The 139,217-nt window shown below is 49.8% G+C and overlaps 8 protein-coding genes and 1 pseudogene across 13 annotated transcripts; 5 read left to right on the top strand and 4 right to left on the bottom strand.

The window, feature by feature from the left end:
• Positions 1-6,717: 6,717 nt before the first annotated feature.
• On the bottom strand, positions 6,718-9,069 carry SPAAR (small regulatory polypeptide of amino acid response). Its single transcript, XM_037036002.1, has 2 exons — positions 8,741-9,069; positions 6,718-8,183 (listed from the first exon to the last, which is right to left on the bottom strand). The coding sequence occupies exon 2, from the start codon at positions 7,918-7,920 to the stop codon at positions 7,693-7,695; it is 228 nt and encodes a 75-aa protein (XP_036891897.1). The 5' UTR covers positions 7,921-8,183; positions 8,741-9,069; the 3' UTR covers positions 6,718-7,692.
• Positions 9,070-12,420: 3,351 nt separating this feature from the next.
• On the bottom strand, positions 12,421-13,647 carry HRCT1 (histidine rich carboxyl terminus 1). The gene has a single exon (XM_037035999.1). The coding sequence runs from the start codon at positions 13,231-13,233 to the stop codon at positions 12,919-12,921; it is 315 nt and encodes a 104-aa protein (XP_036891894.1). The 5' UTR covers positions 13,234-13,647; the 3' UTR covers positions 12,421-12,918.
• Positions 13,648-33,472: 19,825 nt separating this feature from the next.
• Positions 33,473-34,874, top strand: LOC118979739 (olfactory receptor 13J1-like). Its single transcript, XM_037035953.1, has 2 exons — positions 33,473-33,507; positions 33,552-34,874. The coding sequence occupies exons 1-2, from the start codon at positions 33,473-33,475 to the stop codon at positions 34,525-34,527; spliced, it is 1,011 nt and encodes a 336-aa protein (XP_036891848.1). The 3' UTR covers positions 34,528-34,874.
• A 7,648-nt stretch (positions 34,875-42,522) lies between these two features.
• Positions 42,523-43,508, top strand: LOC118979846 (olfactory receptor 13C7-like; annotated as a pseudogene).
• A 6,838-nt stretch (positions 43,509-50,346) lies between these two features.
• On the bottom strand, positions 50,347-74,666 carry TMEM8B (transmembrane protein 8B). Of its 3 annotated transcripts, XM_037036022.1 has the most exons (13): positions 73,874-74,666; positions 69,318-69,507; positions 68,744-68,951; positions 62,090-62,223; positions 61,479-61,747; positions 60,547-60,872; positions 56,992-57,085; positions 56,669-56,792; positions 56,450-56,592; positions 56,062-56,240; positions 52,923-53,069; positions 52,674-52,790; positions 50,347-52,425 (listed from the first exon to the last, which is right to left on the bottom strand). In XM_037036022.1, exons 1-13 carry the CDS (start codon positions 74,661-74,663, stop codon positions 52,090-52,092), a joined length of 3,057 nt encoding a protein of 1,018 aa, XP_036891917.1. In that variant the 5' UTR covers positions 74,664-74,666; the 3' UTR covers positions 50,347-52,089. The 3 variants fall into 3 exon arrangements, with proteins under 3 accessions (XP_036891917.1, XP_036891915.1, XP_036891916.1); XM_037036020.1 differs by lacking the exons at positions 68,744-68,951; positions 69,318-69,507; positions 73,874-74,666 and having other exon boundaries at positions 61,479-61,644; positions 62,090-62,172; XM_037036021.1 differs by lacking the exons at positions 68,744-68,951; positions 69,318-69,507; positions 73,874-74,666 and having other exon boundaries at positions 52,254-52,421; positions 61,479-61,644; positions 62,090-62,172.
• Positions 68,184-84,256, top strand: FAM221B (family with sequence similarity 221 member B). 2 transcript variants are annotated; one of them, XM_037036018.1, is made up of 8 exons: positions 68,184-68,802; positions 74,951-75,365; positions 76,940-77,780; positions 77,927-78,070; positions 82,535-82,645; positions 82,829-83,026; positions 83,219-83,338; positions 83,512-84,256. In XM_037036018.1, exons 3-8 carry the CDS (start codon positions 76,940-76,942, stop codon positions 83,691-83,693), a joined length of 1,596 nt encoding a protein of 531 aa, XP_036891913.1. In that variant the 5' UTR covers positions 68,184-68,802; positions 74,951-75,365; the 3' UTR covers positions 83,694-84,256. The 2 variants fall into 2 exon arrangements, with proteins under 2 accessions (XP_036891913.1, XP_036891914.1); XM_037036019.1 differs by lacking the exon at positions 68,184-68,802 and adding an exon at positions 70,417-70,508.
• Positions 84,257-88,945: 4,689 nt separating this feature from the next.
• Positions 88,946-91,056, top strand: HINT2 (histidine triad nucleotide binding protein 2). Its single transcript, XM_037036026.1, has 5 exons — positions 88,946-89,062; positions 90,243-90,383; positions 90,475-90,579; positions 90,685-90,757; positions 90,872-91,056. Exons 1-5 carry the CDS (start codon positions 88,982-88,984, stop codon positions 90,961-90,963), a joined length of 492 nt encoding a protein of 163 aa, XP_036891921.1. The 5' UTR covers positions 88,946-88,981; the 3' UTR covers positions 90,964-91,056.
• A 96-nt stretch (positions 91,057-91,152) lies between these two features.
• SPAG8 (sperm associated antigen 8) lies at positions 91,153-94,082 on the top strand. Of its 2 annotated transcripts, XM_037036024.1 has the most exons (7): positions 91,153-91,907; positions 92,007-92,739; positions 92,865-93,039; positions 93,242-93,287; positions 93,364-93,478; positions 93,605-93,667; positions 93,769-94,082. In XM_037036024.1, the coding sequence occupies exons 1-7, from the start codon at positions 91,870-91,872 to the stop codon at positions 93,955-93,957; spliced, it is 1,359 nt and encodes a 452-aa protein (XP_036891919.1). In that variant the 5' UTR covers positions 91,153-91,869; the 3' UTR covers positions 93,958-94,082. The 2 variants fall into 2 exon arrangements, with proteins under 2 accessions (XP_036891919.1, XP_036891920.1); XM_037036025.1 differs by lacking the exon at positions 92,865-93,039 and having other exon boundaries at positions 93,242-93,478.
• Positions 94,083-94,172: 90 nt separating this feature from the next.
• On the bottom strand, positions 94,173-111,994 carry NPR2 (natriuretic peptide receptor 2). 2 transcript variants are annotated; one of them, XM_037036016.1, is made up of 22 exons: positions 110,525-111,994; positions 109,481-109,686; positions 103,396-103,509; positions 102,957-103,092; positions 102,620-102,714; positions 102,260-102,392; positions 101,949-102,033; positions 101,338-101,458; positions 101,101-101,175; positions 100,815-100,892; positions 100,489-100,593; positions 100,298-100,369; positions 98,384-98,543; positions 98,043-98,198; positions 97,798-97,966; positions 97,481-97,627; positions 96,912-97,035; positions 96,451-96,519; positions 95,156-95,330; positions 94,986-95,084; positions 94,633-94,724; positions 94,173-94,498 (listed from the first exon to the last, which is right to left on the bottom strand). In XM_037036016.1, exons 1-22 carry the CDS (start codon positions 111,201-111,203, stop codon positions 94,433-94,435), a joined length of 3,156 nt encoding a protein of 1,051 aa, XP_036891911.1. In that variant the 5' UTR covers positions 111,204-111,994; the 3' UTR covers positions 94,173-94,432. The 2 variants fall into 2 exon arrangements, with proteins under 2 accessions (XP_036891911.1, XP_036891912.1); XM_037036017.1 differs by lacking the exon at positions 101,949-102,033 and having other exon boundaries at positions 94,184-94,498; positions 102,256-102,392.
• Positions 111,995-139,217: the final 27,223 nt, after the last annotated feature.

The raw sequence follows: 139,217 nt of genomic DNA, 5'->3' as shown, positions 1-139,217 counted from the left end.
CCCTAACTCCCATGCTGAGCGCACATAGAAAAGGCATCCATCTGTCCACCTGTGGTCCAGAGTGGTCTCGCTGCGTGGAGTTCTGCTGTGGCTCAGCCCAGGGGGCATTGGCAAATAAAGTAAAGTTTGCTTTTCTTAACCCTTGTGCTATCTTTTAAAAAAATATCACATGTCATAAAAACCAATAACACATGCTTGTTGAAATAAATTCAAGTACCGAAGTATGCAAAGTAAGCTTCCTCCTCCCTCCAAACTGGTCCCCAGCGGTAATCATATCCTCCCAGACTTTCCTCAACATTTAGACAAAAACATGTACATGTGTAACGTAGGAGTGTTCCTTTTTTTGTTTTTTAGGGAAAAGGGCTATTTCTTTATTTGCTCTTTCTTTCTTTTTCTTTTTATGATACCATTCTGTAACTGGCTGTTTTTATTTCTCTATTTATAATGGGCAGTTCCCAAGTCACTTCATTTTCTGTAATGGCTATTAATTCATTTTTTAAATGTACTGTGATTTGTTTATTTCCCTATGGGTGGATACTTGAATCTTTATGTTTTGCTAGTAAGAATAATACTGCAAGAACACGCTTGGACATGTATGTTCCCACACTTGTGTGGGTGTTTCCCTGCAGTCAGGCTGGGGTCACCAGAGACACACCCCACACAACGCCCAGCACAGGGCCCCACAGTCTCCACACGGTGACTCTGCCCTCCCCGCGCCAGCGTCCGGGAAGTGCAATGTCTGTCACCCCACCTTCATCTGTAAGGTAGGCCAGCCCCCCATCCCTGCGCTCAGCAGTTCTGATGCCTGCCAGCCCTCATATGCCCCCAAGCGTGGGATTAACAAGCAGAGCAGATTCAAGCCTACACCCTGGTGAACCCTTAAGGCCTAGTNTGTGTGGGTGTTTCCCTGCGGTCAGGCTGGGGTCACCAGAGACACACCCCACACAACGCCCAGCACAGGGCCCCACAGTCTCCACATGTGACTCTGCCCTCCCCGCGCCAGCGTCCGGGAAGTGCAATGTCTGTCACCCCACCTTCATCTGTAAGGTAGGCCAGCCCCCCATCCCTGCGCTCAGCAGTTCTGATGCCTGCCAGCCCTCATATGCCCCCAAGCGTGGGATTAACAAGCAGAGCAGATTCAAGCCTACACCCTGGTGAACCCTTAAGGCCTAGTCGAAGATACTTTGTTGTGTTACAGATTACCACACACTTAGAGATCTGAAACAACACACGTATTCTAACACGTTTGTTAGGTTGGGAAATGTATTCTCTTACAGTTCTGGAAGTCAGAGTCCAAGATGGGACTCCATGGGCTTGAGTCAAGGCATCTGCCGGGCTGGGCTCCGTCTGGGGCCCTGGGGCAGAGTCTGTTTCCTTGCTTTTCCCTTCGCAGCTTCTGCACACGGTCTAGAGATGGCGCCTTCTGTCTCCGAGTCCTTCTCACATCGCACCCCTCTCACCTGACTCTCGGCCTCCCCCTCCCACATTTAAGGGCCCTTTTGATTCCATTGGGCCCACCTGGATTGTCCAGGCTAATCCTCTTTTTAGATCAGCTGGTTAGCGGCGGTAGTTCCCCTTCACCATATGATATGTCGCAGGTTCTGGGGATCAGGGTGCAGACACCTTTGGGAGACCATTATTATGCCAGTCACAGACACCAAGTCTGAAGGGGGAACAGAGCCCACACAGGAGCCTTCTGGGGAGTTTAGATCTGTCTGAGGAAGATCTCTCTGAGAGCCAGGGGGCAGTGGTGAGGTAAGGCCAGGGAGACCAGTTTCAAAATATTGCAATGGTGAGGTCTGTGCAGGGACCATGGGGGTGTGGCGAGGGCACAGGGAGGGTCAGGCTGAGGGGCAGCCACTGAGCCTGCATCTCAGAAGTTCCTGAGGACGAGGACAGAGGGCCTCTCTGTATGGTGCACCACAGCCCTGGCTTCCCAAGTGGGGTTCGTGAGAAGGCCGGGAAGGCCTTGGTCTAGAAGTCTTAAGTGGTGGCAAGGAAGCCCCTTCCAGCCCCTTCCAGCCCCTTCCAGCCCCTTCCCGCTGTGGGCCCTGCTGTCTGCTCTACAGCTGAGGGAGGCGGGTAGTTGACTTGGCAGGTTCTGCAGCCTGGCCCGATCTCTAGACCTGGGAGCAGGATCCACGTGCTGCCTCAGGAAGTCCTGAGTGACTGTGGTACAGCTGGGCCGGCCCCAGGTCCCAGGGCACCCCTCTACTCTGCCCACCCAGCCAAACACATCACTCAGGCCGGGCAGTCGCCCCCACTCCTGGATGCCAGCATTTTCTGGAGACCTAGCAGCCATCGCCCCATTCCGCAGCCCGCCCCAACGTGGACAATGAGGCAGAAGAGGGCGTGTGCACACACATGTGTCTGTCCCTGTCCGGCTCCCCTGTCCCGAGAGTTTATCTGTCACTATTTCCAGGTCTGTGCTTGACCGCGTTTTTGGATTTCTATCACAGACTGGAGTTGGTTTATTTTATAATTTAAAAAAATGATTTTGTTTCATTTTCTTTGTTAGTTTCTTGCTTTTTTTAAATTCAAAAGCAAACCATTCATTACAGAAAACACAGATAAACGAAAAGGGAAAACATTGGAAACACACACCCAGAGACAATTGCTGGTTAAGACCCGGACAAGCAGCTTTCTTCTGTGCATCTAAGTGTATTTTAACAAAAACGCAATTTTACTACATGGCATTCATAGTTCTCTACTTCACTCCACTTTTACTTACTGATGTATGCTGAATGCCTTTTCGTGTTAATGAGTTTAAATTTGCCTCGTTGTTTTAAGGCCGTGTTCGATGTCGTGGCTGTGTGAGGATTTGCTGGACCAGCCCTTCTTGACTGGTATTTCGGCTGCTTCTGAACCTTCACTATTACAAAGGCACTGGATGAAATGCTTGTGTGTGTGTGTGTGTGTGTGTGTGTGTGTGTGTGTAGCTGTACCTGTCCTTTCAAGTGTCATTTCCTGAGGGGAGTGGGGACCTGGCAAGACACAATGACCCTTTTCTACACTTGGAAAAAGTGGTTTCCTTTAAAGAAGGTATTTTTCCAGAAAACATGTTATTTCGGGGCCTCCTGACTCCAGAATCCCGGCCTGTCTCAGAGAGAAACGCCACCTTAATTACAGGCAGGAGTGGAGAGAAGGAGCAGGGTGGGGTTGAGCCCCCCCTGACAGCTGGGTTTTGGGGATCTTCCCCCTCTCAGACATCCTGTAGGTAAGGCAGGACAGGATTCTCACCCGCTCAGTTCATCCAGGAAAACTGAGGTGGAGGGTCGGGGTTGAGTTAGTGGGGGGCGGGGCTAGGACTGGGCTGGGCGGGGCAGAGCAGGGGTGGGGCTGGGAGGGAAGCCCCAAGAGGCTGAGGGGGAAGCAAGCCTGGGTGTGGGACCCTCTGCAGTAGAAGCCTTGGGAGGCCTTGCGGGCTGGCTCAGGGCTGAGGTCTGTTCAGTGGGAAGACCAGCCCTCAGCAGATGTTACCAGGGGCGAGGCTTGTGTATGGTGGAGACTGCCTTCCGCCTCAAAGTCAGAGATCCGGGTGGGGACAGGTGTGAGCAAGGTTTTGGGCTGGGAACCCAGAGCGAGTCAAATCCCCAGTGTTCTGGCCTTCCCTTCATCCTGAAGATATAAAATGTGCCCGCTGAGGGTTTGCTGGAGGCAGACCCCTCACGGAGGAAAAGGAGTGTAGCTTTGCTCCCTGAGGTCCTTGGGGCAGCAGCACCGGGCTGCCTTGGCCCGCAGTACCTCACAGAGGGCGGCTGCGGGGTGATGGGCTGCTGTGAGCACCTGCGAGGGGAGACACGGGGCCTGGCACACAGTAGGAGGCCAAGAAACAGGAACTAGTAAGAGGAGAAGAGTGAACAGAGAGAAGGCAGGATTTGGGAACTGGGAGGCCTGGGCCACTGTGGCTCCGCCCCCGGATTTCCAGGGTGACCTGGAGCAACTCCTTTCCTTGCTGCCACCAGATAAACACCCTGGGCTTTGCTGGCATTCTGCTGCCGACCTAAGCCTGTGTCCCTGCACAGCCACCTTCCTCTCCTGGGGATAAGGAGCTCTGTGGGGGACTCTTCTGGAGCCCCTCCCCCGTTACACCACGGGCTGCACTGGGCAGAATGTCAGAAGCACTTTGGGCCGACACACACACACCACACATGCGCATGCCACATACGTGTGCACACAGTACACTCACCCACTCATGTACACACAGCCGCACACATGCACCTAACACCACACGCACACCCTACACATCACACACATACTCCACACTCATACCCCACCCCCCACACACAGCCTCGCAACCACACACTCCACACACCCGAGAAAAGCTGGACTATCGGAGCTGCTCGCCCCCCTCTGGGCTGTCATGGTTAACCCGGCCTCCCCTTAACCCCTGTTCCCCCCTTACCCACCTCAGAGCAGATGTTCCTGCTTTGCGGAGGAAACAGGCCATCTGGCATGATATACTCACCCCCTGTCCCTTGGACACGCACACATGCGGCACCTACCTGTAACCCCCAACACCCCTCCCGGCAGCATCGTCCTACCCCCACCGCCCAGGCTGGGCCCCTCTGACCATTCCCATGGCTCCCAGGCCACCCCAGGGACATCTCCCATGGTCTCTCCCCTGCTGGTGTACACAGTGTGTCTCTCTCCAGTGCTCCTCTGGCCTTACATGGGCTCAACTTCCCTCCCTTATTAAAAATAATAACAAACTCTCCCTCTGTGCCACGCCTCTCTGGCCACAGTACGTCACTCTCCTTGCCTTCAAATTACTATCAACTACCATCTTCCTTTCTTTTTTTTATTGTTGTTCTACAGTCGTCCCAATCTCCCCCCCCCATTGCTCTCCTCTGCCCCACCCACCCCCACACCAGCTCCCACAGTCAGTCCCCACCCTGCTGTCATGTCCATGGGTCACTCATACATGTTCCTTGACTAGTTCCTTCCCCTTCTGTCCCCCGTTATCCCCCTCCCCTTCCCCTCTGGTCGCTGTCAGTCTGTTCCTTATTTCCACATCTCTGGTTCTATCTTGCTCATTTGTTTGTTTTGTTCATTAGGTTCCCAACTGTGATCTTTCCTTCCTCAGCTCCCACTGCCCTTGCACACACAGACACCCACACACACGCACGCACGCACCCTATACACCAGCACACCACTGTAGCATTGCTCCTTTACTCCACTCAAACTGTTCTCACCAAGCTCACGGTCAACTGTCATGTTGCAATACCCAAGTTCTCTCCTCTGCACTTTGCTGGCCCCATTGATGCTTTGACCCACCTTTCTGAGAACTACTCTCTCCTTTGCGGGCTTGCCAGGTGAAATATAGGACACCCAGTTAAACTAGAATCTCAGGTAGACAACAAATGTTTTAGTGTAAGTGTGCCCCAAATATTGCATGGGACATATTTATACTGAAAATTATCTGCTGCCCATCTGAGATCAACATTGACTGGATGTCCTATATTTTTATTTGCTAGATCTGGTAACCCTAGTCCCTGCTTCTCTGCCCCACCAGCTCCCCGCCTTCCTCTCCCTTCTCCAATTGCTCCTCTTTTTGTCAGCCTGCTTCAGGGTGCTGGCCTTGACCTCCTTCCCTTCTCCAACTCCCTGCTCTCCTGGGACAGGGCTGGACAGACTGCCTGTCACCCCCAGAGTGAGGCTGGGCCCCTTCCAGCCAATGTTTTGTTTTCAGAGTGGCACGTGTGGTTCCAGCCTGCAGCTGTGACCACGCAGTACAGGGGCAGAGCCCTGGACCTGGGGTCCCAGCGTTGGGCCTCTCCAGTGTGCCTGTCCTGGAGCAGAGCTGACTCTGTTAAAGGGCAGAGAGCACCCAAGGCCCACTCTTTTCATCCCTCCCAGATCTTGCACACCTTTCTCTGCCCACCTGCAGCTCTCATTCCCATGTATTTCTCTGTGCCTGGACACGTTCACCCTCCTCTGACCAGTCAAAGTGCCTCCGGGAAGAAGGTCCCACTGAGTTCCCATGGAGATGCACCACCCACAGCCCCTGCAAGGAAGGGCCTCAGGGCCCACCTCAGCCCAGAGCTACTTTGCCTGTGGGCAAACTCAGGGGGGTGGGAAGTGGGGAAGTACTCAGAGACCAGCAAAGGTCGGTGTATATGAAGAGTCTGCATCACAATTTGAATTCTACCCAGTCCTGCTCCTTTCCCTCACAGGCATCGATCCCTATAAACATCTTGCACCCAAAACTTTGTCTCAGTGTTTGCTTTCAGAGAACACAACCTGCAACAGTTCCCTTTACTCGGTCCCCAGGTCCTCCCTGCAGCCAGCTCCCTTCCACGTGCATGGGTCCCACGTGATCAAGGCATGGTCCCTAGGAGCCCAGGCTGTGCCGCTCCCCTTCCCATGCTCACCCACTTTGTTGCTCTCCATCAACCTGACTCTGTCTCTGACCCCTTACCCCTCTCCCTTCTACAGCCCCAAGTCATTCTCTCTCTCTCTCTCTCTCTCTCTCTCTCCTCTCTCTCTCTCCTCTCTCTCTCTCTCTCTCTCTCTCTCTGTCTCTCCCCCCAAGAGATCTTCCAGGGGCAACCACATGGCTAAGGTGGCCTGCCTGGGCACACTCAGGGGCCAGAGCCCCCCTCAGGGTCAGTCCTGCCCTCCTCAACAGGCAGGTCCTGGGAGAGCTATTTGTTCAGGGCTGAACAGACACCCTAGCCAGGAGACTCAAAACGTTGTACCCTTCAAACTATACTCTTAAATATGGCACAACATTTATTTCGTGGGTACAGAGAAAACAGATCTTCTATGAAAAAAATCTGAGACTTTTTTATCTGTGACGGAAACGACAGCGCCATTGCACGCTCTCACTGCAACGTGACATTTGGACGCACTTGGAATTGTCTTTGAGTTCCTGATTTTCCGTCAGTCCTGAGTGACTCAAGTCACTACCATTCTCTGAGGATAAAAGTGACCAAAAAGAATAGAGTGATAAAGTCTCCTTCTTTCTGGCTTTTCTGGTAATAAAATAGCCCATACTTTCTGTGACTCTGATTTTCTCTTCTGTTTCCTTTGGTGGCTTTCCAACCCTGCCTCTTGGGAGACCCATAAAAGGATATACATTTTCAATTATAAAATAAACCGTTTGTTCCCAGGAAGTGGCCCTTTGGTTTCGGAGTTTCAGGGCTGATTTCGGGCAGCTGGCAGGGGCAGGCCTCACGGTCGGGCTCTGTGGCATGTGCACATTCAAAGAGCAAAAAGACTCAGTCAGGGGGGCAGATGAGAGGTGGTTTGTAAAAGTGTCTGCTGGAGAGCGCTGCTTCCTCTGGTAGCCATAGAGCCAGCTCCGTGGGCATCCTGGGGTTCACCTGAGTTAACCAAACCCTGTTTACTGTAAGTCCCACTTCCCCTGTAGATCAGAAGAGTTCGCCCGCTGTGCAATCCAACACTGTACGGTCACTCACTCCTCAGACCTTTCCTAAGCCCCATCCTGTGGGCGGGTCCAGCTGAGCTCTCAGGCGCCAGAGATGACTCCCACCTGGTCCCACCACCATGGATGTCCCAGGTGGGAGGGCACAGCAATTCAGGACGAAATGCAACAGGGAATTGGCTGGATACAGGCAAGGAAGAGCAGCAATGGCAGACTTGGAAGAGGGGCACATCAGGGCAGGCTTGCTGGGGGCTGGGTGAGTCCGACCCAGCAGCAGAGCAAACCCTGGGGGCTGTGGGGCCTCACATGAAGGTCCAGAAGTCCCGGGCCCCCGCCACTGGCTGCGCGTGGCGACCCGGCCCCGTGAAGAGAGAAGCCTCCTGGTGAAACGTGGCCACTGTGAAGCTGTGGCCAGGGCCCCCGTGAGGATCCTGGGCTCTCGAGTCACAGCTGAAGCAGCAGAGGACGCAGGTGATGGCCACAGTGACCACAAACAGCACCGCCACCATACCAAGCACTGCTGTTTCCATGGCCCCGCGTGGCCGCTGATGCGCTGGGCAACCTGGGTGCTTCTCGGAGCCTTAGGTCCCCGTCTGAAACGGGGCTCTGGGTGGTGGTAGCTACTCGGCTCTCCCAGCCACTCACCCTGCTGTCTTCTAAGATACTGATTTGAGGTCCTGGGTGGCGCCCCCTCCAGGCTGTTAGTTGCCCCACATGACACTACTGCGACCTCTGTCACGGTTTCCTAAGTCTGGCCAGACTTCCAGGAGCTGTGGTCAATCCCACTGGCAGCCTGTGGGAGAAGCGCTGTCCTGAAAGATGTGCGCGCAAGACTCCCGGGACTCGGGGGAGCTGGAAGGAGGGGGCAGAAGACTTCGCTCACAGGGAGCCTTGCCAACCCAGCCCACTGGTGACGCCTACATTTCAGGAGAGCTTGTACACTCAGACAAAAGATAAAACACGCGCCCTCCTGCGGATCTAGGATGACCTTGAACTCTTCCCCTGGAAGACCTTAAGCCAGTCCTTGAATCGGTCTCTCTGTTGCCTCCTGAGACCCTGGGTCCGTGCTGGGGGCAGGGACAGGTGGGAAGGGAGACCATGCCAGCCCTGGGTAAGGCCAGGGGGCCCTTGGGGCCTTCCTTCGGCAGCGGCTGTGGGGGAGGGCCTGTCTCATCTGGCCTCCTTTTCTGCCTGGGGTGGGGAGTGTACTGTTTAGATAAGGCCAGGACATCCAAGTCCCTTTGTGCTACAGTGCTTCCCGAGAAGCCCTCTTCTGTGCTGGCCTTGCCCTGGCCCTCCGTGCTGCCTGCTCATGTCCACTGTTCCCCCTCAGATGCTGAGGACACTTACCCTGGGCTCTCCTGGAACAACTGCTCCGACTGTATCGGGTCCCAGGGCCTCCTGACCTGGCGGCCACCCCAGAAGCCAGGCCGCGGCATGCCCAACCCTGGGTGCTGCGGCCTGGGTCCCGCCTGGGACGAGGCTCCAAGACGTCTGAGTGGCTGGAAGCACTTCCTGAATTCCTTCCTCCTATTGTGAGGGCGCAGGACCTTCCCAGCTGCCTGTCACCCTTGATGACTGCGCTTATCCCACCCCACAACAAGCACACCCAGGCCGTCCCTGCCCTGCCCCCCGCCCCCAGGTTCTCCACTGGACTTGGGGAGGTACAGGGTGAGCCTGGCCCAGGGTACTCTGCCGGCTCCTCCAGAGACCACCACCACTTCTAAAACAGGGGCTGGTTTATCGGCCCACTTCAGCCGGACTCTGAGGGGTGGAGTAGTGAGGAACAGCAATTCCGGGGATAGAATGCAGCCAGGCATTACCTCGGATAATCAATCCAGCAGCTCAGCAAAGTGACATTGCCTCCATTTTACAGATTCAGATGCTGGTAATCTGAGGTTACAGGGCCCATTGCTGATCTGCAGTGATAACAAGAGCTTCCTGGCCTTCCTGGCCTTCCCTCCCATGCTCAGAGAGGGCAAAGGGCTACCCCGAAGTCACACAGCCTGGGTCCTTTTTACTTTCTCCAAGGCCCCGGTGAACTTTCTTTAGTACCAGCGTTAGGAAACTGCCTGTGCCCGGAATGGGAGAGTGACTGTTGGGAGTATGATGCCCCATCAAATCCTCGCTCTTCCCTTTTCTAAGAGAACTGAACAGACCTGGGCAAGGGGCTCCTCTCCTCCGAGAGGGCCGAGGAGGACCATGAGCAAGCTGGGGCCATGGCAGGAAGCTGGGCACCCAGAGTTATTTGTGTTAACTGGGACAGCCAGAAGCAGAGAAAAGGAAATGTGAGGAGCCAATCTGTGGTTTCAGATCCAAGTACCAGTTGAACTAGTCAGGAGACAGAGGGTAGCAGGCGGACCTGGTTTCAAGCTCCTGGATTATTTGCTCCTTTGCTGTCTCATAGGCCCTGCAATTGTGAGTGGGTGGAGTTGGGGGCCAGCTGTGGCAGGCATGTGTTGTTCGACATTTTTATTTTATTTATTTATTTTTTAAAGATTTTATTTATTTATCTTTAGAGGGAAAGGGAAGGAGAGAAGGAGAGAAGGAGAGAAATATCGATGTATGGTTGCCTCTCATGAGTTCCCTGCTGGGAACTGGCCTGCAACCCAGGCATGTGCCCTGACTGGGAATCGAACTGCGATTGTGTGTTTTGCAGGCCTGCGCTCAATCCACTGAGCTACACCAGCCAGGGCTCGACATTTTTAAGCAGAATGAAGGACAAGGGTTCAGCCCCCTTACCTCCTGCTTTGTATTGGTTTCTTTCTGTTTCTGAGATCTGAGGACTGTGCTTTGATTCACCTGTAAAATAGGCCTTCGGGTCTATCTTCATAGTGGGCACTCAGCATTTGAGCAGGGCCGTGCGGCAGGGGGGCGGAGTGAGAGGGGCCTGGGTTATAACAGAGGACCCAGGTACAGTCTGCTTTGAAGTCTCTTACAGGTCTTCACGGACCTCACGAGCAGTCTACAATGCGGGGTGCCCGCGGTGGCATCTCGAGCCCAGGGGCAAAAAATAAATAAAATAAAATAAAATAAAATAAAATAAAATAAAATAAAATAAAATAAAATAAAATAACCACAGACAAAGGTGGGCAAAGGTCAGATACCTCCCACAGGTCTCAGAGCTTAGTCTGCCCTGGAGATGGGCTGGAGTGAGGTAGAGCCCTGGGGGCCAGCCTGGGAGGCCTCCCCCTCCCCCCAGCTCTGTACCCTCACCCCAAACCATCCTCAACAGTCTCTTTCCATTTATCCGCATTATCAGGAGAGTTGAGAAGATCCAGACAACCTTGGCCCACAATCCAGAGGGCTACGGCCTCTGCCTGTTAAATGTCTCCTGCTTTTCAGACCTCCCCTGAATCCCCAGCACTGGGGAGGTGGAGTGCAGGCTCCCTCAGAGGCCCCGGGAGCCCCAAGACCTAATCCCACAGGGCCCTCTGCTCTCCCTAGAGTCCTCAGGCCCCAAACTTCTAGCAGCGGTTCTTCCAATCATATTTACTTCGCCAGAGAGTGTAGGTCTCGGAGATCCCTTCCTGAGGACCTGTGGTGTGGGCTGGTTCTGTGCTCAGGGCAGGGGGACTTCCGAGAGTTCTCAGCTCTGTGCGGACAGGGCCTGAGAGCCCTGCCATAGATCTCTGGGGAAAGAGATGAAGTGCAGTCAGGGTTCCAAAGGAGACAACAACAATACGTTGGAAACCCATGGGAGGGTTTCTTCTTGGACTAAGGCACAGAGAGGGTAAGGTGTGGCTGTTTTCTGGGTCAGCGGAAATGGAGCACAGAGCAGGAGGTAGGCCAGAACCAGGCCAGGGGCCTTAAATGGCCACCCAAGAGGCAGAGACTTTATCCCAAGGGCAGCGAGGTGTTTGCACGGATCCCTCGGGCTGCAGCAGGAAGGCACGTCACAAAGGGGCAGGGCTGGAGCCAGGCAGACTCAGTAGGGGCTGTGCCGGGGTTCCAGGCTCAGGGAGGAGCTTAGGGTGGACAGCAGGGTGGGGGAGGGGAGGCGGATTTGAAGGTCGCTCAGAGATAAAATCAACAACAAGAGGCAACTCTTGGTCCGCTTTCCCAATGCAGAAATCGAGTGTGGCTGTCCGTGGGCATCTGCCTCTCTCTCCCCCTCACCCCCCAACCCAAGCACTCACAGAGAATCCATCAGGAAGCAGAAAAGAAACAGGACATTCTGTTCCAGTGAGTCAGCAGGCCCTTGACTTTCTGGCTGTTTCTCAGGCCCCTCCCCACCACCTCACCAGGGCCCCTAGCCTCTCCTCCCTCCACTTCCCACCCAGCTCGCAGGCACAGGCTGCCGGCCTCAGAACAAGAGTTCCTTCCTCCCTGCGGAGTTCCCCCAACGATTCCTGGGGTGTTTGGGAATATGCCTCTAGCTTTGGCAAAGTAGGAGTCTCTGTTACCTGTTCCATTTCAGGGAAGAGGAAACTGAGACCCTGAGGAGGCAAGCGCTTTCCAAGGCCACCCAGCACCATGTTCCCCAGTTTAAAGAACCACCCTTCCCTCCCAACCCCACTGCCACACACAGGCACCAGGAGGGCAGGCTGGGTGGGGACTCAGGTTTGGATAAGAACCCCTGACCCAGTTACCAAAGAAACATTGCATTCAACACAGCCTGCTCCCTGGAGTGGGGCTTCTGCAGGTCCCAGAGCTCAGCCTGCCCTGAAGATGGGCTGAAAAGAGAGGGGAGGGAGAGACCTGGGGACCAGGGTGGGTGACCTCACCCCTCCTCTCTCTGAGCACTGGGCTATTCCACAGAGTTCCACTGGTACACAGAGAGTCCCGTCTGCACAGGGCTGCATGCAGGCCCTCAGAACTCAGGCCCTGCGACCCCCTCACCTGCTCTCCACAGGGCACTGTGGAGCCCACCCAGTCCCCCCCCCCGCTCTGCACAACCGGCCTGCAGCCCCAGGTGGAAGCCACTCCAGGCACTCACTTCGCATCCAAGAAGGAGGTCCCAGGCGATGCAGACAGGAGCCTGGCCACTCCCACCCTCCCACCTGAGGCGCAATCAAGAGCCTCTTCCCAAAGCTTCTTGGTGGTTTTTATTTTATTTTTATGTTTTTGGTATTAAGGCACCAGTGAATTAACTGCGCAGCCTCCTACTGCCTTCTCCACACAAAAGGGCATTGCCAGGGCCCGCCCCCCCAACCAGCCCCCCATCCCAAGCCCAAGGATGTCAGAGGAGGAGCCCTTCGGAGGGAGCAAGGTGCGTCTTTCATGCATCAGAGCTCAGCAGTGCACTTTGGATGCCTGCTGGGAGTACAGTCACAAGGTGATGTCCTTCCCAAAAGATCACCCCTGCCCTCACCCTCCTCACCCTGCAGCGTGCACAGGGCCACTTCAGGTGTTCCTCTGTCCTCTGCCTCTGTGGTTTATTGCGGCACCATATGCAAATGAAGCCCAAGCAAGACTCAGGTGCAGTCCCCTGGGTTCACCACAGAGAGGTGCCTTTCTGCACGGGAACACGGGGGTCTGCTCATCCTGGAGATGGTAGGGCAGGCAGTGGCTGCCATCCACAGACATCAGCGGTGGCCTCGGTGGGCGTGGAAGTGGGCCTTATGGAGGTGGTGGTGATGGGGGCCTGCGTGGTGCACGTGAGGCCCGCGACCAAGATGATGGTGATGGTGAAAGCGTCCCAGATGGCCCTGGCCCGGGAAGAACCAAGGCCGGGCCCGCCGAACTCGGTTTCTCCTTACAGCTGGACGGTTCCCCTCCACATCAGAGTCCTGCTGCCCGCCATGCAGGCAGGTGGCCAGCAGCAGCAGCAGCAGCAGCACGGCCACAGCGGCACCTGCGATCAAGCCCACGAGAGTCGTGCTCTCCAGGAGACCTAGCATCTGAGAGCCGGATGGGCCCCTCTGCTCCTCGGCTCCTGCTGCTTCCTCCCCTTGGGCAGCCTCTGCTCAGCCCTCACAGTAACTGCACTTTGTTGTCTCAGCTCCCACAGGCTGGAAAGCCGCCAGGAAATGTGGACTCAGCCTTTCTGGGCTGGAGCTGCAAGCCAAGGGTGAGGCCAGGCGACTGTTAACTCTAGGGAGGCCCCGGGAGGCTGAGTGGGGACGGAAGACTGTCAGGCAGAGAGCTGTGGAGGGAACAGCCCTGAGGCTGGAGACGAGAGGCCCATGCTCCCATGCCTGCCATACCTACCACGGGTCAAGTGATCGGGCAGCCCCTCCCACTCCCTGGGCCTCAGCTCCCCCTCTTTTAGGGACAGTAAAACACAGTGACTAAGAACGTGGGTACTGACCCAGGCTGGTGTGGCTCAGTGGCTTGAGCACTGGCCTGCAAACCAAAGGGTTGCCAGTAATTCCCAGTCAGGGCATATGCCTGACCCCAGCAAGCCAAGACCCCAGTAGGGGGCATGTGAGAGGCAACCACACAGTGATGTTTCTCTCCCTCTCTTTCTCCCTCCCTTTCCCCTCTCTAAAAATAAATAAAATCTTTAAAGAGAAATAAAAGAACATGGGTTCTGAAACCACATGACTCATAAGCTCTGTGACTGTGCATAAGGTCACCTAACCTCTCTGTGCCTGTTTCCTCATCTGTAAAATAGCCAGTGAGAGCACCTTCCCTCACAGGGTTGTCTGAGGATTCAAGGAATTAAGGTTTAGAAAGCAAGGAAACCAGTTCCGGACACGTGTTTTCCATCAATATCATTGCAGCGGAGTTTGAACTAGGTGCCTCGGGAGAACTTTCATCTGAGAGTCTGTGGCTCCCTGTCCTGGAGGCCACAGAGTGCTTGGGACTGAGGCAGGGGTCGAGAGTTCCCAATACAGGCTTTCCTACAAGCCAGCCTTTGGTCCCCGCTCCAATCGTCCGACCGGGGCCTTAAGAACCAAAGGCGCTGAGCCACCTGTACAACCACCAATCCCACAGGTGACACCAGCACTGAGAAATAACAGGGGGCCCACACAGGCGACCATGCCATTCATCTGGACTTAATTCATGCAGGGCCACTCAGCTTTCCTAATGCAGATTTAACCCAAATCTCTCCCAATCTGATGACAATACCAATCACTCAGACACAATCAGTGATGACACCACATGAGAGTTGGGGGACAATGAACCCGAGTCCCAGAGTCCCAGAGTCCCAGACTGCGGGTCCAGGAGACAGCACGGTGGGCAGGCAAGGGGGCTATCAGCATCTTGCAAGGGAGAACCTCCAGAGCCGGGTGGGCGCAGGGCAGGAGAAGCAGAGCAGGGCCTCCGGTGGCCGATGCCGAGGGAGGTCGGCGTGGCGTGGAGCCGCACTCTGGTGAGTGGAGCTCGGCTGTCTCAGCAGTGGTCTGGAGCGGCCTCACTTTTACCTTGAGAGGGCAGCACTCCACCCCATGGGTCTTTTGGCAAGCGTCTAGGCACCCCTGAAGGCAAGCAGGGAGTTTCCCCAGGAGCCTATCTGTGGGTGGTCCCTCTCTGCTGACGCGGCTGCTCTGGTGACGTGCACAGACATCTTAGGTGTGTCTCCTTGCCAGCTGTGGCCAGCAGGACATAAGCAGCTTCCCTCTTGAACCAAAGTGTCATGGCTGACTGGCAGCCATCTTGGTTGACATGAGTGGCTCCACTTTGTTTTATGCATTTTATCCTGTCTTGACCAGACCAGTGCCACTCCGTTGGCCCTGCTCGCTGCATTGAGTCACGTCAAACAAACTGTCCCACACTCAGGAGCTCTGTAAGGTACCACGGGCAGATTATCCTCATTCAAGGAAGCTGAACAACTGTCTCTAGGTCCTTGGTGCTGCTGGGCCTGGGAACCAAGAGGATCATTAGCTCACAACTGCAGGAGGCAGGAAAGAGGCTGCTGAGCCCAGAGAGGCCAGGCCCCAGTCCTGGCCTCCTGGATTCCACTTCCACAATCTCAACTTGCCGTAAATGGCAGGCTCCTTGTTTGCCCTTTCACCCTCCCTGCCCAGAAGCCTGGACATGCTATTCCTGCTGGCGGAGAATTTACAGAGCAGACAGCACCTGAGCCATTGCAGGCTCCTCTCCCCCCACTAGTCCCAACTCCCCTCTGTTCATTCACTGGACTCACACGCTTCAGGGTGGGCACCCTCTGTCTCCCCGGGCAGTCCTTCTTGTGATGGCCTTGCCGGGCTGTTCTCAAAGCTCCTCCTCACACAGGGCCTCGCACAACTGCCCTCCTGTGCCTGCATCCCTGAGACCACTGGTCCCCAGCAGCCCTCCCTGCTGAGTCCCCCACCCTTTTCTCTTTTCTCCTTCCTGTGTGCTCACTTCCCTGCCACCTGGAAGAATGTTCCAGCATCTGGCAAGGCTAGTTCCATGCGGCGTTGGGCAAGCCCCTTCCCTCACCCAGCCTGCTTCCTCCGCTGGAAAAGTGTCAAAGCAAAAGGTGACCTCCAGGGACCTTTCCTCTCTGACCTCCATGGGAGATGAGTTCTCACAAGGAGGCCTCAAACTCTTAGTGAAAACTTTCTCTGGATGAAAATGCCACACATTCCCCCAACCAAATTAGGCCCAGGGGACTGCAGGTCTAATGAACCCTGGGACTTTCAGCTCCCCAGGGGAAGCCACTTGAACTTTTAATGATACTGGAGTGAAAACTTCCTCCTGCCCCTCTTGGGGCCCTGGGGGCCCAACTGCCTTCCCTAGGGGCCTGTTAAGGAGGGAAGCCTGCTAGAAGGAGGGAGAGGAAGTTTCTTCTTATGAGTTTCTCCAAGACAGGGCCCACACCCCCCCTTGAAGGACTTCAGTGAGCACAAAGGGCCTCACAGAACCACCCAGACCCAGCCCTCACTGACAGTTGGGAAAACTGAGGCCAGAGACAGGAAGGGACTTTTCTAAGACGCCCAGCTTTGTGGGCCACACTATCCAGGAGGCAGTCAGGACAGCACTCTTCCTGGAGGGAGAGGGTATCAGGAGCGAGAGTCTGAGATCATCAGCAGGGGACCTTCCACAGAGGCAAGAGCAGGGGACGTGTGGAGGTGGACGACTCTGGGGAGCAGGGATTGGGGGGAGCCCCCACAGCTCACACACACACAAGAAATCTCTTTTCTTAGGTGCAGGGTCACTGCCCACCTGGATGGAAGATAGGATCCCAAGGTGAACGTTTTATTAGATGCTTTGAGCACTCTGGAAGGGTGACTTTAGAAGTGACTGAGACCTGCTTGGAGGCCTGACTAGATGCAGGGCTTAGGACTGACGGCTTTAGAGGAACTCATGGCCGTGTCCAGGAATCCCCTTCCTCAGAAAAGCTGCCCAGGGTGCTGTTGTTGTTTCTCCCATTGGATGGGGTCTAATGCACACTCTGCAAGCAACCTTTCTAGCTGTAAGGGCCAGAGTTCCAGACCACGTGGCCAGTGGATCAGCCTTTTGGAGTTTACATTATGTAGCTCCACACCCTACTTTTCAGGGGGCACAGACTTGTACATATTCTTACATGTGTGCACACACTTGTAAACCAACATTGCTCTATGGGCAAACTCACACACCATGAAATATGTGCACACACGCTCATGCACATATCACAAGTGCACACAAGCTTCATACAATCTCACAAACTTGTACTGGCTGCAAACCATTCTGGGTTGTCCAGTGTTAAGAACCATTGTTTTTACTAATTGGTGGCACCACCTAGTGGTCACACTGTGAATAAATCAGTTTTATAGTCTGACCTGTCAAATGATACAGTAGCCTGATTTATGTTTATAGATCATAATTTGAACCCACACAGTTAACTCCTCTCTGTCCCAAATTCTGACCAATATCTTAAGGAATTTATACAAGATCTAGTTCAGGTGAAACCAGATTGATGGATGTATAGCTCTTCCTTCCTGACACGTGGCCGACTGGATCTCCCAGTCTGGAACACTAAACCATTAACAATGGGGCTGGGGCTTCCTCTTTTTCCATTGCCTGGTGCCAACCTGCCAGAGAATTACCTGCATAATCTTTTATAGATCCATGTCAAATTCCAAGCCCAAACAAACATAACTCTAGGTACCTCTGTAAAGTAAGCAAATAGAGAACATTTTCTAGACATATGAAAGAGATATGATATTATACCCTTATTACCAGGATTACTAGCATCTAAAAACCTAGTAAATCCCCAATTTTATATTCTAAAGATTAAAAAGTAAGTCAGGAAAGACTGCTTTGAGAATCCGCCCTACAACTCTGAAAAAAAATAATAAAAGGATTGAGAAAGAGAAAGGAAATACCTAGGAAAACAAATGTAGGTGTATAATAGGCATTCCAGAAGTAGAGAACAGAGCCCACGGGGAAACAACCATCCAAGAAATACAGAAAACTTCCTGACCTGAAGAATTAAGTCCTTAGTGTACTGAGTAGTAGGCAAACTATTTGAAGAGACCACACCAGACCCTGCAGGTATATCAAGGTGAAATTTTAACACTAAAAATGTTGGATAAAAAATATAAAGATAAGTGTTGTCCTTTATACATTTTAATTCATAGTTGCCAAAACTTGGAAGCAGACTACATTTCCTTTGGTAGCTGAATAAATAAACTAAAACATAAGGTACATTCAGACACTGGGATATTATTCAGCACTGAAAAGAAATGACCTACCAGGCCACAAAAAGACACAGAAGAACCTTAACTTCATATCACTAAGTGAAAGAAGCCAATCTGAATCTGAAACTGCTCTAAAAATAGTCTATTGAGAAAGAGAAAAAAAGATAAAGGAAATAACCTGACTAATAACAGGAGCTATTTAAACTGTTTCGGAGAATAGAGAAACCTTTATTTGAAAATGTACACAATGTACTTTTTAAAACTAGCAAAACCTTGATACCAAACCTGACAGCCACAGCACAAAAATACTGGGTAACAAAACTAAGATTTCTAGAAATAAATTTAACAAGATTCCTAATAGAAAAAAAAAGACAGCGTTTCACCGGAGGCCACGAAGGAAGGCCTGAATAATGGCAATGGGGTATGGTGCCTGCGTGAGAGGGGCCTGGATGACAAGTCCGCACAAGGCCTCAGTGAATGTGGACTATGTGAGCACCTTTCCAGGCCCCTGTTGAAAGAGTTGGTTACAGGTGATAGGGGTAGTATTTTTAAAATATTAATGTGCTTCTTTATTTTGCCTTTCCAAATACATGAGCTTCTTCCTAGCTGGTCCAGGGCATCATCACCAGAAGAAAAATTAGAATATCACAGAAAAAACACAAAGAGCAAAAGTTAATATGCAAGCTTTGACATTCAAAATACACTTTTGCTTCCAAGTCAAGCCATTTTTCTGAGGAGGTTATCTAAATTTTTAAGAGTTGATTTTAGACAGAGGGAGAAAAACATTGATTTATTGTTCCACTTACTTATGCATTCATTGGTTGATGCTGGTTCTGTGCCCTGACCAAAGGTCGAACCGGCATTGGGACAATGCTCTAACCAACTGAGCTACTCTGCCAGGGCTTCTCCCACTTTCAACAGACTAAATCAAGAACCGAGCTGAGGACACACCCATGGTGTTCTGCCGCAATGCGGAAAGCTCCTCATGTGAGTGCCAGGCAGCAGAGGTTTGAAGCTCTAAGGCTGACGGAGGTCATGCTACCTGGGGCCAGGGGACGCGGAAGGGATGATGGAAAGGAGAAAAAAGAAGGAAGTGTGAAGCATGCGCAGCAGCCCCTGGGGACTCCAAAACTAAACAGAGAGGCTGACAGAGGATGGCAGCGGAGACCAGTAAACTGAGACACCGGCCTTATTTGGATGCGGAGTAAGGTCTCCAAACTCTGGGTATCCGTGAACACGTGACCTTGTCCGTGCACACAGGGTGGTTAGTGCAGGGAACGTTTGCGTTCGGCTGTGAGTTTACGCACAGACGGAAGTCTGGAGAGCTACACCATATAATAATGTTAACTGTGCTTCTCTGAGGGGTCGTAGGTGACCGGGTTTTATTTTGACAATTCATATTTTTTAAAATTTCATGTTACTTGTACAACAATAATGCAAGCAAGAAACAGAAGTTATAGCAGCTTTAAAAGAATATTCAGAAGTCATTTCCGTCCAGACAGAATAGTCGGAATCCTGGCCACACACTCCACCTCATCCATCAAGGATGAGAGCAGCCAGACTCCAGAACTGGAAACTCGACTGGTGTCACCTTAAAGAGGCCAGGAAGTGGCAGAAGGGTACCGGGTTGGCTGTCCTCAGGGATGTGTGGGGGCCGATTAACCCCGGGGGAATGCTTTTCCACACCTCCTCCAGAGGGCGTGTCCATGGGCTCTTGGACATGCACATGCAGGTAGCATAGTAAACTTTCCTGAGCCTCAGTTTCCCCTTGTGCACAACGAGGGAAATACTGAAGAAAGGTGGAAACTGTGCCGACTAAAGTTCTTTCGCCTCGGACTTTCCGAGTCACTGTAACTTTCTGGAACCACCATCTAAGGATACTTGTGACAATTAGGATTATACTCATTTATGTAACTAACACCTATTTAACCAGGCCCTGTGTTTAGTGCTGAAGCTGGAGGGGAAAGACACAGTCCTTGCCCTCTGGGGACTTTTTACCTAGAACAAGAGCCAGAAATATGAATGGTTATAATGTATCAGGTAAATTAAGGACCTGTGTACACAAGGCCCCAGGGAATTGCAAAGGAAGGGGTTGTTCATAAGCAATAACTTCTTTCCCTTTCTTCCCCTACCTACTCTTTTAGTGCTTGCTACAGTACACTGCACAAACTTACCTCACTCAGACCTCACACCAACTCCATTCTATGCATCACATACGAAGCCTAGACAGTTGAAGTCCTTGCTGCAGTCACAGAGGCAGGAAGTGGCGGAGCCAGAACCAATCCCAGGCTGCCTGACCCCCAATGCCTAACTGAATGCACGGTGACGCTGTACATTGGACTGAAACAGGCCTCGCACCTCCCATGGAAAGTGGGGGAGAGAATCCGCACTTGCGGAAAGGAGGATGTGAGAGGATAATAGAGAAACACAGGAAGAATCTTTCAAGGACATTTGCCCTAAAAATTTGAAAGCCTCCTGATTAGGCTATTTTTTGTAGAACAACATTCAAAGAAATAATAGTTTCCTAAGTGGCTTTCCAAACTACCCTCTATCAAAAAAAAAAAAAGTCTTCTTAAAAGTAGGCAATAATAATTTTGTGGTAAGAAAAGTCAGCATATTTATGGTTTGGGCAATAATAATTTTTTAAAAGATGGTTGCATAGATAAATTGATATATGATAATGCAAATCTTTAACAATTTAACAATCGTAGAAACTAAGTTATACAGATATGGTTATTCATGCTACAATTTTTTTCGATTTTTCTATGTGTTTGAAAATTTTCAGCCCTGGCTGGTGTAGCTCAGTGGATTGAGTGCTTGTCTGCAGATCTGTGGGTTGCTGGTTCATTTCCCAGTCAGGGCACAGACCTGGGTTGTGGGCCAGGTCCCCAGAAGGGGGCGCTGAAGAGGCAACCACACATTGATGTTTCTCTCCCTCTCTTTCTCCTTCCTTTCTTCACTAAAAATAAATAAATAAAATATTAAAAATAAAATAAAAGGAAAAATTTCACACACAGACAAAAATGTTGGGGGTGGAAAGTAGGCAGTAGTTGGTGGGGGCCGCAGGAGAACAGAGTACTTAAGTGCTGTCCCCGGGGCAGCCACTAGCCAAGTGGCTGCTGAGCACAAGGAGAGTGGCTAGTGTGAGTGGAGAGGTTCTGCATGTGTGATAGAGACTCCAGATTTCAAAACCTCAGTACACAAAAGAATGTAAAGTGCCTCATCAACAAGTTTTATCTTATTCATGTTAAAATGATAATTTTTGCTATATTTGGTTAAATAAAATATATTGTTGAGATTAATTTCACAAGCTTCTTTTTAACTTTTTCAATGTGGCCACCATTACATTCTTGACATGGTGTTTCTACTGGATAGCGCCCTCTAGAGCATCTAGCCACCACTGGTCTTGTTCAGAGAACTGAAGGTCAAGGTCCTGTGGACAAGCCAATACAGAGCTAAAAAGACTAGGTGATTTCAGCATCTTAGGAATCTCAGTGACTTTCTTGCTGTGAGTGCCCGCTTGGTGCCTTTGCATTAGACTTTAGATTAGACCTTCCTAGGGAACATCTGAAAATATGTGGGGGTATCTGAGGTTGTCAGGATGAGTGGTGAGGTGGGGCCAGCGTTGCGCATGCAGAAACCAGGCATGACAAACTTCCCACAATGTGCAGGACAATCCCGCATGAAGAAACACGTCCAAAGCACCAGAAGTATATATGCGGAGAAACCCGGAGGTAGAAGAAGGATGACACACCTGTCCCTCCCTGTGGACAAGGATGCTAAGGCTTGCTCTCCAACCCACACAGGGGCTTCACTATACGTTTCCGGGGGCAAAAATGAGGAGCTTCCCAGGGTACTGAGTCACATAATCCAATTCTGTATCTCCATAAGGGCGAGGAAAACACCTTGGGACATTAGGGAACACCCAAGGGCTTGGCTCGCAGGAGGAAACCTGCCTGATCACGTGTGAAGACTGCCAGTGGCAGTGTCCAATGAGCCCAGCCTAATTAGCCTCCTGGGAGCCTGTCTCTAGAGCTCAAGGTGCCAGCCTTCAGCATTAGGCCCTAAGATGCCACCGGAACAGAACTCTGCGGGGCGTGCCCAGTAAAGATGAGTCATCCCTCTGGTCTGACCTCAGGGGAGGGAGCTACGGGTGATGGGGAGTGAGGATGGGTGTCCCACATAACTCTGGACAAAGGGCTGGAGGTCCCAGCACTTTGCAGATCCCAGAAGGCCTTGGCTAAGGAACAGGGAAAGGTGTGAAGATCCAGAGGGAAGCAAAGGACTTGAGTAAACATTTCTACAAAATGCCAATAAGCACATGAAAATATGCCCAATATCACTAGTCACTAGGGAAATGCAAATCAAAACTACAATGGGATGCCATTTCAAACCCATTAGGATGACCGCCATAAAAACAAAAATAGCCCAGAAAATAACATGTTACCAAGAATTTAGAGAAACTGCCCTGGCCGGTGTGGCTCAGTGGACTGAGTGCCAGCCTGTGAACCAAAGGGTCACCAGTTCAATTCCCAGTCAGGGCACATGCCTGGGTTGTGGGCCAGGTCCCCAGTTGGGGGCATGCGAGAGGCAACCACACATTAATGTTTCTCTCCCTCTCTTTCTCCCTCCTTATTTATTTATTTTTAGAGAGAGGAAAAGGGAGGAGGAAAGAGAGGGAAAGAAACACTGATGGGTTGCCTCGCCCATGTGCTCTTGACCAGCAACTGAACCCACAATTCAGGCACACCCTTGACCGAGAACCAAAGCGGCAACCTTTTGCTTTGTAGGACGACACCCAACCAATTGAGCCACACAGGTCAGGGCTTTTTCCACATCCTTACTTCCTTGTAGTGCCACTGGAAGTACTCCTTAACTGTCCCTCGGGCCTGATCATCTGCTCTTCAAATGTGTCCATTTGTACTCAGCTAATCCAAGGAGGCATTTGTGGATTTTGTTTGTTTTTATTTCAACAATCAACAGAATCTCTAACTGGTTTTTATTTTCACATTCGTTTGATTTTTTCCCCATGAATGAAAAACCTACTCTTGTCCCTCTGATGGTACTAAATATCACACTTTTCTCGTAGTCTTCTGCTTACATTACTGCTTCCTGCGATGTTACCCTCTTTGTTGGGTTTCGTTTCTCTCTTCTCTGGTGTTGCCTGTCCTGACAGGTAGGTACCTCTTCTGCTTTCAGATTCCCTATGGCCTGTCTGTGGATTCAGCTTCCATTTCCCAGCTCTGGGAACTATAACAGAGGGACTAGGGGTGTTGCTGGGATGGTATCGTTTGGGCGTGGCAGCTCGCTCCCCATTCCTCCAGGTGCGTCTCTGAGTCTCTGGTTCAAGCATTGACCATGACTGACTCAGTGTGAGGGCAAATATCTCTGATGCTCACTCCCGGAACCTGCCCACTTGCTGCAAATTAGAGCTCCCTACCCAGTCGTCTGATGGTTGCCTTCCTACCCGCCCTCACGGTCCTCATAACCGTTGCCTCTGAACTGAGGACACCCCCAAACCATTCCCATTGTTGCAGTAATTCCTTTTACTTGGTTTGGTCGTGATTTCCTCCAACAGCCCAATCTCATTTGCTTCACTATTTTTCAGGAATACCTCTTTCAGGGTATCAATTTCTCTGGTTTTCAGTGCTGTTAAGAATGTATTTTCCTTTAAACTTATATAGGTTCTATCTTCTACAACTTCTCAGGAAGATGTCCAAAATACTGTTGATCCCCCAAACTGGGCTGGCACCAAGGACTCCAGACCTTATTTTCTGGACCAAAGTGGTGACATAGTTTTCTGATTTTAAGTTTATTTACATGGAAATCCATCCCCATTCATTAAAGGGAAAGTATATTTGAGGGCTTCCCCTCACTGAGAATGACATAAAGATAATTATAAAGCTTAGAGAAAAGAACATACCACTGAATAGACTGATAGATTCTGAGAGAATAGGATTCCTTTAACACAGATGTGGTCTCTTTTTCTCAAAGTCCCCAGCACTGAGAAACTAGTAGGGTCCAAGGTGGCAGGACCGACAGCCACATGACTGGGGCACACAAATTTGTGTCTACCACATTCTCAGATTGACACCCTGCTGCCATGGTGATCTGTCTGGGCCTGAGCCCCTGGAATTCAGGGCTTCACATCTGCTCCAACCCTGCCCCCTCCCCCTTCCCCACACCCGAAAGAATGGCAGGATGCCCACCAGGTGGAGCCCAGGAGCTGAAGCCCATCAGCTCACCCCCAAATCAATCCGGCACATTATGATAAGAATAGAAGATAATGAGGAAGACTTGTTTATCCCAAAAATGCGAGGAAAGTTCAACATTAGGAAAGAGTATATATTGATGAAAATCACTTCATTAACATACTAGAAAGGAAAGAGCTATGTGATCAGGATAGAGTAAAAGACTTGGGTTAATGGAGAGACAAATAATGTTTCTGGATGAGAAAATTTGATTTTATAAAGAGGTTAGTTATGCCCCCAAACTTGTCAATAAATTAAAGGCAAAATTCCAGAAGAATTTTTAAAATATTTTATTTATTCCTTTTTAGAGAGGGGAAAAGAGAAGGAGAGAGAGGGAAGAGAAGGAGAAAGAAGGAGAGAAATATCAATGTGTGGTTGTCTCTCATGCGTCCCCTGCTGAGAACTGGCCTACAACCCAGGCATGTGCCCTGACTGGGAACCGAACTGCAGTTGTTTGGTTTGCAGGACTGCGCTCAATCCACTGAGTTACACCAGCCAGGGCTTTTTAAAATATATTTTATTTATTTATTTTTAGAGAGAGGAGAGGGGAAGGAGAAAGAGAGGGAGAGAAACATCAATGGTTGTACTCCATTCTGGGGACCTGGCCAGCATCCCAGGCATGTGCCCTGACTGGGAATCAAACCAGCAATGCTTTGGTTCGCAGGCCTGTGCTCAATCCACTGAGCTACACCAGCCAGGGCTCCAGAAGAATTTTTATGAAATTTGACAAGTTGATTGCAAAATTTATTCAGAAAAGAAAATGTACAAGGATAGCCAAAAAGTTGTTGGAAATCCTAGTGAGAGAGAATTTGCCCTAGCAAATACCAAAGCATTATAAATCTATAGTAATTAAAGAAGTAGAGTATACAGACAGTAGGAGATAATAAAATTTCTTTAGAACATAACAGTGGGTCTAGAAAGAGACCATAAATATATGAGAAATTAGTATATGATAAAGATAGCATTTTCAAATTAGTGAGAAAAGAATTTCTTTACAATAAATTCTGCTGGGGGAAGTAAATAAGCTTACCCTACCTCAATCACTCATTCAATAGATAGATAGATTCAAATAAAATGAGTAAAATTCTCAAACAAAACTCAAAGTATTAGAAGAAAATATAGAAATGAAAATGTATTTAAATCTTGGAAATGAAAGAAAGAAAAAATGAAAGGGAAGAGAGAACTAAGAAATTCGACTGTTCAAAATAATCAAACTTCTATGTAACAAAAGACATCATAAACAAACAAAAAAGTGATAAAATGTTTGCCTCTACATAATGTGTGCACACTATACAATAGACAGTATATACAAAACTCTAAGAAATCAATATTTTTCAAAAGTAGAAAAATGGGCACAAAACATGGATAGACAATTTTTAAAGAAAATTGCAAATAGCAAAAATTGGCATGTGAAATTTTGCTTAGCACTTCTAGTCATCAGAGAAATGCAAAATAAAACAAGATGGTCCTTTTAAAAAATCAATTATAACATGAAATTTAAAAGGCTGATAACATCCAGCAATAGTTAGGGTATGGAAAAATGGGTATTGTCCTGTATTTGGTGCAGATTTTAATTAAAATAGCTTTCTGTGGGGGTAATTTAGTTGCATTTTAAAAATGTAAATAATCATACTTTTCATCTAATCATTCCCTATCAAGATATATATCCTAGAGAAATATCTGTGTGTGTGCCCAAGAGTGGTACAAAATGATATTCTTTGTAGCATTGTTTGCATGGCAAAGAAAAACACTGGCTATAACCTAATGTCTAACAGCAAGAAATGGTTAAATAATTTATAGTACATTCATATAATAGAACATTATGTGCCATATTAAGGTGGAACCAAAGTAGATTTACAGTTGTTTATCTGGAAAATAATACAAAAATTAATAAACAACAAATAATTATATGGAAATGCCTATAAGCAAAATGTCTATATGTTAAAAGCAAAACTCACATAGTAGGGAAGGACAATGATAAGGGGGACTTCTGGCCAAGATGGAGGAATAGGTAGATATACTTTGCCTCTTCACACAACCAAAAGAAGGACAACAATGAATTTAAAAACAAAAAAACAACCAGAACTGCCAGAAAATTGAACTGTATGGGAGTCTAACAACCAAGGAGTTAAAGAAGAAACATTCGTCCAAACCAGTAGGAGGGGCGGAGATGGGTAGCTGGGCAGAGAGGGCTTGAGGCAAGGCGGCAGCTGGTGGAGCAGGCAGTTTCACATTTGCATGCAGATAAACCAGGAGGAAAAACTGAGGAGCCAGACGGACCATGCAACCCAGGGCTCCAGCATGGAGAAATAAAGCCTCAAAACCTCTAACTGAAAAATCCTGTGGGGGTTGAGGCAGCAGGAGAAACTCCTAGCCTCACAGGAGAGTTTGTTGGAGAGACTCACAGGATCCTAGAACATACACAAACCTACCCACCTGGGAATCAGCACCAGAAGGGCCCAATTTGCTTGTGGGGAGTGGAGGAAGTGATTGAAAGAGAGCTGAGAAAGCAGCACGGTTCCCTCTCAGACCCTTCCCCCACATACAGCACCACAAAGTAATGACGTGTGGCCACACCCTAGCAAATACCTAAAGTTCTGGCCCTTACTACATAACACATGCACCTGGAGAAAAAATATGGCCCAAACGAAACAACAGATCAAAGTTCCAGAAAAAATACAACTAAACGATGAAAAGATAGCCCACCTATCAGATGCAGAGTTCAAAACACTGGCAATCAGGATGCTCACAGAAATGGTTGAGTATGGTCACAAAATAGAGGAAAAATTGAAGGCTATGAAAAGTAAAATAAAGGGAAATGTACAGAGAACCAACAGCGAAGGGAAGAAAACCTGGACTCAAATAAATGGTTTGGACCAGAAGGAAAAAATAAACATTCAACCAAAACAGAATGAAGAAAGAATTTTTAAAAAATGAGAAGAGACTTAGGAACCTCCAGGACAACTTTAAACATTAAAACATCTGAATCATAGGGGTGCCAGAAGGAGAAGAGGAAGAGCAAGAAATTGAAAACTTATTTGAAAAAATGATGTAGGAGAACATCCGCAATGCAAAGGAAATAGACTTCCATGAAGTCCAGGAAACTCAGAGAATCCCAAAAATTTGGACCCAAAGAAGCACACACCAAGGTGCATCATAATTACATTACCCAAGACTGAAGATAAGGAGAGAATCTTAAAAGCAGCAAGAGAAAAAAAGACAGTTACCTACAAAGGAGTTCCCATAAGGCTATCAGCTGATTTCTCAAAAGAGACCTTACAGGCAAGAAGGGACTGGAAAGAAGTATTCAAAGTCATGAAAGGCAAGGACCTACATTCAAAATTGGTCTACCCAGCAAAGCTATCATTTAGAATAGAAGGGCAGATAAAGTGCTTCCCAGATAAGGTCAAGTTAAAGGAGCTCATTATCACCAAGCCCTTATTATATGAAACGCTTAGGGGCTTTTTCTTAGGGGCTTACCTAAGAAAAAGAAGATCAAAAATATGAACAGTAAAATGACAACAAACTGACAACTATCAACAACTGAACCTAAAAACAAAAACAAAAACGAAGTAAGCAAACAACTAGAACAGGAACAGAATCACAAAAATAGAGATCACATGGAGGGTTATCAGTGGGAGGAGGGAGAATGGGGAAAAAGATACAGGGAACAAGAAGCATAAATGGTAGGTACAAAATAGACAGGGGGAGGATAAGAATATTACGGGAAATAGAGAAACCAAAGAACTTATAAGTACAACTCATGGACATGAACTAAGGTGGAGGAATGCTGGTGGGGGTGTGCAGGGCAGAGGTGAATAAAGGGGGGAAATGGGACAACTGTAATAGCATAATCAATTAAATATATTTTAAAAAATAAAATAGTTGACTATTTGAAGCAGAAGTACTCATGTATTACAGATATACAGGGTGAGGCCAAAGTAGGTTTACAGTTTTTTATATGAAAAATAATGCAATAATTAATAAATAACAATATTTTACAAGAATAAACTCTGTTTTGCATATTCACAACTCCTTTGGCCCCACCCTGTGTGACGTATGTGAAATGAAAATGCATGACAATAGTTACAAGCCCAGGAGAAGGGAAATGGTGCTGCGCTGTTACCAGGTTTATACACTGTAGGCAACCTGGTATAATATTAGTTAAAGGCAAAATAAGTTATAGTTAAAGCAACCACTAAAAATAAAAGGTAACTAGTGTGTCAGTAAAGAAGATAAAATAAAATCATGAAAAGTATTCAATTAATCCAAAAATATATAGAACAAATTTTAAAAGGATAAAAAAAAACAAATAAGACAGAAGTTTTAAGCCCAACCATACCATAATCATTTTAAATGTAAGTGATCTAAATATCCCAATTAAAAGGCAGAGATTGTCAGATTTCATTTTAAAGACCTAACTCTCTATTAACAGCATATGAAATAGATGTTAGCAAAATGTAGATAGGTTTAAAGAGGGTCATTCAAAAATGACAAAAGCATCAATTTGTCCAGAGAACTTAACAATCCCCAAAGCTTACACATCTAATAACAAAACATCAAAAACACTTGAAGCAAAAACTGACAGACCAGCAAGGAGAAATGCACAAATCTATCGTTGTAACCGAACATTTCATCACCCCTCCCTAATAACTGAAAAACACGCAGACAGAAAGTGAGTAAGCATACAGAAGCTTTGTACTATACTCCCAACCAACTTGACACAACTGACATTTATAGAACAATCCACTCAATAATAGCAGGATACAGAATTTTTCTCAAATGCACAGAGAACGTTAATCACGCAGCAAGGAAGCCCACTAGTACGTCTCATCCCCTCCAGCTCTGAGCTGCCGAGGCTACACGTGTGGTCAGTGCAGCTGGGAGATCGGGGGCCCCCTTCGTCCTTCCAGTCCCCTCTCCTAGGGTGGAGGGTCTACCCCGGGTATAGCAGCCAGAGGATGCTTGGGCCCCAATGTCACTCACCCTGCTTTGAGGCATGGGGAGAGGCAAGTTGAATAAATAGTTAAACAAAAATCCAACAACAGTAACAAAACCCGAATGACCCTCTTTGATTAAAAGGCCCTTAAGCCTGTAGCCACATGAACTCTGAGAACCAGAAGGAACCTCAGGAGGAACCGTATAGATGAGTGTTTTGAGAGCAGCAAGGAGGAACCATCTGGGGGTGGGAGGCACCTAGTCATCAGCTGACCTGAGCACTGACAGAGGGATGTATGAGTCAAGAGTGGACAAGTCTGTGTCCCAGAGTGAACCCAGGGCCATGCTCTGCCTCACTGAGGGATGCTGAGCCAGCTCCCTCACCTCTCGAGGGCAGTTTTCCTGCCGGCACAAGGAGGGCTGATCACGATGGTCTGCAGGACTTTCTAACCTGTTGTCTCCTTCCAGTTCACTCCTCTATCACACCTACTCTGGATTTTTCATTTTCTGAAGATCCTATGACATTTAAACCAAGACCTCTAACTCCTGGAAAGCAACTCTGCCTATCATGTGTTCACTCACTCATTTATTTTTAAATTCATTCACTGAGAATGGCTCATGCATTCACTAATTGTTCACCTAGCCATTCACTTATTCATTCGTAAACATTCCGGGCCAGCACTGTCTGGGGACTGGCCTGTGAGGGTGGATCCCTGGCCCAGAGCCACTTCTTCCAACTTCTTCACATCAATTAAGATTTCTAAGTAGACTCTGTGTAATTGGGTCTTTGGGACATGATCCCTGAAGCACCCCAAAGTTTCTAAGTTGGGCACACTTCCCCTCTTCCTCTGAGCCGCTGTGGGGCTTGAGCAGTCCCTAGGCATACAAGAAGCTTTGAAAGGTGCCTCAGTCACTTTGCCTGCCCCTGGGAGGCTCTCGTCCGACATGGAGCTGGGAGCTGCCCAGGCTGGGGAGTCCCTGGCTACCCACAGTAAACTATCGGGGGCCCCATTCAGCTTCCAGCCCAGCAGAATTTCCTGATTCTGCCAAACCTGACACACGTCAGAGAACCCCACTGAAGTCTAAGCACTTTGTCTAATCCCACCAAAGTCTGAAAGTTCCACTAAATTCTATCAAGTTGCAAACTCTTCACTGGATTCTACGAAAGTCCAGGCGTGTTTTCTCCGTCTGGAGAGCTGGGTCAGCATGAAACTCCACGTCCTCTCTCTAGGGTTTGGGCCTGCTTTTGACCTGTGTTCCCCCAGCTCCAGCCACAGAAGCTCCCTGGTCTCACACCCTTTGAAACATCTCTCGGGGAGCCAGGGATATGCATCTAGAAGGACCTGAAGGTAAGTGAAAAAGTGGGGACTTGGGGGAAGGGGAAGGGGCCTAGGCAGGGAGTCGGGGGTTCAGGGAATTACTGGAGCCTTGGCATCCCCCCTAACTCGCTGTGTCGTGCTGGGCAAGCCCCCTCCCCTCTCTGGGCCTCTGTTTCCTGAATAACAAGGGGGTGGCCTTGCTGATCTGTAAGACCCCTCCCAGCTCTGTGGTGACATCTAAACTAGGAACAGCTCATATTTGGCAGCCTGCTGACTTTCAATTTGTCTTAGCTCCAGGAAGTCACAACAAGACAGGAAGAAGTGGCCAAGCCAGGAGCTTTAACTTGGCCTTCAGAACCTGGGGGAGGAGAAGAGGGTGGTGGCATCGCAGTGGCCTGACGGGGATGGGCAACAGGCAGGGAGTAAGGGGGGAGGGTGAGCACAATGCTAGATGTGCAAACACAGGCCTGTGGGGCTTGAAGGAGAGAGTGATCACCGTGGCCCGGGAGGTGGCCGGGGAAATTGCCCAGGAAGTGGCCCAGGAGAGGATAAAGACAGGCTGGGGGGGTGGTGGCACTTGAACTGGTTTTTCTGTGGCCAGGAGAGGAATAAAGGCAAAACGGATACTGTGGACACTGAGGATGAATCCCTCTGCCATGCTTTGGAACCCAGAGCTCTGTGGCCACATCCTTTCCGCTCCCCTTTTCCTGCAGGCCCCACTCCCCAGCTGAAGGAGGGAAGGTAGAGCAGGGTGTTCAGGTCCTCCGCGCTCACACTGGGAAGCAGACCAGACTTTCAGCTGGTTTGGTGACCTGGTCCCTGTTCTGCAGCTCTTTTGTCCTATGTCCTCATGGTTCATCCCAAGCAGAGTTTGCTCCCCACACTCAGGGCTGCTCTAGTGACACTTCCATGGTCCCTGCCTGGTCTCCATGAACCTCTTCCCAGGCAGAAGTAGTCCTGCCAGTCCTCTGACACCTTGGCCACAAGTCCAAGGTTCTGCTCGACTGGTTTGGGAGCATGTGTGCCTGTGTGTGTGTGTGTGTGTGTGTGTGTGTGTGCATGTGAGGTACACTTAAGAGTGAGCAAGAATGAGCGTGCCTGCTACGTATGCACATATACTCCTGTGAATAACTGTTCATGTACACACATGAGCATATGTGTGCAAAACACGTGTTTGCATAGATGCTTGTAGGTGGGTGCGTATGTGATGACCCTGTGTGAGTATATGTGTTTTCCAACAGACGGCCAATGGCTACAGATGATTGCCAGTAACTTTAGGGAGTAAATTATAGCTTGTGGAACCATATAAAGAGGAGGTTGTGGCCTGACCTAGTCACAGGCCTGCAGGACAGTGGAGCACCACCTCTGTACCTCCCCTCAAGCCTGCCACAGTGTCTGCTGCTGTTGACACTGCTAAATGGGGGATGCCTCCCCAGGAACACTCAGCGTTTCCTGGGTGAGTCCTGGAGGGAGCTCAAAACCCCTACTCCCCTGATGCTACAATGTCTCTATGCACGATGAAGCTGAGGCAAGACCCTCTATCTGAAGTCCCAGAGCTAAGTCAGAACTCCTTACTGCAGAAGCAGCTCTTTACCCCAAAGCAGGGCCCAGAGCTCTGGACCCTGTGTAAAAGCATGTCAATGGGAGTGATGGGCTTCCTGTCACTAGGGGCATGCAAACAGAGGCAGGACAGGGCAAGGCAAGGAAATTGGAGAGGGTTTCTATCTGGGAATGTTTTATATTCAGCCACGTCTGGCACGTGGTAGAAACTCAGATGCAATCACTTCTTGATTATAGTAAGAATCAACACGGGAGGACTAAAAGAAATAAATTGTCTCAGGCAAAGGAAACATTGGCAGGAATTGGTGCTCAACCCAGACCCAGGCTCGTCCCATGGGTTTATTGACACCATGCCAAGTACCTGAAACACTAAGGAAAGATTGAATCATACTCCTTAGCTGGTGACAGGATCCTAGGGAGGGTCTCAGAGAAAGACATCCATCTAGTGCAGTAAGGGAACCACCTGCATTTGGGGCTTGACAGAAGCAAACATGTGTCCTGTGCGTGGAGTAGGTGGCACAGCGTTGGGAGAGCCAGATGCTACGTTCACTCTTCCAGGGACCCACTTTGTGACCGGTTTCCCCCTGCACGACAGGAGATCCAACGAGTTGACCACTCAGGGTGCCTTTCATGCCGATGCCCTAGGAATTTATGAGGTCAAAGCAGCTCAGGGTCAGACCCGGAGAAAATAGGTTTGGGGCTGGGTTAAGAGGTCCATCCATCAAATTTTAGCTCAAAAAGTCATGATGAAGGTCAATTCCCGCACAGTAGCTGATGGGGCCAGCCCTGTGGGGGACAGGTGGACAAGCCCACTGACAGGCGTAGGGGCCAGCAGCCCCTCCACTGTAATGCACGAGGTATGCTGGATGCATGGAGACCAGAGCTAAGCTGAAGGGATGAGTCAGATTTCTGCAGGCTGAGGGATAAAGGCAAGGGGCATTCCCGTAGTGGGGACAGTGCAAAGCAATGGCCAAGAGGCTTCCTTAAATCAGGAGGACCCTCAGAGAACAGCCAGCCCACTGGTTCTCAAAGTGTGACACCTTGTCCAGCTGCAGCAGCACCACCCACACCTACTAAGTCAGAAACTCTGGGGAAAGAGCACGGCAAAATGCGTTTTAACAAACTTTCCAGGTCATTCTGGTGCACGTGAGGATCTCTGGTCCACCCCACCGGATATTTATCTGACGTAGGTTAGTGGGTGCTCTGCAAAAGGAAGATCCAGGGTCAAATAAGTTTGGGGATTGCACGTCCTCCACTGCTTTGGGAAAGTCACAGATCACACCGGCATGCTGAAGGCTCTGAGAAGGCCTGCAGCAAAGCACTTTGTTTGCTTTTGATGAATCCAGTGCTGCCTCAGTTTGATTTATCAGTTTGCTTACTAACCTTTCCATTAACACTCTCTTACGGAAATGCCGATTTAGATCACCTCTCACATTGATAAACTGCAGCCTAGAGGTCCAAGCATTGCCCAAAGTCACAGGGAGACAGTGTGTCTGGGCTGGGAAAGACCCCAGCAGCATGCCTCCTCCCAAAAGAGGCTCTGTGGGCTCCTCATCGTCCACACCCTCTTCCTCCCCCCGCCCCCCGCCGCCCCCACCCCATCCCAGCCGCGTGTCTCTCCAGAACCCCGCAGTATGGAGCTGGTCAATAGGACAGAGGCCTCCGAGTTCTTTCTGAAAGGATTTTCTGGCTACCCAGCCATAGAGCACCTGCTCTTCCCTCTGTGTTTGGCCATGTACCTGGTGACTCTGCTGGGCAACATGGCCATCGTAGCAGTGAGCGTGCTGGACGTGCGCCTACACACACCGATGTACTTCTTCTTGGGCAACCTCTCAATCCTGGACATTTGCTACACGTCCACCTTTGTGCCCCTGATGCTGGTCCACCTCCTGTCGGCCTGGAAAACCATCTCCTTCATTGGCTGTGCCATCCAGATGTGTCTGAGCCTGGCCACAGGCTCCACAGAGTGTCTGCTGCTCGCCATCATGGCCTACGACCGCTACCTGGCCATTTGCCAGCCACTCAGATACCCGGTGCTCATGAGCCGCCAGCTCTGCTTGTTGCTGGCCGGAGCTGCCTGGGCCCTCTGTCTCTTCAAGTCAGTGTCTGAGACAGTCATCGCCATGAGGCTGCCCTTCTGTGGCCAGCACGTGGTCAGTCACTTCACCTGTGAGATCCTGGCAGTGTTGAAGCTGGCATGCGGTGACACATCCATCAGTGAGGACTTCCTGCTGGTGGGCGCCATTCTGCTGCTGCCTGTACCCCTGACATTCATCTGCCTGTCTTACACGCTTATCCTGGCCACCATCCTGAGGGTGCCCTCAGCTGCCGGGCGCCGCAAGGCCTTCTCCACCTGCTCGGCACACCTGGCCGTAGTGCTGCTTTTCTACGGCACTGTCATCTTCATGTACATGAAACCCAAGAGCAAGGAGGCCCACATCTCTGATGAGGTCTTCACGGTCCTCTACGCCGTGGTCACACCCATGCTGAACCCTGTCATCTACAGCCTGAGGAACAAGGAGGTGAAGGAGGCCGCCAGGAAGGTGTGGGGCAGGAGAAGGACCTCCAAGTGAGGGAGGGCTCTGCAGGTGGCATGCTGGGGGGAGCACTGCTCTTCGGGAAGAACCAAGAAGAGCACAGAATCTCAGAGCCTCTCCACTCCCTGTGCCCCTGGGGCCTCAGTGACACCATCTGGATGATGGGAGAGCTAGTCTTGGCCTCCATGCAGGGAGGCGCAGCCTTCGCTTGAGTCCTCAGTTCCCCTCCGTCCCTCTTCCTGCTTCGGGGAAGAAGCACGGGGAAGAGAAGCACCCCGCAGCCCGCACTCAACCCTCTCCACCGAGCCAGAGTGAAGACTGCCAGCCAAGACGTTCCGCTGGGCCTTTGGTGCCACCACAGGGGTCTGGACTCATCCTGTGGGGGGTTGAATCACATTTACTATCAGAAAAGCCACTGACTGCATGCCATTCTTTAGCCATAAAATGGGCAAATAATTTTTTAAATGTCTATTGTTAACGATGATGCTTTGAAGTGGGTAATGCCATATACTTTCTGCTGGTGGGAATAGGAATAAATTAATATGAACTTCCTGCAAAGTGAGTTCGAATATGAACCAAGCGACTTAAAAACTTCCAGAACCTTTGACCCATCATCACCTTTACTTCTAGGAATAAGTCTAAGAAGATCATTAGAGGCACAAAGATTTATGTGCAAGGATATTAACCGTGGCATTATTTATAGCAACAAAATTGTAAGAATCTCAATGTCCAACCTCAGAAGAATGTTTAAATAAAACCTGGTGGAGTCCAATGATAGACTATAATGAAGCCTTATTAAAATCTTATTTTTTGAAGGATATTTGATGATATGAAATGTTCACAATGTTAATGGCAAGAGGGAGTTATTCTATGAGCAGTTTGTAAATATGTGGGCACGTGGTATTTGTCTTTCTCTGACTGGCTTATTTCAATTAGCATGATACTCTCCAGATCCATCCATGCTTTCGCACAAGGTAAGCTTTTCATTTTTTATAGCTGAGGAGTATTCCCTGGTGTAAATGTACCACAGCTTTTTACCCACTCTGCTACTGATGGGCACTTAGGTTATTTCCAAACCCTGGCTATGGTAAATAATGCAGCTATAAATATAGTGATGCATATATTCTTCTGAATTAGTGTTTCAGGTTTTTTGGATATGTTCCCACAGGTGGAATCACCAAGTCATAAGGCAGTTCCATTTTCAATTTTTTTAGGAAACTCCATACCGTTTTTCCACAGTGGCCGCACCAGTCTTCATTCCCACCAACAGTGTGGAATCTAATAAACACAGTAAACAAACAAAATAGAAACACACTCGTAGATACAGAAAACAGACTGACAGCTGTCAGAGGGGGAGGGTTTGTCAGGCCTGGTGAAAAAGGTGAAGGGATGAAGCAAAAACAACAACAACAAAAACCCCTCGTAGACACAGGCAACAGTACGGCGATTCCCAGAGGGACAGTGGGAGGGGGAGGTAGAAGAGGGTAAATGGGGGGTAAGTGGTGATGGAAGAGACCTGACTTTGGGTGGTGAACACACAGTACAATATAGAGATGATATATTATAGAATCGTACACCTGAAACCTATATGATTTTTATTAACCAATGTCACCCCAATAACGCCAATCAAATTTTTAAAAATTAATTTGAAAATGAAAGAAAGTAAAAAGGGTGGACACAGTCTTGACTTCTGCTTTTGATAAAAATTCCAAAAGCCAAATTATAGTACAATGAGAAATTTGGCAGCCGCTGCAGCTTTACTTGTTTTTTCATCCCTAAACTGTGTCGAGTTACTTTTTTACTGTGGGAAGGAAGTAGGACAGGAAGGAGAAGGGACAGGGAGAAGAAACCTGTAGAAGCTCACGCGTCTCACTAAATTCCAGGCTTCACGGCCCCACACAAGTGCTTGGGGCCTCATACCCTTTACAGCAATTTGCTTTTCTTAAACGTCTGTGATTCCAGGTCTTTACAACAACCCTGGAAGGACACAGCCCATTTCACAGACCCACACCCCCAGATCTGGGGAAGGATTGCAGACCCAAGACCCAAGCCTCAGATCCAAGGGACAGGATTGCAGTGAGACCCAGGTTCTCTGTCCAGTGTCTCCTTTGTGCCTGCCCTGCCCCAGCCAGGCCCTCTTGGGACAGCACAAGGAACCCGGGGTCCCTGAAGCCCCATAGCTCCCAAACCTACAAACTTGTGTCACTGCAGAGTCTAAACTTTAAATTGGGCGGGGACTGAGAAGTCCCTGAAGGCAGGAGCAGGCGAGTTGTCTATGTAGCAGGGCACCAGGAGGCTGGTCCTCCTGGGCACAGCCCTGGCCCATCCCAGCACAGTGTGTCTGCTGGTAATAAACTCAGCTCTTCCCAGCTCTGCTCTCGGGTCAGCTCACCTCACAGCCCTCGCCAGCAGCCTGTATGTGCTAACGTCACTGGGCCACCAGGTAGGAGGGAAGGAGAACCCATAGCATGTTGACTATTCTCCTTAAATCTTTTTAAACATATAGAAACCAGAATCTGCTTGGGGAAGAGGACATCATACTAATAATATCAGCTACCATTTACTGATTCCTTACCATGGGCCAGGCTCTCTGCTAAGAGTTTTGCATGCCTCATCTCACTGGATCCTCAAAATAACTTCACAAGGAAATACTATTCTTATCTCCACAGCACAGGTGAGAAAGGCTGAGGGAACTGTTAGTGAACCACAGGTCTGGAACGTGGGCCCTGGTCAGTCTGATGGCAATGCCCACCTTACCTGCTCTGCTAGGCAACGGAGGGAGTGAAGCAGGAGCCCCACCTTGGCATGCCAGGGAAATTGGAACGGATGCTTTCATCTCGTTGGGTCACTGACCTTTCTTTTAAAATAATCTGTGAAGCCTAGAATAAATATTAAATGATTCATAGTAGATTAATCAGCCATTGAAATTGATATGATGGGTACCTTGAAAAGTAATCCTGCATCTATTAGATTTCAGGGTTGGAAGTTGCTAGAAGGATGGGAGAAAAATGTCTGGGAGGTTATAGAGTAGCAGAGACCACCAAACTGAATGGTTCCATTTCACGAAGGGAGGAATGAGGCCAAGGTCACACAGCAGAATCAGAAGAAAGGCAAGCACCAAACTCAGTTCCCTGACTCCCAGTCCCAGTCCATGGCACCACCCCGCCCCTCAGAAGGTGTAAAACTGGGGAGTGGAATTAGACCATTCTTCTCAGAGACACTCCTGTCTCTCTCGGGGAACCTCATTTTCCAGGACACGACAGAATGTGAGACATGGACAGACCGATGCCGTGGTTTTCTGGGTGTAATGTGAAAGCCGTCCCATCCACACACTCGGCAACATTTCCAGTTCTCCTCCTTCTGGGAATGTGGCAGGATCCACAGGTAGGGCTGTGCGGGCAGGGTTGTGTGTGGCCCGGGTCACTTCTGGCTCAGAGCATGTAACTGTTATAGAACAGACTGGGGTGGGGTGCAATCATTGGCCCACTCAGGGATGCCAAAAAGGGTTACAGAGCACACCTACACATACACAGGGCCAAGGTGGGTCATGATATACTATGACTGAAAGGACCCCCTACCAGGTCCGTTATATCCACCCCCAGATAGGAAAGACGTCTCTCAATGCCAGAGATTTGTGAAAAGGAAAGGAAATATTTATTTAATGCTATACAGGCATAAAGTAGTGACCTAATATCTTCATTAAAATATCAAAGTCCTTTTGGATACCCACAAACGCCCACAGTGCTTCCTTCTCCCCCTGCACTAATTCAGGGTACCATAACTCAGGAAAAGAAGCGCGCGTCGTGTTTCAGGCTCCTGACACCATCAGCTGTGTCGCCGTCCAGGCAGGATCCCTAATTAATCCAAAGACATGTGGCACCTTCTCATGGCCTACTGGCAAGAGTTCTTTCACCCTTCTTTCAGGCAAAGTCTCTCCTGCTTCTCAGGTCACGTGGCCAAAGGGAGTACCCCAAAACCACGTGGTCCTCTTCTATCAAAGCTGCAGGGGTCCCCGCTCTGGCCAAAACCACATGGTTCTTCTCTCTACCAGACTTGCGGGGATCTGCATTCTGGCCAAACTGTGTGGTTCCCTCTTCACCTAAGTTGCAGGAAGGGAGTCCCCACTCTGGCCAAAAGCACGTGGGTCTCTACTCAATGGCGGACGAGTTTGGGTTAAAATCCCCACGCCAATCTTCCTCTGTACCCCCATTTCTGACTCCTCCTACAAGCAGTTACACCTGCCGGCATTCCTGTATTATTCCAAGTTTACTGGGCTACCACAGTGAGTCTGGGCAGGTGTGGCCCCATGTCATGGAGCCAATCTTCTCCAAGCTCTTACGCAGGCGCCATAACCTGGGGGACCTGCCCCCAGTTACATCTTGGAAGGAAGTCCCTTCCCTCCCCCTGGTTCAGAGCATGGTCACAGCTATTTAACATATCTATGCCACCAGTTAGAGGTTGTAGATATGTGAAATAACTATGCCATGGGTTAGCTGCAAAGCTGTGGCTGTACAAAACAGCTCTGCCTGCTCCTGCTCCATGCGTCCCTTCCCCCAACTCACACCTGAGAGGGAAGGGGTGAGGACATCTTATATGTCTTTCTAATATTTCCTAGACACACTGAGTTCTGGACCCCATTCCAAACCTCTGTTTGGGGCCCCCATCTTGGCTGCACACATTTCATAATTGCTGGTCTGAGGTGCTCTAGTGTGTACTCCCCAAGCCGTAACAACTGGTGATGTCCCAGATGGTGGAGCCAGGGTCTCTGAGGAGGACCACATGGAACAGAGCCCCCCCAAAACCTACAATGGAGATGTAGCATGAGAAAGAAAGAAACCTCTGCCAGGGCAAGCCACTAATTAGGAGGTTGTGTGTTACGGCAGAAAAACCCAGCTCATCTTAACTGAATCGCAAAGGAAATGGCAGCTGCATCCCAATGTCTCATTCAGAGTCAAAGCTGTCGGGAACCTGGCAGCGTGCTATTTTCTGGACACAGACTTATTTCTTTGGAACCATTAGCCTGTGGCCTCATGGGCTAGTTCTAATTTCCACGAATGGGTTACAACCAGACAAATTGTGAGGAAACCCCCTGTTCTCCTGATTTTACTCTTCAGAAACAGCAGCCATGACCACAGGTAGGAGACTGGCACCCCCAAAGTCCTCCTGCCAGCAGTCACAAAGGCTCACCATTCTGTCGGTGAGTATGGATTTGGAGGGGGGAGGTGGTCTCAGGGTAAGACATCTGGGATCGGGATTATTGGCAGAATAGCAGATATAGAAAGGCAATAGCCAACACCTCCTGAGTCGCAGTGATGAGTCCCTGTGTTCGTGGCATCTTTTGTAGACATCATATTGCTGAGATGGTAAATTCTATGGAGGCATCTGAGAAGGCTGCATGGAGGAGGTGTGAGCTGAGCCTTGAAGGATAAGTGGAAGAGGAGGGCCACTCCAGGTCGAAGAGTATAAGAAGAAGGATGAGACAGGATTGTGCGGGGTTTGTCCAAAAATGAGGGTGTCTCCCGAGGCTGGAGCAGGTATTGCAAGAAGGGACAGAGGAGAGGGAGGGGAGGCGGGAGGGTGGGTTGGAGCCTGAACACAAAAGCTCTCGAAGGCCTCTGACGCTCCTCCTTGGTCTTTCTGTTAGAGACAAAGGTGAGGAAGAGAGACGCAGGGTCACATTTCACCTGCTGGGAAACATCCCCTCCTCTGTGTTCACTGTCCTAATTCCAGGTTAACATAAGCCTTTTTGTAGCAACACACCCAACAAAAACCAAGTCCTTACTTTGAATCTGAAATACTACAGGTACAATCCAGACACATGAAATCATAACCTAGGGGAAAAAAAGATGCTTTCTTTGAATTTCTTTCCAGATTTCAAGTATTAGTTTGTCTTTATATCCCGGACTCAAAAAGAACCTCAGAGATTTCTAAAGCCAGAGAGAAGAAGGGATGTGCCCAAGGTCACCAAGAGAGAGAATGAGTGTGAGCTCTGTCAGTGCAGGAGTCTGACATCCCTCTGTTCCCAGCACCTCGCACGGGGCCTGGCACATAGCAGCTGCTCAGCAACTATCCGTTGAATGAGTGAACAGATGAGCCACCACACTCGGGCTATTCTCTATCCTTTCACCAAATCTTAGCAAAAGCAACCCTACCTTGAAATGTTTACGTGAATAAGTTCCAGAAACCTCCTCTACAATCACCCTGATTCAGGCTGGAGGAGGGGAAACCGACACGGGCTCTGTGGAGACAGAGGGTCACGACCCCCTGGAGCTCTCCGGTCCCAGAGGTGTCAAGCCCAGCCCAGCGGAGTTGAGACAAAGTCTTTGATCTGGAGCCTCAGTAATAATGTGTTATTTAGTGCGGGCAGCACACCGGCACCTCCACACATATGTGTCGTCTGAGCTGCACAGCAGCCCCATTTTTCAAAAGGAAATTGAGTCTCAGAGAGGTTGAGTGACTTGGTCAATATCACACAGCTCGTTAGTGCTGAAGCTGGATGCGAAGCGAGGTGCTTTGAATCGTCTATTGATTGTCTGTGGGAGGTTCTGAGAGGAAGGAGACAGAGCCCTGCTCTCAAGTGTAGCAGAGGAGACGGGTATGGAGCACACCAAACGGGAGGACAGAGGGAAGGCCAAGGCTAAGGAAACCTCAGGAGGGAGCAGGTAACTGCAGGGGGCGGGAGGGAGAAGAAAGTAGCAACTAGGCTGGGCTCTGAGGAATGAGCAGGGAATGTCCCTCCCCGACCCAGGGAAGACGGAAGGAGGGACATGCCTACAAGATGAGGTTTATTCAGGAGCAGGTGAGCCCTTCCATCCCTATAAATGGTAGATGCAGTTTAGGAAGATTGAGGGGAAAACCCATCCCTGTAGCACAGACAGGGCTCCAATGCTGTGTCACAGGGCATTGCCCTTCCAGGCAACCCCAGAGTTAAGGGTTTGCGGCAGGAGAAATTCTAACTTCCGAACGATAAGAATCACTCTCAGCTCCTATTCCTCCTTTAGACCAGAGGTCGCCTGGGCCGTAAGACAGCTTTCCTGTCTAACAAGATGACTGCGAATACCTGACACGGGCATTTCCCGAGGAGGCAGTGAGAGCACCTCCAAACAGCAGTGAAAGCCCCCCCACCCAGGAGAAAACTGCAGGCTCTTCCCACCCTCCCTGTATACAGCTAGTTGATGACTGACCGGCGGCATGCCTCTCCCAGGTTACAGGCTGGTCTTCTCTACTTGTGTGACATCAGTACCAATATCATTTACTCTAAAAATCAATGTGGACATTGAGAAGGAGTCACTTGACTTTCACAACTAGGATTAAATCCTGTAACCAGTGGCTCTACTGGGATATGCATGCTCTTTTAAAACTCAACAGATGGTCTATGATCCCATAAGGATGGCGCCTGGAAGTCAGCCTTGCACATCCTGTGGAGTGGAAATGTTCGATTTTCATGGCCCGAAGGAACACTAGGTAAGCACCATTGTCACCCACCTGCCTTCCGGAGCTCAGCTCACCTAATTCAGGAAAGAGGAGAAGCCTTTGTGATAGGCATGGCACCTTTCTGTCCACTTAGTTGTCTTACTGCTGTAGCCCCAGCATCTAAACAATACTTAGCACAGAATAGACATTCAAAAATCATGCAGCAATGAAGGACTCTGATATGGACATAATGCAGCCATTGGAGTCATAACCTAGAAAAGTTGCTTCCTTTCAACAACCAAACCTCTAAATTCCAAAGGAGTGTGTCAACCACGAATCCTACTTTATTGTCTCCTGGGCACCCCCCGGAGGAAACAGCAAAGAACATAAAGAACTAGAATAGTCTCATCCACCCTAAGTTATGTCAGAACTGCAGAGCAGGGAGGGCCAGTTTACAGACCTTAAGTCTCAGTCTCTCATTACACAGAGGGTGAAAGTAAATTCCAGAGGTGGGGCTGACCTGCCCCAGGGCACACATTCCGGTCACCTGGCTCCCGGGCTCGCCAGAACTTTTCCCAAAATCCTGTACAGTCCAGAGGCACACAGAGGGAGCATGAGATGGGTCAGGCCAACCAGACATTTGTGACAGAATATGTCCTGCTGGGACTACGCGGCCACTAGAACCTAGAGATGGCCCTGTTTGTGTTTTGCCTGGGCATCTACTCTATGAATATGCTGGGCAACAGCCTCCTCACAGGGCTGAATGTGCTGGACCCCCACCTGCACAGCCCCATGTACTTCTTTCTCGGCAACCTCTCTCTCGTGGACATCTGTGGCACATCCTCCTTCGTGCCTTTCATGCTGGTCAACTTCCTGAAAGCCAAAAGGATCATCTCCTTCCCTGGCTGTGCTCTGCAGATGTACCTGACCACGGCGCTAGGCTCCACCGAGTGCCTGCTCTTGGTGGTGATGGCGTATGACCGTTACATGGCTATCTGCCATCCGCTTAGGTACACAGAGCTCATGAGTGGGCAGACGTGTATGCTGATGGCAGTGCTGAGCTGGGGGATAGGCTTTGCCAACTCACTGCTGCACTCCATCGTCGCCTGGAGACTCCCCTTCTGTGGCCACAATGTCATTAACCACTTCTGTGAGATCTTGGCAGTGCTGCAACTGGCGTGTGGGGACATCTCTTTCAACGCGCTGCTTTTCATGGTGGCCATACTCGTGGTGTCAGTGGCCCGGTTCCTGCTCATCTGTCTGTCCTGCATCTTTATCCTGGCCACCATCCTCTCAGGGTGCCCTCCGCTGCAGGCCGGCGCAAGGCCTTCTCCACCTGCTCTGCCCACCTCACAGTCGTGGTGGTTTTCTATGGGACCATCTCCTTCATGTACTTCAAGCCCAAGGCCAAGGACCCTGACTTGGATAAGATTATCGCGTTGCTCTATGGGGTTGTGACCCCCTCACTCAACCCCATCATCTACAGCCTGAGAAACGCAGAAGTAAAAGCTGCCACCATGGCTCTGTTCGGGGGAGACCTGCTCTCCAGGAAGATGTCCTGCTTTTCCTGTTGCTCTACAACTGCATCCGGCAGGATAGTCTAGGTTACACTGTGGTAATAACTCCGAATTTTCAGTGGCTTAGAAACTCAAGGGGCTCTGGCTGGCCAGGCTCAGTGGTTGAGTGCTGACCTGCAAATCAAGGGGTCACCGGTTCAATATCCAGTCTGGGACCCAGGCCTGGATTGTGTGCCAGGTCCCCAGTTACGGGGGCAGCGGGGTGTGAGAAGCAACCACCATTGATGTTTCTCTCCCTTTCTCTCCCTCTCCCTTCCTCTCTCTAAAATATAAATAAATAAAACCTTTATTTAAAAAAACCACAAAGGTTTACTTCTCACTCCTGTTATAGGTCCGTTAGAGACTGGCCAGGAGCTCTGATCCCTTCTGGGACTCGGGACAGTTAGAGCAGCTGCTGGAGCAGATGTCCAGGAGGCTGCTGGTCACAGTGACAGAAGAAGAGAAATGACAAGGCCGGCCCTGACTCTCCACGCTTCCACTCAGGGGTGGCACGTTACTTCCACTTCTGTTTTATTGCCCCATTCAAGAATATGGCCAGGTGTGGGGGGAGCCCACCTACCTGGTGTCTGGAAGGAGAGGGAGGGTTGCGAATATAACCTAATGATTGTCACACCATCCTACAGAGAGTGGCCTTCCTTTCCTCTGACCATCCACCCTTCACTGGCTGATGCCAGGTCAGTTGTCCCAGGAAAGCTCTCATTAGCTCACTTGTGATGGCTTTGCCTTGGGTCACACTTAGGTGGAACTGTGCCTTTCAGAAAGTCCTTCCCTACATGGCTCTGGGTTAGAATGGGCTGCAAGAGAAATTTGCATGAGATTTGGAAGGCAAAACGGAAGCAGCAGCAGACACTGCAGGAGCACTGGCTCACGCGTTGTCACTCCCCAGGGCTCAACTCATTGTTAGTGCAGCCCCTCCACCCAATCACCTCCTTCAACTGTTCTGAGTCTTGTCCCAAGGGCAGCCCCGTAGGAAAGAGTGCCAACTTCTCTGGCAGGTCACCAGTGTCACTGAGATCGAGGGCAGTAAGAGCCAGACACAGGTTCCAGTTTGTCCTCCTGGGTGCTGGTATGTCCCTACCCCCAGTTCATCCCCGCCAGCCCGGGTGCCCACAGGGACTCCAGGTCCAACACTAATGCAGAGGTAGCAGCTTTGCATAAACTTCCGCAGCTGCCCCCACAATTGCATAAGTTCCTTTGATGGGGGACTCAGATGTCGGAAAAATTTTAGTTTAAGTAATAGCTAGTAAGCTTAGTCATCAATGAATGTCAAAAGCTGTTGTTCCAGGAACTGAAGGTATGACCCACCCTGACTCCAGGAGACGGGAAGCAGTTCCACCTTCCGGCCCCAGGAGGACGGCCAGCAATCAGGATGGTCTCTGAGCCATTGTGCTCCAGGGGGAGACACCCACCACTCAGGGCACAGATGAAGACCACCTCCCAGGGCACAGATAAAAGAATGCTGTAGGTTTTATATGATTAACTTTTTCCTTGAATTCCAAACCCCTTACCTACACTTTTCTTCTTATAAAAAGGGTTGGTTTAAAATGGAATTTAAGACGGTCTGTGAGGGTACAAACCCGCTGTCTTCTCAGATTGCTGGCCATTTGAATAAAGCACCCATAAAGATTCAGTCTGTGCTTATTGGGTCTGGCAGGTGACGAGCAGCATGAATGGGCTTTTTCCAGTTTCACCCTCTCCACAACAAATCCCTGCATCACTCAGAGTGGTCTGCTACTTAGGTCACCCTGACTCATCATTCTCCTCATCAAGAACCTCTGATGGCTCCCCATTACCACGGCAGTGAGTCCAAATCCTCCAGCTGCGTCCTCCAGCCCTCCAGAATCCAGACACCCCCCTCCCACCACCACCACACCTTCAGCCTGATGTTCTAGCCCCTTCACACGGCTACCCCTCACGACATTACCTGCACCACCTGCACCGCCAGTCCCCATCAATGCTGTTCTCTGGTGAGAACAGGACTGTCTCATTATGCACGCTCCCCTGACGCAGTTTAAAAGTGTTCTCTTTCCTTCTCACCCTACAGCACTTTGTTGCAAACTTCGCTCAGTATCTGTCCTATTCTGCTTTGTATTCGTGATGTTTCACCACACCATGAGCTCTCTGAGGGCAGGAGTCAGCCAGGTCTGGCTCATCTCTGCAGTTCCCACAGGGCTTTCCCTATAGAGGGTTTACTGAACTGAACTGTCACTCAGAAGCCCTCCCAATGTCTCTATCTGGGGGTCGAGCTCTGTGCTGCTGAGCATTGTGCAGACAGACACAAGGGAAGAGACACAGTGTCTCTGGCCAGAGCCCTGAATTCCCAGAAGGCTGGGGTTGTTGGCATCTTGGGCTCCCCACCCACTCAAACAAGTCAAGAGACAACCCAAAACTGCATTTGGGGGCCAGGAGACCAGGCTCCAGACCTGGTGCAGCCGCTCTGCCCGGCACGCTGGCCCTTTGCCCAGAGGAACCACACACACGCCTCAAACTCGAACTATGAAAAACTGAATTAATCATTCTGCACCACAAAGTTATGCCCCCAGCTCAAGGAATGGCACCATCCCCCCCAAGCCACCCCACCAGAAACACACAGTCACAGACTTTCTCTCATCCTTCACCCCTCCACATATCCAATCAGCCACGAAGTCCTAGAGAATCCACCTCATAGCAGCTCTTAAATCAGTCCACCCCTTTCCACGGTTACGGCCTTAAGGCTTCCCCATCCATCTCTCAAATATTGCAACGCTGGTGTCACTGCACATACTAAATCTATAATTTATAGATTATAATCTATAATTCTAAATCCCAATCTCTAGAGCACCCTCGGCGGTCCTGGGATTTGTCTTCTACTTCAACAGGGTTTGAACAGAACACACCTGAGGACAGCCCTTCTTGCCAGCTACCCTCCATCTTCTTTGCTAGTCACCACCTTCTAAACCACCTCAGCCTTCCTAGGCCTCCAAGACCAGCCAGCACTGTTCTTTGGACCTTAATTCTTCATTGCCGAACAACCATGGGCTCCCAAATTCATCAGAATTATTCCACCGAGGTGGAGGCTGCGGTCAACCGCCTGGCCAACCTGCATCTGCGGGCCTCCTACACCCACCTCTCTCTGGGCTTCTATTTCGACCAGGACAACGCGGCTCTGCAGGGTGCGGGCCACTTCTGAGAGTTGGCCAAAGAGAAGTGTGAAGGCTCTGAGCGTCTGTCGGTTTTTTAAAAAATATATTTTATTGATTACACCATTACAGTTGTCCCATTTCCTCCTTCATTCCCCACCACTCTGCACACCCCCTCCCACCCACATTCCCCCCCTTTAGTTCATGTCCATATGTCATAAGTTCTTTAGCTTCTACATTTCCCATACTATTCTTGCCATCCCCCTGTCTATTTTCTACCTACCATCTATGCTACTTATTCTTTGTACCTTTTCCCCCTCTCCTATTGCTAACTCTCCATGTGATCTCCTTTTCTGTGGTTCTGTTCTTGTTCTAGTTGTTTGCTTAGTTTGCTTTTGTTTTAGGCGTGGTTGTTAATAACTCTGAGTTTGCTGTCCTTTCACTGTTCATATGTTTTGTCTTCCTTTTCTTAGATAAGTCTCTTTAACATTTCATAAAATAAAGGCTTAGGGATGATGAACTCCTTCAACTTGACCTTATCTGAGAAGCACTTTATCTGCCCTTCCATTCTAAATGAAAGCTTTGCTGCATAGAGCAATCTTGGATGTAGGTCTTGCCTTTCATGACTTGGAATACTTCTTTCCAGCCCCTTCTTGCCTGTAAGGTCTCTTGAGAAATCAGCTGACAGTCTGATGGGAACTCCTTTGTAGGTGACTGTCCCCTTATCTCTTGCTTCTTCTAGGATTCTCTCCTTCATTTTAATCTTGGCTAATGTAATTATCCAAGATAATTATCCAAGATAATCACACCATTATCTTGGTGTGATCCTCTTTGGGTCCACCTTCTTTGGGACTCTCTGAGCTTCCTGGATTTCCTGGAAGTCTATTTCCTTTGCCAGACTGGGGAAGTTCTCCTTTATTATTTGTTCAAATAACTTTTCCACTTGTCGCTCTTCCTCTTCCCCTTCTGGTACCCCTATAATTCAGATGTTGGAATGTTTAAAGATGTCCTGGAAGTTCCCCAAGCCTCTCCTCATTTTTTTGAATTCCCGTTTCTTCATTCTGTTCTGTTCAGTTGTTTCTTTCTTCCTTCTGGTCCATTCCATTGATTTGAGTCCCAGTTTTCTTTCCATCACTATTGGTTCCCCGTGCATTTCCCTTCACTTCTCTTAGCATAGCCTTCATTTTTTCATCTAATTTGCAACCAAAATCAACCAATTTTGTGAGCATCCTGATCACCAGTGCTTTGAACTGTGCATCCAATAGGTTAGCTATCTCTTGGTCACTTAGAAGTATTGGCTCCGGGACTTTGAGCTGTTCTTCCGCTCGAGCCATAATATTTTGGTCTGTTCACACCTATTATGTATGAGGGGGTAAAAGCTTAGGTGTTCACCGGGGCAGGTCAGCCCAATCACTGGGTTGTGACTGGGGGCGGGGTCAGAGAGGGGCAATGGCACTTGCTCTGTTCTCTCCCGAATTTTGGTCCCCTATGCTGCTTCCCACAAGCAAATTGAGCCCTTCTGGTGCTGGTTCTCGGGTGTGCGGGCTTGTGTATGTTTTAGGACCCTGTGGGTCTCCCCAACAAACTCTCCTGTGGGGCTAGGAGCCTCTCCTGGCACCTCACCCCCCACAGGTGTTTTCAATCAGTGCTTTTAGGCTTTATTTCCTGGCACTGGGGCCCTGTGTTGCTCGGTCTGTCTCACTGTTCATTTTTTCACCTGGTTTATCTGTGCGTGAATGTGTGACCATGGTCAGCCAGCTGCCTTGCGCCCTCACTGGATCCGCCCGTTGCCACCCCATGCCTGGGATCTGCCAACCGCTGCCCGCATGCCTTGATCAGTCCAGCCCCTTTTTCCTGCTGAGACCCCTCTCGGCTGACCACCAACACTGCTCTTCTTACCAGTCTGGATGAATGGTTCATTGTTGTTGGACTTCAGTACAGTTCAGTTTTCTGTCTGTTTGGTTGTGTTTTTGTTCCTAAATCTTTGTTGTCCTTAAACTTGGTTGTGTGAGGAGGCACAGTATTTCCACCCACGCCTCCATCTTGGCCAGAAGTCTTGAACGTCTGTCTCTTAAAGCTGCAAAACCAGCACAATGGCCACGTTTCTCCAGGATGTGGAGAAGCCTTCCCAAGACAAGTGGGGTAAAACTCAGGGCACCATGGAAGCAGCCTTGGCCTTGGAGAAGAAGCTGAACCAGGCCCTTTTGGATCTGCAGGCCCTGGCTTCTACCCACACAGACCCTCGTCTCTGTGACTTCCTGGAGAACCATATCCTGGACGAGGAGGTGAAACTCAAGAGGATGGGCGACCACCTGACTAAAGCTCCCCAGGCTGGGATGGGTATCTCTTTGAAAGGCTTACCCTCAAGCATGACTAGGAAGCCTTTGGATCCCACAGGCCTTGGAGGGGCCCCTCTACACTTTCCTGGTATCTGGCTTTTGCCTGAGCCTCTCCCTGAAACCCCATCCTGGAACCCTCTCCCATGCATTGGACCAAATGGAAACAATAAAGCTTTCTGCAGCAAAACAAAACAAAATGAAACAACCCAATCTATGAAGACAGAACACCAATCTGTTCATGCTACTCTCCAGCTTAAACTTCTCCAGTGGCTCATTTCCCACAGGGCAAAAACCAGCCCCCACCTATCCATCCAACTTCATTACTGGCTGCTTGGCCCCACCCCTGCTCCACCCACACACTCTCTGCCAGCCCAGGGCCACTGAATTATTCCCAGTTCCCCAATAACTATCAGTCTTTCCTACCTCTCTGTCTCCCCCTTGCAGTTCCCTCTCATGCCCAAATGCTTTTTTTTAAAAAGAGAGAATAAAGATTTTACTCACTCTCCAAGAAAGGAAAGGGGCTCAGTGTGGAGGGACACGCCAGCATTGAGGGGTGGGGGCTTTGAGCTTTTATTGGATGATAATTGGATTAAGAAAGGGTGGGGGGTTGCTGTCCCATGGCCTGTGGACTGCTGGGACTGTGACAGGAGGCTGCTGTCTTCTGCCTATGGCTGCAGGGAGCTGTTCTGTTCTTGCTTTCTAGAAATTTCTAGTCAAGTTGTCCTAGGGAAAAAAGCAAGTTTTCTTCTATCAATAGCTGGCTGTGAAGGTGGGTGAGGAGGAGGCTCTCCTCAGAGTCTAGAAAGATGGAGAAGGATTAGAATTCTCTCTCTGAACCCCACAGAGACAGGGTTAGGAGGTTAGCCTGGGTCGAGCTTCCACTGACCCCTGCTTCCCTAGTCACAGTCTCAGGAGGCCAGAGGAAAGGGAGAAGTAGAGAAGGTCCCCATACGGGCCACCAACATGTTAGGGTGATTGGTGACACAGGCTGTGGAAGAATTCACAAGGAGAAGAAAGTATAGAGAGTAAAGTTTTTATTCACTCTCCAAGAGAGGAGAGGGGCATGGTGTGGAGAGACAACCAGCCCCAAACACTGCTTGACCTCTAACTAACATACTGGACACATCATGTACCAGGCTGGGCGCTGTACTGTGTCCTAGTGCTTTCCTGACTGGGGACCAGGTAGAATGATGGAAATCTCAGGGGAAGGATACAATATAGACAGACACCAAGGAACACTCTCCCAACACCTTGGCATATGAAAACTCATTTAATCCTCATCCACACATTCCCCTTCCAGAAAGCCCCTGCTGACCCCTCCTAGCTGGGGGAGGGGCATCTCTGTCCCAGCTCTGTCTTCCTCTTCAGTGCCATTTGTCTTCTGTTGACTCTGTCCTGAATCCCAGCTATTTGGGTTCATGGGGCCTGGTGACCTGACTCTATACATCTGAATGTGATAGAGCAACATTCCTGATACAGGAACAGATACTTAGCTCACACCTCTCACTCCTTCCCACCATTCAGTTGGCCACATCCCTCTCTGCTCTGTGCCCCAAGGAGGAGCTGTGATGGCAGAAACCACAGGACAAAGGGATGTTGTTTTCTTGGCTTTTGACCTTCAAAAGCCTAGGCCTGAAAGGGAACATTAAGGCATAGACAAAAGATTTGGGAGGAAACTTAAGTAAAAGTAAGGCTTCCCCACCTCTAGATTAACAAAATATTCTCTAAACTAGGGAGTGGGGAAAAAAACGGGGAGGGGGCATGGTAAGAGCACTGGCACAGAGGGGTCCAAAATGAGAGGGGCCCTGAGCCCCACTCCCTCAGCCAAGCCCCTGAGCAGGTTTGCAGGATCTCAAAGTGGCAGCAACTCATGCGTTGTCGGTCCAATAAAATCCAGAACAGGACCCCAGAGCAGAAATGGCTCCAAGGTATATCTGGGTAGCCAAGGTGTCACGGGTCCTTGCACATGGCACAAAAATGGTAGAGAGCCCTGGACTCAAAGGGGTTATGCAGCGGGGACCAAGAAGGCGCTCTGGCGTGGTCTGCCTGCACCACCGACCGAGGGCCAGGTGGAAGGTCGGAAGTCTTAGGAGGTGGGGGCTGCATGGACCACAGTGACCAGGAAGAACACTCTCCCAACATCTTTGCGTTATTTAAGATGCAAAGGAACTTAGCTGTGACTAGTGTGGAAAGGGAAGAAATTCCAAATTAACAAAGGATTATATTTTTGGCAGTCAGGCAAAAGGGAGCTGAAAATAGAAGTTACTTTCTCGTGATATTTCTTGTGCATCTGAGATCTGTACCTGGTGGTCCAATTTCCTGGGGCCTCAGCTTCCTTCCCTGTTGGGTGTGGGTACCGTAAGGGAGCTCTGTCTCGCTGATTTAAATGATCTCAGCACATCTCTCTTTCTCTCTCACACTTGCTCTCTCAGCTCCCTAGTCCCAGCTGATATAGCCTGACACCAGGGGACCACAGCTGCAGACAGTAGCTCCAGCAGCTCCTTCCTGCTGGGCTCCCCTCACCCCTGCTGATCTCCTCAAGGTCCCTCTCTCCCTCCCCTCCCCCACACCCTTGGCAGCAGAAAAAAAAGGCAGCATGGAACCAGCAAAAACCTCACTGGAAACACACCAGACTCCACCTGCGTCTACTCAAGATTCCAGCCTCAATGTTCTGTAACTCCCCTCCCAGCCCAGCCCAGCCCAGCCCAGACACTGCCTCTGGGAAGGAGGCATGAGGCCAGAGTTGCTGAGATGCTGGGAAGATCTGGAAACTCAAATCTTCCCAGATGGACTCCACTTGCTCAGGAATGACACCATGTCCTGGGAGGGCTCTGTCCCCCCAGGAAGGAATCTGTGTCCTCAGGAGGGCTCCATGTCCCAGAGAGGGACTGCCTGGTGCCGAGGGGGCTCTGCGGCCCTGCACAGGCTGCAGTACGGAAGGAACCCATGGGTGCAGGGTGACTCCAGGCCGTCAGGAAGGATGCCAGGTCCCTGGAAGAGTTCCATGCCAAGAAAGACTCCAAGTCCTCAAGAAATACAACTTGTCTCTCATCCCTGGGAAGGCTCCACACTGCCTGGGAAAACCCCAGGAAGGGCTCTCTGCCCCTAGGACGGGTTCACATTCCCCAAGGGCCCGGCCCCAAGCCGCTCTCAGCTGGTGCAGATACTGCTGACAGGCGTCCCTCCTGGGCCCACAAGGCCCAGCTCCTCCTGCTCGTTGATGCACAGCTGGTAACCGCAGCCCCGGGCCCGGGCTCCGGAGGGGACCCGGTGGTCAGTCTTGGCACGAGGCGGCAGCAGGAACCCCACACTGCCAGCGATGAGCATGTGCCAAATGCTGTGAATGTAGAAGTAGTTGTCCCGGGTCTCCACAAAAGCATACAGTAGGATGGCGCTGCCTGCAATTAGGCTGCCCGGGCACAGATAGAAGAGCCAGCGGCGCCACGTGGGTGGGTAGCAGTGCCGGCGGCGGACGCTGCGTACTGTCTGGGGGAGGCAGAGAAGCGGGGCTCAGGAATGCGAGGCCCTGGAACCCACACCAGAGCCCGTCATTCTCAGGCTCCCCTGAGCTGTGGCCGTGACCTGAAGGAACCTGCTAAGACTAGAATGGGCACCATGAGCAGAACCGTAATGATGACTGGGTCTGGGCCTGCCTTAAAGCAGGGACCAGATACCCAGGGCCCTGCACCCAAGTCCCTCTGAGACACCACACCCACAGTTTTCCCTACCCTTACCCAGGCTGTGGCCAAGATTCCCAGGGCGAAGAGACTGGGTCCGAGCAGGTTCCAGAGTCCATGCCGGTCAAGCTGCAGAGCCATGGACAGCAGCATAGCCCCCAGCAAATACAGCACCTGGGGAAAAAGGACTCCAGGGGCCAGGCCAGGATGGAGGGGGCCCTTGGTGAGGCCCTCAGGGCATGGTTGGGAATGGATTTCAGGCAGACTTTGGCTATAGTTGTCCCCCAGGGCCCATTCTGCACTGACCTGCTTGACTACAGGCTGTAAACGAGCCATGGCAATGACAGTGACCCACACAGACATTAACGAGCCCAGGAAGTCACAAAACTGTAGCACATCGTAGTCCATGATGCAGAAAACCACAATGCCTGGCTGGTCACAGGCGTGATAGAACTGGAGAAAGAAAGGACAGGCATTGAGAGAACTGGGGGCAGAGGCGCAGGTCTATGCAACTGAAGAAAGAGGCCACGGGGCGGGGGTGCTGCTGCCAGAGAAGCAGGAGTCAGAGGTCGGAGGCGGCACAGATTTGGGAAATACCCCACACCCAACTCCTGGGAAAAACACAGCACGGAGGTCTGGTCTGCCTCATCTGCTGTACAGGGATATATCTGCGGCCCCGACCCTCATCCTCACCTTCCTAACGTTCTGCTTCTGAACGGTGCTGCAGAGAACACCAGGCCAGGGAGGTCCAGTCTCACCAGTGAGGCCAGTCCTTCCTCACCCCCTCATGCTTGCTGCAGGTCCCATCCATAATCCTCATCTTTGACCCAGGCTCTGTGCCTGAATGCTAGCCTCTTGGCCAACCCAGACCACAAGCCTCCCCAGCCTATCCCAGTCTCTGCTGTTAGCTCAGACTCTGAGTTGGGCTCCACCTTCAGGTCCTTCACTAACTGGACCTCTCCATCACTGCCCACCCAATGTAGACACAGTAAGAAAACAGACACTCCCTCTGGCCATGGAGAAGAGCGTGGCCCCTCACGCTGTGGGAAAATGCGAGGATGAGGCAGTGCCCACCTCTCCTACACTGAGGGGAACACAGGAAAGAGCAGGGTGTTGAAGAGAGTCAAAGAGGGGTGCAGGGCACACAAATGGAATTGTATCAAGGTATTCTGGCATCTCAGTTAGAGAAATGAGGTCCACAGTCAGGACCCCCTTGGTCTGTGGTCCCAGTCCCTGCGCCTCTCCAGACAGCGCACGGCCTCTGACGCGTGGCCTCTGACGTCCTCCGTTCCCTCATTTGTGAGAAGGTTGCCCAGGAGTTACCGGAGTTCTCTCTGCCTCAGGACACCTGCTGCCACTTTTCTCTGAAGTTCTTGTAGAATTCATATGATTTGAGTATTTTTGATGCCAAACACTAAGAACATGTATGGCTGTTAAGAATATCTTTGGTGCAAAGACGAACACACAGCTCTCTGTGGACTTATGTCTTTTGCCTTATGAGTCCTCCCAAAGCAAACACGCTGGACAGACCTCTGAGGAAAAGCAAACACCACAGCGGCCACACTCACTCCTCCCATCTCCTGACATCTCCTATCATTTAGGCTGGGGTGTCACGGTTTGCAATATGAGTTTGAGGTATAACACTTTCCCCATTGAATTCTTCTTCCTGACCTCATCTTTTCCCCTAATCTTTTGTTTATCATCTTACTTAAGAAAGTAGAAGCTCTGTGTGGGGTGCCAGGCTCTATAGGCTCCCCCAGTGTTCCCACTGGGTGGCAGGTGTTTTATTTTCAGGTTGATCTGCCATTGTGTCCAGAAAATGAGGAGCCATCCAGGACTGAACACTCTGGAGCCAATGCCCGGGATGCTTGTGTGGAGTGAAGAACAGATACACTCTCCCCAGTGGCCCAGGTAGGTACTCTTACTAATTAGGAATCACATCAGATCTGCATGCAGCCAAGAGCCAGCTGGAGGATGGCTGCATGCAGGAATGGCTGTTGCTAGAGGCTTTGGTCAGCAACAGTACAAGGACATCTGTCAATAAAGGGGAAAAATGGTGTCTAATACAAAAATAGGATGAGCACCGTCAGAGTGGGTCTCAAAAGGGGGCCAGTAAAGCAAACCTGGAATGTGCTCCTCTCATCCAGCTTAAGGGGCCAAGGTCTGTCTACACGGCAAGGAGACAGACAGGGCTGCTCCTCCTCCTCTGTGGATGGACGTCCAGGAGGAACCGACGTATGACACGACCCTCAGTTTGGGGACATCTGCCCCCACCTTTCTCCTAAGTGATAAGTAGGATTTTGCAATTTGGACATATATCTGATCTATTAATGCTTAACAAGTGGGGCTGTATTGGTTTTCCGTGACACCTCTGTTGCTAAGACATGAGGAAAGTCTGAATGCATCTAAGATTTTGGCAGTGCTCACAGGCAGGCACTGTATGTCACAAGCCGCCAAGAGCCCAGAGCTGAGATAAAAAGATCCCTAGATGCAGAATCCTGGGGTGGGGGTCGAGGGGGCCGTCTACATGGAGGCTAAGTCACGTCAGCAGGCTCACTCCTCTACCTTTCCTTAGAATATCTGTGATACATGTGTAATATGAATTTTTATGATTATAGAAGGGTGGGAAGACACAGATTGTGGACATTCTGTAATGGAAGGGAAGGGGTTCAAAACTGTATTAATCTTCATCAAAATATCCTCCTCTGGACTGGGATTTTATATCACATTGCCACTTCCCATGATGCTGCAGAACACACTTGAATCTGTAAAGTTTCTTGGGATTTTAAGAGACAGACTGTTCTATAAATTACCCAGTTATAGAGATCTCCTCTGCCTTCCGAAAGTCCCCATGGTAATTCGAGGAGGCCATGGCTACTAAATGGGGAGACACCTTTTTATGTCGTAAGAAGGAACATGCTCACATCGGAGAAATCCCCAGTGCGATGGAGAACATGAGCACAGCACAGCCGGCCCTCACATCATGGAAGAATGCCATGAAACTGACAACTGTCCATGTGGCCACATAGGTGACAGCACACACCTCCTGCCCTGTGCAGATCTCTGGTGGTGAAGGCACAATCCCACACGGTAGAACAGAGTTACCCACCCAGCGAGTTGAGGTAACGGTCCCCTCCGCCCTCAGGGTGGATGGGCAGGGTGTGAGACAACTAGGGACCCCACACTGTCTGCAGTGGCTGCGACTGTTTTTTAAGTTACGAAGAGACGAGTTCATCGACCCCAGTGTGCCTTACAAAACTGACCACATGGCATGCGTGCCTTCACATGAAAGGTAGGGACACACCGCCACGGCAGACTGAACTGGAGGCATCCTCTTGTTGTGAAGAAACGGACACCCCCAAGCCGGTGGAGAACACGGGGAAATGTATAGCCTCACCCACCACATGGATAAGGACCCCGAGAAGACCCTGACGCCACCACATACCGTGGAAAAGAACATGGTGAATGTGTAGACAGCAGCTTCCAGGACGTATCGGCTCCGAATGGCCAGGACCACGGGCGGCAAAAACATGAGGTTGCTCAGGCAGAGCAGCAGAGTGGACAGCAGCTGGAATCCGTAGGTGAGCGCATCTGCACTGTCCGTGCAGCCCCAGCCCCGCCACCCTGCGGGTGGGGAAGGCACAGGGTGGAAGGGTACAGAAGGCAGCCAGGGGGTTCCACAGCCGCTTCTTCCAGAAGCCTCCGGGGGCCTCCAGCTAAGCCAGCGCCACTGCCAGGGGAGGCTGGTCTCACCCTAGTTCCGCCCTCCCATGCTCTCCTTGCCTCCCCTCCCCACAGCCCCAGGAGCTCCCTTGCCTCCCCAGAGTGCTCACCAGCCTTGCACTCGCAGGCCGCGTACAGGTAGTTGTGCGTGCGCAGCAGCTTGCACTGGCCGTAGGGCCCGCAGTCGTCCACACACGGGGACAGGAAGGTGCGCAGCCGCACCTCTGCAGTGGCGTTCCGGCACCGCACAAACCTGTGCACACACGGGCAGGCGGTCACCTGGGCTGGGCCGCCCCCTCCCGCCCGTCACACAGCAGCAAGCCACTCACCGAGGCCCCGCCCCGCACAGGGAGCGGAGGGTCAGGAACCAGGTCCCGGTCTGTGGGAACGGGATTCGAAGCCGAGCCACCCTGGAGGTGGCACTGACTGAGAGGAGGAAGCCAGCCAGGGACTCTGAGGGGATAAAGGAGGGGTCAGTGAAAGGAAGGAAAGGTCAGCATGGGACCAGGACCTAAAGAACCCTCACCCATCTGTCCCCAGTCCCCCACCCCCACCCCACCCCTAGCCCATCCTCTGTCCATAACATTTCCCACCCATCCCCGCACCTTCTCGGACTAGCAACCATCTGTCCTCCCCCATTCCTCATCCTCACCTTTGGAGCAGGTCACTGCGGCATCCCCCAGACTCAAGGGCACCTCGTGAGTAAGGCATCCAAACACGGTCACATTTTCCTGGTGCAGGGAGCTCTGGGGTGGGGGAAGCAGGTATGAAGATGAAGCTGTCCCACCCTGGAGGTCCTACCACCCCCACCCCACCTCCAGACTCCTACGCCTGTTAACCCCTCCCCATAAACTCCTCTTCTGCCCTCACTGGACTTCACATTCCTGCAGGTGCTCTCAACACCCCTCTCCTCCGTTTTCAGAACACAGAATCTCCGAACTCAGAACACGTGTCAGAGAGCTGGTGAAGTCTGACAAAAAGGCAAGGCCCGATCCCGAATCCTTCCTTTGGGCAGAGCATTTGAACTGCTCAGGCTAAAGGGAACACCCTCTTTTTCAATCCCAGCTTGTTGAGGGGGAGGGAAGGGTGCTGTTGCTGGATGCAGAAAGCAGTTGTGAAGGAAGGTGACTGTGAGGTTTTCAGTCACTGTCACCTCTTCACCTGAGTCTGAAGGCAGGAGGCATGCAAAGAAACGGGCTCCTCCTCAGGTAAAGTGATGAGGTACTGAAGGGTGGTGATGGAGTGCCCGAGGGATTAAATGTAGCAACCTGGCTGGGGCAAAGAGAAACCGGGTATCTACAGGAGCAAATGCACAGGCTCAGCTACAGGAATAAAGGTAACAGGTTGCCATAAGCTCACCTCATTCAAGAAGGATTTGAGGCAGCTTATTAAATGCAAATCACAGGATAAAATAAATGTAAGAGGGAAATTGAAAAATTGGGATAAGAAAAATAAAGATTTCCCCTAAATGTGGGCTGTATATTTGATGCTGACTTCCAAGCAACCAAAGCAGAGAAGGGAACATGATGAGTGACTGATTTGTGAGCCCGTAAGATAAAGGTTACTCAGAGTCACAGAAGTACAGCATCCGAAGGTGTGGTTCTCAGCTAAGTCCTCGTCAAAGCAGCACTGTGTGCTGCTGTGCATCTCGTCCTCAATGACAGGAGTGGATGTCATACAACTTGCTCATAACTTTCCTCAATGCAGGCCCAGGGCAATATGCCAAAGGATTACTCAGTGAAAGTCATTCTGGGGAGAGCCAAAGATAAAAAATGTTCCCTAGGTATTGCAGTTCTCTGATTCAGATGACCAATTCTTTTTTTTAATGCTTTTTTTAAAGAATTATTTATTTATTTATCTTTAGAGAGGAAGGGAAGGAGAGAAGGAGAGAAGTATCAATGTATGGTTGCCTCTCATGAGTCCCCTCCTGGGAACTGGCCTACAACCCATGCATGTGCCCTGACTGGGAATCGAACCGCGATCGTATAGTTCACAGGCCCACACTCAATCCACTGAGCTACACCAGCCAGGGCTCAAATGACCAATTCTTGATCCAAGGGAAAAACATCGAAATACTTGGAAAGATGGTAGATGTGCTGCCCTGGCCAGTGTGGCTCAGTTGGTTGGAGCATCATCTCATAAACCAGAAAATTGCAGGTTTGATTCCTGGTCAGGGCACATGCCTGGGTTGCAGGTTTGGTCTAGTCAGGGCGCCTGTAAGAGGAATCTGATCTGTTTCTCTCTCACATCGATGCTTTTTCTCTCTTACATCGATGTTTCTCTCCATTTCTCCTTCTCTTCCCCTCTAAAACCAATAAGCACATTCCTGTGTGAGGATAAAGAGAGTAAATGTGCCAATATACCTTTCAGAATAAATGTAACAACTGTCTGAGGTGGATAGCAATGGTCATCGCATGAAGATGGGGGGAATGTAAACAGGTACCCGTGAGTGTGCGGACAAGAATGCAGAGAGGAATAGGGTGAGGAGCTGCGGAGGGCTGGGCCTCTGCTCTCAGGATGCTGAGGAAGAACAAGTATGTGCAGCTGGTCTCTGACATGGGCTCTAAGGTTTCAAGGTCAAATCAAGACTTCATTGTTACTGCCCAGAGGCATAACAATAAGCAAACACAAAATACATACAGCATTAGAACAGAGTCAGACAGAATTGAGTATGAAAATAAGGAACATCTTCAGGCTGAAGACTCAGCTTTCTCCTGACCAGCAGGACCACTTGAAGTTCTCAGCCACATCCCATAAAAGACCACATCGAGCCACAGACCAGGTCACAGGCTGATTCATAGGAAATGATTCCTGCCTCCAGAGCTGGGGAACAGGAAACTTAAAAGGGCCCATGGCTGGGGGATCCTCATTGGATCAATGCCAACCTAAGACAGTCACTAGTGGCCCGACACAGGGCTCTGTCCTTAGCCCTCTTACTCAAAGCTGGAAACAATGACTAAGAGGCACAGAGGGCTGGCTCTTCAAGCGTGTGACTACACAAAGTGGAGAAAGCCCAAGACCCAAACCAGTGTCATCAGGCCATGCCTCAAAGATGAACATGAATTCTTCCATTTGGGTTAGAAAGTTCACTGCAAAAATACGAGATGGGAACTGGCAGCAGGGCACGTGAACCAGGCTCGGTTTGGTTACAATCAGATACACGTAACAGTGAAGGTGGGAGAGGACCAGGAAGATGCGCACCCAAAGGCTAAGCGGTTGTGTTATGAATCTTCTCTTTTCTAAAGCCTTTACACGTGATTCTATTATTCTTATAATTAAAAACTAAGTGAATACAATTGTTTTGAAGAAAATAAAAAGGAAGGAAAGGAAAGAGACTCAGAGATCTTAAATCACCCCAAGCTCCAGGTGGTCAGTGCGGGGCAGCAGCGGAAAGAGGAAGGCTAATCTCAGGCTGCGTGCGGGCAGCTGAGCCCCGTCAGACCACCTCCAGATCGCTCATCCAGAGACCTGAAGACCACAAGTCTGACCTGGGAGGTAGCGGAGGATGGGGAGAGGTCTAAGACGCTGACAGTGAGCAGCTTTGAGAAGGCTGAGGGGCGTCTGACGGGCTGCAATACAGGACAGGATGTAACAGATGCGCCACAGTAAGACAGGATGTGAAGAACAGGGGAAACTGTGCAGGGAAAGAGGGGGCCTATGGAAACTCGCTGTTCTTTCCACCAGATTTTTCTGTAAGCCTCAAACTGCTCTGATGGATTGAGTCTATTAACTTTTTTTTTGAAGGACTAGGACAGATTTAGCAAAATGTAGTTTCTGTGGCAAAACAAAGATCAGTGAGTGGGTAAAAATCCACGGAGACAGGTTTTCATGGAATGTCAGGCCTGCCTTTAGTAATTGGAGCTGTCTAAATATGGACTGCATGGCCTCAGGCTGTGAACTCCCCACCACAGATGTGTGCGTGAGAAGCAAACACCCACTACAGAGAGTGGCCCTTAGTGACGGGCACTTAGGCTACAACACTGGGGAACTCCAGACCGCTGTGAATTGCCCTGGCTGAGCCAGCCTACCTGTAGTGCAGTCAATACTCAGGGAACGTTTGTGACCAGAATTGGGCTGAGACATGGTCTCTGATCATAAAGCTGGGCGAAAGCAACCTGCATAGGCTTCCAGGAGGAGGTAATGACCCCTGGCACCTTCTTTTTCCAGTTCCCCCACAGGGGTAACCCCCCTGCTCTCCACAAAGTACCGCATTGAGGTGAAGCTCCAGGCTAAGGACGCCTCCACTGTCCAGCACTGGCAACAGCCTCAGGCCAAACACAGCGGGGCGCTCGGGAGGGAGGGCCACGCTGGGGCCGAAGAAGATGTAGAAGTGGACGGAGAAGGTGTCCAGCTCGTTGCGCAGAGTGGGGCGCACTGGCCAGCAGTGCTCAGGCGGAGATGGGGCCCCGGGCGCCTCCACCGGGGCCCCGAGTGATGGTGGCTCTAGGGGCAGTGGTTGGTTGCCCAGTGATTGCGGCATGTTCATGGCAGCTCCAGGGACCAGGGCACGGGACAGGCTGGGCTTCGGACACTCTGGGAGGCAAAGGAAGCCAGAGCTGAGGCCTGCCGCCTTCACAGCCCCGGAGCCCCACCACAAACCGGATCTAAGGCAGACAGGATTTAGCAAAGGGTGGGGAGGGCTGAGAATGAGAACCGAATGTCCCTGGGAGTATGGGGCATCCAGGGTCACAGGACAGGGCCCAGGGGTTTCCTAGTGGTCACAGCTAACAGATTATCATGTTGAAGGGAAACAAAGTCAAGGTCATCTCTCTTTCCCCACCCAAGGATACTGTTGAAACAGATGACTGACCCTCTCACTGACTTGCAGGGGCTCTCACAAGGCCAGTGTCCCAGAGGTCCTAGCTGTCCCTGCTTACCCCAGGAAACTGAAAGAGACTAAGTTAAGGAGAGTGATAGGGTCCCTCAGTGAGCCCCAAATGGTGGAAAATGACCCGAAGGCCTTCCAGTGACTTGAAGGCCCAAGTGGGAGGGCTTCAGGGAGTATGGAGGAGCCTGGATGGGGTCAGGGAGATTGTGGGACATGGCACAGGGGCACTGGACACAGCCACCATGCCTGCCTCTTCCCAGTCACGGATGTCAACACAGGCTGGGTGACTGGGCAGATGTGGGGCTTCTGACCTTGCAACCGCACACACAGCTGGAAGCGGATGGTCCTTCCAGAGCCCCGGGATGGCATCTCCACGCGCACGTAGACCCAGCGCCCCCAAGGGGGCAGCGCTAGCTCCAACTGGCATACAGAGGCACCTCCACAGGCCACAGAGCTTGAGTTGTGCAGGGGTGGGGCCTTGGGACGTAGGCGCAGTGTAAGGGGGCAGGCGGATGCCCCGCGACCCCCCACACACACCAGCTGTGCTGAAACCCTGTAAGTGAAGCTGGGCACAAAGACCCTGGGCAGAGGGGAGGTTGGGGGTAAGAAAACACAGGGTATGGAAAGGTGAGAGGGATACAAGAATCAGGGACATGCTAGGAAGAAGAGGGTGGGGAGGAGTAAGGGATGCAGCAGAGCAGGAGGCCTTTTCAAGTCCTCCCCTCTGTGCTGGGAGAGAGGGAGGCAGGGGTGCATCCCACCCTGGGGCTCTGGGTGGCCCAGCTGTCCAGCTTGGCCAGAGGGAAGGCAGGAACAGGCAAGTAGGGGCCAAGAGAGGCCAAGAGAACCCTGTTCCCTGTTTGAGGCCAGGGAAAGAAGAGGGAAAGGGCCAGGTTTGGGGTTGGGAACGGGTTTGACTTACTTGTACAGGGCCGAGCGATTGTGAGGGGACAGGGTTTGCTCTGAGGGACGGCCGGGCACCAGCACAGCAACGTCCAGCAAACGCCGGACGATCAGCTGCGGCTGAAGGAGGTACTGACACTCATCCTGGAGACCCTGAGGGAAAGTAGGCATGGTGGGGGGCAGAGACCACATGAGTGCTACTGACGCTGGGGGCACAGAACCAGCGGGTGGGGCAGGGGCCACCCTCCTCGGGTCTCCTGCTCCCAGGGCAGGGGCTGAGGTCTCCGTAAGTTCTGGGTCCTTCCTGCCTGCNACGCCGGACGATCAGCTGCGGCTGAAGGAGGTACTGACACTCATCCTGGAGACCCTGAGGGAAAGTAGGCATGGTGGGGGGCAGAGACCACATGGGTGCTACTGACGCTGGGGGCACAGAACCAGCGGGTGGGGCAGGGGCCACCCTCCTCGGGTCTCCTGCTCCCAGGGCAGGGGCTGAGGTCTCCGTAAGTTCTGGGTCCTTCCTGCCTGCTTACCTCTGCCCTTCCTAGTTCTGCAGGATCTGCTGTGACCCTCAGCCCTGGCTGAGGTCCGGGATTCAAACCCAGGCCCTTCTGACAATCAGGCCTTGTCCGCCCCTCCTCCAACCTAACCCCCTCCTGAGCATTCCTAACAGTCCCCTCCAGGTAATTTTTGAACCACCCTGCCCCCAACCCAGCCCACAGGAACTTAAACCCTGGCTCTCTTTGGGTGCTGGAAAGTTCCACGAAGGCCTCCATCCAAACCGCCTCCCTCTCCCACAATGTGAACCTTTGACTTCCTTTGTTCCCCACCCACCCACCCTGAATGCTTGTCCAGCTTCTGCTTTAACACCCCCAGGGAAGGGCCATTTTTTACCTCCAGACTGTAACCAACTTGAGAACAGGAACCTGGTCTTAATTCACTTTTGTTTCCCCAGACTCAGAGCCTAGTGTAAAGTGTACACCTCACAAATGAGTTTGCTGAATCAACAAATGAAGAAACGAATGGCCCTGACTGGTGTGGCTGAGTGGGCTAGGCATCATGCTGCAAACTGAAAGGTCGCCAGTTTGATTCCTGGTCAGGGCACACGCCTGGGTTGCAGGCCAGGTCCCCACGAGGGGGCTTACAAGAGGCATCTGATCAATGCTTCTCTCCCTCTCTTTCTGCATCCTTTTCTCTCTCTAAAAATAAATAAATAAAATCTAAAAAAGAAAAAAAAGAAAACAAATCAACCCAGCTGGGGGAAGCTCTTATCTTTATGAAGCCAAAGCCTGTCTTCTGTCTCCTCTCCCACTGCTCTGTCTCAAAGGACCCACAGATACATCTGTTCCTTCTGACAAGAGAACAGGCTGGAGAGCAGCCACATCCCCCTAAGCGGCCTTCTGGATCAGATCATGCACCCTCCTCAGCTGACAGCACCCTTGGCCCGCACGGCCTCAACACTCTTCAGTGGGTACAGCCTCACTCACTCCGGTTCCACTTCTGCAGTGCCTGCAGCTATCTGAGCCCCGTGGCTGTGGCAGTTCAGGGCAGAGAGGCCTCCTGATTAGGTTTTCCTGTCTTCTGGACAAATGACCTTGTGCCGGCCCAATAAACTAGAGGCCACTTTTCACTTAAGTGTTTATTCTGACTGAGACATGTCTCTAAACCTTGTCCTGGGCTCTGACACCCCACTGAGCTCCATACTGTGGAACAAGCCGGCCACAGCACAGACTTCCAGCAGAGCTCCCCGAAGCTCATAGGAGGCCTCAGTGCATGCCAGGGCAGAAAATCCCATTTCCCTCTGCCTGGAATTTTTCTGTGATTTTTTGCATCACTGCACCTCTAATGCCTAGCATACCATCTGGCAAACACTAGGGGCTAAAAAATATCCGTTAAGTTAAATAGTGGATATCAAAAAGAGTGTGCCTTCGGAGAGCTACTGACCCCACCTCCCAGCTCAGAGACCTCAATCTCTGATATTCAAAGCAGATGTCCCTCATCTTTGGTGTCAAACTCTAAGGACCAGAACTCCTATCACAAGTCATTTCACCAACCTCACTTGCTTCCACAGGGATTGCCTACAGTAATCTTGTGGTGAATGAACCCCCAGGGCTGGGGCCCATGCTCAGGAGGTGGCCCATTTCCTTGTTGGACAGTCTGGGGGCAGAAAAACTTTGCTCCACACTTTGCTTGCTACTGGCTTAACTGAAGGATCCGTGGACATCACCTCAGAGGTTAAGATGTGCTCCTTCCTTAAACCATAGAAGATGCCCATCTAATACCCCTCCCTTACTGTAGAGGGGAGGGTTCCTTCAGTCAGTGGAGACTGGGGAAGGTGCAGAGATGCAGCAGCCTTCGCCCAGTGGTGGGGCTAGAAAGAGGACACCAGAACTCAGGACCTCCAGAGCTGCTGAGACAGAAGCCAAGTGAGAGTGCAACAAGTCAACATCAGCCGTCATGGGAGGAACAAGGTCAAAGCCAGGAAACTTGAGAAACCACAAGAGTCCAAAGTGAGAAGTGGGTGTAAAACAAAACAGTCTCCAAGAAGCTGGAGCAGAAGGCCTGAGTCCTAGACTGGTCTCATAGGGGTGGCCTAAGTTTCTTTAGAAAGAAACCCTCTGCCTGAGCAGAGTAGCCAGTTCCAGGCTCAGGATAGGACTTGCAGACTGAAGATGCCCCAAAACACTTGGCCTTCTCCATCGTACCATCCCTATACCCAGCACAGCCCCTGACCCACCATCAACCAGAGGCAGTCAACATGGAAGTAAATGAATGCTGGACAGACAACAGGGGGCCAAGTGTGGAAGCAGGGAGACCACCTGAAAGGTTGCTGTGATGGCCCAGTAGAAAGATGAGGGAGGTGTGCTAAGAGTGGAAACAGGGAGAAGGCAATGAGTTCGGGGCCCACGTTAGAAGTAGAGTCAACGAGACTTTTCTCCATGAATTGGTGGTAGAGAAATAAGGCGGGAAGCAGAATCAGGTACGACACCTACACTTGGAGCTGGAGCAGCTGGTGAATGGCAGTGCCCCTCGCTGAGAAAAAGACTAGAGGAAGGAAAGACTCGGAACTGGAAGAAGCGAAATGGAAATTGAAGACATCTTTACTTTTAGCTCTGTTTTGATATATACATGCCAAGTTTGAGACGTTTCTGAGACATCTAATTGGTGGTGTCAAGTAAGTAGTTGATCATAAAGTCTGAGATTCAAAGAAATTAGAACTCACTGAACACACCTGGAAGGCATTCACTTGTAGGTGGTACTTAAAACCACTATGCTGGAGACCCCTGGCAGGAGAATGAACAAAGAAGGAAGGAGTTGTCCCCAGACCAAGCACTGGGGCCCCCACAACATGTCTGACCAAGCAAAGGAGCCGCCAGGAAAGGAGGCAGAGGAGGGGTGGGCAGTGGGCAGGAGGGAAACCAGGACGGTTCTGTAAGGTCACAAAGGCCAAGAGGAGAGTCTTTCGAGAAGAGAAGAGTAATATAAGGAATTTATCAACAGCTAGTTACTAGTTAACTCTGGAGAGGGGAAGGACTGGGAGGAGACGAAGGGAAGATGAAAACTTACTTTTCACTGCCTTTTGTACCTTTCGAATGTTGTACCAGATGCATGTATGACCTAATCAAAACACAAATGAAATAATTTAGGAGGAGGAGGAAGAGCAGACCGAGCACTGTTAGCAGATTTTAACCTTTCAATTGACGTACTGAGCCACACCTCATCCTAGTTGGTGGATTCGGCCAAATCCTTTCTTCTATACAATATGCTCCTTCAGTTTCCTTATGGTTGTTGTCATTATTTTACCTGCTTTCATTTACTTTCAGAACTTGGACCAGAGAAAGGAGGCATTCAAGGAGAACTATGCCCCAGACATTCGCAGGACTGTCCCCTGGTGAGCCATGTGGGTGCCAGGCGTTACCCACAGCCCTCAGGCCTGCCCCTCAGAGCAGACTGGCAACTGGGCACCACGGGATGAGCACATGTTCGAAGACAGGAAAAGCAAGGAGACGGAGGGCATGGGTCACGATGGAAGAGGTTGATAGGAAGAGGGGAAAGGAAAGGAGGAGAAGTGAGATCTGTCTTGACAGTATGAGTTTGAGAAGACAGCAGAGGAGCAATGCAAACTTGCCTGGCCCCACTGTGTGCCAGCCTCTGCCCTGGGTACTGAAACACATGAGCGAATACCACAGACACGGGGGCCGGCAGCAGTGTGGGACCAAGCTCAGGACAGTGGCCTGGACCAGACAAGTCTCTTCCCTTCTGTCACTGTCAGGATGAAGTTCAAACTTCCAGGCCCTTTGTGGTCTGGCCTCTTCTCACCCCTCCACCTCCCTTACCCATCCCAGCAACTGCTCTGCTCTAAACCACCCCAGCTCTCAGGCTTTAGCCCATGTTACCCCACCACCCAGAATGCCTTTCCCCGCCTTGCCCACTTCAGGCCTCACTTTCTAACAGTGACCCGAGACCACTCCCACCACACTACCAAGCTGAATTAGCCACCTCTCGTTTGTCCTCTTAAAACATCTCCTAACATACATCTTATGTATCTCTGTCCGAAACACCCAACCCATGGCCTGGGACAAAGCAGGTGCTCGAGGACTAAGGTCTAAAGGGAAGTCTGCGCTTACCCCTGAAGCTAAGGAGAGCCCTAGAAACAGCACTGCCATCTTGTTGATGGGACTCTTCAGTCCCCACCCAAGGATATCCTTGAATGCACATGACTTCCTGTATTGGCCAAGCTGGATAGGAAGTCAAGACCTGGAATAAGGAGGAAGCAACTCAAGAAGATGAAGCCCTGGAGGAACGTTCTAGACAATTACCCACAGGCTTGCATCTAAGCAATTAACCAGACAACTTAAGAATCCTTAGAGGCCCATTTAAGATTCCAAAAGGTAATCAAACTCTCAGAGGGACCACCAGGGTGATCTTTCCTTCCCTACGCCCACCTCACCCCATTCCCACCCTCTGAGCCTCTGGAACAGGCCTGACTGAAAAGCTGCACCTCTCACGGTGTCCAGGTCGCTGCCATTCATGGGCCAGGTGGAACTGTGCCCTATTCTCTCAAATCTTGCCACACTCAAGGGAGCTCTGCTGACTAGGGCTCCAGCTTGCGGTACCAAGTCCCCCAGGCCCCACTTGCTACATCGAGTTGCGAATGGATATGTCAGCTAAACCTGGTTCTGACCTCTCCTAACCAGGCTCCAGTCACCATAATACCAGCCAGGTCTAGGCGCCCCCCGGCGCCTCCTGATCACTCAGAAAGGTTTTGGGGTCATTACAGCAGGGCTTCAGAAGGATCTTCCCTGACAGTCCTCACAAAGAGAACCCGGGATCAGAGTTAGGATTAGGAACAGGCTCTTTGGAATTTGGCCAAAGACATAAGACATTCCTCCAAACAGAAAAATCCTAAATCAGTTCCGATGGGAATCAAGACCTACCTAGACCTCAGAGCCATTTGCAGGGGAGCTCCCAACACACTCTCACCCAGAGGGCTCCCAGACCTTGACAGGAAGTTCTCTTACACATCGCTCTCAGGAAAAGCAGGCCTGTGGCTGAGGTCTCCAGACACCACTTCAGCCCTAGTCCCCATTCTGAAAGCAGCATTGCCAGCACACTGGGCCCTGTGCGATTCTCAACTCACTCTGGCACAGTAGGAGGAAGAGAGGTGAGTCTAATGCAGTCGCAGAGCCCCTGCCCTCAAGGAACTCAGCCCAGGGCACTGTCAATGACTCGAACCTTCATCTGATTGGGAGTCTCTGTCCCTCTCAATTCTCAGCTGCCAAGCCCTGATGGCTTTCATGTTCTGCAGTATCCTGTTCTTTAAATCCTCGCTCTGCTTACTCTCGGTCCTTACCATTGGCCCGCACACACTTGGCCCTCTCACTCTTGACAAGGACCAGCTTATCACACCCTCTCTTCCCACCGACAGGAGTAAGAAAACTACAGTTCCTCTCACTACAAGTAAGAAGTCTGCCCAACACCCAGGAGTGGCAGCAGAACTCTGTGGCATTTCCTCCCCCTCCCGACCAGAACAAAAAAGCACTCTGACCTTTGAACGGACATCAGATTCTAACCACCTCTGCTCTGTGAAACCAGTGCAGATATTTGGAGGAAAGGGGGGCAACAGTCAGGATGGACACCAGTTCCCCAAAGCCTCCCCTTAACAGGAAAGGGCTACCCTACCCCAGAGTGCTCCCACACGGCCTTCCAGGGGGTGCAGGGAGCTGAAACTATGACGGAGGAGGAACGCACTCTCCTGGATGGCCTAGCAACTGGGCTGTAGCCCACAAGCCTGCAGGGCTAGCCTGGGTTTGTGCAGCAGCATTTGACTTGTCCCTAGCTGACTTCTGGTCACCTCAGTGAACTCCTGCACTTTCCCACAGGGAGGGACACTACTCAGCAATGCCAGGGCCTCTGGCTGACTGCAGACTCTGGACTCTCCCTTCAGCTTACGCAGGCCCACCATGTCCTCCCAAGGCTGCCAAACTGCCTGGTACAGATCTCAGGTTCTGGCCCACCAAGGGACCTGCTGGCCTCTAGCTAGTCTCTACCCCGACCACCATGATGCTGTTGCCCATCCTGGTACAAGCTGGTGCTCCAGGTAACCCATGGGGGGAGTTCAGCAGAGATGGAGAAGCAGCTCTGGCCCCTCGTGCCCTGGACAGTATCAACCCACCTTGACAGAGATGTGGCCGTGGGCCTGGGGAAGGTGGGCCGCCAAGAACCAGTCCCCAGGTAAAGGGCTGCTGACGTTAAAGATGCCTGAGGTGCGGTTGGGCAGGGTCCAGCTGAGGGTCAGTGAGAACACCCCAGGCACAGCCGTGTCCCCTGGGAAGTGTGTGTGCAGGGGATTGATGACAGGGGGTGCCCCAGACCGGAAATACCTGGGGACCAGAATGAGGAGAGAAGGAAAGCAGGCAATGAGGTGGGGGATGGGAAATGGGGAAAAGGGAGGAGAACTGTCATTGTCACTAGCAAACAAGTAGACCCCCTACACTGACACACGCAACAAGGCGGTGCCAGGTCCGGGTCGGCACAGACAGGGTAAAAGGTCCTCTCAGGAGCTCACACGAACAGCACTAACGAAGTCATCAGGCATCAGAGGGCTTGGCCCCCAGTCATACTTCAATCTCAACTAGGGTCAGAGGTCAGGGTTAGGAGGTCAGTTTAGATACTTATAAAGTCACACTTTAGCTGGGACAGTGGTCCAGGGTGAGAAGCGAGGCCCGGAGGTGAACTCGTACACTCACACAGTCACACTCTGGTCTGGACAGTGGTCCCCAAAGGACCCCCCCTGCTCTTTGAAGATGATGAGGTTCCAAACAGCCAGGAATGTGTCCTCAGGAACGTGGAAGTGGAAGAGTTCGGTGCTGGCAAAGGAGCGGAAAGGACTCAGCTTGCGGGGTGAGCAGGTGGAGTAATCGGTCAGGAAGAGGCCTCCTGGGAGCAGGTGAGAAAGAAAGGGGCAGGAAGGACACAGGGCATGTCCGTTAAGCGGCAGGTACACCAGTCTCAGCAACAGCACCAACTCAACAAATGCTCTTCTCTGGTTGCTCTTGCCATGGTCAGCTTTAGTCTTTACAATGACCTTGAAAAATGACCTGTTTTTATAGATAAGGAAACTGAGGCTTAAACCTGGATCTGCCTAAATCCAAGACCAGGCCCCTTTACATGACTGCACAGCTACCCCGCACTTAGGAGTCATTGTTCTCCTCTCACCAAGCCTAACAAAACAGAGGTGTGGACTGGGAGCATGCTCGCGTGTGTTGGCATGAGCTCTTAGGCCTCTGAGCAGGCTGGAACTCCACCTGTGGGGCTGGGGAGTCAGCGTGAAACTGTGTAACTTCCTTGTTTATTTTCTTCCCCTTTCTATTCCCCTGTGGTCAGGAGAAGGAAAAAAACTCAGAAGCTTCACAAAAGTTGTCTGTATACTGGCTCAGGGCAGGAGGGGGAGGGGAGAGTGTGGTGAGTCTGCAAGGGGCCTTCTTGGGTGGCAGAGGCAAGGACAGGAGCTGGCAGGCCACCACAAATGCCCCTGGGAGAGGAGAAGAGGCACCAGGCCCTCTGGGATTCAGAATGAGTAGTCTGAGGGCGCTTCCCGGAGGGAGGCCCAGGGAGGCAGTCAGCTGGGGACTTGGTGGAATCTCAAACCACTTGGGAATACTCATATTCAGAGCAGGGGGAGGGGGCTCATCTCTAAGTGAAATGCCAAGATACCCGAGCATGGCTGTTGGGAGCAGAGCCAAAGTGAACAGGAAAGTCTGGTGTCAGCAGCTAGCCAGGCAAACCCAAGGGGCTAGCACTGCTGTTAAAGCAAAAACAACCCAGTAGCTCAGCTGGATAGAAGAGAGTCCCAAGTGGCAGGCAAAGTTCTGGGGAATCTGACTGCTCTGAAGACTTAAGAGCAGCCCCAGAGAACCCAGAAGATGACCTCAGGACAGGTGAGGAGGTTAGGAAATCAGCAGCTTTTTTTGGGGGGTGGGGGGAGCGGGTAGGGGAGACTCTGAAGCAGAGTTTTCAGCCAAGTAGGAAATACCTGCGGGGCCTAACTAGTCTTACGATCCCCCTCTCTGGAAATGGGAGACACGACTCCAAAAATGAGGTATTTGAAATAACAGAGAACAAGGTATCGGAAGAGGAAGGCTGCTGAGGGAGGCAACTCAGGGTGAGGTCAGCCCCACTGGATTGCAGCCTCAAGAGTCACTCTGCAGAGAGGTGAGGGCCACTGGCCCTAGTCTGGCCTGAGTTTATCTTCAAAGGCCACACTTACACCCAAGGGCTAGTCTGTCCAGTGCAGACCACATGGTCAGTCTCACCTGTCAGCAAGGAGACCTGCCACCTTGCAGGCTGAGCACTACCCAGGAACCAGCAGCTCACAGGGCAGCCTGCAGAGAGCCGTGGCAGTGTCTCTGAGAGGAAAGAAGGGAAATGAACCAATGGATGGAGGGGACGGGTTTCCTCGGAGCTCTGGCTATGACAACTGGCAGGCAGAGAGCCAAGAGCTGAATAGCCTGGATACCACTGTCACAAGAAAGCAGAGCTCCGGAGCATGCTCAGCTGGGCTTGGGGTGCGGGAGCTTCTCCTCCCCAAAGCCAGTACCAGGATGGGTCACAGAATAAGCCATCGCTACTGTGAGGAAGAAATCTTCACTAGGCCTCCCGTGCAGACCCTCAGAGATCTGTTCCTGAAAAGCAGCTAAAAATCTTTGGGAAGCAATAGACAGACAAGCACACAGTGCTCTGTGACTCAAAGCTGTAATATGGCACGGCCTGGATACCGGGAAACTAGTTCAGCCATTACTGGGAAACTCCAGAAGGGGCCAGGGACTGTAGAGGTCTCAGGAGAGGCTGGTAGGAAAAGGGAGTGAGCAGCACGCATTCCCTTTCAGCACCAGCAGAACTGGTGATGGGGGGAACCTAGAAGTTCTAAGGGCATGTTCCAGACGGAAGGTTCCAGAAGGCATCCACAGCCCATTCACACCAAGCTTTGGTCTGGGGTTTCACCAGGGCCAATGAAGCTGTGTCCCAGAGGAAGCACGAGTAAGGCCCTAGGCAAGCTCAGATGAACCTGTCCTGGATGCCCTGGTACTTCCTTCCAGGGGAAGCTCGAGGGATTCTCTACCACCACCCGAAACACACACGCATACACATACACGGAGGCTAAGGCTGACCCTGCTGATGACAGCAGTAGATAGAACAAAAGGTCATTTCTGGAATGGCAAGGCATGCCCAGGTTGTGAAAATGCAGTCAGCTGAGCCCCGGGAAAAGACCCAAGGATTGAGGTAGGACCAGGAGACCCAGGAGATACCTTCCATTCCTGAAATAAGACTGAAGCCAACAATAAGCATTTATTGAGATCAACGGTACTGTGGTCCTCCCCTAAGTCAACAATCTCTCACCGCCCCACCCCCCAACCCCAGGTCACAGAGCACTCCTGCAGGCCAGGCCACAGCTTCCAAGGCAGTGACTCTTAGCAGCGCTCCGTTTGCCCTGCCTGCAGAGGGCCTATTCAGCACTCTCTTCTGGCCTCATTACAATTCTCCCCAAACCACCTAAACCTGCTTCTGGATAGCTATATTTTAATCCACATCTTTCAGCTGTCTACGGCTCTGTGGCTGCCAGCACCCTCCTCCCCCAGCCAGCTCCTGCTTGCTCAGTGGGCTTGTGAACAAAGAAGCCATGAACTGGGCCCAACGGTAGGCATTCCCCTCACACCACTGAAAACCTGACATGCCACCACATCTGCTAATTGCCCCATTTCCCAGAAGCAGGGACCAGCGCTGAGTCCTTCTATGGCTCCTTCCTTGAAGGAGTCAGGCTGGGGGGCAAATGGATTACTTGTATCTGTTGTGAGAGGCATCCAATGCTGCCTCCAGACACGGAGCTATGTGCTGGGAAGGTAACGCTCAGGTGATCTGTCTACAAGGGCAGGAAGAGCTGAAGGGAACATGTGTGGGCCACAACATGTACAATAATATGGGGTGCTTGGAGGACACATAGGCTCACATGCACCCCATACAACATGCATGTGCCTACACTCACTAACACACAAGCATGTACACACAGTACATACGCCCAGCATTCCCACAGATCCCTCAGGTATACACTCAGGCACCTAAGCATCCAGGTACCAGTGAACGTGGACATCTCTGCAGGAGGGGTGACCTTTGACATGCATTGATCTCCCCAAGCTTGTGCACTGAACCAAGACACCAGAGCTCACTGAAACCCAGCCCCCACCCCCAGCTACTCTGCTGTTATTGCCAAAGACTCCTTCAGGCACATGTCCACCCTGTTTAGAGTGCCACCCACCAGGGGTGGCTGAGAGCCAGCGCCAGGCAGACCACAATCATCTCCTTAGGATGCGGCCATCTTTATGGTCCATTTCCTATGGCAAGGACCACCCCTCCAACATTCCACCCATTAAGAAGTTGGACCTCTCCCTCTCCTAACCAAATCACTACCTTGCTGGACAGTGGCCCAAGGCTGACAACTGGCAAATGAGGACCAGTTTGTGGATGAAGCCCCTCCTTGCAGGCAGACAGAGGAGAGGGCAGGTTGTGCTTTGAGTCTTTGCCCACTTGGGTTTGTTTCCCTCTTTATTAAGCACGTGTTGCGGTGGGGAAAAAACACTAGTGTAGGGTAGAAATTAGGAACTCTCTCTAGCTCCAGTACTTCCATTTACAAGCTGTATGACCTTGAGCAAATTGCTCCCCTGCTGAGCCTCAGTTTCCCTGTCTGTAAAACAGCCTCTGAGTTTCAAGCCTGCTCTGAAAGTGTCAGGAGTTGTTCCTAGCCAAATCAAGCTTATTTGGAACAAAACTCATTACAGGAAGAAAATGCGTTATAATGGTGACTAACCCATATCCATCTGTTTGCTACATGTTATTTTCAAAACTGCTTTCATAAACCTATTTTAAGGCATGTCCAATATCTCAAAAGTATAGGCTAGCTCTTCCCACACTGGACTAGAGGCTGTCTGGTGTGGGGCCATGTCCTCCTACCAAACTTTATGAGCAGGAACAAGGCCTCCTTGCAAAAAAAGCAAGAGTCAAAGTGGCGTCAGATGTACACCAGGAAAGAAAACCTTGGAGTCTCTGCCCTCGGTGCTATTAAGCCACCTGTTACCTCTCTTCTGACTCTACCACTTCCTCTCAGATGTATAAGAACCCTCTCCTCCCTGTTTCTCCCCACTTCTTCCCCAGTGATTTGGTTATCAAGGTCCCACCTCCCCCAGTCGCTCCAGTCCACCCCTCCCTGCCAGAACCCCATCCCTGCCTCAGCCTTTGCTGCTTCTGCACTCACCAGCCCCTGGGCCAAGGACAGAAAACAGCAACAGCAGCAACAGGGCTGGCGGCAGCCTGAGCCCAGACCTGAGTCGAGGCTGGGAGAGGGGTAGGGTGTGAGAGAGAGGGGTGGGTAGCGGGAGAGACTTGGGTAAACACAGAGATGAGGGCAAAGGCTGAGATAATGGGTCGGGCTGAGCTGGGTACTGGGGCTTCAACAAGGACAGGGAATGGGATGCAAGGAGAGACTGTGATGGGGACTGGAGCAAGGGCAGGGTGTGGGCCCTGGGTTTAAGCAAACACTGGGGTTGGGATTGGGACAGGAGATGGCCTGGGATTTGTGTCAAGGGGTGTAACCAGGGCAGAGGCGGGGGTGGAGGCCAGGCCAGGGTCTGGGACTGGGACTGGGACTGGACGGGGGGCCTGGGTTGGGACCTGGACCTGGGCATTCGCTGGTGCTCTGGTCGGGACTGGGACCGCTTTGAGAGGCAGGGCGAGGGAGGGGCCGGAGGCCAAGGCCCGGATAGGTATAATAGGACTTGGGGCCGGGACAAGGGCTGGGCCATGGCCCGGGGCGGGGGCGGGGCCGGACAGGCCAGCGCGGGGCGCTCGCAGAGCTGACCCGCGGCTCCGCTCCCCACCCCTGGGGGGTGGCCTCCGGTATGCTCGCGGGCCTGGGGCCGGGGTCGGGCTGGCTGAGGCCGAGCCAGGGACCTGGATAGGAGTTCAGGCCTGGGCGACTCCGGGCTGCGCTGAACCGGCGATAACCAGGCCCCGCGGCGGCAGCGGCCGCCTGAGCCTGACGTCATCTTGCGCCCCGCCCCTCGGTCAGTCGGATTGGTCCCTGCTGGGCTCCGAGGGACAGGCTCCGCCCAGTCCCAGCTACTTGAGCCCCAGCCTTTCCCATCCCAAGCACCCAGTGCCCCTCAAGTCCTCACAGGCCCCAGGGACAGCCCCACAAACACCTCATGGGAACAGTACAGAGACCCTCACAAACCCAGACACCCACGGACGTCCCCGCAGATCTCCGCAAACTCTACCCAGAGACTTTCAAAAAGATTCCACAAACCCCTTTGAAAGAAGTGAACCCTTGTAGGTTCGTCCGCTCCAGGTCCAATGCAGACCCTCAGGAGACGACCACCACCCTAGAGGTGATCAGACTGCTGCTGACACTGAGACTACTAGGCGTTCCAGTTGCCCTGGTGACAGATCCCTTCTCTTCCCGCCAGGGTTCCAGAGGCTTCAATCAAGTCCCTCCATCCGCCCCTCATCCCTTCCCCTCCCAACCTCCCCCAAATCCGGCTAGAGCTCCTTTGCTCATTTCTGCAGGTGTCCCAGTCTCCTCCCCGTATTGTAGGCGTGCCGGCAAGGCCTGTCACCACGCAGCGCCCTGCAGCTGAGTTTCATCTACAACCTACAGCCTCCCCTCTCTCCGGGCTGACACTTTCCGGTCCCACCTTCAGACAAGATCCTGATATAAGGACTTGTAAAAACCAAGCCAAAGCCCAGAGGTATGTAGTTTCCTAAGCCCCCTCCTCCAAGCCCACATCCCATTTCCCTCCTAACACCTTCTGTTCCTGCCCTCAGTACAACCCCACCCCATTCTCTACTTTTCGTCCTTACCCTCTATCCCATTCTTGACCCCTGTCTCCTACTATCCTCTAGTCCTCCCTGTTCTCTACCCCACCCTGTCCCTTTTTCGTCTTCTGAAGATCTTCCTCCCCATTATCCTACCTCTTCACCTGCTTCCTGTCCCCTTGGGAAAGGCTCTGATGAGTTTAAGTGATGTAGTGAGAACCTCTGGAGCATGGTGGGGGCAAGAAGTGTGGGGGGAAAGTCAAGGCTGGAAGCCTTAGACACTGTTGCAAATGATGACAGGCCCTGAACATCAGGGCCAAGGAATTCGGCCTTAATCCTTAGACTGACTCAATGAGTATTTTAGAGCAAGGGAATACCATTGTCAGGTTTGCATTTTAGAAAGATTACAGTTGGGTCATTAAGGAGCGCTCCCTTCTTTTGGACATACTTCCAAGACAAATTCGGCATGCTCTGCTCTCCACAGCGCCCTGGACTTACCCCAGTTCCTCTGTGTTGTCGTGTTGGTTAGCCCGTCCCCTTCCCAACTTCCTTCAGCTGAGCCTAGTGCTTAGCGCAGTGTCTCAGTGAAAGTGTGGGGTTGGGCCCTTTTCAAAGTATAAATTACATAAATCAGTGAAAGAACAGGTGAGCGGATTAATACGCTGGGGAAGGCAGCAGAGGGCCACAGTCATCATACATAGTCCAGGTAGAAAATGATGAGAACTTGAACAAAATTGGAGGGAAAGGAGAGAAGCAAATGGATTAGGGGGATATTTAGAAGATAGGAAATACAGTCGTTGGTGCCTGTTTGAAGAGAAGGGCTGAGGGAAAAGAAGAAAACTAGGATAATTCCCAGAGTGAGTTCTGGTCCCTGTGGGACATCCACTTAGCCACAGGCATTTCAGCAGGCAGTTGGGTATGAGTGTGAAGTACAGGGATTAAAGAGGTCTGAGATGAGATTATGGATTTAGGGGTCATCAGCATGTATTTGGAAGTAGTTGAAGCTTTGAACATGAATGACATCATCAAAGGAAGGTGGGTGTGGTCCCTACACAAAACTAGACTGTGACCGGGGCCCTGCCATCATGGCATCCTTCTGCACCCTCAGGAGCAAACTCCCCACTTTGGCTTAGTATTCCTAGTCTGTAGAATTTCAGAGGTTGACCCCCATGGTCCTAAGGTATGCCTAGAGCCCTGCTCTTGGGCTGGCCAAGTTGCTATGTTTAGGCTCCCTCCTGGGGCATGGTCCTCTGCTACCATCTACTGATGGGATTCTGTCTGCTTCAGCCTTTCATTCTTTAAGTTCCAGCTCCGTCACAACCCATAGCAGGGTGCTGCATGAGGTCTAGGCACATCTGTGAACCTTCAGTCCTTATAGCCTAATACAGAGCTTGTCTTGCTCCCCTCTCATATCTCAGGTGCACTTACCCTAATTCCCCTCCTGCCTGTGAACCTTATGCAGACTCTCCAATCCCAGCCTAAAGCCTGTACCCTATTCTACCACTAGATGGAAGCAGACGAGGTCGCAGAAGAGCCTCACACCACCATGGACGCAGAGGAGCACCCTTCTTCAGAGGACCCCTCTGCCAGGGACTCACAGGAGCCCCCTATCTCTGAAACCCCCTTGAAGGCTTCCATCTCTGAGACCCCTTTAGAACCACTTACCTCTGAAAGTCCTTTGGAGCCTTCCACTTCCCAGAACCCTTTAGAGACTCGTACCTCAGAAACCCGCTTGGAGCCTTCCACCTCTGAGACCCCTTTAGAGCCCCACACCCCTGAATCTCATGTGATGAATTCCATTTCCCACACCCCATTGGAGACCCGTACCTCAGAAATCCTCTTGGAGCCCTCCATCTCTGAGACTGCTTTGGAGCCCCACCCCCCTGAATCTTCTGTGATGACTTCCACTTCCCACACCCTGTTAGAGACCCATACCTCAGAAACCCCCTTGGAGTCTTCTATCTCCAAGGTCTCTTTAGAACACTCTGTCCCTGAGAGCCTGTTGGAGATTCACATCTCTAAGGTCCCAGAAAAACAGCTTGCTGCTCATAATGCATCACCAGGCCACGACTCTGGGTCTCCCTCTGATACTCTGAAGGAAGGCCGCATCTCTGAGTCTCCCTCCAGTGACGTCTCCCAGACAAGAAGATCCATACAGATCCCTGAATCTGAATTCCTTCAAAAGCACTCCCTTTCAGGCCCTTCAGCCCAGGTCCGCCCGGACACATCTGGAAAGGAAAGGGAAGAAGGAGAGAATGAGGATGGGGTGGATGCCACTGACAGAGCCACTCACGTGGCTCAGCCTGGACATCACCTGGGCAAGAAGAAGGAGAAGAAAGGAGTTGGCCGTAATTGTTCCTGCCCTTTTCCCCATTCTCATCACTGTCTTTCGCCTGCCTCAGGAGAAGGGCATTGGGTTCATCTTCGACCTGCCCCCCTCTCTTAGTTTTAGGGTCTCCACTTCTCCTGGATTACTCTGCCCCTGTCTTCCCAGGTTACAGAGTCAGCCCAGTGGTCCCTACTAAGCAGGCAGAGATGGTGAAAGTGGCTAACACAGTGCACAGAGGGATGTTTGCTGCTCAGGTGAAAAATCTGTTCCAGTGGGAGAATGATGCAGCCCTGAGTGCCATCCAGACAGGTGAGACCAGGAAGCCCTTCCGAGGCTTCTGACAGGTTCAGGGCCATCCTCTGATCCATCAGTTTCTGAATACTTGTCCATTCAATGAACAGCTGCCCCTTGTGGAAATGGCAATGCCACCTGCCTGAAATCTGGAAGGGAGGCAGGAGGGTGGACCAAAGTAGGTGGTGTAGTTGCAGATGAAAATGGGGATATTCATATAAAGCCCAGTTAGGGACACGTGGCTGAACTGAAGTTGTTAAAAACACAGGCCAGTCCCAGATCTAAGACTCAGATCGCCTGCACCAAACAGACCCTAAGGAAGAGAACCTGGACAGTCTCCAAGTGATTTATTGCTCTTACATGGCAAAAGGCTTTGGTCCCCTTGGTGGGACTCCATTAAAAGGCAGTCACCCCTAAATATGAGACACATGATCACCTGGGTATCCAAAAGCTGTGAGTCTCCACTAAAGAGCAAAGTCATATGTTCTCACTCTCTCGGTTCCAACTCTCAGACTAGAATGGGTATTCTTGACAGTCCTGTTAGTGGCTTATATCCATGTCTGTAGAGAAAGGGCGTGCAGATGTACTGGGTAAACACATGCTGTCCTGTGTGAACATGTGCACCTATGTAACTGAACTTTGTGTCTATGGGGGTTACTTCAGTAAGAGGGTCACCTTGACCTGCTATGAGGATTCTGGGGTTTCTAGACCGAATCCAATATATGTCACTGCATTTATTTGGGGTTTTCATACTTCTTCCTTATGATGGGAGTAGAGGTATGTCAAAACTAGATGGGCCCAAGACATAAAGTCAACCGGGAGTTCTATGTCCTTATGTCCTCCATGGAACTCACCTTCCTCAGTCCCATGCAGGGACCTCCCTCCTCCACCTCTGGACGAGAAAGTCACAGTGAGCTATCTCATTTGTTTCTCAGTCATTGAAATTGCTTTGTTTGCTTATTTCAATGACATCTTATGCACTTTTATTCTTCTTGTGAATGTGGCGTCTGTTCAGTTCCTACATTCTTCTTCTCAGAACCTCTTGTCCACTCCCCACTCTTCAAGGCCACTGTGCTTCTTGAAGTTGGACTTCTTCATTTTCCTGTTTCAACAGGCATTTTTTTTAAGATTTTATTTATTTATCTTTAGAGGGGAAGGGAAGGAGAAAGGGAGAGAAATATCAATGTTATGGTTGCCTCTCATGTGTCCTCTGCTGGGAACTGGCCTGCAACCCAGGCACGTGCCCTGACTGGGAATCAAACCACAATCCTTTGTTTCACAGACCTGTGCTCAATCCACTGAGCTACACCAGCCAGGGTGTCAATAGGCAGGCATTTTTATACCAAAATTTAAGTGTTCTTTAATTTTGAACAAAGATATTTGGGTTTATCTTCTACTACTAGGGATCTTCTGTCCCTGGAGAGTCCATAGATGTGCTCTGTAGAGAAATATGACATGTAAGCTTTTCCCTTTTTCATTCAATATCCATCGAACACAGCAATGTGCCAGGCTCAATGCCAGTTATGGAGGTTGTGATACTGACGGGGTTTCCAAGAAAAAAAGAAAAATCCCTCAGATAACTGACACTTTAATGAGAGACACCAATAAGGAAAAGGAAAAGGGAAATAATACTTCATTCTAAGAATTGCTATAACTGAGCTCAGCCCCGAGTGCTGGACGAACAGAGGAAAGGGGCGGGTGCCCAACTGTGGGAGCTGGGGGAATAAACCTTAGAAGGGATGACTTCTCAGCTGAGATCTGTAGATGAGTAAGAAGAGGCAGCCAGGTAAACAACGGGGTATGGTGAGTTACGGCGGGGCAAGGTCCCAGTACGAAACGAAGCAACGCCGTGTGCTTGCTGCATGGGGTGTCAGGCAGACAGCGCAGCTCATCTCTGCGAGGGCGGAGTTGCACAGGCATTTCCGTGCCATACTCAGGAGCTGGGATTATATTCTGAGAGCAAGGAGCTGGGATTATATTCTGAGAGCAACGGAGAGTCCCTGAAAGATTGTAAATGTGACAATAACATGAAAAGATTTGCATTTTTGTAAGATCGCTCTGGCAGTAGGATAGACTTGAGAAAGATAAAAACTGGAGACAGGAAGAATACATTGTGGGGCACCGGTAATAATCCAGGTAAGGAATAGATGGGTGGAGGTGGAAAGGAGTAGACAGGCTCAAGAAATGCTAAGAAGGTAAAACTGACCTTTGGATCATTGGATGCATAGAATAAGGAGGAGGGACATACCTGGAATGACGCCTAGGTATTGGCTTAAGTAACTGATTGGGTAATGGTGCCATTAACTGAATGTCTAAGACAGAGCAGATGCTTGCTCAGTATGCGTTGGATGAACAGAGGACAAAGGATGAGGGCCAGGTTTGGAAGGAATGACTGGATATAACACATTTAAAGTGCTTGTGGAACATGCTGGTGGAAGAGTCTAGTAGACAGCTGGCTACATGGGTCTGAAGCTCAGGAGAGAGGTCTGGGCTGGAGACATCCTTCACGTAAAAACAGATGTATCTTGTATGGAGACATTCCAAGCACAAAGAGATGTCAACATGCAAATGTGATCATGCAATTATGTGACCAGGAATCAAAATGGCATCCCAGATAATGTCTCCTCCCTGCCACTCCTTGTCCACTCGAAACAGGAAGAGGATTTGGAATCAGGGCACGAGTAGAGGCCACCATTCTAGAATACATAGCCAGACATCAACTGTCCCACTTAAAGGGAATGGACACCTGTAATCGAGTCTGAGGTGTAGCTTGCCAATCTCCTTGCTCAAACTTCAGTCTTCCTCATCTGAAAGCTCAGCACAGGCTCCCACATCAGTGCTTGGACTTGAGCCTCCCGGGATCCCAGACTAGGCTTTGAGCTCTGGGCACTAACCCCTGTTCACCTCCACATCCCACCTGCTCATCCGTGAGTTCAGAATTCCTCTAGTAGAATGCTGGCCCCCACCCACTGCCATTGTGACTCTACCTACACCCCACCCTTTAAACCAGACTCCCTGGTGCAATGGGGCACTGGCACTGTGGGCCGTCGGCATCAAGACAGAAGCAGCAAAGCCAAAAGCCACGCCTGGACAGACTCTAGACCCTGAGAGACCATGGGTAATATAAGAAAACCTAACCTGACAATTAGACACACAATTGTGGACTATGGCCCCGGACAGAATCAAAGACCAGAGGATGTAAGCCTTTCATATCCTCCCCAATGGAACTTCGGGGTTCTGCCTGGTCTGCTGAAGGAATTTGCTCATTCACTTACCTGGTCAGGCAGTCCGTGTTCTCTGAGCACCTATTTTGTGCCAGGCCTTGTGCTAGGATTAGAGATACAGACGAAAAGACAGACACTTCCTTGGAGGAACTCACAGTCTAACAGCAATACAAGTGAAAAAAGTGAACAGTTCAGAAACTGTGATAAGGGTCGCACAAGGGGCCATGGAAGGCAAGAAGAGGAGTCCATAGACTGAGGAAGTCAGGGACACTTCTTGGTGGAGGTGACACTTCATTGGAATAAGTCCTGCCACATGGGATTCACACAGGATTCTTGGCTAGAAGTTGGGGTACTCTTAGGTTTCATGGAAGATGGGAAAATCTGAGTGGGGGTTACTCTCTGGTTCTCCTCCCATATTTACATAGCAGCACCACCCTTGTCTCCTGGTGAGACTGAGTGTCAGCCAGGCATTTTCAGATCCCACTACTAAAACCAGGGTCTAAAGGGGCCTCTTGCTAGTGCCTAAGCTCAGGAATGTGTCTTAGGCTCATCTTCCTTCCCATGCCTCATAAGCTGATATTTTTTGGTCTCAAACACTCATGACTTCCAGCCCACCTTTTTCTCCTGACCCTTGGAAAGCCCTAAGCAGCCCTTCTCAAGGTCATAGAGGGCATTAGTCCAATTGTACCAGGAAAATATGAAGCTGCCGACCTGAAAAAAGTGAGGGAAACCCTCCTTTTGGCTCCAGGGCTGCCAACATCCTCTTCCTCTTCAGGTCCCTCCAACAATCTCGCTCCTTCATAGCCAGGCTCCACCATCTCCTCCACACTTGGCCAATCAACTTTCTTCCCTCACTCAGACACTTCAAAGAAACCAAGCAAAGTTGGGCTCTAAGGCAGGGAGGGGAGATGAGAACCCCACAGTCACAGAGAACTCACTGAGATTCATGTTCATCTTTAAGCAAAATTTTACTTATAATCTTCCTGCTCAGAAACTGAAGACGCAGTCTTCATCATCTCTGACAGGCTGACAAAGTTGGAGTGGACCCTAGAGTGGGAAGGAAACCAAAACACTTGTGATGAGAAAACCCTGAGGAAAAAAATCGAAAGGGGTAGGGATGAGGACTCATGGGTGGAGAAAGATACACCTCAGGGGGAAAGGTGAGGCACCCCCACCAGGGGATATGTGAGAACACGTTGGAGAGCTTAGGCTATTTTTCCTTCTCATTTGTCCTAATACTCAATCCCACCACACCCAGGTCTCTACATTGGCTGGCGTTGCCCCCATTATCTATGGGACTGTTTCCGGATTGGGGATGAGTCCAAGTGCTTTTGTGGACACTTGTTGAGAGAGCACCAGATCGTGTCAGGTAGGGAGAACTGAGTTATCCCTCAAAGACCCTGGTGGTGAGGAGGGATAACTGCACTCTGTCGTGGTTTGGGATGTATGAGAGAAAGTGTGTGTGTGTTAATATGGGGGAGGGGTTTGGCATGGGAAGGCCAGGCCCTACCAGGTGCTGGTCTAGCCCTACCACCCATCCTCATTCCCACAGACATATCTGTGCCCTGCAATGTGAACCAGTGCCGCTGCCTCATGTTCTGCTTTATCCCATCACACCCAGAGGAGGTGGGTCAGTTCTGGCTCAGGAGACGAGCCACCTTTGACCCCAAGGCGTGGAGAGCCCAATGTCGCTGCAAACATAACCATGAAGACCATGCAGCTACTGGGTCCCATCCCTGCAGGGTCAAAGGTACCTTCAAAAACAAGGGGAGTACAGAGATGGGCATGAGTGGGGATAGGATGCATATGACTTGGGGATAAGGATACGGGAGCTGGTAGAAGAGACTTGGTTTTGTGGCTGGTGAGGAAGAGATGAGAATGTAGTCAGTCTGTGGGGAAGCCCCAATTCCCTATACTTATCTTGGCTGTCCTCTTGCCCTAGGCTGTTACTGCAACTGCTTTGAGTCTAATTTCCTGTGTGCAGCCTGTGACCGGCGCTGGGAGGAACACCAGACTTTCTTTGAGACTGAAGAAACCCGGCGACGAGGAGGGAGGCCTCACGGTGAGGGGGGCAACCTGGGACAAGGAGTCATTCCAGAGTCTGTGGTCAGAAAATCAGGCAGAAAGGCGCTCCCATCCTCAACCATCCCACCCAGGACCACCTTGCCCCCTAACCCCTCACCCCTTACCCCTCACCCCCTGCATCCCATACCTGCATTGGTTTCCCCCCACTAGGAGCAGACTATGAGCCTTTTGCAGAGATTCCTACCCTCCAAGAAACCACCATCAGCAACTCTGACTTCGAGGTCCTACAGAGGCAGGGGCCTTCTGGCCATCCCAGCTCCCACCCTAGTCCCCCTGGTTTTCCTGGCCCACTCAGCCTCCGACCTGGCCCTACTTCTAACCGCCATACCTGACCCTTTCACCTCTGCTCTTCCCTCCTCCAGGGACAGGCACTGTCAACACCTGACACAGGCCTCTGTGAGCCTGGCCCAGATCAGCAATAAAGGGGAAGCTGCTGGAATCTGATCTGGCTCTGTATGGGATAGGGATAGCTAGAGCCTGGCCCATGGATAGACATTCTAAGACCTTAGAGTCAGCACCTATTGGGGGTAATGGAAGCTACACACACTAGAGAGGCTGAACCTGGACACCTGTCTTCACCACACCCACATTTAATCTGCTAGCCCAGGCATCAAAGGAGAGAGTGGCTTCCAGGAAGCCAGGGAGGGAGGGAGGGGTTTTCTAGAAGGATAGAGTGAGCAGCGATGTTAGGTGCAGCTGTGCTCTCCAGTAAGATAAAGACTGAAAAGTGTCCACTGGATTTTGCAATTAGAAGTGTAGTTTCAATGGTGCAGTGGAGGCAGTAGAAGTTTAAGAAACTTGAATGAAAAGAGGAGAGAAGTCAACAATATCCAGAGGGAGATGTGGAGTTGAGGAAGCAGTTTTTAGGAAGGAAAAAGGGAAGAGGCCAGTAGGTAAAAAAAATAAAAAAAAAAAAAAAAAAACCTTGAAGGTTACAGAAGAGAAAGAGAGATGTGTGGTGAAGCAAGATCCCAGTGATGGAAGGAGGGCATGAGGTCAAGGCAGAGGTGAAGGGATTCACTTTGGACAGGAGAAACACTGCATCCTAAAACCAAGAGGAAGAAAGGGAAGAAAGGATAGGGAGCAGGATCTTGTGAAAGTTTCCCTATGAAGTAGGAGACAAGATCAATTGCTGGTAGGGAGGGGGGAAGGATAAAAGTGGAGAGAGCAGGAGACAGGAAAAGAGAGGTGAAGGTTCAGGAAGGCTAATGCGGGGAATTGGAGCAAAACCTGATCGGTGGCTGGTTAAGATACAGTTGGAAGCAGGAACCTAGTTAGAAAAGCAGAGAAACAAAATATTTAGATTAATGGGTAGTGATGGGAAGGTGTTGGGGAGGATAATAATAATCAGGAAAATAAGCCAAAGAAAGACTGAAGATGTAAAGGGAGCTGACCATACAAATCAGGAAAGTGAAGCCAGGAAGCAATTGGAAGATTGGAAAAAAGGAACAGTTGAAGGAGCAGAAGCTCTAATGAGGTCCAGCAGCAGATGTAGTGGTGGGGACTGAAGTACGGAAAACAGTAGTCAGATCCTGCAGCCTGCTGCAGCTTTCGGATGAGAGCAGCTGTAAGTGATCACAAAGGCGTGGATTAAAGACTGTGGGCCAGCAGCCAAAATCAGTGAATGTCAAGGAATGTGACTAGAAAGCCTATAGATGATTCTTATGGGGAGTAGTGGATTCTGACATTAATGGACTCTGTGATCCTAGGCACATCACTTTCCCTTTCTGGGCCTCAGGTTCTGGATCTTTAAAAGAGGAATAATCTCTGTGCTACCTGCTCCCTATGACAACCCAAAGAAATAACCAGTTTCAAAGTGTTTTGTCCTTGCCTAGCCCTCCTAGCTGGTTTCCTTTGTCTTCTCAGCTCCCAGCTCCTCTTATCTCTTGCCCTTCTCCAGAGCAGCTTTAGGGGCTTCTGGTATCCCGGAAGCATGTCAACAAAGGGTCACTGCCACCAATCCAATGGCAACACGAGTTTCCAATCTGGGGTGCAATAAAAGGAGAAACTTTACTCAGGTAAAGAGTTTGCAAACCAGGGAGACACAGCCTGCAATGAAAAGGGAAAGTGTGCTCTACCAGGACTAAGAAGAGGCCAGAATGTATAAAGTTTCTGCCCCATTCCTAATTGGCCCATTGTTATTCAAATGAGGGATCCAAATTTGCACAGTCAGATTGGTCCAAATAGCATTGTCCTGATTGGTCAGAATTGCTCATTCGGATTGGCCTCTGAAGAAGCAAATAAGGATGTAGCTGGGCAGTTCCAATTGGACAAGGTAGGTCTCAGTCCATTGGTTAAAAGATGATTTCATGAATCCCTTTATATGAGACTCAGCTGGCAGGTCCCATCTGTGGCTTTCACCTGAAATGCAGAGTGCATTAGAGACTCCTATCAGCAATGGTTGCTGAACTCTCATTATAAATTGAGCCCAATTAACTATAAGGAGTCCTTCTGGCAGGTACCTTATTTTGCTGTGTAAAATGGTCACATTTTTGCCCAAATTTTTGAGGGAAAAATAAAAATGTGCATCATACATGGGCAGTACTAATTCTATATTTATATAAATGTTTTTATTTTATTTATGTTTATGCATTAAAAATGGAACTCTAGAAAGCAATATCTGTATGCAAAATAATACCCTAGAATATGATCATCAGTTTTGCTTCTAAATAAATAATTGAATTAAAACATTAAAATGAAAGATTTTTTTCTTCTGAAAGTTTGGGGCAAAAACGTGGGTGTGCATTATGCATGGCAAAATACGGGTACAAGTCTTTTGGGGGTCAATAGGCACCAGCTGCGAGCCACAGCCTGTTAGGGCAAAGGCCCAGCTATATTTCCTCACAGTTGGGGAGGCCATCTATCTTTCCAAGGGGAGATTTGAGACCCAGACTGCTAGACCTTTCGGGGGAAATCACGTGGTCAAATGTCTGCCCTTGGGAGGAGAAAGGACTTTCTAACAATAAGAGTATGGCTTTAGGAGCGAGATCGTTACTATCTCCAGAAATAAAGAGCTCCTCATTACTGGTTATAAGCAGTTAGCACTATGTTGACAATTCATGAAACTAATTCAGTTAGTAGTCAACAATAAAAAAAATAGTTACTATGAAAAACACATTCAAAGACGTATTATGAAGCCCTTATAAAATATATACATGCAGCCCTGGCTGGTTTAGCTCAGTGGATTGAGCACAGGCCTTCGAACCACACAATCACAGTTCAATTCCCAGTCAGGGCACATGTCTGGGTTGCAGGCCAGTTCCCAGCAGGGGACTCACAAGAAGCAACCATACGTTGACATTTCTCTCCTTCTCTCCTTCCCTTCTCCTCTAAAGATAAATAAATAAAATCTTTAAAATAAATAAAATATATGTATGCAGACTATGTAATAATATGAAAAATTATAAGTGGAAGAAAATCTGTAATACATATGTATTACATTATAAAAAGAAATTAAAGGAAACACCAAGTGTTATTCACTCTACAAATAATTATGTGTCAGGCCATGTACAAAAAAAACCAACTAAACTAAAAATATGGTGGTGAACATCAGACTAAAACCTGGTATGAGTATATTAGCATTTTGTAACCCCCATGTTTTTTTTAATTATTTTTATTGATTGATTTTAAAGAAAAAAACATCAATTTGTTGTTCCACTTATTTATGCTTTCACTGGTTGCTTTTTTCCTTTCTTTTAAAAAAATTTATTTATTTTTAGAGAGCAGGGAAGGGAGGGAGAAAGAGAGGGAGAAAAACGTCAATGCATGGTTTCCCCTACACAATATGAGAGTTTCCCCTCTCACATGTCCCCTACTGGGGATATGGCCTGTAACTCAGGCATGTGCCCTGACTGGGAATCAAACCCTTGACCCTTTGGTTCTCAGGCTGGCACTCAACCCACTGATCCACACCAGCCAGGACACAGTTGCTTCTTGTATGTGCTCTGACTGCTGATGGAACGCTCAACCTTGGTGTATCAGGATGACAACCCAGCCAGGGTTTGTGACCCCCTTGTTTCTTATGTCAAAAATATGTATTGCAGCAGAACGAAATATACTTCAGACCTAGCCATGACACATTTCCCTTGTCCCAACTCCACTCACTGAAAATACCAGGCACAGAGCTAACCGTATCACCCACCTTTTCTACTTAGGAAACATTTGCTTATTAGTCCTGTGGCCAAGATAGAACACACACCTCCAGCCCTGCCTGTTAAATAGAAAAATGCAAAAAAAGTTAAAAGTACAGAATCTTTCATCTTAGAGTGAGTATGTTAACAGGAACATAAACTAAGGAGGAATTGCCCTTAGATCAGTGATTTTCCACCAGTGTGCCACGAGAATTTTTAAAGCATTCAATACATGACTATTTAGTCAGGGACACTGACCTCTCTTCCCTTCAGTTGACAAATAAAATGAGGATAGCCAACACAGCAATGGCCATCTGGTGTGAATGAATCAAAATTATACCTATTTTTTGTCAGACTGGCAAAAAATAAAACATTATTTGGTGTGCCACAGTTTTAGAAATTAGTCTATGCGTTCCATGAGAGGAAAAAGGTTGACAAGCTTTGCTGCCTTAGATAAGTATGTTAAAAATCTTTGGAATGTCAAGGGTCTGAAACTGCCCTTGTGGGGAACATAGTTATTCCACCAGTTAAAAAATGGACCCTGTCCCAGTTCATCTTCAGCTCCACCCACCTGCTGTGCTCAACCCCTCTTTTTCCTGAGGGCCCTAAAGCCTTGGGTTTCTGGGGTGAGCTGGTTCCTGGAGCCAATAAGGCCTGAGTGCCTTCAGAACCCTACCCTCCTCCAGGCCAACGTCATGAAGGGTCTACAAACAAGAAATTTTCAACTGGTGTGCCGCAAGAATTTTTAAAACATTCTATACCTGACTACATAGTTAGGCATCATAACCTCTTCCCTTAGACTGTCAAATTTTAAAAAGCAGATACAACAATGTCTGGTGTGAATGAGTCAAAATTATATCTTTTTTTTGTCAGATCACTAAAAAATGTTTTTTGGTGTGCCTCAGATTTTTAATAATTAGTTTATGTGTGCCATGAGATTAAAAAAGTGGAAAATCGCTCTCCCTCTTTCTCCCTCCCTTCCGCTCTCTAAAAAATAAATCTTTAAAAAAAGTAATTGAAAAACGTGGAAAATCGCTGGCCTACAATCTTACGGGATTTGTGAGGCAGGTGATAGGAGCGCCACCCTCTCCCTCCCAGGCCTGCAGTAGGGGCCAGACCTGAATAGGAGCGCTGCAACCAGACGCTGCCCACTGCGTGTATCACAGCCAATTAGGGGGAAATCCACCTCTTGGTCTCTTTTACCTTCCCATGGTGTGAGAAACTATCCCAAAGCAAAACTAGTTAGGGGATCCAATGGAAAGAGGTCTTTCGCGCTGGAAAGACAAGCAGTGGAGCGAAAAAAATCGCCCATTGGCAAAAGCTACCAATGGGATGAAAAGATTCAGCCACGCCTCTGAGCTAAGGGCCGCGTGGCTGGCGGAACCAATGGTCGCCTCCTAGGGGCTCCCAGGCACCACCACCCCCACCTCCGCCCAGCCGCAGAGCCCCAGTGCCGGCCCCGGTGTTGGGTTCCCGCGGCGGAGGGGAAGATGGCGGCGGTCATGGCGCTGGCCGCCGGGCTGCGCGTGGCGCGCAGGGTTGTGGCGGTCGCGGGGCCGCGGGGGGCGCAGGTGAGAAGTGGCCGTGGGGGCAAGGAGGGGTTCTGCGGGCTCTGACACCCTCCAGGGCCGGAGGCCACGTTCCTCCACGGGTCCCCCACATGCGCGCAACCCTGCGGCCTCGCTGGAACGGAGCGCAAAGTGCAAGCTCCGGAGCTGCGCCGTGAGGTTGGACTGGTGGTCGCAGCTCCTCTCCGAAAACCTGGCAACCACCGACGTCCTGCATAGCCTGGGCGCCGAGGTCGGGACAGGGCCGGTGTAGCGGCTGCTGCCCTTTCCTAAACCTGCCAGAAGCCCTTTTGCAGAAAGCCTCCTCCAGGCAGCCCCTTCAGGATCCCCCGCAGAACATGATCTTTCTTATATCAGAGCCAGTCTTACGCCCTCCTTCGGACCCTGGCCTTCTACTGGGTACTAGTGTTAACTTCTCTTCTTTCCCGACTTGCCAGAGCGACTAGAGGGGTCAGATTCATCTTCTCCTTTTCTCTCACAACATGACAGCACCAACTTCAGCCTTTCTGAGTCCCTGGAAACGCGGACTTCCCTACCCTCTTCCCTTGGGGCTGAGTCCACTTAACTAGACTCTTCCACTGATCCAAGGGACTGAAGTTAAATTCACAGTAGGAGGTCAAATGTGATACCCAGACTCCCTTGTGTCAAAAGGCAATTTTATTAAAACCTGAATGAAACATGTAACATGGCTTAAAGATCAGAAAACAAGTAATGGAAATAAGTAGCAACATTAACAAGGTGAGAGTATGTGGAAAGAGTCCAAGTGGTATTAAGATTTGATGCAAACCGCTTCCTTTATTTTACATTTGCAGCCAAGAGAAAGGATTTATCGAGGTAAATCACTGATAAATAGGAACTGGGAACTAAGTCTCCAGGTTCTCACCTTGGATCCTTTCCCTGCAGTACTAGATTTCCTAGACACTTTGGGAGAAATCAACTGAAATCCTAAATCCTACATTGTGATACTACCCATTATCTAACCAGGCCCAGCACTCTCTGGTCCTACTCTCCGCTGCTGATGCTCTGAAGTTGAAGAACTTTTCCTTTGGGTAGGAACTACTAATAGATTTCTAGAAGGGTGAAGTTAATGACTATCAAGAACCCAGCCTCCGTCAGCCCCAACTGAGTACATGGGAGAGGTATTACCAACTCTCTCCTTTGGGTGTGTCTGACCCACCTTCAGGTCCGTGGAGCTGCAGGTGTGAATGATGGGAATGAAGTGGCCAAGGCCCAGCAGGCAGCTCCTGGGGGAACAGCCCCAACCATCTTCTCCAAGATCCTGGATCGAAGCCTCCCAGCTGATATTCTATATGAGGACCAGCAGGTGGGGTGCCCTTAGGACCCATCCCCATAGGAGTTTCACAGATACTATTTCACCTGTGAAAATAACAGAGTGGTCTCTGGCCTGTCCCCAGTGTCTAGTATTCCGTGATGTGGCCCCTCAGGCTCCTGTGCACTTCCTGGTCATTCCCAAGAAGCCCATTCCTCGGATTAGCCAGGCTGAAGAAGAAGACCAGCAGGTGGGAAGAATAAGGCCAGAGTCTGGCTGGGGGAAGTCCTGGATTCAGCTAGAGGTTTTGCTCCTTGTGAATAAAGCCCCTTGTCTCCCTCCCCTTTTCCCGTAGCTTCTAGGACACCTTCTCCTCGTGGCCAAGAAGACAGCAAAGGCTGAGGGGTTGGGAGATGGATATCGACTTGGTGAGTGGCTTGGCCCTTGAGCCCCTCACTGATGAATTCTCATATTCTCGATATGATCTTCATTCTTTGGCCTTTCCCATGATCTTAACTCACTAACTCCAAGCTCTGTTTCAGTGATCAATGATGGGAAGCTGGGAGCACAATCTGTGTATCATCTGCACATTCACGTACTTGGGGGCCGACAGCTCAAGTGGCCTCCAGGTTGAACCTACCAACTGGCTAAAGACTCCAGACCTGGATGCTCAGATGGGGTAGGGGGAAAGGGACCGTGTAATGCTAATAAACTTGCACTCCCTCAATTTTGGGTCCCTGTCATAAATATATAGATAGATTTATACCACAAATAGTAAAGAAAACTGATTCAAGGGATGATCCCCTTTGAATATGGTTTGAGTGAGAGACACTAATAAGGCCCATACTGTAGTTCAAGGCACACTTGCCTATAGATCTGTAAGTCGTCACAATTAGCAATCCACCTGTGTCAAGCTTCTAGCTAAATAGCAGTAGGAATATGCCTCCATGAGTATGAAGAGACAGAATCCCAGGAGTGAGATGTGCATAATCCTGGCCCTTATCCAGCTGCCAATCCAAGTTTTAAGAGGATCTGAAAAGAGGGTGGCTAATGTGAGGACCTTTTATTGGGGACAAATTAATCACACCCCAAAAAGCTGCTACCCTCTGACTAATCCCCATTTCACCATTTTGCCTTTCAAGATGTCTGAGGGGTTTCATCATCAAAATGTTTGAAAACGCCGCCCCCCTTTTGAGAATGAGCTAAGAGGAAGCTACTATTACACCCTACATAAATACACTAGGCTTTTGTCTGATACCACAACCTTGTGCTTATCTCCAACACAACCATCTTAGAAAGCCTCAAAGAATCATGCTCGGGTATGAAGGGCGAGGCCTTAGATCAGCGGAACCCTGAAAGGCAGGGATGAGACGGAGCCGGACAGAAAAGCGGACTTCCGACACCACACCAAGTTTAAGACTTCCGCCCCGCAGGCCACCTGACTCCACCCCGCCTCTCCGCCCCCGCCCAGCTCTGGTTCTGCGCAGTCTCCTGGAATAATTTGCCGTCTCTATGGCAACTGGGTAGCTGTTGTCTGAAGATGGAGACCTTTGATTCTACCGAGGGATCGCAGTCGCGGTGAGAGCCGCTGCTCTGGCTGCAGGCGTTAGGGGACGAGGAAAGTCTGCGGACTTCTGCTGAGCTTTTCACAACTTTGACGCATTCACTCTCTTTCAGATCTTTCAACGTACAGCCCAGCTCTCAAGGACTGGGGTTCTCTTCAGAATCATTTCCATCTCCGGGTGGCGGTCCAAGGTCGGCCCCAGCAGCCGCAACCGCAGCAGCCGCTACAGCCACTGCAGCTGCCTCCACTGCCAAAGCAGCTCTATTATCTGCAAAGACTGAAGCATCCTCTTCTGAGCAAACACTTTTCATGGATTCTACCTCTGATGGTCTTCTTGGGAAACCCTGCACCGGACCCAACTTTACCCACAAGATAGGCCGGGAGAAAATTGGCTTTAAGCCTGTCTATGATTCCGGTGCTGCTGAGGATCCCTGTACTATAAATGAACTTAGCTCTAGCCCTGGCCCTGGTACTGGCTGTAATGCTGGCCCTGTTCTTGCCTCCAGTTCTGGTCCTGGCCATGGCTCTGGTCAAGGCGCTGGTCTTGATTCTGGTTGTGGTCCTGCCTGTGACTCTGGGCCTACTCCAGGCTGTGGCAATGGCCCTGAGCTCAGCCCTGACACTCTTACAAGCTTCAGAAATCCGGGGTCAGACCTGGTCCCTAACTATGCCTCTGGAAATCACTACCAACACTGGGAACCTAAGAAACAACATTGGAAATTTTTGCAAGTTTCAGAGCCTGCTGCCCTAAGGCTCTGGAAGCCCCCCAAGGTTGAAGGGAAGTGTGAGGTTTTCAGCAAAACATTACCACGGGGCCAATGCCTTCTCTACAACTGGGAGGAAGAGGTATTAAGGTTTTGACCTACTCCCTTTTCCTAAAGGCTGCCCCCAGTTCCCTGGGGGAGGCAGTAGTGTGTGATGGGAGTGGGGACCAGAAAGGACATCATGATCACTCAACTTGGGGCCCACAGAGAGCCACCAACCACCTGGATCAAGTCCCAAGCATGCAGGATGGCTCCGAGAGTTTCTACTTCCGACATGGACACCAGGGACTGCTAACCCTGCAGCTACAGGCACCCATGCCCCTCAGCACCACCCAGAAAGACTCCTACCAGCCCCCAGAAAACCGCTTTCAGCCAACAAGAGGTGTGAAGCATGAGGGAATGGGCCAGAATGAGTTCAACAGTCGGGGAAAAGAGAGAGAAGGAATGTGTGGTGGGACTACGGATTGTCCAATGGGTATAAGGGCAAAACCCCATGACTTTCCTTCCTTTTCTCAACTTTGTTTCTTCTGGGCCTTCTTCTTAACCAGTCGCCCTGACTCTGTTCACTCCCTGCCCTCCCACAGGGAAGCGGGAAGCCATGCTGGAGATGCTCCTGTGCCACCAGATCTGGTGAGAGGCTGGGGGAGGGGGAGGGGGAGGACAAAAACCAGGGAAGAATGGCCTGGACGCCCCCGTCACTGTATAGTAAAGAGGTGCAGGCCGAAGAGGAACCCACAAGGGAGCACTTTGAGGCCGAGTCTGTGACACACCGTGACTACCAAAAGGAGCCAGCACAGGCAGGGCCTCCTGCCCCAACTAAGGTGAGAACCCATCCTACACACCATGTACAGCGGGGTTCTAGGGGGCTGTGGGGAAGCAGGAGACCCAGAGGTTGAGAGAGGGAGCTTCAGGCCAAAACTTACTCAGTTATTTTTTTTGCCTCACAGCCTCACGACTACCGTAAGGAGCAGCCTGAAACTTTCTGGATACAGAGGGCACCACAGCTACCGGTGTGTGACTAGGTGTTGGGAGGAGTGGGGGAAGAGGGAGGGAAGAGGTTCTTTGCTGTCTTCGCAGAGTAGGATCTGTCCTCACTCTGGCATTCCCACAGGGTGTCAGTGACATCAGGACACTGGACACACCGTTCCGGAAGAACTGCAGCTTCTCCACACCAGTGCCTTTGTCCCTGGGGCAGCCTTTGCCCTATGAACTTGAGAATTATTCCTACCAATTGGGAGAAATCTCTTCCCTTGGCTGTCAGGGAAGAGGGCAGGGTGGCAGAGCGGGTAGAAGTGTCTAAGGCTTGAGGAGGGGATTGAGATGTGGAATATGGAGTCGAGTTCTGTCTGTACTGGAGAGGTGGGAAGGAAATGAATTCTGTTTGTATTTGGTGAAGGGGCTTTACATAAAGGGTTCTTTCTGATTCTGAGTCTGCTAATTCAGCGATTCCCTGAGTTGCTTTGTTCATAACCCCAACACCTTGCCTTGGAGCTTCCCTGACTATCACATCATGGGTTTTGTTGTTGTTGTTTTTATAATTGGCCAAAATATTCTGGTTTAGATACAGATATTTACAGAAGGTAGGGAAGAAGGGGACCAGGCCAGAGAGGGGTGGGCATATGTACAAGGCTGAGCTGCAAAGGTCAACAACTTCCACATAAGGGTGATTTCCGTCTCATATGACAATGTCCATTTCTGGTGTATGGAGAGATGATAGCCACTGCCTACCCAGGCACCAGCAGCAGGAGATTATCTGACTTGAAAAGAACTGGAGTTTACAGAAGTCCAGTGGGTCCTTTCCGCTCTCCTAGGAGCCAGTAAGTTCGCATCTTCCCTTTTCCCTGCCAGCAGAGGGGTGGATAAAATTCAGATTCGTCTATGTTATTCCCCTCCCCTCCCTCTCTTCCCCCACTGTGTTCTTCACCATCGCTTTCCTCCTCCCTTTCCATGACCCCTTCCCTTGGTCTGCCATCACCTTCATCTCCACATCTCCCCGAAGCTCCAGCTGGAAGCATCCCAGCTCATCCAGGGCATCCTTGGTGGTAGAGGAGACGTGGATCTTCAGGGCTGGGGTGGGATGGAGGGATGGTGGAAAGAAGAAGACAAAAGGCAACAGAAGAATTGGTGGTGTCGGAGAGAGCTTTACCGAACCACCACCTGTCAGGACGCTCTCCGTCTTCCCAGTACACATGCACCAGAACCTAAACATGTCCCAGGATGGGGCAGCCAGGAACTGTGGTCTCAGACTGAGAGATTTGGAGAAACTCTGAAAAGAACAAAAGGGCAACAGATTGAGACTGAAGCCGGGACTGAGGGCTCATGTCTCACCTTGACCATTGGACTCCATTCGGGAAGCAGTGTTCACTGTGTCCCCAAAAAGACAATAGCGAGGCATCTTCAGGCCAACGACCCCAGCACAGACGGGTCCTATGAGAAGAAACAGGTTGGGAGAGCCTGGGGACAGTGGATACTGGGGCTGGAGTGAGAGTTAGCCTTACCCGTGTGGACCCCAATGCGTAGCCTCAGCTGGTCATGGGGTCGGTGGCGAATGCGGAAGGAAGAAACTGCGTCCAGTAATGCCAGGGCCATACGAGCAATTTCCGGGGCATGGCGTTGACCATTTCGGCCTGGGAGACCAGATACCACCATGTAGGCGTCTCCAATCGTCTCTACCTGATTGAGGGGGGGACTAACATGTCACTTCTGTCTGTATCAGTGGGAATGGGGAAGAGAAGAAGGAAACCAGCTGGACACCACTGTGAGTCATGCTGACAGCCTGGGAGGCCAAAACATTGACTGAAAAAATAAGTGCCTTGGTCCTGAGAGTAGGGGGGAAGGGGAGTCAAGGGAATCTTTAAATCTTCCTGCCCCGCCCCAGCACCCAGTGAACACTGGGTGAACCTTTGCTGAAAGAATGGACACCCTGACTCACACAGCCATCAAAGGTCAGAAGGCAGGTGCTTGGTTTTGTTAGTCGTACTGAAGCTGTGTAAGAGACTGCCCCTGTTTTCAGGAACTCGACCCTGAATTGTTCAGGATAAAAGGGCACAATGTCTGAAACTCACCCTCAAGTGGTTCAGAAAATAATTATGTAGATAATTTTTTTAATAAAGCAAATGGGGAACAATATAAAAATTAGTGAATCTGAGCAAAGGGTTTATGGGAAGCCTTTGTTACAGTCATAACAGAGAGAGTAGAGTAAATCAAAAAGGGACAAGAATGAGTATTTATTATCTGCACAACGTTAGGCATTTTCCACAATAAATCTACTCCTATATTACAAATAAATCACCTGAGGCACAGGGAGCTCCTCCTGTGACGCCCCTGCCACACAATGAGTCACAAAGCCGATACTCAAATCCAAATTGTTTCTATCCCCGAGCACAATAAAGCCCACCCCGTGCTAGCTCAATGAGTTCGACAAAAACCGTTCACAGCATAGCTTGCCCCTCACCCCCAATAAGCCATTCTGTACCCGAATCCTGTATGATTCTCCCATGTTTGGAGGGGAATGAAAGAAAAGATGGGTAGGCTGTTTTTATACCCCCAGGAAAATGTAGCAGATGGGGGCCGAATCTTGTGATGGTTCTGAGTAGGGAAGCCTGAGGCGTCACAGGAAATTAGACTGGAACGGGTGAGAGTGCCAGAGCCCCCTTTGTCTGCAAAGGGCCCTGCAGCACTAGCTGCTGGAGACTCAGGAGGGGAAACCAACCATGGAACAGGGAAGGCATGGGGGGTTCAGGGAGACTGGGTTTTGAAGGGGTCTCGGTAGGAGGGCAGTCCTAGCTCTCACCTTGTAGACATCAAAGTTGTCAATTATGGCATCGAAGCAGGTGTACAGGTCGTTAAGAAGTGTCACCACCTAATGGATGGGAAAGTTGAGGCCCTGAGACTTGTGTCCAACTCTAAGCATTCGCCCTGACTGGCGTGGCTCAGTGGATAGAGTAGCAGCCTGCGAACCGAAGGCTCGCCGGTTCGATTCCCATCCGGGCACATGCCTGGGTTGCGGGCCAGGTTTGCAAGAGGCAAACTCACACTGATGTTTCTCTCCCTCTCTTTCTCCCTTCCCTTCTCTCTAATAATAAATAAATAAATTTTTTTTTAAAAAGAATTCTTAGCCCGAGTCGGGCCATGACAAGATATGGGAACCCCAGAACGAACTGATCTTTCCTATTATTAAGGATCAATCACTATGCCCCCGTGAGGCTCCCCCACATCCCCACCCCACCCCGTAATCTCACCCGTGGCTCTCACCTGCATTGGGGTGCTCTCTGCTGACAAAGCTGTGAAGCCCACGATGTCACTGAAGTAGATGGTGACACTGTCAAAGGCCTCAGCCTGTACAGTCTCTCCCCGTTTTAACTGCTCTGCCACGGAACTAGAGAGCCAGGGGTGCAGTTTGAGCCAAAAAGAAATGAAATGAGAAAAGAAATGAGTTAGTTCTAACCTGAAAACTGAGCCTGGTGGAGGAGAAGGAAGTGGCTGGGAGGACTCTACAGCCTAGTGAAAGGGAAGCTGTACAGTCCCTGGGAGCTGGAATGGGCTCCCTGGGGACGGGGGCTCAATGTCTCAGGATTGTCCTACATGCCCTCGCTGGAACAAAGGCATGGTCGGCCACTGTCCTAAGGAGGAGGCAGCACAGCGCACTCGCACTCGGAGACGGAATGGAAACAGTCTCCAGCCAGAAAGGCTCACGGGGGCCAGAAGTAATGAAGCAGGGTTCTCAGCGCTGGAAGGTGAATTCCCAGGAGACTGATGATGAGGCACAATCCAACGGAGCAGAATGTCAAAGGAAAAGGCAGGAAGGGGGACAAAAGTCTCACTGGGGTAGAATTTGGTAGAGCAGAGCCTCCGCCTTGCGCTTCTCCTCCAGATAGGCCTGCGTGCGCTCCTCCACCAGCTTCTCCAGGTTATTGGCGTACTGCTCCATGCGCAGCAGGAGGTTGTCCAGGATGCTGGTGCCACCCTCCCTGGGTGGGGGCGAGGGGAGGGCAGGATATGGTAACTGTTTCAAGATTCTCACGACTCCCAGGACTTTCTACCCAGCCCGCCCTCTTGGCACTGACCAACCCCACCTCATCCACGAAACGTGATGAGGATTCTATCCCCGGGGAGCCCCTGCCCCTCAGTCCCCTCTCACTTGTTAAAGCGGCGAATGAAGGTCTTAATCTGCCCGAAGTCTGGCCGCTCAGCTGGGTCCTGGGCCCAACACCGCTCCATCAACAAAACTAGTTCTTCATTCAGTTGTGTCCGGTCAATACTAGGCCGGAAATATGGCCTCTGACCATTTCTGACCTTCTGAACAATCTCTGCAGGTGATAGAGGGTTTGGGTGAAGCACAGGCCCCCACGTAGAGGAGGCTGTAGGTAGTGGATTGGCTCTCACCTTTGGGGCTGAGGTCCAGGCCCTCCACATAGAAAGGACCACTGCGGAGTGCTATCTCCTGTAAGATGATCCCGAAGCTATAGACATCAGCCTTCTGCATGCCTGTGGTTGGCAAGGGGTTGCCGCTGAGCAGTTCTGGGGCAGTCCACAGCTTCTCTGAAAAGAGGGAGTCAGCTGGCCGAGTCCTTAAAAGGGGCATCCCAAGACCACCTGGGCTCACTCCCATAGGGCTGCCCGTATTCCTGTCACTCCAGCTCCCTGTCCTACCCGCCCTAGGTGGAAATGACCAGGGCTAGAGGAGGAATACAAAAGTGGGCTTGGGGGTCGAGGGGAGGCCTCACTGGCATAGAGGGCGTGGCTGTCATCAGGTTCGGCAGTTGATCGGAAGCTGGCCAGGCCGTAGTCTGTGATTTTGAGCACAAAACGACTATCCACCACGCAGTTGGAGGACTTGAGACTCCCATGGCATGCAATGATGCTGTTATGGAGAAAGGCCATGCCCTGCGGGACACAGAGCAAGTCATGGGATTGGATCATTTCTGGCTTAGAACACCCTCTCTCCATGAGATGGGCACTAGCTAGTTGTCTAAAGATCTTGGGGCCGCAAACACAGCACGCTGATTGTGGAAGGCCTCCTGTGCAGTTCCCACCCAAGGAAGCAGACGGAACAGGAGAGTCATCCCTTCCTTGTACCGAGTGCAGTCCACTGGTACTCAGGCACCAGGGTCAGGAGAAATGCTTAAGATGCGAGACAAGGGGAGCTATCAGTTGTCAGCCTGTCCATCTTCTGAGTAGCGAAGGAAGCAGAACCGTGAGGGTAAACTCCAAGAGTGATAGGACACCTAGGGCGGCCTCAAATGCACAGCCACTACTTAGGAAGACACGGCTTGAGACCCGAGTGTCAAGAGTACCTGGATGCATCACGGAAGACTGACTAGGTGTAAAGTTTAACGTATACCCATGTGTAGGCAGGCAGGTCAGGATGAAGGAGGAAAGCGATCTACAAGAGGGGGTGCTGGGCCAGGAAGAAAGTGTAGAAAATAGAAAATTAGGAAAAACCTGGATTAAAAAAAAACAAAACTGGAAAGTGGACAAATACAGGGGACAGCTGTGAAGCCAGTGCAGCAGCCTGACACTTCCGGCCCCGTGGGGCCAAGGGGGGAGAACCTTTGCGTGTGAGGGGCCATGGGGCAGGTCCGAAGGAGGCAGAGGGGTGCTTCCACAAAGGGAGCCCTGGGGCCCACCCAGGTCAGGACGGGTGGCACGGAAAAAGAACACAGTGTCCCGTATTCGAACCAAAACACCCCTCTCTAACATTTAGCTCCAGACCGAAAGAATTCACACTCATCTCTACAAACTCTTCCTTTTTATCCTTTCCATATCAACAAAACCTCTGGGAATCTCCAAATCTGTAAATACAAAGTGATCAGGATCCCGACTTTGTTCCAGATTTCTTTCCCATCCAATCACTGTTCTCTCAGGAGTCACGTGTTTCTTATATTTATCAGCACACCTCCAGCTGGGCACCGCATCAACTTTTTATCTTCCTTAGATTTGTATTCTTATCATGTAATGGCAAGCTTTCACACACACAAAAAAATTTTTTTAAATAACCTCATGAGAATTAAGCAGAAAAATCAAACCAGATTCAAGTCTGGGACGAATGATACACTAGTCTAGCTAAGTGTCTCTGGCGCTCGCTTCTCAACACCTGTCCAACCCCTGCAAGATTCAGATTTACACCCTTGCAAATCCACGGACCTCTAGGCCACCTGAAACTAGCTGAAACCTCCTATATCAGAAGATACCAAAGGCTTAGTATAATTTTCCTTAGTTTTTCTCAGTTTTACTAGTAAATATTTTTTACATTTTAATTTCTCAGACCAAAAGAGCAGATATGCCAAATACTGGTCAGAGAGTAAATGATGAAAAAAAGAGATAAATATTTTTGGAGACTGCATTCATCTTTTCCCTTCTCTGGATTTTAATATAAGCTCTTGGAGGGTGGGGGAAAAAACAGAGAGATTCAAAACATCTCTACAAGTACAGGACTTCTTGTGGCAGATAAAACTCATGCCCCGCCCCATGAAAAGCCCCAGACCCTTTGCTTATCCATTATTACCCAACAACGGGAAGAGGGGATATGGAGAGTATGGGACTTTCGGAGGACTAGAAGGAAAAGTCGAAAGCCAAGACAGAAAGATCGAGGCATCGTAAATTGGATGAACTCGTAAAGAGGCACAGAGAAGACTCACCTTAACAAGGTCATTAATGAGTGAATAACGAAACATCCAGTCCAAGTTGATGCTGTCATTCTCCAGAATATCCTGGCAAGTGACATGAAATAGATTATGTGACTATCCCAGTCCCACTAGCTGTCACCTGCACAGAGTCAGTGTAGCTCTGGACCTATCCCGCCCCCCTGTGGCCCCCACCTGTCCCTCACCTGCAAACTCCCACGAGTACAATACTCAGTGACGATGCAAATGTTGGGAGGGTCTATGCAAGCACCAATGAAGCGAGTGAGATGGTTGAATTGAACATCTCTCATCTAGGGGAGGGGAAAAGAAAGTAGAAGAGAATTGAAAGAGTTATAAATTAGGGAAATCTCCCACTATATGGGAGGACCTTTCTCTTAATTGTGCTTACAACTGCAAGTCATTTACAAACGAAGCCGGTGCCCTCCCAGCCAATTTCACCTTCCCCAGTCCTCCCCTTTCTCTTCCCCACCCCTGTTTGCCCCTTGCCCTCAACCCGTACACCTTTACGTACATGTTTGAGTTCAAACAGAACCTGCCGGGTCAGCTCGATACGCTTCTTGTTCACATGTTTGATGGCAACAACGTTCCCCTAATAGTGGGAGCAAAAGGGGGAGAGGAAACACTAGTGTCAGCAGGAGTCTGCGGGTGCGAGGAACCCTGCAGAACTGTGGGGGCGTTGAGGAGCTCGGCTGGGCTTAGAGAGGAGGGTTATGTGGGGCAGAGGTTCACGGGAAGAGTGAGATGGGGATGAGACAGGATGAAATGGCGGGGGCCAGAACAAGCGGATGACTGTTCACCTTGAAGTGACCGGTGTTGGCAAAGATCTGGTATTTCCCATGGGCTGTCATAAGCGAGCCGTAACTGGATCCCCGCTGGGGCCAAGGGCAACATGGAGGCGGAAGGATGAAAGGAACATTAGATGGCGGTGGTGGTGCAGGGGCTATCATTACAGGCCGATGTGCTGGGGAAGGTCCAGGGTAGGAAAGGACAGGAACTCAGAGGAGAGCAGAGGGACAGCTGAGACAGGGGCTCACCAGTGACAGTGTGAGGCGACTGCCTGCACCTTTGTGATACCGCTCTGAATTGCCGAACTGCAGCTCTTCCCAGCGAATGCGCCACAACATGCTGGCCAGCTCCTTCTCCAGCATCAGTTTTCTGTAAGGACTGCACACCTCAGTTGACTGGCAAGCCCAATCCTACCACCCCACAAACCGACAGTGGGGTGCAGGGGCCTCCCGGCAGCTCCGGAAGCTGCAACTGTTGTACCCGAGACACAGGACTGAGATAGAAGGTTGCACTGTCGATGTGCCTAACACTGTCCTGTGCTCATTTAGAAACACAGAGGCCAAAGGTAGAAGTCTTTCTTAAAATGGTAGCATCCATTTTCACCTTTGCCCTTGTAAGACCCTACTCAAAATCACTAGTTAGTACAGGCAGTCTCGAACCCAAAGTGGGAAGACAGCACTGAGGCTAAAAAGACAACTAAAGCAAATGGCTAGAGAGGACTCAAGGTCTAAGAGACAACCACTGAGTTAAGAGGCCTACCCCCACCCTCGTTACAGAGACCACCTGGCCTCAGCCAGAAGGCTGTGAGGCAAGGTGGCAGGGGAGGGGGGAGTAGGTCAGTGGAAAGCCCAGAACTCACCGGAAAATGAGAAAGCTGGAAACACCAAACATGATGAAGGTGATTCCCGTGCCCAGAGCCACAATTGCCAGAGTTGAGAGTGGAGCTAAAGGGGAGAGTGGGACCCTGAGAAAGACTGTGTGTGGAGCTGGAGGGATGGCAAGGGTGATGCTCAGGGTCCAGGGAGTGGACAGACCTCTGGAGGGAGAGGAGTGAGGAGGGGGCGCAGGAGCAGCAGGAGAAGCAGGGCTGAGGTGGGGCATCAGTGAGGAGTGGGGGCAGAATGGAAATAAAGGGAGGAAGGATTGCTCCCAGTCTCTGCACACACCCACTTTTATCACAGGATGGGTCGTCCAAGTCAAAGGCACAGGGGGGGTTGTCCAAGGGGGGCGCCCCTTTCACCCAGGGGATAGGCCGTCCTGTCCACCAAATCTGCTTCTCGGCTCCTGAGTAGTGGGCTGCAGGCTGTGAGGAAGGAGAGAAGTGGGCCCACGGGCCTGCTCCCCCAGCCTCCTCCCCCAGGCCCCCAGTCACATGACTGCTTTTCTCCCCAACCTCCTACCCACCCAGGATGCAGCGCCAGCAGAGAAAATAAGTCCCTGACTCCAGTACCTTTGATTTTGCCCCCACTGAACCCTGGAAAGCTAAACTGGCAGGGCCCACACTCTCCTCCTCGTCTCCTCCCCCATCACCTGAAAATCCCCAGAATCCAGGTCTCCCATGGCCCACAGGACAAAATCAGTCTCCCGGTCATTGTTCTTGTCCATAACGACCAGTCCAGTTACACCTAAGATAGAAAAGCGCAGCCCTTACTTTGAGATCTACCCTAGGCCGCCTTCCAATCTCCACAGTTCCTCCAGCTACCTCAGGGTCCATCCCTGCCTCTGCTTTTAATACGTGTCCACCGCTGCCAGGCTCTCTGACCCCTACTAACGCTCCTCCCTGCCCCAGCATTTGTATTCTCTCCTGCCCACTCCACTCCTGAGTCTAACAGCAGCCCACCAGGCTCCACCTGATCCTCTTTATTACCATGGTATCTCCGTCCCTGCATTTTTTCCACAATCCGAAGTCCATCCGCCCGGGTGCCTCCTTCCTGTATTGTCTCATTCAGGACTTCGGCATAAAGCAGGATCCCATCATAGAAGCAGCCAGCAATGAGGTTCATCTGGGGGTGGGAATTTCAGCAGCGCTCTACCAACGTCCTGCCAGGCGCCCTTCCCCAGCTCCCTTGCCCATGGCTGGAATCTCCTTCTACCTCTTCTCTCTTGTGGTTTGATTTCTTCCCTCCTCTCATTCCTAAGGTGCCATCCCTACCTCAGTGGACACTAGGGCAGAAGGAAAATCCTGGGTGGAAGTGGACAGCCCCTGAAGTAGGACTGGCTACATGGCCACGGCTCAATGCCAAGTTAGGGAGAAGAGCCTTCTCTCCAAGCCTGGCCTGATTCTTGGGAAAGAGAGATCTACTTACCAGGGACGGGGCCAGCTCCACACCAAAATCTTCCCGGGCTCTGATCAGCAGACGATTCTGGAATTCCTGATACTCGGGATTTGGGGGTTCTCGGTACGTGATGATCAGTACCGTCTGTACCAACAGCACGTGGGGAAAATGAACACGATGTTCAAGACAGGCATCGGGGAAGGGAGGAAGCAGGAGAGGGAAACTTGGTGAAATACACGTGATATGAAATACACATGGCCAAGTCTGAAGGGCAAGAGGATACTAAACTCCATGTTGTGTGCCTGTGGGGGGAGGATATGTGATGTGTGTTTAATATGTCTGGGGGGAGAGAGTGGCGCCCCTCCGTAAGAAGGTATAGAGGATTGTTCTGGGACAGTGGAGCCTGGGAAACAGATGAAGCCAACTGTGTTCCCCAAACCCAGTTCCTACTTGAAGTCCCTACCCCTGCCTAGGCCTCCGGTCAGGGCTGCCACAGCCCTGTCCCATCCCCTCTGGGTACCTGCTCACCATCTAGGGCACCACTGATCAACAGCTCCTCTGGGAGGTGCTAATTACTGTTAACCTTATCGGTACAATGTTTACATTTCCACTGGGAACAGCTGAAAACAGTGTCTCCACCCAGTGAATCAAAGAGATTCCAGGTCCTAGGACAATGGTGGCAGGAAATACTTTGAGACAGTGATTCCATCTGGGAAGAGCCGAGAGCCCATTCATTTCATGTGTGGGAAACACCTACCAGAAGCAGTGTGGGCCTGCATGCTGACATGGCCCTATACATCACTGGGTAATAGACATGCGTCACAGAGAAAACACATAGTCACACACCTACACACATTTCACAGATAAGCTAATGACACATTTGGTCTCAGCCATGCACACATCTTGCTGGCCACGAGTCCGTGTGTCTCTGTCTCTCGCTGGGGTGTCTGCCTGGCTCCCGCTAGCCTCACACCTCTCCCCTTTCTCAGCGGATGGGCATGCTAGCCCCCACCTCCCCCCAGCCTTGCACAATCACAGAGACCAGCCTCTGCCGTGGACAGGAAACTGGCTCCACAACCTCAGGGAAAGACTCCAAATCAATACATATTATGAAATGTGACTTTGAGAAATGATAGATTTAAATCTGGTCATTTCTACCAGTTTTGTTAATTCCTGTCACAGAAAGCACATACAGACCATGGAGATACTAGATACGTCACATATGATCTATTACATATCAATTCATTCCAGATAGAAAATAATTAAGTCAATTTCCTTTTTATTCCCCTTCTGTTTACAGCTTCTGTTGTCCATTAGGACTACATTGTCTTCCCCCGGATTACTATAGAAACTTTTTATTTCTTCTTTAGCGTGAGAGGAAGGGAGAAAGAGGAGGAGAGAAATATCGATGTGCACCCAGGAGAAACATTGACTGGTGGCCTCTCACACACTCCCAATATGCCTGACCCCTAACCCAGACATGTGCCCTGACTGGGAATAGAACCAGCAACCTTTTGGTTTGCAGGTCAGTGCTCAATCCACTGAGCCACACCAGCCAGGGCTAAAGTCAATTTCTTATGCACATTCATTATATTAGACTGGAGTTTGTTTCAGGATGTAATTATTCTTACTGGAGCATTTGGATGCTTGATCGCACACTTCTAATACTTTCTCGCTCTTAGGCAAAATTAAAAAGGAGAGGGGGGTTGAGAATAGTGTTGGGAGAGTTCTTTCATTAACACCTTTTCCAAGAATAAAAGAAAAATTGAAGGGTAGGATATTGTCAAACAATGTAAAAAGTCAGTAAAAGAGCTGGAAAAGACCAGGTCGAACACAATTTATGTTTCAATATAAAGGCTGATGATAGGTTTTTAATGCTTTTTAAACACTTGGTAAATTTAGATTTGTCTGTTTGCTAGATTAGCAGTTCTCAAACTTTTTGGTCTCACGACCCCTTCACACTACTAGAAATTATTGAGGACCCCAAAGAGCTTTTGTATATTTGTATTACATCTATCATATTTAAAATACTAGAAATTAAAACTGACAAATTTTTAACACACACACACTTCCCACAACTGCCAGAGTAATGACATCATCACATGTCACGTAGCTTCTGGAAAACTCCACTGTACAATCATGGAAGAATGAGAGTGACAGAGGCAAGTAACATCTTAGTATGATTTTTAAAATAGTTTCGACTTCATGGTTCCCTGAAAGGATTCAGGGGCCCCGGGGATCCCAAGACCACACTTTGAAAACTGCTATGCTAGACTCTGTTTTGCTGTGGTTACTTGCTGAGAGAGAGGGGTGGGGGGAAGAGAGAGAGAGAGAGAAGGAGGAGGGGAGGGGGGAGAAGGGGAGGAGGAGGAGGAGAAGAAGGGGACGAGGAAGAGGAAGAAAAGGAGAAAGGGGAGGAGGGAGGGAGGGGGAACCTCACAGAGTTTCTGTGCTTGTGTGGGGGTTAAAGAAAAGGTGAAGGTAAATAATTGTGTCTCATTTCATAGTGGACCCCAGGTGAAAAAAACAAGCAAAGGTTGCCAAAAATGGCTTTAGCAGTGGGTGAAAGCCAAGAGTGCACCTAGGAAATGTGCAAGGTCAGCAGATGGGATGCCAGTCCCTGCCCGAGACCTGCTCCGGCAGCCACAAGAGGCCCTGTTAGCTGTGACCTAAGAGGACAAAGAACGGTCTCCCAAAGAGGCTCGGCCTTACACGCGGCCCTCGATCTAGTGCCTATTCCATTCTATTCCATTCTGCTGGCGTCCCCTCTCTGTAGCCTAATATCATGCCGGTCACCTAGGCTGAGACCTCTGCCTGGGTTTCTTACCCTGTGGTCCTCAAGTGCTCAGCCTGTGCCTCTGGATCCTTAGAGCCTGGTCATTTGCATATTTAGTTCTACTGTGTCTGCTCATTCTTCCCCACCCTGGTTGATCATCTTGTTACTAGAGTACCTGCTAGCTCCACTCCTGTCCAGATGAATTCCTACTCCTCTCCCTGCTCTCCCCAACATACACCTCAACTCAGGTCAACAAATGCCTGCTCGGCACTAGGCACACAAAGATGAGCACACTCGCTGCCCTCAAGCAAACTACCCAGCAGGGGCTGGGCCTTTCCTGGAGCACGTGACCCTCCTGGAAAAGCTTTGGGTATCAAGGACTTTACTGCCACGTTTTTCAGACAGGCCTGGTTTTGGACCCCAGTGGGCCAGGTGTCTCTGCTCTTTGATCCTTGCCTGGAGCTGCCAACCAACTTCCCTCACCCCTGACCTGCTTCAGCTCTGGAAAAAGACGCCTCTCACCCCCCAGCCCAAAGCCTCGGTTCTCCCTTCGGCATACTCCTGACTGCCTGTTTCCTCTGATGCTGTGTTGCAGCAAACTCCCCCTCTTTGTTTTTCTGTCTGAATAATGCCTACAACCAGTGGGAATTAAGAACTGAGAATTAATTTACATAACCAACTGTTAGCTGACCAGACCCCTCCTGCCTACTCTAAGTGCTGGGGCCCCCTTGGCTGCTAGAAATTCTCACACAAGAAACAGGTGTTTCTTTCACAGAAAAAAAATACATCACAAAAGCTACGGAATCATCCCATCCAAGAGGGTCATAGGGACCCTCCTTGATCACACTAGCTAAAATACAATCCCCTTGTTATTTTCTTGTCAGACCATTTATTCTCCCCGCCCCCACTTTAAGTAACTCATCACAATTTATTCTATATTTGTATTTATTTGCTTAATGTCTGTCTATCCTACTAAATGTAAGCTCCAAAGAGACAGGGACTACACCTGTTACGTTCTCCACCATATACCAGTACTTAGCACAGTGACTGGGACATAAAAGGTGCTCCATAAACACTAATAGAGTAAATCAGTCTTCAAATGAATCAAACACTGGCTGAACAATGTATAAGTTCTTTAGTAGACAGAGTTAAGCACAAAAGAGGAACCTGGGGATTCAGGAATAGTGTCTTAGAGGGGAAGATGATCAGTCTGAGTCTTGAAGAATACACAAGCCTTATTCAAAAGGGAGAAGGTGAGACAAAGGTGAGAAGAATATTTTAGTCAAAAGTTATGAAGTAAACGAAACCTGCCCTGCCACCACCTATGTTCAAGTGTGATGGTCACAGATCACACTCAGGCATGCAAACAGATGATGTCATTCACAATCAGACACACACTAGTCAGTCACAATCACACGTACAAATCTTACTCACTGGAGAAGGCGGTCACCTACGTCCAGCCCTCACATACATTACTTAGAGTCAAAGAATCTCCAGGTTGAAAGGACCTTAAGGCTACCCCATACACTGGCTTACATCCTTTTTGGGAAAAGGAGGAGTATCAATAAATAAATGAGAAATGCTTATGTATATAAGTCTGTGAAAATTTGTGGAAGAATCAGGGAACAATTCATGGTTATGATCTTGAGAGGGAGAGATTTGGGGGAAGGGAAGGAAGAGTATTCCAGACCAATACAGAAGAGCACCCTGGCTGGTGTGGCTCAGTGGATTGAGTGCCAGCCTGTGAACCAAAAGATCACTGGTTTGATTCCCGGTCAGGGCACATGCCTGGGTTGTGGGCCAAGTCAATATACCTCTCACACATTGATGTTTCTCTCCCTCTCTTTCTCCCTCCTTTCCCCTCCCTTTAAGAATAAATAAATAAAATATTTTTTAAAAAAAGAATCAAAGAACCCTGGCTGGTGTGGCTCAGTGGACTGAGCACTGGCCTGTGAGTCAATGGGTCACCGGTTCAATTCTCAGTCAGGGCACAGGCCTGGGTTGTGGGCCAGGTCCCCAGCTGGGGGAGCACAAGAAGCAACCACACACTGATGTTTCTCTCCACCTCTTTCCCCCTCTCTCCACTTCTGTGTAAAAATAACTAAATAAAATCTTTAAAAAAAAAGAAAGTATCAAAGAACATAAAGATGGAGAGATGGGGTGGGGAGGAGGAAGGGTAGGGATGCCCAGGGGCCAAGGGCTGGAGCATTTGGCATGACGGGCATTAGGAGGTAAGACTGAAAAAGTAGGTAGAGGACAGACTGCAGGAGGCCTTCAATGAACTAATGAGTTGCAGCTTAATTCTACAGGAAATAAGTCATTGAAAGTTTTGATAAGAGGAGTGAAATGAACAGAGTCACATCAATTCCCCCTATAAATTGTTCCTCAAATCCACTTCTTTTCATTCCTGCTATTATCACCCTAGTTCAAGGTCATATCACGTCACTCCATTCTAACCTACTACAAGTGGTTTCACTGCTTCTAGCCTCCTCATTCTCTAACCCAACCTGAAATCTGTCGCTCTATTTCTCTTCACACAAAAAATCTCAAGGATTCCACATTTAAGTCCAAGTGCCTTGATCTTAGATTCAGGTTTTGATTTGATTATACCTTAATTTGATTATATCTTAGCAACATTGCTTCCTGTACCTACTTCAGGTGAACCCTTCTTTCTTGTCAGGCCAGTGCCTTCTGGGTTCCCCACGCATGCCCATTCCAATCTTTCTCTTTGCTCAGGCTGCCTGGATCCTTGCTCGCACGCTAACTAGGAATATGACATCTATCTTTAAAGTCACAATAGAGCCTCACCCCTTTGTAAAAGTCATCCCTAACTGCAGGCACACTGTCTCCCTCCTCTGAACCACTGAAGCTCCTTTTTAAAAATCTTGATTGTGTCTTTTTCCCATTACCGCTGAGTCCCCTTTAGAGTTCTTAGTGTCTGTTCCAGGACACATAATCGTATCCTTGCTTGCACTTGTATCTAATTGTATCACATCATCCCTCACTTCCCCAGAAAGGGTAGAAGCCCTCCCACCGGCTGGGACCATATATTTTTCTGGACCTTTCTTCCCCACACTGCAGTCAGCTGCTGCTGCTTAGAAAAGTCAGTGTTCTGGGACATCGGGAGGCCACATTGGCAGACACACTGAAAAAGATTCACGAAGGTGGGGGAGTAAGAAAGAACACCACCAAACGAGAAAAGCCTCTGTTCACTTCACTCCTGCAGGCCACAATTCCTGCTCTGTTCCTGGGGTGTCAGTGGGTCTTGAGAGAGATAGAGAACCTCCAAAGAAGCTCCACTTCCCCTTCAAGCTCCTTCAAGTCTGACTTAAATGATACCTGAAAGGCCTCCCTGAGGGCCTGGGCCTGGTCCCAGGTGCGATTGTCCTGCCAGGGCCGACCTGCAGAGCGCGTGGGGCCTGCACGGAGACTCTCTCCGAAGACATCCAGGTAAAAGAAGACATAATCCCCATTGGTCAGGTTCTCCCTCTGGGCCTGAAGCAGGATCTCATGCAGCATCTCCAGAGGGCCGCAGATGTATACAACTGGGAGCAGGCGTACAACAGAGGGGCACCCTGAGAACGTCTCCAGGTCCCCAAACAGCCCCCTCTCTAAAGCCATCTGCATTTCCATCTTCAGCAAGGAAGAGAGTGTCCTAATCATTAACCAGGCCACAGATGTTCCCCGAGCCACCGCCACCCCCCAACCTGGAGTCCTGTCCTAAGTACCCTGGGGCTGTATGGACCATCTGGCAGAGGTTGGACGGACTGCAGCCCCCAAGGGAAGGGAGCTATCAGACTGAAGCCCTCCTCTCCCCAGGCCCCTGCCTGCTGTTCCCGCCCAGCCCTCCTCACTCCCAGCTCTACTGCCCCCCACCCCACCCCCACCTTTCCCTAGGCTCAAAGGCAATGGCTGCCCACCATTTCTTAGTGTGAGCTTTACCTGTCTTTCCCAACCCAATCTGCTGAACCCCAGACCTTTATAAAACCATCACTACTTTAGTGATTTAGCACAGACACACACTACAAGAGGTCTTGGTACCCCAGACCAAGAAGTCTCTGCTCATATATTTTGAAGTGGCCATCAACCTCATCCATTACTCTAATGAATTGCTCCCCAAATTCTATTCCCCCCAATCCTGCATTCTCCCTTGACACCAACTTCACCTCTCACACTATCTTATGCCTTGTTTACATCCGCCTGTGACATCAGCGAGCTCCCGGAATATAAAGCCTTCGCCCTGCACAGGTGCTCTGTCCACATGTGCGTCCGGTCCCCACCACCACACACAGCCCCTCATCCACGGTTTCCACCTGCGCACCGAGCTCCAGGAATCCAGCGACCCTCCCGCCCTGACCCTACAATAGCCTGGGCCACACTCACTGCGCCCGTTGGACCGGATGAAGTGGGCGGCCTGCTCAGGGCCCCCTGGCTCACGGGCATACACGTGGTGCTGCACACTGAGGTTGCTGCCCTGCAGGGCCTCAAAGACGCCCTCGATGGTGAAGTAGTGAGGCCGGTCATCTGTGCGAGCGTCCAGATACAGCAAGGCAGCACGGGTAGTCCAATTGAAGTGCCCATGTAACGTCACTACAAACTCACCCAGTTTGGGAGCAGAGGGCCCAGTGCGTACCAGGGTACGATAATGCTCATTCTTAGCCGCAAAACCACAGGCTACAGCGCCCGCAGTCAGCAAGGGAAGGCGCCAATGGGAGGCAAAGCGGGCCACAGAGGCAGCAGGGTACACGCAACCGGGGCCCAACAGAAGGTCAGGGTCATGGTACAGCTTGAGGTCCACAGCCCCGAGTGGTGCCAGGTACTCAGAGCAGGCGCCATCTAGTTCAGAGCTGACAAACTGCAAGTCCACGGGCAGTGCCCTGCCCAGCGCCTCCACAGCCAGTGCCACAGCAGGACCCACCCGAGGCCAGGCCCAGGCATAGCTCAGGTTGTGTTCCGGCAGCACCACCGCCAGCGTCAGGTTCCGCGTCAGGTTCCGCGCCAGGGGAGGACGCACCCCACCTGCCAGGGCTGCCACCAACAGCAGGAGTGATGGCAGTGCCATGGGGAGAAAGCAGCAGCCCCACCACCCCCAGGACCTGGGGCCACTCTGGCCTACCCTGGAGGCACACGTGCCACCCAGCCTGGAGCCGGGGGCAGATGGCCAGGGAGAGGAGTGAGGACAAGCTAGACAGACAGGGATCAAGAGTGGTGGGGTGGGAGAGGAGGAGGTGGAGGAAGGCCCAGGGGGTGGGTAAGGAGTGGGTCTGCCTGCCTAGGACAAGGACGGAGAGAAGGGCGACAGGAGGAACGAGGGACGGAGGGAGCTGCGACTGGGATGGGGGCAGTGAGAGGTGAAGTAGGTTGACGAATCTAAAGTTAAGAAGAAAAGAGGGATCCGAGGCTGGCATGGGGTGGGGGTTGGGGGGCAGACTGGTACAAAGAAAAGGCCTGGGGGGACCTCGCAGCTGAAGGAGCTAAGAGGGCAGAGGGCGGCGACGAGGAGAACCAAGGGTGTAAGGTGGGAAGGGGCCCGCACCGCGGAAGGACTGGGACCATGGGCGGGCGCGAGCGAAGCGAGGCCTGGGCCGGAGGGGAGGGGAAGGCAGGGGTAAGTCTCCCAGTGAAGGCTTCTCCTGAAGCTCCAGCTTGGACTAACGGGCCCGGGGCGCTGGTCCCATCCGGAGCCGCGGCGGCCCCACCCGTGTCCCAGCTCCGCTCCGCTCCTCCTGGGCCCGGGCGGCTGGCGCTGCCCGGCGCGTCCTCCCGCCCCCCGCCTGGGCCCCCGGGCGCGCCGCTCGTCCAGGTCAGGTCGCCGTGGCCCGGCCCGTCTCCGCTCGCTGCGCCGGCGGCGGCGGCGGCCGAGTGTGACTCCGCGGGCAGGACGCCCGCCCCGCCCCCGCCCCGCCCCCTCCCCCGCGGCCCCACCCTCCGGCGCCCGCCGTCTCCCCGCCTCCACCCCCGACCCGGCGCCCGGGGACCTCCTGGGTCTCAAGCCCACCCGTTGACAACTCGGGGGAGCCGCGCGGGGACGCCCAGGCTGGCGAGGTCTCCGGGCTCCCCTCCACCTTGAGGGCCTACCCCTGTCCGCCCCACGCCCCGGGCTCGCTCCCCATCCCACACGCTGCGATCCGCCCGGAGCCTCTCCTCCCACCCCTCGCGTCGCCCTCTCTCCGTGGGGCCCCCTCTCTCAACTCCGCAGAGGGCTTCAAACACTCCAGTCTCCAGGAAGCAGTCAGAACCCCCCAAATATTTGTAATCTTCGCTGGTCCTCCACCTAGTAAACCGTAACACCTCATTGCCAGGAACCTCTCCCTCCGTCACCGGCAGACGTGCCCTCCAGGGCCGAGGGGCGCCCACAATCGATTACTCCCGAGTCCTTCCCGAGCCCAGGAGCCTCCTCCTTCCTTAGGACTCCACGCTGCCTCCTCCCTCCCCCTGCCCCCAGGCCCCTGCGTGCCCTCCCAGGTCCCAGGAGGCCCACCGCGGCCCACCGGCTTCCGCCCCACCATCTGCTCCAGGGCAGGAGCCGGGCGCAGCCCCCGGTCTCCTCCTTTGTGTGCCGCACAGCACGGACGAGCACCTGATAAAGCTGCAGGACTAAGCAGAACATTCCCCCAGCAACAGAAGTCCATTGTGTCCCCCTTGGGCTCCAGCCCACACCCAAGCTTCCAAACTGGAAGGCTCACCCCAGACACCCCGTATCTGGAGTGTGGATCTGATTCTGAGGAACAGCTTGTGAGGGATGATATCATGGTTGCTGGGAGAGACTGCTATGGGACCTTGGGGAGTTTTTCTCAATTGTCATAAAAGATGCACATACATCCATTCTTCCCGCTGCGAAGAGCCACGGTTTGTCTCCCCCTTCAAGCCACTTCTCCAGAAATCACAGGGCCAGGAAGCTTAGAGAGCTCCCGGGTAGTGGGGGGCGGGGGGGGGGGGGTTGGAGTAGTGGGAGAGAGGTGGGGGCGTAGTTTCTCTGAGATGAAGGCGACACCTAGTGGTCGTGGAGGAGAGTTAAGGATAAAGCTCTTTTATTAGGTAGGATGCTTCTTCATTGAACACGTCTGCCATGCACAAATGATAGAGGGTAAATTTTTTTAAAAAAGCTGAATGATACAGCCCTTACCTTTGAGGAGCACGTAATTGGATCGTTGAGGCTCTGAAACCATAAACAAGCCCCCGCAAAACTCTCTGGCCCCAAGCCCAGTAGAAATGGCAGTAAGTCCTTCTCCTTTATAGCAAGGAGAGTGGTAACTGCAGTTCCAGCTTCCCACACTGGTAGTGAAAGGAATTTCGTCTTATCTGAGCAAGGAAAAAAGGATAGAATAATCAAAAGGGTGACAGGAAGCCTGAAAAAGACATGGCTCTAACTTTAGACCAAGTCAACTAAGGAATACTTTTAAACAACCACACACAGTTTAATGAGAGAAGCAAATCCAAAACGACACAATCTTTGCCAGAATCACAGACTTTCAGGACTAGGAGTGATCTTAGAAATATATTGTTCAGTCCTTTCATTTAAAGACAGCTGAAACTGTGTCCCAGAGGGAGAAGTTACATAACTTCCTCTCCCAGCCCTACTTGACTTTTCACTGAAGAGCAGAGACTGGAATCAGGTTTGCTGGTCTCCAAGGTGGGCATCTGTACAGCTATTCCTCTGACTATTGAAACTCACCACAGGAAGCCATGCTTACAGGGTCATTGCCACCAAAGACCCACACAGGTCTCTCTGGAACACCTGCAGACCCAAGTGAGGACCAGGCATCACTGTTGCCCAGACTCCCAAACAAGTTCAAGTGTGTGATATGTCATTCCAGGCATCTTTCCCCCTCCCTCTTCCTTCTAACTGGCCGCTAATACTAGAAAGTGGAAAAAGGCAGAGAAATAAAAGTTAATCATTTGATGTGTGAAAGGCAGTGAAAGGTTTTTGCTGTGTTTTTCATTTGGGGGGAGGGGCTGAACATGTAAGATAAATGAGAATGCTGGTTGCCTATAAATTCCAGCTACCCAAGCAGTCAGCGCTCTCCCTAATGCGGACAGTAGGACTTAGGCTATATATGGTGACTCCGCTGGAACTCACGCAAAGCCTGGAAAACCTAAAGATCCTGCCAGCCTGAGCAGCTCCCAGTCAGGACCTCACTCTCTCCCGGTAGGGTTCATAGAGCCTCCCTCACGGACCCCATCTATAATTTCTTCTGGAACAGGACCAGTGCAAGCACCTCATTTCTGACCCAGGACTAAACTGTGGAGCATCAGATCAGCCAGTTGCTAGAAGTTGCTGTGGTTTCTGTGCTTCCCCGTTCCTTAGTGGCAAGAAATCCTGACCGCAGTCACACTTAGGCCTAAGGAGCCTCAAGACCCTTGCTCAGTCCTAGAACTACCATAGGATTTGGGCTCACGCTGATCTGCATGAGAAGCCTTGATGCTGTGAACTGACTCCCAGTTCAGCACCAAGCAGTTCCATACCTCGCCTGATTTCACAGCTCACTCTGGACCCTCAGGTTTGCTATACACCAGACCATGCCTCTGGGTGCACAAGATTCCAGAGAAGCAAAATGCCTCCTAGTCTTCTCTCTGCTTGACTAACCTGACATGCAGCACAAGGCTCTGATTATAGGTGATTGTCCCCTGCACACAAGACAGACAGGTCCATGAGAACCTGTCAACAGAGGGCAGAGCATAGCCACGGAAAATAAGATTAAATGAGACAGAAAAAAAATTTCAAAAGCAGCATTTCAATAAGGGAGAGGAGGAAGCAGTATAAAAAAGAGAAACACAGTGAAATGTATTGAAGACAAATAAAGACTTTACTAAAATTCTGCATTATTTCTTTTAGCTCCAGCAACAGCAAAACAGAATCCTAAAATTAGGTCAAACCCCCATTATTGCTCATGTGGCCCACTCTACCCCACCCCCCAACTTCCCTCTCTCCACGTAGCAGTGCACAGTCTGGTTCTAGACCTTAAGTCCAGTTCACCTTTTCATAATATATAACCCTGAGGAGTTTCTGTTATTGTTTAAAGGGTCAAGGGTTTTTACTCTGAATTCACACATTGCTTTCTTTTATAAATTAAAAAGTTTTTTAATTTAAAATATTGTCAAACCAGATCTCAGCTTCTAACTTACCTGTCTAGATATATATTCTAAAAGTTGGACTGGCACCATACTTTAAGGGCCAGAAATATAAGTTTTGTGAGAAGACAGTCCAGAAGAGTAGTTTTTCTATACAGAAAATCCTTCATAGAGAGCCAGTGATTCCTAAGAAGGAATTTTAGAATTATCAGGAGAATTAATCTTCAAGATGATTCAAGCTCCAGGCAAACCTGTTTTTTTACCCATCTGCTCCATCCGAGCTTGGACAAGCACCTCTGTAGTGTGCACGAAGGTCCCAATGGCTTCCATGGCTCTTCCACACGTGGCCTGTTTCCCCAGGTACATACGCGGCTTCCCTATGTTCCTTCTACCGCCCTGCACCATTATTACCAACCCCAGTAATTACTTAATCACCCCTCAGGGGCATCTGATAGCATAAATTCTCAAATATAATATTCTCTATTACAGTTCCTTCTCCACTCCATTTAGAATTCTACTGTCTTCACCAAACCTTTCACTGAGAAAAAGTGGCAGGTGTTCCCTCACCTTCGAAGTGCTGCTCAGCTGACAAATGTCTCTCAGAAAACGAAGCAAAGGAAGCATGACCACAACAGAGATGTGTCCATCACTGTTTCATTCTGCTCTGCTTCGAATTTTCTAGAGAAGCCAAAGACTGGGAGAGGAGGGGAAATCTGAAGCAAGACTTAACCAAACGGGACTCTTTTGCGTGACTGCAATGTGTCAACACAAACAAAAAGAGGTAACTTAGCCATGGCAGATGGACTGAAAGCAGGAAGACCAGTCAAGGGACCCCCAGAGAAATCTAACCATGAAATGCCAGGTGCCTGGCCTCGGGGGGTGGGCTGGTAGTAATGGAGAGAGAGGAACAGATGGGAGATAATTTGCAGGAAGAAAAAACAGGAGTTGGTGGCAGTCCACTGGGTCTCCTGGATAAAGTGGAGAGATTACTCAAAGACGGGGTCACAGAGGCCAAGGCCAGGCAGAAGATGTAAATGTGAGAAGCAGCTGGGTGAAAAGTTGCAAACCATGACGCCCCTGCTCCATCTTAAGTGGACAGAGCCCAGAGCTGCCATTTCTTACATTTTCCCCCCTCTGGACAGTTTCAACAGCCTCTGTGACAAATCCCTGGGCCTCCCGTCTCACCTCCCTCCGATTCATCCTCCGCACCGTGTTCAGATGTCAGAGTGACCTTTTGAGACAAAAACCTAATTATGTCACTTCCCAGCTGAAAAATCCTTAAATGGTTCCCTGTGAAAACTGTGTTTTTCAAACTGTTATTTTTAGCACCAAAACCCCTTTTTCAAACAAAAGTTGAAGCATAAAGCAGAAAAGGAGCCCAGCTGCTGCAGGCTGACGGAGCAGTGGTGGACCCAGAACCTGGGGACCCCTGCCCTCAGCACCTTCTGAGCCCCTGAGCTTCTGGGTGGTACCCTTCAAACAGGGGGAACACAGAAAGATTTTCCAAGGAGTATATGTACGTGTAGTTTCAAGAGATCTCATCTCCAGATCCTCCTCTTCTGTATGTTCTCTTCCCTAAAACCGATCTGCCCAAGAATGTGGCACACAGTCCTTCTCCCTCTTTCCACAAGAAAGGCATGGCCCCTGCCCGTGCCAAATCTTACCATAACGAGCTGTTCTGGGGTGTGAAAACTGCTAGGACACCAGGCAAGCGATCTGTAAATGAAGATATTGGTCTAGGGAAACTTCAAGATTCACCAGTGGATTTGCTCTACAGGAGAAGGAATATTTCCTCTGAGACTGTAGGGAAAGATGGGGCAGTGGATTCAAGACTGGATTTAGTGATTGGTAAATTTAACCTGTCTGTTGAGCACTGAACTCAAGTGAGTTTAAACATAACCTCCCTATCACAGTCTCCTTCATCTTTGCCACAGCAAATGTCTCCTTCCCACCACCACAACGTGAACAGATTCCACAACTCTCCACTCCCTTTTGGTTGTGAGAAAACTCAGTCCAGCCCTGGCTGGTGTAGCTCAGTGGATTGAGTGTGGGCCTGCGAACCAGAGGATCGCGGTTCGATTCCCAGTCAGGGCACATGCCTGGGTTGCAGGCCAGTTCCCAGCAGGGGATGCACGAGAAGCAACCATACATTGATGTTCCTCTTCCTCTCTCCTTCCCTTCTCCTCTAAAAATAAATAAATAAATATTTTAAAAACTCGGTCCAACCCAATTGGTTTAAAACTCCAATCCCAGTTCCAATGAAGAACTCACCTCCTCCCCTCTGCTGGCCCAAACTCGAGATATGGCTTAAGGAACCTGAGGTGGGAGAAGAATATGGTCTCCTCTATGGCTTCTCCTCTTCCTCTTCTAGTTCTCTAGAATGTTCTCTAGGAGACCATAGCTCTTTAGGGGTTAGACACCAAGAGGAAAACGGAGAGGAAAGAGATAACTGTCTCTTCCATTAACAGGGAAGTTATTGCAAGCCACTTCCCTTTGGGATAACTTCCCTGTCTCTTCAGTTAACAGGGAAGTTACTGCAAGCCACTGCTGGCCATGGATGATGACAGGCATTTCCAGCCTGTTTTCTGGCAGACATCAAAATGCCAGATCTCCTATGGGGCACTTGTGTGTGTTCAATGGGACTCCCATGAGGCCTCTCCACTGAGCTGCACCCTAATGTAGACAACCTTGCTCCAAGTCCTCTCTTTTAACCCATCTAACCTTCTGTCCGGCACACAGCCTCTTGGACGAGCTAACAGCAAGGTGGCGTAGGTCCAGCTGTCTTTTGCATCTGCTTCCTTTCCTCGTCTTAGATAATGCAGAGCTGACTTAGTGCACTGTCCAAACCTGCAGTCTAACCAGGGGATCAGAAACCAGCCAGCCTCTCTTTCATGGGCCTCTCTTTGACACCCTCTTGTTTGGTTTGGGGTCAGGAGGGGAGAATACTCCCTCTGGGCTTATGGCTCCCTCCCTTGAGTCACCCCACATTTAGACAGATTGGGAACGAGGTGGGATGATGAGGGAGCGGTGCAGTTAGTGTTTGGAAGTATTAGGGCCAGTTCTGCTGCCTCTTTGTAAGCCCTGGAGAGAGGATTTGACACTAATTATTAACAACTCTCTGTAGAGTATGTGGCAATTAGTATTTCTTTGTCTCCATTTTTGAACCCCAGTAACCAATTCCAGGGAAACAGAAATACATTAACTTAATATCTTCTACAATATATGAAAGAGAAGGAAAGATGATGTGAAACAAGGAGCTCAACTGCATTTCTGTATGGAGAGGCAAGGTTGCCTTTCAAGTGAGAGAAAGAGCTGAAGGTTCGGCAGTATAAAGATGGATGATAAAGGCAGACTTGGGAAGAAAGCCCCTGGACACTTTCCTTCCAATAAAAAAAAGGCACGAATGCATCTAAAAATGTTTTGCAGGTCATTTCAGGGCTGATTATTAAAATACATACATGCATCTATATTTGAATGAGAACCAGGCCCCCAAAACAACAGGTATGCTGTACATGACTGCAAAGCCTCCATGTAAATAGTTGAGTCTGTCATTGTCCTCGAACACCTGCTAGGTCCCTAAGGGAGGACAACGGAGTGGAAATGTGATGCCAGCCGCTTCCACCAAATGACAGCTGAGAACATGGTTCATCAACTATTGAAAGTAACTGAACTGCCAAACAAATAGGGCAGAGAAGGCTGCCCCAAATCTGAAAGAACCTTAACGGGATTCTTTCCAATATAAGCTGTATATGAACTTGACAGAGGTCAATAAACAGGTCCCAACACCCCCAGATTAAAACCAGTTTACAATGAAAATAAAAGTACTTTGTTAATTTGTAAAGCATTATATAAGTACTAATTATTATGGCGATTATTAGGACTACTTCCTACCACAAAAACGAAGTAGACCATACCATCAGCACTGTGAGGTGATATTCTCAAAAGGGGAAGTATTCTAAAAGAATAAGTTTGCCTATATTTCTAACATTGTGCAAAGGTTTTCAAATTTTTTGTCTCCTCACTGAAAAGTCTAAGAAGAGATCGAAAGAGGACAAGTGTTTGCTGAGGGCCTGCGAGGACACAAAAATAAGTCATAATTTGATTCCCTGCCCTGCTCACCCTTAGGAAATGCACCACCATATTTTGCTGTGTATAACGTGCACCCATGTTTTATGCACATTATACTTGGGACTGCCCATTATTACACCCATGATATGTAATCATTATATCCATGTATAATGCGCATCCTTCTTCTCCCTAAAAAATTTGGGCAAAAAAGCACACACTATACACGGCAAAATAGGGAAGAGACAAGAGTCAGTTTACGGGACAGAGTGATTAGATGTCTGTGTGAAGCAGCGAACAAACGACATGCTCCTTCCCATTCCCATTGGCTGTTCCTGCCCATCCCCCTCGGTCCTTGGACTGTTTCTGATCCGATCCACTCTCACCCTCTCCAGTGGGGCTGCACTCACAGGCTGAGTCCTCAGTTCTCCGAGTCCCTGCTCAGTCAGTGAGAGGCACTGGCCGAAGATTGGAAAGTCAGAAGGAAGCCAGGAGCCAGATCACTTCCTCCGCTTCTCCCTCTGCCTTAGCCAACATCTCCAGCAGAAGCTGGGTGTCCCTGGGGCTCCAGCTTCCCTAAGGTAGGCCCTCTGGAGTTCCAGCTTCTAACTTACCCTGGCTTCCTTCAGCCTGGGAGCCACAGAAAGTCCTGCTGTTGCTAATCTCTGGATGGCCTCTCCTTCCCTTTGAACGGCTTCCCAGCTCTTTCTCTGCTTTCATAGTTAATTCTCTGGATAAAGTTCCCCATGGCTCAGATACTTAGAGTGATGTACAGTCTTCCTGGCTGGACTCTAGGTGTGGCATCTAAACCAAAATGAATTTACTAATATTGAGAGCAAAGACCCTGATCCCAAAATTGCTAAATTCAAAGTCCGCTGCTGTTGGTGTGAGTCCAGACTGAGTTATACAGAGGAGTGAATTCATTTTTCTCTTCTCCTAAAAGAACACAGGAGAGAGAAAGAATTTGAGCAAAAGACAAAGAAAGGAGTATTATGGGCTCCCAAGTCCTCCCAGGATAATATTGGGGAGGGGGTGGCACTGCTGACAAGGATACACATGGACCTGATCGAATCCCCCTTAAAATTCAGGATGAATCAAAGAGCAGCCTGGACCTGGTCTTTGGGCCTGCTCACAGGGCCGGATTAAGGACTTTTGAAACCCAAAACACTGAAAGATTACAGTACTCCATTACCCCCCTCCAAAATAAATAAAATAAAACCAGTCCTTTACACATACAATGCATGTATAAAGAAGTACAATAAATTCAGATTGCTTTCCATTGTAACTTTCACATTTAAAAAATATATTGCCCTGGCTGGTGTGGCTCAGTAGATTGAGCACCAGCCTGCAAACCAAGGGTTGCCGGTTCGATTCCCAGTCAGGACACATGTCTGGGTTGCAGGCCAGGTCCCAAGTTGGGGGCATACGAGGGGTGACCACACATTGATGCTTCTCTCCCTTTCTTTCTCCCTGCTTTCCCTTCTCTCTGGAAACTAATAAATAAAATTTTATACATACATATATATATATTCATATTCTCAAAATCTTTTCCTCCAAATCTGTTTGGTGGTCTTGTTTTGCTGGTTCTGTAAGCACACACTTTGTGTGCCCATTGGGTCATCCCACTGACAGGCCTGCGAAGCCCGCCCTCCCCAGAGCTCTGGTGGTCAGCCTCCCACGGATGGTGCTTGTGCTTCTGTGAGGGTGCAGGTTGCTGGAGGCTGAGTCTCCCGAGGAGCCAGGAGTGGTGAGAAGGAATTCTGGAATTCACGTGGCCCCAGAGGGAGCTGTACGCTTTAGAAGGAAAGGTGAGCCAGTGTGCCAACCCCGAGAGGCCTTTCTGGAAGAGCAAGAGGATGTGTAGGATGCCCCTGCTGGGGGCGAGGTGTGCAATGGATGTGTCTCTGAGGGCTTATCCACGTGTGGAAGAAGCTAATGCAACATTAGCAAAACCACCACTAGCCATCATCTTCTTTGAACCACTTGTGGGGAAGGAGAGAACAAGAGAAGCTGTTGCAGAGAGAGGAAATGACCAAGATGAGACCCATAACAAGGACACTAGCCTCTTCTACAAATGCCTGGCTATGTACAAATCATGAAAGATGGAACCAAACAGGGAACGGGAAGAAAGCCCAGAGAAGGAGCCTCAAATTGGACTGGGAGTTATGCATCTTAGTTTACACACACCCGCACCGGACTGGACCAAATACACCTGAAAGATAAGGTATTGCCATGGGGAAAATGTCAGTTCTAAAATCGAAAGTTAAAATTTCTGCACTTCCAACACTGACTGTGCAATCTGTACCAACTATATGTGCATGGTTTTAGCTGGTGCCAGAGGTTGATAATGCCTACATTTCCATCTCCAGCTATACTTGCCTCTGTATGGTTCCTGCTGCCTTGAGTGCCCACAGCCCCCTATTTTGCATATTCAAGTCCTAACCATTCTGCAAGGTCTGGTTCCAATGCTGCCTTCTGTTAGAGAATTGTCTTTCACCTGAACCCTCACAGGTTTTACCTGTATCTCTTCCGCGGAGGCGTTCACTTCCTGCCTGTGTTAGAGTAACATGGGTGCTTCTCATCCCTCCTGCCAGGCACAGGAAAACAGGCCCTGGCAGCTACTTGAAATCAGAAGACATGTTTTATTCATCTTTGGATGTGTCTCTGAGGGCTTATCCACGTGTGGAAGAAAACCTTAGCACCTATGGTGTTTGTTGATGGAAAGACCACGATCTTTCAGAGTCTAGGTGACCACTCTCCCAAAATGACACCTTTGAAAAATTCCTCTGAATCCCGCTTTGCCAACGACTGTGCCGTGAGCGTTGCATCCCATGTGTGATTAGTCTGCCCGACAACGCTGACACAGGTACTGTTCTGGTCCCCACTTGGCAAAGACACTGAGACCTAGAGCAGGTGACCAACTGCCCTAAACTACCTCCTTAGTAGTAAGTGACAGAGCAGGGACGGGGCCACTTCAGAGTCACATTACACCCAATTAAAAACAGCGGCACTCGGATGAGCCTTCATCAAACCAACGGAGAATAATGTTCAGCTCTTTGGATAATATTTATCTTCAAAGAATCATTATTTACCAAATATGTATACATATGTAATGTTAGAGGGGCTATAAAATTGTAATGAAGAACTATTTTTTACCTCGAAAGATGTTTAGAAACAATGACACCTAATGCTAGCAAGCGTGCAGGAAAGTAATGCTCTCACACTGCTAGTGAGGTGCAGTCTGGTACAGCTTTAGAGAGCGACTTGGCAGTGTCCGCCAAAAGCCTTTAAAATATTTTTACCATCCAAATAAGTAAGTAAATCAATAAATACTTTTGCCATTAACCCATCAATTCCTCTTCAATAATTTGGCTAAATAAAATCATAGATTTAGGCTCAAAGATACCAAACACAGTCTTGTTTTCTATAATGAAAAATTTAAAAAGATATAAGTTTCTAATTTTGGGCATTGTATAATTTTTTAATTATATACTTATATAATGCTTTTAATAAAAACATTATTTCAGAGGTGTATGAGATCAAGGACTGTTCACCATATACCATTAAAGGAAAATAAAAGGTAGAAAGATATATGGAACAAACACAGTTTCATTAAAAACACACACACATTTGAAGAAACCTGGAATGGTATACATCAAAAAATTTGAGAATAGTATGGGTTAGAATTTCATATTTAATGGTGTGTTCAATGATTATTACTTTTTTAATAAAAAAATACGAGGATGTTTTCTCTTTTAAAAGGTATCACAGGTGAGTTTTGAAAACATTTTTTCACCATTGGTACACTTTACTCCTCAGGACATTACAGGTAAGTCTCCCGGGGGAGTGGGTCAGGCCTGTTTCCGTGGAGAGAATGCCTCTTTGAAATCGTCTCCCTCAGGAGGGGTTAAGGGGGCCTGAAGGAAAGAAGGTGAAGGGCATATGCACGACCCACAGACACAGACAACAGGGTGGTGGTGATGGCCAGAGGAACAGGTAGGGGCGAGGGCTGGGTGGGGGTGGACCAAGGGGTGGGGGTGGAAATGGGGATATCTGTAAGAGTGTAAACAATAAAGTTTAAAATAAGTCAAAAATAAATAAAAGGTATCATAGGAATGAAAGGAAACCAAAAGATTTTTTATGTCATTGAAATAGATCTGTAGTTTCCATTTAATAAATACACCTGTAAAAATTAATATAGCTTATATGTATTTTTATATTTGTTTATAAAGACATATTACTTCAAACACTTTATACTTCTTTTACATAACCCTATAGTATGAAGCTCAATAAACACTTGTTGAATAGAATTCAATAGTCTGCACTGGCTGGTGTGGCTCAGTGGATTGAGTGCTGGCCTGCGAACGAGGGGCTGCTGGTTCGATTCCCAGTCAGGGTACATGCCTGGGAGTGCAGGCTGGGTCCCTGGTGGGGGGCACTTGAGAGGCAACCACATGTTGATGTTTCCCTCCCTCTCTTCCTTCCTCCCTTCTCCCCAAATAACAAATAAAATCTTTTTAAAAAAGAATTAAATAATTTAGTGTGGAATTTTTATAAATAGTCTAGATGAGGAAGAACCAGCAGAATTCCTAGTTTACAGATGACAGTAGGATCCTCCATTATACCCCAATCACATTTGACACTGTTGACCATCATATTCTTTTCTGTGTGTGTGGACTATTAAATGGATTTATTTTATTTTATTTTTTATTTTTATTGCTGTTCAAGTACCATCATCTTCTTAAAGCTCTCACCATGGCTTCTGCCACAGCTCATTCTGCTAGTCATCCTTCCGTCTCATTGTCCAGTGATCTCTCACTCCAGCCCAGACCCTCCTCCTCCTCCTCTGAACCGCAGGCTCCCCACCCCCGTGCCGCAGTTTTCACCTTTCCACATTGCTCTCCCCATACTCACTTCCTCACTGAGTTCATCCACAGTCACGGCATCACCTCTTACTTCACTGAGACCATCCCAGGAACATGACCTTGTTTCACTGGGCGTGGGCCTCAGTGTTGTCGTTGCTGCACATAGAAGGTATTCGGTCTTGCACAATGGCAATGATTAGACCTTTATAGTACAGCTCACAAGAGGAAAGATTGCTTGGAGGAGGGAGGAAGAGTTGTTGGGATCAATGGCAGTGAATTCCTTCCCTCTCCCCATAAAGTAAACCAAATAAAAACTTATAAATAGAAAAAAGTCAGCAACGCACGTGTTTAAAATGGTCAGGTTAGCTCCGGCTGGTGTGGCTCAGTGGTTTGAGCTCTGCCCTGTGAACCAAAGGGTTGCCAATTCAATTCCCAATCAGCGCACATGCCTGGGCTGTGGGCCAGGTCCCCAACAGGGGGTACACAAGAGGCAACCACACACTGATGTTTCTCTCTCTCTCTCTTTCCCCTTCCCTTCCTCTCTCTAAAAATATATAAATAAAATCTTCAAAAAGTAAAAAATGTTTGGGTTAAGAGTACCATCCCTGTGTCGCCCCTTGTTTGGTGATGGAAGAACCTAAGTAAATGAAATATCATAATTAGCTAACAGAAGATTTTTTCAAAGTCCCACATTCTATATACATTTATAAAACTCACTTAAAGTACATATTTATATTTTTAAATATTTTTATTTATCTTTAGAGAGAGGGGAAGGGAGGGAGAGAGGGAAACATCAATGTGTGGTTGCCTCTCACATACTCCCTACTGGAGACCTGGCCTGCAACCCAGGCATGTGCCCTGACTGGGAATCTAACTGGCAACCCTTTGGTTTGCAGGCCCATGCTCAATCCACTGGGCTACACCAGCCAGGGCTACATATTTATATCAATCACAGCTTTTTAATTTTTCTGGTGGTTGGTCCTAGTCAGCAAATGACATTACTCTGTGGATTCAAATTCAAGACAAATCTTTAACTGCCTCCCTCCACTTCCAATCAGATTTCTACCCTTAAGCTTCTCTTATACAGGAATTGCAAGACACCTCTAGGCTTGCAAATTCATTATTTATACTCAGGGTATAGTAATCATGCATCCTGGTAATAAGCTAAGGGCGATAGGCATCCCTTGTACCCAGTACCCAGAACATAAAGATTACAGACTTTTGGAATAGGAAGACAGCAATTTTTGGCTAATTTTTGTCTAATCCTGGAAGGAGAAAAAAATGCATATGGCAGAAAGCTCCACAGACTATTACTGAAAAAGTACTGAAAAAGGAGAGATAAAAGGTGAGTGCTGACAGCAAGCGCAGACCATAAGAATCTGACCTCACAGGTTTGACAGGGTCAGGGGTTGTGGAGATGTTTCACCACATGGTTCTTCCTTGGCAATGGGGGCAGCCACTGTGGTGCTGAGGCAGGTACACATGGCTAGGCAGTCCCCCTGCTGCCGAGTGCACTGAGCTACCTGGGCAGCTAGCCCACATGCCTCTGGCATCTATCCCAACTTACTCAGATGGGCCCAATCAGCCACTTTTAGAGACAGGTACACGTGCCTACATCATTCCACTCTCAGTCCTGGCTTACTTGTCAAAGGTGGTATGAGCTGACTGGTACCCTCCACTCAGTTCTCCTCCATCTTCACATTAGTGATGCCACACCTTTCAGAAGTCCCCAAACCAGTTTAACACAGTCTGATCTAATCATTTAAGCAGTCTTTGCCCTTTGCCTCAGTTGTTTGGGTGTCATCCTGTAAACCAAAGAGTCTCAGGTTCAATTTCCAGTGAGGGCACATGCCTGGGCTGCGGACTCAGTCCCCAGTCAGGACACGTACGAGAGGCAACCGAGCCACGCTTCTCTCCCTCTCTTTCTCTCCGCCTTCCCCTCTCCCTAGAATCAATAAAAGATTACACACACACACACACACACACACACACACACACACAGTCTTTAAGGCACTGCTCAGACTCTTAAATAAAAATTGCTTGGTCTCCAAAACAGGGACAGACTCATAGATGGAGAGCAGATGACAGCTAGTTGGGGGGGGGGGTTGGGACAGGGAGATGAGAGGGTGGAGGGATTGAGCAAAAAGGAAAAAGGACTCATGGACATGGAAAACAGTGTGGTGATTGCTGGCAAGGGGTGTGGATAAGGGGACTAAATGGTAATGGAAAAAATACAATAAAGATGAATTCAAAAACTAAAATGATAAAAGACAGTAAAAAAAATTGCTTGGTCTCGCAGATAGCCACCTCTCCCCTGCTTCTCTACCTGGGATGAATGTGCAGGTACAATGGGAAGGGACTCTGGAGCAGCAGGAAAGGGTGGAACCTGAGCAACTGGTCCTCTGGCTTCCTACATCTCCAGGCCAATGTTTCTTTGCCCTGTTTGCTGCTTACTCTGCAGCCAATGGTGGCCCAATTCTATAGCCACTTTAACTCTAGGATCCCTCTCCGCCTAAAAATAGCCTGAGTGGTGCCCACTGGCAGAGTACCTTGCACTCTCTTCCCCTGGCATTATTTTTCTGAGTCTAGTTGTGATACCCGGCACATGCCTGTGATGCCTGCATGCTGAGCACAGATGCACCAGGAACCCTGCATGCAGCCTCCGCACCCCAGGCTCCCCTGTTGCATGTGGCAACTGCCCCGCATCTTGACCTCTAGGGTCATTTTTGAGAAGTCTCACTGAGGCCTCTTTCAAAACACCCTCCCTTTAATGGCTCCATTTCTTTTCTTATCTCGTTGCAATCTTGCCAGACTGTGCCATGCCCAGCGAGAGTGAGTGCTGTGATCGATTAATATTGTCTGCTGTGGCAAGATAATAGGGGAGCCACACGGTGAATAATCCTTTCTCTTCTTCTTCAAATCCATCAATCCAAATTAATCTGCCCTCTTTGTTTGTATTGACCAAAATCCTACTCATCTTTTGGAATTAATTCAAGCTTTATTTCTTTTACAAAGGTCGACCTAGGCTCTCGTGTCTTACCCTGCTCTGAACTGACAGCATTCATCTGTTTATTTAATATTAGCACTAGCTTATAAATGTTCACAGTAAACAGCACTTATAACTAATACCTGACATGGCTTGAGGAATGATGGTACCATTAACACAAAGCATGACTGGTTTTAAGGAATGGATGAATGGTTAGTTATAGAAGATACCAGAAAAGAGAGTTTGGCTTCTGAAGATACTTGTCAGTGATGTCTTTTGGCAAAAGGACATCAAAAATGGGACTGGGATGAAAACAGACTGGTTTGCTCAGCCACAGGAGAGAGCACGAATCTGGTCACTACATGGCCGTAGAAACAGACACAGGAGTGTCCCAATGTCCATCCCATGCTGCAATGCCACTCTGCATACTGTAGCTGGCTATGTGCAGCCTCCGCTTCCCTTTTCTCCACAAATCAGTGACCCTTCGTGGAAAAAGGTTCTTCCTGCTCTATCGCACAGGAAGATTAAGTAGATTGCCAAAGAACTGAAATGCCTCCTTCAACTGAGAAATCACAGATTGAGGCAATTACATTTTCTTAACTTCATCAGGCATAGGATGGGATGTTCACCAAAACACCACCTCCCCCATTAACATGTACACTCTGAGGAGCAGGGACACTGCCTAGTATTTCCATCACTGTACCTCCAGCACCAGATTCAACAGGGGACTGATACGTATCTTACTAATGAATAGTTAATACATAATAAATAGTAGATGAAGGCAATACACAGAAAAGGTTATTTCTACTCTACAATGTTTGTTTTTGAGAGAGGTAATCTTCATTTCAGATTCTTTTTTTCTAATGAATCTGTTGTGCATTGAGGACAAAGTTAAGCAATCAAAATGAATTATACTCATAAACATAAAAAGACCTAAACATCAAAGATAAAACTTCTAGATTTAGAAGAAAACACAGACAATCTTTGTCACTTTGGTGGAAAAGATTTCTTATGTAGGGCACAAAAAGCACTAACTGTACAAGAAAAAAGGGAAAAAATAGATTTCACAAGTATTTAAAACTTTTGCTCTTCAAAAGACACCGTAAAAAAAAAGTTGATACACAAGAAGCCACATTAAGACTGAAATGTTAACTTTAAAAATATCATTTAAAATGAAAAGCCAACCACAGACTGGGCAGAAACATTTTTAATTGATATACTCACAAAGGACTGTATCCAAAATATATAAAGAACTCCTACAATGCCGTAACAAGAAGCCAAACATTCCCATTTTTAAATGGACAAAAGGTTTAAACAGACTCGACCAAATACGAAACAGTGTTGGAAATAAGCACATGAACATATGTCCTACATCATTACTCACTGAGGAAATACGAATAAAGCCACGATGAGATGCCCGCACGCGCTCAGCAGCAGGACTGAAACGGAGGAGCTGGAAGGAAGGTGCGAGCAGCGCTGCAGAAGCACAGACGTGCACAGCCACTCGGGAGCACGGGCTGGCAGTTCTTCTCTTTTCCGAATTAAACATTCGCTTACCATCAATCCTAAGATTTCACTCCTATGTACTTACCCAAGAAAAATACAAACATACGTCCACAAGAAAAGGTGCACGTAGACGTTCACAGCAGAGCCTAAAGAATGGAAAACCACCGAACTGTCCGTCAGCAGATGAGTGGACAAACTGATTGTGGTATAGACAACAATGGGAAACTATTCAGCAATAAAAGGGGATGAATTATCGATGTGCACAAAACAGAGATGAATATAAAAAATATGCTGAACTGAAGAAGCCAAACACAGAATCCATACTCCATGATTCCATTTATATGAGGCTCTGTAACAGGCAAAACCAATCCACAGTGATAGAAACCTGACCAGCGAACATCTGGGGGGGGTGTGGGGAGGCTGGTTGCAAAGGATAGCAGGAAATTTAGGGGGTGACAGAAATGTGTTCCCACATATTGACTGGGGAGATGGTCACTCGGTCTGAACATCTGCCGGAACTCACTGAATTGTACACTTAAAATGGATATGTTGCATTGTCTTGCAGGTAAGTTATATTTCAATAGTTAAAAAATAATTATTTTTCAATAGTTAAAGTGTAATTTAAGTGCTTTTTGTTATCAGGGGTGGCTGGCCAACAAATCCTCACAGAGGTTACACAGTTCCTCACTGTACAGGGTCAGCCTCGAACCATTGACTTGCTGACACATACCATAAGGAATGGGTTCTCTGTCCAGTGGCAATGCAGGGTAGGGGATGTGTTTATTCACAGAAGCAGCAGAGTGAATTAGCACACCCTCTCGAGATAAACCCAATTAATTTTTTTAAAAATCAGGCCTAAGCTGTAATGAGTTTGTAACACAGTTGCTCCTAGTCAGCAAGCTGTTCTCAAGTGTTCGTGATGTTCTGGAAAAACCGCCCGTTGGACTAGCAGGTGTGGACAAGCTGCTTATTACTCACATTACAGGGGACGGCACCGGTAGGGGCTGGCCAGTGTGAAAAGGACCGCCCCTCCTCCAGTCTGAGGCTCGAGATAAGGGGGCCCAGACAGAGGCAGCACCGGCCCAGGCTGCAGGGACCCACGTGGCATCAGCGTGTCCATGCAGAAGGAAGAGGTCCAGAAGCAGTCACAGGACAGGAAGCCACTCCCGAAAGGGGATAAGGAGGGAATGACAATCCACTTCCAAAACAATACATTCCTTCTGGCCAGAGGCCCCTGATCAGCCCTCAGTCATGGGAGGTGGAAGGGTTGTGTCCACTGACCCAACAGAGTTGAAGAAAGCTATTTTTATCAGAAAGTTAATGCTTCAAAAGTGAAAAACTCCCACCGTGAGAAAACAGAACACTTCTGGTACATGCTCTGATTGGAGCCTGGACCTTCCAAAGAGGACAAAAACCCGTCTGACATGGACACTGGCAGGCACCGTGAATGTGTGCACACAGACGTGCGAGGGTGGAAACGCTCCCTGGCCTCTCTCTCTGGGCACAGGGGAAGAACAGCTCGGCCATCAAGGAACAGGCCATTAGAACAGCTGGATGTTTCTATCAGGATTTGATTTGTGAAACTCAACTTGCAAATGTTTGTTACAATCAATTTTAAAAACCGTCAGGCTTTCTACGTAAGCACAGGAAGTAAAGTAAAACCTGCCAACTGCCCTCTACCTGCCTGCCCCTACCTTACACTTCTCTCCTCCACCCCCAGCGAGCGTTAAAATCCTACTAGAGAGCTTGGGTTGGGCCAAAAGTAAAGAAAGGCCTAGAATGAAGCTATAGATAAGAAGTAGGGGCAGAGGCGATGGATTCAATGGACATGTGTCATTTGTAGTTTCCGGCACCCATGCTCCTCCTTAGAGTACTCCAATGTCCTCTTTCAGGCAACTAACTCTCCCACTCTGGGTACAGCCTGCTGGGAGGGTAAACTCAAATGCTGGCCCTCCCCTGACAGAAACCAAGGCTTTTCCCTCGGGGCTCCTTCCCCCAGATCTTTTCTTCCCATATCCAGACAGAACCACGTATGGCACTTGACCTAAGCTCGACCAATCAAATGATCTCCTGGGACTTGACTTCTTCAGCTGAGTGCTCGGAGAGGCAAAGAAACGGTTTGCCACAGAGCCAGACAAGACAGTCGAGTGGTTCCTTCTCTGTCAGTTCCAATCCTCGTTCCTTAGGTTTCCCTTCCATCCTGTGAGGCCCTCCTAGGTGGAGAAATAAATATTTTAAGTCCCCCCGCCACTTCCTCCCCTATCCTCTTTCCTTTCTCAATCTCCCTCATCACACTGAATATCTGTTACCTGTTTGGTGTGTTTTCTTCCAGACAATTTCTATACATCTCATTCTTTTTTTAAAAAAGCATGTATGTGTACTACAAATAGGGTTATACTAAACAGATTGCTATGCAACCTCTTTTCATAAGATGTGAACTTCTATTTTTGTATCTTCTCATCATCCCTGATTAAAACTGTACACACAAAAATCCTGCCAACGTCGGAGTCTAGGGTAGGCTGGGACTCAGTGAATCTCATTATTGCATAGCCCGTTAATTACCAATAATGGGATGATTTGGACTCAAGTTCAGCTGAACAACAAAGAACCTAAAGAATTTAACAATGTGTCAGGCTGAAAAGTTCCTTTAGACAATACTGGGCAAGGTTCTTGAGTAGAGAAAGCTCATGATGAAGACAATGTTGCCTGAAGAGTAACGTGGCAACAGTGTATATGGTGTAGACAAGAAGAAGGAGAGACCGGATAGTAGGCGGACTAGTTCCGGAGCTAACAGGGAATCGGAGGGCTGAAGAAATGAGTTCTGGGCTGCAGCCACGGCCAGAGAAATGGAGAGAAACTGTTACTGACGAGTAGACTGGAAAGCAAATGACTGGAACTAGAAGAGCTTGATCTGAATTTCAACTCTGAAATTTATTAGCTATGTGACCTTTTGACAAGGCATGTCCCTCCCCCATATCTCAGTAGGCATGTCAATAAAATGAAGAACTTGGAATATTGGGGTCTCTAAGATTATTTTTCAGAAGAATACTTTTTTTCCTAAAAAAATTTTAAAAGCAAGATTAAAAAATGTTTAAAGCAAGCATGGCTGATGGGTTCAGTGCATCAGCTACCCTTAATTTCACCTCGTAGCCGCCAGGCATTCTTGGGGAATCTCCAGAGGACTAGGGAACATTTGAGAAATTTCTAAAGACTCTGCTATTAACTCTAAAATTCAAGGACTCAAGGGGGTAACACGGGCAGAGGTGCCTAGGAAAATAGCAATGACTTTAATAGTTGCCACAAAATCATATAATAGAAAAGATGAATTGACCTCCAACAAATTTGCCTGCTTCTCACGGACGAAACCCAAGTTAATGTCCAAAATACCACCCAAACCTTGTGCAGATGGTGATCGAGCCTCTGCCTAAACGATTCAGTCACAAATCACTCACTGCCCAACAGTTCAACTCATTCCAATCTGAGGTCCTCTTAACTATTCAAACGTTCCCCCTTACTAAGCCCAAATCTGTCCCCCACCACTGTCATCTGAAAAAAGGCCCATATTCTACCTCTGGAACTGAACCAAAATCTAACCTCTCTTCCACAGGGAAAGAGGAAGGACAGTCTTTCTTCCACCTGTTTGAAGAAAGCTACCAAGTCTGCCTTCTTCCCTTTTATTCCCTCTTGCTCTGGTTTGCCACGAATGTTCCACGGAGGTGGTCTGCTCTGGTTTGGGAGCAATGCAATGTTTTCTAAGTATCTAAGTGCAAGTAGACTTTTCATTTGTTACGGCTTCAACAAACCAGATGATCTTCCTTAAAATAAATGTCTAGCTTTGCAATGAAATGTAAATAGAACCCAAATTCATTATATGTTCATTATTCTTTTCTTGCTGAACATGAGCTACTCCCAGTGAGTCAGAAGTAGATTGCTACAACTTTTGACCCAAAGCAAACTGTAAAAAAAAAATCTCACCAGGCAACCAAACAGACTCAAGGTCCACTGAAGCCAGATAAATGACGCTGAGGCCTCATAATCTTATCAACTCTTAGAGAAATATAATTCTCACCAGAAATATAATTCTCAAACAAAATTCAGTTACCTCGGAGGTAACATGGAATATCAGTATAAGAAAGCTTCGTTCACTGTTCTTCATCCCACCAACTCCATATTCCACTACCAAGTCTGCAAAATCAGGGCCCGCGCCTTGGGTCTAGGCATCTGCCACTCTGGGTGGTTGGAGAACAGGCAGGAGGAAGTATGACTGTGTCCCTGAGGAGAAAGCAAGCAGGCAGAGCCCAGTCTGTGATGCCTTGTGGGAGCGCTGAACCTCTACGGTTTCCTGTGCTCTGGTTGTCCTGGCAACCTGAGGCCTCCCTATTTGCGTTGGCATCAGGAGGCCCAGAGCGGAAGCAAAGCTGGAGCTCCAGGAAGACTTGCAGGGAAAAAAATGTGGGCAACACAGCACTTATGCCACAGGAGGGTCAGGCCTAGGGCATAAAAATTACCTACTTGGGGAGGGGGAGGGGGTACTGTCTTGTAAAAACTTGATTTCCAGATTCCACTTCCAGCATTTCTGATTCAATAGGTCTAGGATGAAATCAGGAACCTGCAATTTTAAGAGGCTACCTCCTACCAAGTAAGACAAAGACCACACTTTTGAAAATCCAGGCTAAGCAAACAAATCAATAATTGTGGAGAAAAGTATAACCATCTATCAATTTCAGAAAGGTGACATTCTAGAACAGTAATTCCCCACAAGGGGCGGGTGCAGGGAAATACTGCCCCCCAGAGCCCACCTGGCAGTGCCTGGGGATGTTCTGGTTTGTCAAAACTGAGAAGGTTCCTCTGAAACCTAGTGGGTGGGGGCCAGGGAGGCTGCTGCACCCCGTCCCATGCACAGGACAGCTCCCCCCACCCAACAAAACGCTCTCCAGCCCACAGTGTGAGTGCCATGGGTGAGGGGTTACTCTGCCCCTCAAACCCCAGCCCCAATCCACAGAAATCAATGCTATGTACACAGTTTTATGTCACAGTGCAGAGACTTACAAGAGATCCCCTGGGGAAAAAAAACGAGACCCCCAAAGTAATTTTCCTTAAAAATAGTGAACGTTGTTGAAGATATGGATACGGAGATGAGAAGAGACAATAAAGGGAGGCAGGCACGGCCAACAACAGTGAGCAGAAAGGCAACACGAGAGGATGTGCATGGGGTGGCAACCCTGGGGAACGCAGTCTGCTCCCCCAGTGGGCGCAGCCTCTTTGTGTGTAGAAGACTGGTAAGGGGACGATAAACCTGTTGGAAAGAACATGTAAGCAGGAAGAAAAGGAAAATAAAATTGAAAGACAGAGAGAGAGAGGAACAATGAAGAAGTGGCTTTAGGGTTCGCCAGCCATAGAGCTGGAAGGAGAAGATGGTGGAGAAACTTCTGCAAAAGAATGTCAATGACTCTACAGTAGCAAGAAGAAAAGAAAATGAGGGGACTCCTAGAAGAAGGCTAAGAATTACATGAGAAAGGGGGGAAAAGTGATTTATGACTTTCTAGCTGTAATCACCTCTAAGAAAGCCACCCCCAAGATAGGCCCAGAAAAAGCTCCTTGGTTTTCCTGGGCAGAGAGAATGAAAGGGAAGGGGAGTTGGAGAGACAGGAGCACACCTAAGAACTTGGGCGGTGTGTGTGTGGGGGGGGGCGGTGCTCGAAGAAAAGTTGTTTGTAAGAAAGAAAAGAAAAGAGAAGGGGGTGGTGTGTGGCAGTCACTGTAAGGAGAGGGACTTTAGGGACTCTGTCTCTTAGGGAGAGAGAGAAAGATATTAAATGAGGAATTTTTTGGTAAGTTTTGTTTTGAGTTATGGGAGCTAAAACCTTCATCTTCTACCCCTTCTAAGAAAACGTCAATAAAAACTGACATTACTGTCAGGACCCTGGGGGTTGGGTTGGGTTTTTTCTCAGTTGTGGCAACAAGTAAAAGCAGCCTCCAAACAGACTGAGGGCACCATCATGCATGGTTTTACTGTGTTTGAGGTGACTGTGCGTTTTTTTGGAAGAGCCAAAAGATAGCCACGTCACAAGGCACTAAGTCCCAGAGTTTTTAGAGCTGGCTAACACAAGAGTCACTCATCTCATCTGGCTGTTTAAATTTAAATTCATTAAAATTAAATAAAATTAGAATTCCGTCTCTCAGTCGCACCAGCCATATTTCCAGTGCTCAGCAGCCCCAAGCGGCTGGGAGGTGATGGCTGGACAGGACAGACAGACAGACATTACCCTCACTGCGGGAAGTTCTGTTGGACAAAGCTGGAGAAAGCAGAGCTCAGACAAACACGCTAACAAAAAGCAAACCCTTTTCAAGCCTTTAAAGAGCTGTCACAACGAAAAAGAAGTAGATCTCTTCCATGCTGTTCCAAAGAGCAAAACTAAGGGAAAATACGAGACGTTACAGCGAGACGGCTGTAACGTCAGCGTTACAGCGTTACCGGCTTAACAACTCTAATAATTGAAGCCACAGGACAGGGGGGTCGGCAAGCCCCATCCCCCAGAGAGCCGGTGGAGCCAAACCTACTGGACCAGACTTTAGAGGTAACCAGATGTCCTCTGTCCACCTGTAACAGGCACTTTTGAGTCTACGATTTTTAAAAAAGAGCAATTTACAAATGAGACAAAGTGAGAGTCTCATTAATAGAATTTTAAAAGCCACTACTACAATAAGTAGATTGTACAGCAGGCAGGAAAAATAAAAGCAAATAAACAGGTAGGAAATTTAGTCAAAATTGGCGGGGGTTAATTACTGGTGGTGAGTGGTAAGGCCCTCGGGAATGCAATGATTTATAAGCAGAAAAGATGAGGAGAGTCTGGTGAGAGTCGTCCCAGGGGCACTGAGACGGGGCAGGAAAGCTTCAACTCAGGTTTTCAATGGAAACTTGACTATGGCTGAAATCAGTGCTACAGCCGTATGGTCTTTTATATTCTCTGCCGGAGAGAATGTTGGGCTGTTCCGGAACAGCGACTGTATGGCCTTGACACTCTGGCCCTTCCATTCCATCCGCCGTTCGCTGCGGCCTTGTCTCTCTCGGCTCCTGAGACTCAGCCTCTTCCGTGAGGCCCCTTCGTCTGCACAGGAACGACTCTCCTCTCACCCTTCTCCAGTCTGGATACAGGACGCCCAACTTCTACCCTAGCTATAAATCCACCTGATCTTCTACTCCAGAGTGTATCTGGCCTAATTCTAGTGTAATGTAGTAAGTATATATTCATTTTCATTCATATTCATATTCATATAGACTTACAGTTGTATTATTTGTGCATTTTAGTCGGTATGTGTGTGTATGTGAGAACATTCATGTGCACACACATGATAACACAACTGTTGGCACACGTTAGGAACGTGACACCAAGATTATGAGATTCACTATTCAGTGCCTAATCCACCACCCAGCTTGAGTGGTCACTCACTGGACTTTACAACGATGGCCATGGCATGCTTCTGGATGCAGAATGTAGGAAGAAGAGACTCAGTGGATGTGAATTTGGAAACTTCTTTTCTTGTAGGAAAACTAATGAAAACATAAGTGTTTTTTGCTATATTTACAGGAAGACTGTTTAATCCCACAGGGAAGGCCGAAGCTTTGCTGAAAGCAAGCACCACGGAATTCACACAACAGTCCAGAAGACGAAGAAGCTGATAGAAGAGGAAAGACAGAGGTGGATCATGCTGAATAAATAAAGCATAATCTTTTTAAAATCTGAGGTCTTCTCAAAGAGAAAAAAGGGGAAAAAAAAGATTTCAATAAGAGAGTGTTAGAGATGGAGAAGAGCCAGCAAGGGCTGTGAGCTTAAAGAAGAAAAAAAAAATCAATGAAGAAGCAGTGGTGTACGTTGGCAAAGAGAAGTGCAGAGTTGAGGGCAGGGAGAATTTATGGTAGAGGAAGTTGGTGTGAAGTTTTCCTCTAAAGATGCCCAGCAGAGCAAAGAGGGAATGAAGGCGAAGGCCACTGGGAACAAGGTAGGGCTGGCGCTGAAACAGCACAGGAGAAAGCAACGGGGCCCAAGGCAGTAATTTTTTTAAATTAACTGAGCCAGATTTTCTTGTTTGGGGCCAAAGGCAAGTGCAGGGTTTAAGGATCTTTAAAAAAATTATAAAAATCCTAATCCTTGTCATTGCCGTTGGCCCAAGATAACATAAATGATAAAGATCACGATAGCCCTGGCTGGTGTAGCTCAGTGGATTGAGCTCTAGCCTGGGAACTAAGGGATCGAAGTTCGATTCCCAGTCAGGGCACATGCCTGGGTTGCAGGCCAGTTCCCAGCAGGGGACACACGAGAGGCAACCACACACTAATATTTCTCTCCCTCTCTCCTTCATTCCCCTCTAAAGATAAATGAATAAAAGTATTTTAAAAAATAAATAAAGATCACAATAGAATTAGAATGAGTTTCTGAGACAAATACCAAATACCATTTTAGAGTTGATTTTAGAAGAGAAATTAGACTTAGAAATTGCTGTGTTGTAGAAATACTACCGTGAATAAAACAGTGTTAGCTTTCTCTCTTTATGAGACACAGGGTAAATACAGAAACTTTGTAGCTCCATACAAATGCGCAGAAGATAGTAAGTAACCTGACACGCAGGGTAAAACTGAACTACATGTCTTTGTACACTGGAGCCCAGTGCCCCCATCCCAAAAGATGTTTTACTTGGTTCAGGATACATAGGGCAGGTTAAAGGGCTGCACGGAAAGAAACTAATAAAGATCATAATATGAGGAAAGCTAGAAGAGCAGGCTGCTGACACAGCAAATGGAGACACTGACATAGAACCCAGTCAAATCAGTGAGGGGGAAATGGAGGCGAGACGAAGGCAAGGACAACGCTATATAACTCGTCTAGATAGCCTCACTTCGGATTTAAACCAAATATGGAATCCTATTTTTTCAATTTGCCTTCTTAAAATTCAACAGAATTAAATCCTTAGATAAATGTGGTCATGCAATTTTAAATGGCTATAAAATTGAGCAAACCAACATTTCGTTTTCTTGACAAAGACTTAATGGCTGGCAGTAATGCTGGACACTGGTAACCTGGCCTTTGAGCAACTTACTCCTCCTGCTCAGAGACCAAATCCGAATACCTCACACTGTTCCTCAAAGCCTTTAATGACCTCCTCACAACTGCACCCAAATAACCCCAACTCCCCTGCTCCCTAAACGTACTCTTTGCTCTCCCTGCGCACAGGCCACTGGACTGACCTTATCTCGAGGGGCTGGCCATCCCCACTTCCCAGCCTGACACGAAAGTCTCCTTGCACCCACGGGCTCCGGCCGGCCGAGGCCTGCCCGGGCCCGGGGCGGTCCTGCGGGCCGCCGCCCCCAGCGGTGCTGTCTCCGCAGCCATGCAACCCACCCTTCCCTTCCTGGGCCTCCTGGGCTCGCACTCCCGTTTTGCTCGGGGCCCCTTGCCCTCCCCATGCGAGGGCCTTCTCCCTGTTCCACGATGTTCTCCCAGGGTCTCGCTTCTGCCTCCTACATTCAATGTCCTGCGTTCGTTCGGCCTCTAGATCTTTCCCACCTGGGGCGAAACCAGGACCTGGACCGCTCAGACCCTTCACCCCTAACTCTCTCAGGGGCTCCCACCACCCTCCCGGTGTTCCCCGCAGCCCGCCCGACTACCCCTCTTGGAGCTCCAGCCCTCCAACCGTCCCCGTGGCCGCAGCCAATCCTTCCTATCCCACCCAGGCGGCGGGGGTCAGCGGTGACTCACCGGAGGGCGGAGGGCGGGTCGGCGGCTGGGGGCCGGAATGCGCTCACTTCCTCGCCGTGCGCACCTGCCCGGCGCTCGCTCCTGGAGCGCTGCCCGGCTCGGGCCTCCGGCGGATGTTTTCTGTCCGCGCTCCGGCGGCACGCGCCAACCGCCCCCGCACCAAACGATGCAGCCCCCGCAACTGGCACGTGTGAGGCCCCAGAAATCATGGGGTTGAACCCTAAGCACTGACACCCCACCACACACACACACACACACACACACACACACACACACACAGAACCTGGACCTCCAGCCCCCAAAAGCTACATAGATTCACCCCCACACACTGACAGGCATGGGAGTGGGTTCAAGCAATTCCTACCTCCATGCCACTCCCCAACTTCTGGGAGCGGGAGCTCGGCTCAGCCCCAACCTTTCTTCCCAGGAGACCCCTACTCCTACCTCACCATCATCACAGGCAGCGCTCACTTCTGTCCCCATTGCCTCGCACCAATCCCAGTCTCCACTGGGCCCCCTTTGCCAGCATCACCGCCACCACCTTCGTGCTCTCCAGCTCCCCACTACCGCCCAGACTTCAGGCTGCAGGAGCAGAAGGCAGTCTGTGGTCCAGATTTCCAGGTTGCGGACGAGTGTCCCTCCTGCAGAAATGCAGCTGCAGAGCTACTGACCACCAGCAAGGCTTTTGGGCCGTGTGGTGGACAGGCCTTCCAACCCACCTGTTCCAGCCAGAGCCGTGCAAATCCCTGCCCCCCCATGCCGGCCGACATTGGGGCACCCTGCTTCCACCGTGATTTCCCCCTCTCTTTTCCTCCCTTTTCCTCCTG

Source organism: Sturnira hondurensis, unplaced genomic scaffold, assembly GCF_014824575.4.
Source record: "Sturnira hondurensis isolate 20B ecotype Veracruz unplaced genomic scaffold, ASM1482457v3 Scaffold0022566, whole genome shotgun sequence".
In the NCBI taxonomy this organism is placed as follows: Eukaryota; Metazoa; Chordata; class Mammalia; order Chiroptera; family Phyllostomidae; genus Sturnira; species Sturnira hondurensis.
This window is presented reverse-complemented; position numbering and strand designations above follow the sequence as displayed.

What these genes read in the sequence shown, in the direction of transcription:
- NPR2 (XM_037036016.1), bottom strand. Translation starts at nt 111,203, where the DNA reads ATGGCACTGCCATCACTCCTGCTGTTGGTGGCAGCCCTGGCAGGTGGG. An exon ending in GTACTCGTGGGAGTTTGCAG is followed by an intron (nt 100,370 to 100,488) that starts GTGAGGGACAGG and finishes GTCACTTGCCAG; the next exon opens with GATATTCTGGAGAATGACAG. An exon ending in AATGGAGTCCAATGGTCAAG is followed by an intron (nt 94,725 to 94,985) that starts GTGAGACATGAG and finishes ATCCCACCCCAG; the next exon opens with CCCTGAAGATCCACGTCTCC.
- HINT2 (XM_037036026.1), top strand. Translation starts at nt 88,982, where the DNA reads ATGGCGGCGGTCATGGCGCTGGCCGCCGGGCTGCGCGTGGCGCGCAGG. An exon ending in CGGGGCCGCGGGGGGCGCAG is followed by an intron (nt 89,063 to 90,242) that starts GTGAGAAGTGGC and finishes ACCCACCTTCAG; the next exon opens with GTCCGTGGAGCTGCAGGTGT. An exon ending in GGGAGATGGATATCGACTTG is followed by an intron (nt 90,758 to 90,871) that starts GTGAGTGGCTTG and finishes GCTCTGTTTCAG; the next exon opens with TGATCAATGATGGGAAGCTG.
- HRCT1 (XM_037035999.1), bottom strand. Translation starts at nt 13,233, where the DNA reads ATGCTAGGTCTCCTGGAGAGCACGACTCTCGTGGGCTTGATCGCAGGT.
- LOC118979739 (XM_037035953.1), top strand. Translation starts at nt 33,473, where the DNA reads ATGCCTCCTCCCAAAAGAGGCTCTGTGGGCTCCTC. An exon ending in AGAGGCTCTGTGGGCTCCTC is followed by an intron (nt 33,508 to 33,551) that starts ATCGTCCACACC and finishes CGCCGCCCCCAC; the next exon opens with CCCATCCCAGCCGCGTGTCT.
- FAM221B (XM_037036018.1), top strand. Translation starts at nt 76,940, where the DNA reads ATGGAAGCAGACGAGGTCGCAGAAGAGCCTCACACCACCATGGACGCA. An exon ending in GGAGAAGAAAGGAGTTGGCC is followed by an intron (nt 77,781 to 77,926) that starts GTAATTGTTCCT and finishes CTGTCTTCCCAG; the next exon opens with GTTACAGAGTCAGCCCAGTG. An exon ending in CCATCCCTGCAGGGTCAAAG is followed by an intron (nt 83,027 to 83,218) that starts GTACCTTCAAAA and finishes CTCTTGCCCTAG; the next exon opens with GCTGTTACTGCAACTGCTTT.
- TMEM8B (XM_037036022.1), bottom strand. Translation starts at nt 74,663, where the DNA reads ATGACGTCAGGCTCAGGCGGCCGCTGCCGCCGCGGGGCCTGGTTATCG. An exon ending in ACGGCCACATCTCTGTCAAG is followed by an intron (nt 62,224 to 68,743) that starts GTGGGTTGATAC and finishes ACTTTCCCTCAG; the next exon opens with GGTCTCCAGGATGAGTGTCA. An exon ending in AATCGCTCGGCCCTGTACAA is followed by an intron (nt 61,748 to 62,089) that starts GTAAGTCAAACC and finishes CCCTCTGCCCAG; the next exon opens with GGTCTTTGTGCCCAGCTTCA.
- SPAAR (XM_037036002.1), bottom strand. Translation starts at nt 7,920, where the DNA reads ATGGAAACAGCAGTGCTTGGTATGGTGGCGGTGCTGTTTGTGGTCACT.
- SPAG8 (XM_037036024.1), top strand. Translation starts at nt 91,870, where the DNA reads ATGGAGACCTTTGATTCTACCGAGGGATCGCAGTCGCG. An exon ending in ACCGAGGGATCGCAGTCGCG is followed by an intron (nt 91,908 to 92,006) that starts GTGAGAGCCGCT and finishes ACTCTCTTTCAG; the next exon opens with ATCTTTCAACGTACAGCCCA. An exon ending in AGAGGGCACCACAGCTACCG is followed by an intron (nt 93,668 to 93,768) that starts GTGTGTGACTAG and finishes GCATTCCCACAG; the next exon opens with GGTGTCAGTGACATCAGGAC.